General features: G+C 35.7%; 13 protein-coding genes and 1 long non-coding RNA gene across 22 annotated transcripts in view; 7 read left to right on the top strand and 7 right to left on the bottom strand.

Annotated features, from left to right (window-relative positions):
* The first annotated feature begins 1,491 nt into the window (after positions 1–1,491).
* Positions 1,492–2,550, top strand: LOC110693324. Its single transcript, XM_021870477.1, has one exon. The coding sequence runs from the start codon at positions 1,994–1,996 to the stop codon at positions 2,201–2,203; it is 210 nt and encodes a 69-aa protein (XP_021726169.1). The 5' UTR covers positions 1,492–1,993; the 3' UTR covers positions 2,204–2,550.
* Positions 2,551–27,470: 24,920 nt separating this feature from the next.
* On the top strand, positions 27,471–30,823 carry LOC110693214 (receptor-like protein kinase THESEUS 1). The gene has a single exon (XM_021870354.1). The coding sequence runs from the start codon at positions 28,146–28,148 to the stop codon at positions 30,666–30,668; it is 2,523 nt and encodes an 840-aa protein (XP_021726046.1). The 5' UTR covers positions 27,471–28,145; the 3' UTR covers positions 30,669–30,823.
* Positions 30,824–30,981: 158 nt separating this feature from the next.
* Positions 30,982–32,765, bottom strand: LOC110693217. The gene is made up of 2 exons (XM_021870356.1): positions 32,460–32,765; positions 30,982–32,053 (listed from the first exon to the last, which is right to left on the bottom strand). The coding sequence occupies exons 1-2, from the start codon at positions 32,716–32,718 to the stop codon at positions 31,263–31,265; spliced, it is 1,050 nt and encodes a 349-aa protein (XP_021726048.1). The 5' UTR covers positions 32,719–32,765; the 3' UTR covers positions 30,982–31,262.
* A 3,749-nt stretch (positions 32,766–36,514) lies between these two features.
* Positions 36,515–41,505, top strand: LOC110693215 (lysine-specific histone demethylase 1 homolog 2-like). Its single transcript, XM_021870355.1, has 2 exons — positions 36,515–38,793; positions 40,102–41,505. The coding sequence occupies exons 1-2, from the start codon at positions 37,260–37,262 to the stop codon at positions 40,842–40,844; spliced, it is 2,277 nt and encodes a 758-aa protein (XP_021726047.1). The 5' UTR covers positions 36,515–37,259; the 3' UTR covers positions 40,845–41,505.
* A 1,774-nt stretch (positions 41,506–43,279) lies between these two features.
* Positions 43,280–44,525, bottom strand: LOC110693296 (protein ULTRAPETALA 1-like). Its single transcript, XM_021870453.1, has 2 exons — positions 44,192–44,525; positions 43,280–43,611 (listed from the first exon to the last, which is right to left on the bottom strand). Exons 1-2 carry the CDS (start codon positions 44,523–44,525, stop codon positions 43,280–43,282), a joined length of 666 nt encoding a protein of 221 aa, XP_021726145.1.
* A 19,005-nt stretch (positions 44,526–63,530) lies between these two features.
* On the bottom strand, positions 63,531–71,507 carry LOC110693213. Of its 2 annotated transcripts, XM_021870352.1 has the most exons (8): positions 71,333–71,507; positions 71,011–71,139; positions 69,755–69,807; positions 69,615–69,660; positions 67,711–67,788; positions 67,244–67,358; positions 65,215–65,282; positions 63,531–64,040 (listed from the first exon to the last, which is right to left on the bottom strand). In XM_021870352.1, the coding sequence occupies exons 2-6, from the start codon at positions 71,116–71,118 to the stop codon at positions 67,248–67,250; spliced, it is 396 nt and encodes a 131-aa protein (XP_021726044.1). In that variant the 5' UTR covers positions 71,119–71,139; positions 71,333–71,507; the 3' UTR covers positions 63,531–64,040; positions 65,215–65,282; positions 67,244–67,247. The 2 variants fall into 2 exon arrangements, with proteins under 2 accessions (XP_021726044.1, XP_021726045.1); XM_021870353.1 differs by lacking the exons at positions 69,615–69,660; positions 69,755–69,807; positions 71,011–71,139; positions 71,333–71,507 and adding exons at positions 67,027–67,107; positions 67,888–68,050.
* A 4,938-nt stretch (positions 71,508–76,445) lies between these two features.
* Positions 76,446–80,771, top strand: LOC110693212 (uncharacterized protein At1g04910-like). Of its 2 annotated transcripts, XM_021870351.1 has the most exons (6): positions 77,078–77,958; positions 78,082–78,250; positions 78,863–78,952; positions 79,043–79,326; positions 79,418–79,676; positions 80,087–80,771. In XM_021870351.1, the coding sequence occupies exons 1-6, from the start codon at positions 77,384–77,386 to the stop codon at positions 80,324–80,326; spliced, it is 1,617 nt and encodes a 538-aa protein (XP_021726043.1). In that variant the 5' UTR covers positions 77,078–77,383; the 3' UTR covers positions 80,327–80,771. The 2 variants fall into 2 exon arrangements, with proteins under 2 accessions (XP_021726042.1, XP_021726043.1); XM_021870350.1 differs by having other exon boundaries at positions 76,446–77,958; positions 78,863–79,326.
* A 1,516-nt stretch (positions 80,772–82,287) lies between these two features.
* Positions 82,288–91,580, top strand: LOC110693211 (uncharacterized protein YnbB-like). The gene is made up of 14 exons (XM_021870349.1): positions 82,288–82,694; positions 84,822–84,935; positions 85,559–85,669; positions 85,746–85,808; positions 85,959–86,072; positions 86,204–86,353; positions 86,759–86,836; positions 86,907–87,128; positions 87,279–87,365; positions 88,024–88,143; positions 89,771–89,863; positions 90,010–90,125; positions 90,216–90,441; positions 90,859–91,580. The coding sequence occupies exons 1-12, from the start codon at positions 82,542–82,544 to the stop codon at positions 90,070–90,072; spliced, it is 1,368 nt and encodes a 455-aa protein (XP_021726041.1). The 5' UTR covers positions 82,288–82,541; the 3' UTR covers positions 90,073–90,125; positions 90,216–90,441; positions 90,859–91,580.
* Positions 91,581–101,508: 9,928 nt separating this feature from the next.
* Positions 101,509–108,670, top strand: LOC110693210. Of its 3 annotated transcripts, none has more exons than XM_021870346.1 (7): positions 101,509–102,134; positions 102,909–102,986; positions 104,108–104,169; positions 104,249–104,304; positions 106,305–106,406; positions 108,155–108,242; positions 108,398–108,670. In XM_021870346.1, the coding sequence occupies exons 1-6, from the start codon at positions 101,691–101,693 to the stop codon at positions 108,211–108,213; spliced, it is 801 nt and encodes a 266-aa protein (XP_021726038.1). In that variant the 5' UTR covers positions 101,509–101,690; the 3' UTR covers positions 108,214–108,242; positions 108,398–108,670. The 3 variants fall into 3 exon arrangements, with proteins under 3 accessions (XP_021726038.1, XP_021726037.1, XP_021726039.1); XM_021870345.1 differs by having other exon boundaries at positions 101,512–102,134; positions 108,373–108,670; XM_021870347.1 differs by having other exon boundaries at positions 101,516–102,134; positions 104,135–104,169; positions 108,373–108,670.
* A 4,703-nt stretch (positions 108,671–113,373) lies between these two features.
* LOC110693208 lies at positions 113,374–119,869 on the bottom strand. 2 transcript variants are annotated; one of them, XM_021870344.1, is made up of 5 exons: positions 119,542–119,868; positions 116,766–117,811; positions 115,623–115,693; positions 115,039–115,128; positions 113,374–113,786 (listed from the first exon to the last, which is right to left on the bottom strand). In XM_021870344.1, the coding sequence occupies exons 2-5, from the start codon at positions 116,932–116,934 to the stop codon at positions 113,751–113,753; spliced, it is 366 nt and encodes a 121-aa protein (XP_021726036.1). In that variant the 5' UTR covers positions 116,935–117,811; positions 119,542–119,868; the 3' UTR covers positions 113,374–113,750. The 2 variants fall into 2 exon arrangements, with proteins under 2 accessions (XP_021726036.1, XP_021726035.1); XM_021870343.1 differs by lacking the exon at positions 113,374–113,786 and having other exon boundaries at positions 113,812–115,128; positions 119,542–119,869.
* A 1,066-nt stretch (positions 119,870–120,935) lies between these two features.
* On the top strand, positions 120,936–125,929 carry LOC110693207. Of its 3 annotated transcripts, none has more exons than XM_021870341.1 (8): positions 120,936–121,075; positions 121,777–121,859; positions 122,006–122,073; positions 122,761–122,833; positions 123,336–123,427; positions 123,509–123,613; positions 124,163–124,262; positions 125,458–125,929. In XM_021870341.1, exons 2-8 carry the CDS (start codon positions 121,791–121,793, stop codon positions 125,632–125,634), a joined length of 684 nt encoding a protein of 227 aa, XP_021726033.1. In that variant the 5' UTR covers positions 120,936–121,075; positions 121,777–121,790; the 3' UTR covers positions 125,635–125,929. The 3 variants fall into 3 exon arrangements, with proteins under 3 accessions (XP_021726033.1, XP_021726032.1, XP_021726034.1); XM_021870340.1 differs by having other exon boundaries at positions 121,777–121,874; XM_021870342.1 differs by lacking the exon at positions 120,936–121,075 and having other exon boundaries at positions 121,783–121,890.
* A 597-nt stretch (positions 125,930–126,526) lies between these two features.
* Positions 126,527–131,760, bottom strand: LOC110693206 (probable disease resistance protein At1g12280). The gene is given in 7 exon segments (XM_021870339.1): positions 126,527–127,015; positions 127,193–127,275; positions 128,183–128,241; positions 128,344–128,452; positions 128,529–128,675; positions 128,678–131,520; positions 131,522–131,760. Coding segments are annotated over 5 exon segments (3,351 nt in total). The 5' UTR covers positions 131,758–131,760; the 3' UTR covers positions 126,527–127,015; positions 127,193–127,275; positions 128,183–128,225.
* Positions 131,761–133,736: 1,976 nt separating this feature from the next.
* LOC110693205 (probable arabinosyltransferase ARAD1) lies at positions 133,737–138,448 on the bottom strand. Of its 2 annotated transcripts, none has more exons than XM_021870337.1 (4): positions 137,171–138,448; positions 136,951–137,081; positions 135,045–135,983; positions 133,737–134,596 (listed from the first exon to the last, which is right to left on the bottom strand). In XM_021870337.1, exons 3-4 carry the CDS (start codon positions 135,909–135,911, stop codon positions 134,039–134,041), a joined length of 1,425 nt encoding a protein of 474 aa, XP_021726029.1. In that variant the 5' UTR covers positions 135,912–135,983; positions 136,951–137,081; positions 137,171–138,448; the 3' UTR covers positions 133,737–134,038. The 2 variants fall into 2 exon arrangements, with proteins under 2 accessions (XP_021726029.1, XP_021726030.1); XM_021870338.1 differs by having other exon boundaries at positions 136,951–137,071.
* A 2,475-nt stretch (positions 138,449–140,923) lies between these two features.
* Positions 140,924–142,379, bottom strand: part of LOC110693204 — a 5,536-nt gene continuing 4,080 nt past the window's right edge. Inside the window, exons 3-4 of the long non-coding RNA XR_002505566.1 lie at positions 141,874–141,937; positions 140,924–141,363 (exon numbers count right to left, since the gene is read on the bottom strand). This is a non-coding gene — a long non-coding RNA (uncharacterized LOC110693204). The remainder of the gene's footprint in view (positions 141,364–141,873; positions 141,938–142,379) is intronic.

Here is a 142,379-nt window from a genome sequence, read left to right as displayed (position 1 = left end):
AAATGTACCAAATTAATATACCTTGTCGTCCTTGTGCATAAACACAATAGCACAGATATGTTTTAGTCGTGATAAAACTTAGAGAAAAAGACTAGACTTTCATACAATTGTTACAAACCGCGATACCACCTAGCTTTATACAGTTGTAAGTTAAAAGGGTGACATTCAATTAATGTCTAAGTTGTTGTATTAATTGCTTCAGTAATGCTTCAACTTTTCTTTTCTTTTTTTCTGTTTTTTTTTTTTTTTTTTCCTTCCGAGAGTCGTACGATAAACTAGCTACAGTACAGAGATAGAGCTCCAAAGTGTTGAGGTCACGTGCCAGTTCCCGAGAGAGGAAACTGTTAACTGCAAACCCAAACTGAATTTGCCGCCAACAAGTTTTGTGCAGTTGCATCGACCTTCTTTCATTAATCATTTCACTAATGAAAAGATATGGCCAACTTGGCTAGTATTTCATTATTTCACTCTCTTTTTGTAATAAATTAATTATTTTCATGCAAACTTTGAAGCATAGTTAGCTGTTTTAGAGTGGTACTCGTATTATCTTTCTTTTTATGTCATCCTAATAAGATTATATGTAACATTCAAGTACAATGGGTTTATGAGCTTCTTTTAATATTTCATCATATATTATATGAGACGGAATTACAATAATTTATTGTAGTTCAAAATCAAGAGTTTTATGGGAGGTCTTGATGCACAATTGCACATATTGACCTATTAAAACTATGTTGTTATTAAGATTTGACCATAACATTCACACCTTCTAATGTTAACACGATATAATGTAAATATGTAATTATTGGATTCCCTACAAGACAATGAAGTAGGAAAATTCGTAATTGCTCTATATTCTACTCCTTGTGATTTTGCTTTGTTGCCTATCCTCTACTTTCTTCCTCTCTTTCAATTCCTTTGTCTACCTTACCATAGCTACCACCTATCCAAAATAGGATAGGGACATATGTAGTTTGGATTAACTTATCTTGTTTATCGATCAATTCTTAATCAGTTATTGTCAAAAATCACATGAAAATACTGAAAGTTTAACGATTTATGATCGTTAAATAAAGTCATTCGAATTAAAATAGGTCACTACAAAAGTATTTGTCATTTGTATTATACATGCACAATATTGGTCATATGAACATATATACTAGAAATTTGTACTTTGAGGCAAGTATAATTAAAAGTGAAAATTAAATTGGTTTACAACAACAAAGAAATTACATTTTCATGATAATAAGGAGGAAATTTGCATAATTCATTCTTCCTCTAGGTTAAGGAAACTTTCTAGATCATCTTTTTTATATATACATGTCCTATTTTGGGTTGTCTTTTCTCAAGGACCACCAAGAGGCCCAATTACATCATCAAACACCCTTGGATTCGTTCTACCCTTGTTTTAACATTAGGATTCAAGCTGACGGTTAAACCTTGTAATTGTATTTTGTAGTTACCTTCGGTAAAAGTAATATTTTTTTTTATATTCAAGTACAAAAAAAATAAAAACAAATTAAGAAGGAAATAAGTTAAACAGAGCTAATAAGTTAAATTCAGCAAAAATAAGTTAAATTCAGCAAAAATAAAACATCGAGATTAAAATCGACCTTCTAGAAGGTGTCATCATAGACTCATAGTTATCACAATCTATACCACTAGCTACACTACAATACCTCCTTGATACATTCTTATCTCCTCAAACTTCAAAACTAGATAAAGCTTACAAATTCTAATGGAAACTAATCTTGAATAGTTCATACATCTCATCAAACAAACTTTTACCTAGAATTATCATACATTATACCCCACGTCCCCACCCCCAAGGAGGTAACGTGATAATAACTCCTATAAATAAATGCTTTTTACTAGGACACTCCAAATATACAACCAAATTTACAGTAGTTTAATAAGCTAAAACAAAATACTAGTACAAGATAAAAGAGAGTAGCAAAAGAACTTGTACTTTATTTAACAAGTCATAAGAAAAATGGAGTTTTCATGTTTTTTAGTGGACCAAAAGAGGGAAATGCAAAGCCAAAGGCCGGTTGCGGGGATGTGTTCGCGGTGTGGTGCGGCGGCGAGAGTGGCGGATATGAAGACGGCCACCCGATTTTGTTTCGTCCCTTTCTATTTCAAGTATTGGAAAGCTATTATTTGCTCATTTTGTGGTGCCACCCTTAAATCTTATGGTAATTAACTTAAATTAATACTTGTAATATTCTCATGCATTTCATTTTAACTAATTAATGTTACGTAGTTTTTTTTCTTTTTATTTTTTGTATAATTTAATATATATCCTAATGTATTTGTTCTCTTTGTAATTTTAGAATAATCCTCATCTTGAAGTTTTAAGTGTGAATTGTACGTTAATTGCAAAATATTACTTTGTATTAGTTGTAGAGAAGAAATAAAATCATGAATTTAGATAGCCGAAATGGGATATGTAGCGCAGTAGCGTATTGATTGTACATGGTATTGTGGTTAATGTTGTATTGTGTTATAAACTTGATAGAGAATATACCAACTCAATTAAAAGTTTAAATTGATATTTGAAGTGTTTGAAATATTTTATATTCTATCTTCTTTTTGAGCGTTTAATGTTCTCATTTTTTGTTTTGGTTGGGGCCGGAGGGATAGGCCGGGTGGTAAAATCAAAATGAGAAGTATAGTCGATTAAAAAGAGAGATGTGGCCAATTGATTAAGGACGTCCATTCCCGTAACAAAAGGTCACTCAAATGTATGTACGAATTGAAGTATATTCTGCATGGGTACGGTTCAAAGAGCATATCATTTATATCAACAAATTAAATCAAACTTGCATTATTCAATTTGTTGTAGAGTTGTAGTGGCGAAGAATATACTTGTATGCTTCGTAATTTGGTACTTGTATTCATCTACACATAGCATATAATTTCAGCAAGTACTAAGCACAAATTATTAGCTAGGCGAACTTGTGTAGTTGTGTAAGCGAGCCAGGTTGGCGGAGGAAAGTCACAGGTCCACCTAGCACGGTAGTAAGATGTAGGCACGGTTCGGAAAGAGGTCAAAATCGCTCTAAATTTTTTTTAAAAAAAAAAAAAAAAAAAAACAAAAAAGACCGGTGAACAAAATACAGAGTAGCTTAAGGGATGGCACATCCACTTGGCAAGACATAAGTCATGACACAATACAACACGATACAACCTTCACGAATCATGCCACAACCTAGAGGCCATGGCATAGTCCTAACGACCCACTACCAATCTGCCACGCATGTGGTGAGTACCTGCTTTAAGTAAATATGAAGAGTACAATTCATGTTCATAAAAAAAATCCTAGGGATGAATTCTTTATCTCCTCTAATGTAGCCTAATTTAGAGCTTATGAAATATCTAGTAATGTATACAACATGATGCAATTCATAGTGCAGAACAAAGTATACTTAAAACTCCAAAATTTAGCATCCATACCAAAACTGTTAAGTTACCTTTATAGCATAATAAATGACACAATCCTCTCCTTTTAGGAAGGATTGCCAACAACCATCATAACTTCTACTACCAGAAAAGGGTTGTACATTTATTTTCAACAGAATGCTTATTTTCAAGAGAAAATAATTTCACTAAATAAGTACTTGTATTATAATTCCCTCTATTATTTCAGAGTAGTGTTTCTAGTATGATTGCTTTGTGGTACTCTATGTGTCTTTGAAAGATATACCCAAATTTTATTTTTTGTTCGTCCATTTGAATATTAATATTGCTCCATTTCAATTTCGTTGATATGGTTTTGACAATTTCTCTCTAATTTGTTGCTAATCCCACATGTTAATCTCCAAAAATATGTGCTCTCTCAATACAACTCTTGATAAAGTCAAATGTGAGAGTTGAAACTTGAAACAATATCAAGAGTGAAATATAGGGATCTAATGATAAACTCTCCTAGCGATTGGTCAAGGAGGGACCAAGGGAGTTAGTGATGTAGCAATATTTAAGATCCTATGTAACTTTGATTTCATTCTATATTTTAAATTACAATATGATCAAAATTGAACTTGTAGATTATATAAATGTATAAATAATGCAAGTAAAAAAGAATGAAATGACCATGTTGTCAAAGGTATAGTCAGTGTCGGGGCTAAAATTGCAAATTATTTATGGGATCCTGTTCAACTTTTCAAAATGGGGCCTTTTACTCAATAAATTTAATACCCAATTTTTATTTGATAAAAGAATTCATTACATCAGAAAATTCGTCAAAATTAAATTAAAATCCAAGAAATCACTTAAAAAGAGTAGCTCTTTTTGCATGTTTTGTAGCAAAATCATCGATGACATTCTCTATATCGACTTCATCTAAAAGATCAAATTCAATTGCCATCAAAACGAGTCCATTTAATCTTTCTTGTGACATGGTCTTCCTTAAGTACGATTTCAGCAACTTTAACTTTGAAAACTCCGTTCTGCAGAAGCAACAGTTGCAGGAATTGTTAATAATATCCTACATGCAGTTGTTGCATTTGGGAAGCAAGTATATCGTTTTAAAAAATTTAATAAATCAATATTGCTCTCATTTTCTCCTTGGGTTAAAACTCTCTAAACCATGTTAACTCAACAAATAAATCCTCTCCATCAACATCAGAAACCTCACCTTTCTTAAGAGCACTTTCAAAATTAAAACAACAAGATAAAAGTTTCTCATCATCCATTGCATGCAATTTATCAGAATTGAACAAAAAGCCAAAGATATTCTCATACGATTCATATTGTTCAAACCTTTTTTCCAATGATGCAATAGTTTTGATTAGGGGATTTTTATCCACCAATCACCGTCTGACAAGTGGACCAACCAGGTTCCGCCACGTGTCCTTCACGAAGGCCAACAGGAGCCTGCCACGTGTCAATCACAGATACGTCCTCTACGGACCAATTTAGACACGCCACGTGTCCACCCATGCCAAATGGGAAAACCGGCCATCAAGGCCCAATTTAGTCTAGAGGCCCGATCAGCCCTAGGTTTACCTTAAACCTAGAGAGTGGCACGCTTCTCAAGGCTATAAATACTCAATTAATCCTCATTAATTAAGGAGGGAAAAAAGTAATCAAGCAGAGAAGAACAGAGTTATTACGGAACATCAACAACCGGCGAATCTCGCTAACGACGCAGATTACCAACACTAAGCACTCTCACCTAGAGAGATCTCATTACTTTAATTTCTGTATTAATCACTCCTTAATCAGGTACTAACTTGACCGTTGGAGGCGGAGCTCTCAGGAGTCTCCGTTATTTTGCAGGTACAGGCGTCCGGTTCCAGTCTCGGAATTGTAACTCTCCCGCAGGACATCAGAAAACCCTGAAACATTTGGCGCCGTCTGTGGGGAGAGTACTTCAGAGATGGCATCCAAGTCTGTACCGACTCCAGAAGAGAGGCGTCCCCTAGACGACCCTCAAGTTCAGTCGGACCATGATACCGAAAGTGAATTTGAAGTTGAAACTCATACAGCTCCAGACGGGACCCTAAGGGCCCGACGTACCCGCCATACCGAAAGGAGAGAACGGGAGCATCTTCAAACAGGAAGCGAGCCAGCAGGCGCACCGCTTGCTCGGCAACAGCCGACTGATGGGTCTACTCCCATCACAAGGAACGAACTCATGACCTTCATGAGGGACTTCAAGGGAGAGATTCAAGAGTTGATCAACAAAAAACCGCCTGCTTCAGTCAAAGAGCAGTCGGCCAAGAAACCTTCCACTTCACTGAAGAGGAAGCCAGTTCAAGGGCGAGAGGCGACTCCCCATCCTAAATCCAAGAAACGGGAGCCACCTGCCCTTGATTTCACAAAACTCCGTTATCCTACGGGAAATAGGAAACCGGTTCGTCATATTCAGGCGGACGGGTCAAAGCAAACGTTCACAGATGCTCGGCTCCTGCTAGAGCAGAAGAAGAGTGACCGATTATCAGAGTCGGCTTCTACTTCAAATTTTCAAGACAGTTTGCGAAATGCCTCAATGAGGCATACTCAGTCGTACCATGAGAGTCAGTCAGGCGGCACCTCCCGTCAGTCCGGCTTTCATAGTGCCCAGGCGGTACCAAACTTACCATTTGTGCCGCAACAACAGTATTTTATGCAGCCACCTCCATTTGGTGGACCTGCAGCAAAAAACGTCCAACCTATGGACTGGCAGCTACGGCTGCTTAGACTTGGTGAACAGCCGTCGGCCTTCTCCAAGGAAATTACTGAAGCCGCTCAGCCGGCCAAAGTAAAAAATGTTCTAGTAGGCGCCTATGACGGCACTACTAACCCAGAAGACCATCTGATGGCATTCACCAACCTGATGTACCTTCAAGGGTTGGATGATCCCACTTGGTGCAAGTGTTTCCCAGCGACTCTCAAGGGAATTGCACAGCAATGGTTCGGCAACCTGCCGACTGGTTGTGTAAACAGCTTCAGGACGCTTGCTTACTTATTTGCCTCCAACTTCGCTATGAACATCCCTGCGAAGAAAACGACCCTTGATTTGGGAACAATTCAGCAGGGCGAGAAGGAGGGGCTTCGTTCTTACATCAGGCGGTTCAACCTGATGAGAATACAGATTCAAGGGTTACCGGATGAGGTAGCTTATACTGACTTTTTTAGAGGTCTCAAAGACGGGTCTACCTTTAAATTTGATTTAGTTCGAAAAAGGGTGGCGACTCTTCAAGAGGCCTTGATTGAAGCAGAAGCCTATATACAGGCGACTGATCTGTGTACGATAAAACAGTCGGACGGGAAGAGGTTCGACAAAAGAGAGGGACGACAGAAACAGTCGTCCAACAAAGATGAGAAAAGAAAAGAGGTCTGGGCGGCTGACTCCTCTAAACAGCCGACTCAGAAAAAGAAAAAAGAATTCAAACCATACTCCCCAAAGTATGTGTTTAACAAGGATAACCAGTTTATCCTAAAAGAAATAACGGGACGGTTCTCAATTGAGAAGCCGCTCCCCATGAAGGGTTCTGCAAGCAACCGGAACCAAGACAAAATCTGTGCTTATCATGATGACGTTGGTCATCACACCAATGACTGCATCAGTCTCATGCGGTACCTAGACCGCTTGGCTGATCAAGGTGATCTTGACACTTATGTCAAGAAATCTACGGGGAACACTTCCTCAAAAAAGCAGTCGGCCAAAAAGAATCAACAGGCCGATAGTTCCGATACAGATGATGCAGTCGTCTACACCATTGCAGGTGGCTTCTCAGGAGGCGGCCCCACTATTAGGGGCAACAAAGATAATATAAGGCGGTTAGATGTAAATTCCGTTCACCAAGAACGGCCTTCCAAATATACATTTCCTGAGATTGTCATCACTGAAGAGGATCTAGGAGGAATAAGGGGGCCGCATGACGACCCTCTCGTTATTGAATGTAAAGTGGCCAACCAGAGAGTTGGCCGAATCCTCATAGATACCGGGAGCTCCTCAGATCTCATCAGCAGCAAATGTCTGTCAAAACTGAAATATCAGACGGACTGCATACATCCGGCCTCCCACCCTTTAATAGGGTTTGGAGGAGGAGTCGTCCACCCACTGGGACGAGTAGATCTACCCATTCGCCTGGGCGAAAAAGGGGAAGGACGACACATGGTAGTCCGGTTCCTAGTGGTAGAGGAACTCTCGGCCTACAACATGATTCTGGGTCGACCAACCCTGAATAATTCCAAGGCTGTTATAATCCCGTCACTTATGCTGCTTAAGTTTGAAAGGGATAATGGAACAGTCGGCTCCCTAAGGGGAGATCAGAGGATGGCCCGAGAGTGCTATCTCTCGGATGTCAAGCCCACTGTTATGGCCACTGGGTCAAGTGGAGAAAAAACAGACCTTGACAATGTCAAGGAGAGAGCGCCTGTTCAAGAAACAGGCGACAAAAAGAGAAAGGCGTCCCACACAGAGTCCGCAAGAAAAGCAAGAAAATAGCAATCATTGGCAGAGGAGCGGCCGGATGAGTTCCGCCCTCAGCCGGCTGGTGAGCATGCGGACCTGATATTAGACGACTCCCGTCCTGACCGAACAGTCAAAGTTGGGACGACTGCTCTGAGAAACCTTGGTGACGACTTTCACAACCTGTTGAAAGAATACAAGGACATCTTTGCATTTGAAGTCCATGAAATGCCAGGCATTAGTCCTGATCTGGCAGTACACAAACTCGCTGTGGATCCGAAAAAGAAGCCGGTACGGCAAAAGAAGCGGAACCATGGTGAAGAAAGAGGTCAGGCGGCAGCCGCCGAAGTCAAAAAATTACTTGATGCAGGGTTCATTCGGCAATGTTACTTCCCAGATTGGGTTGCAAATGTGGTGCTTGTTAAAAAGCCGAATGGCACCTGGCGAATGTGTGTAGACTACACAGACTTGAACAAGGCGTGCCCCAAAGACAGTTACCCTCTGCCTAAAATTGATAACCTGGTCGACTCAACAGCCGGCCATGCCTTGATGAGTTTTATGGACGCCTATTCTGGTTTCCATCAAATTCCCTTATGGAAGAAAGATCAGGAGAAGACGGCCTTCGTCACTGATCAGGGGTTATACTGTTACACGGTCATGCCGTTTGGTCTTAAGAATGCCCCGGCTACCTTCCAACGAATGATAAACACAGTGTTCTTTGATCAGATTGGGAGAAACGTCGAGGCATATATTGATGATATGATTGTCAAGACTAAACTTCAGAAAGATCATCTAACGGACCTCCGAGAAACTTTCGCCACACTCAGGCGGCACCAAGTCATGCTCAATCCCAAGAAATGTGTATTTGGAGTTGAGTCTGGGAAATTTCTCGGATTCCTTATCAATCAGAGAGGAATAGAGGCAAACCCTGAGAAGGTACAGGCGGTCATTGACATGCAGTCGCCTCGTACCGTCCGAGAGGTTCAGAAGTTAACAGGTTGTCTGGCGGCCTTGGGGAGATTCCTAAGCCGATCAGGCGACAAATGCCTATACTTTTTCCAGGCAATTAAGAAAAAGGCAAGGTTTGAATGGGGGCCGGATGCTGAGGCCGCCTTCCAGAAATTAAAGGTTCACTTGCATTCCTTGCCGAGGCTGGTCAGCCCTTTGCCCAAAGAAGATCTCTACATGTACCTGGCCGTCTCTGATCATGCGTTAAGCGCTGTGCTCCTAGCTGAAAGGGACGGCTGTCAGCTCCCGGTCTACTTTGTCAGTCACGTACTGAAAAATGCCGAGTTGAGGTATCCCCTAGTGGAGAAATTTGGTCTTGCACTCTTCATGGCTGTTAAAAAATTGAAGCCCTACTTTTTGGCACATGCAGTCGTCGTGTATACCGACCAACCAATCAAGCGGCCCCTTACCACCATGGAGTCGTCCGGACGAATGATCAAATGGGCCATAGAAATACAGAGCCTCGAAGTTACTTTCGAGCCTAGAAAAGCAGTGAAGGGGCAAGCCTTTGCTGACTTTATTGTAGAGATGACTCGTCCTCCTGACTCTCAAGTTCCAGACCAAGTCTGGAAGGTATATGTGGACGGAAGCTCTACTTCAAACGGTTGTGGAGCAGGCGTCGTATGTCAATCTCCAGAGGGCGACAGGTTCGAGTATGCTCTACGCTTCAGTTTTCAGGCTTCAAACAATGAGGCAGAATATGAAGCTTTACTAGCCGGGATCCGCATGTGCAAGGCGGCAGGGGCAAGAAAAATAGACGCCTGTTCTGATTCACAATTGATAGTGAGTCAGTACAATGGCGAATACGAAGCAACTCATCCGGCCATGATCAAGTATTTACAGGCGGTCCGACAAGCAGTCGGCTCCCTTGAGGATTTCCATCTGATCCAAGTGCCGAGATCAGAAAACAACCAAGCAGATGCACTTTCGAAATTAGCATCATCCGCCTCCTCCGATACTCCTCGAACTGTTTTTTGGGAAGTAATGGAGAAGAGAAGCATCGAGGAAAACCCTATTGGAATCCTAGACAGAAGCTCAACCTGGATGGATTCAATCAGGGCATATCTGACAAACGGTACACTACCGGATGATCCTCAACAGGCGGCAGCACTGAAAAAACGAGCCTCCTGTTTTGAAATGATACAGGGAGAACTTCACAAGAGGGGGTACCTTCAACCCTTCTTAAAGTGTGTTACTCCTGAAAAGGGACGAGAGATACTAGATGATCTTCACTCTGGTTTCTGTGCTTCCCATATAGGTGGTAGGATGCTTGCTCAAAGGGCAAGGCGGCAGGGCTACTTTTGGCCTACCTTGGAAGCAGATGCAATGGAGATGGTGAAAAAATGTGACAAGTGCCAAAGGTTTGGCAAATTAATTCACCGTCCGGCTACTGACCTCACTACCATTCACAGCCCACTACCGTTTGCTAAGTGGGGCATGGACATTCTGGGTCCATATACGCCTGCTACAGGCGGCAGAAGGTATATACTTGTTGCCGTTGACTACTTCACTAAATGGGTAGAGGCGGAGGCTGTAAAGGGAATCAAGACGAAAGATGTAATTTCATTCATTTGGAAAAACGTCATCACTCGGTTCGGGGTTCCCATGTCTATGGTTTTTGATAATGGTCCCCAATTTGAGACGCCTGTTCTCAAAAGCTGGTTGGGAGACCAAGGAATTGCACATTACTTTGCATCTGTCGGCCGTCCACAAGCAAACGGCCAGGTAGAAGCCTTTAATAAAATCATCTCAGACGGTCTCAAGAAAAAGATTGAACGAGCAGGCGGCCTATGGGCGGATGAACTACCACATGTTCTCTGGGCCATTAGGACGACTGAAAAAGGGGCGACTGGAGAAACTCCATTCCTCCTAACTTATGGTGCGGAAGCTGTTCTTCCAATAGAACACTACGAGCCGACTCTTCGAGTAATGCTATATGACGAAGAGGCAAACTGGGAAGCCATGCGCCTGGCATTAGACTCACTTCCTGAAAAGAGGGGCAATGCTGTCTTGCGCCATGAGATCTATCGCCTGAGAATGACTAGATCATACAACAAAAAAGTACACAGGCGTCCACTCAAAGTAGGGGACTTTGTACTTAGAAAAATGGAAGCAGTTGGTAGGGCTAATGAGTCTGGCAAACTAACTCCCAACTGGGAAGGACCCTACCGAATCTATGAGGAAGTCAGGGACGGTACCTACCGTCTGGAAACACCAGACGGACAACCGTTGCCTCGAACTTGGAATGTAGATAACCTTAAAAAGTATTTCTTCTGAAAGATGTAAAGTAAAGAGCTACTTAATAAAGTTTGCACTTACTATTCAATTTTTGTATTACGAGGAGCATGCCGTCTGTACCATTACAGTCGGCTACCCTCCATTGAGTTTTTCACTCTATCTTACGAGGAGCATGCCGTCTGTACCATTACAGTCGGCTACCCTCCATTGAGTTTTTCACTCTATCTTCTGAGGGGCATGCCGTCTGTACCTTTACAGTCTGTTACTCTCCATTGAGTTTTTCACTCTATCTTCTGAGGGGCATGCCGTCTGTTCCTTTACAGTCGGCTACTCTCCATTGAGTATTTACTCAAACACTTAGCTAAAAATATTAGGGCCTGGCCGACCCTGTGCCTAACAGGCGGCTACCCTTCTTTCACTTAGCACTTACGTTCACCAAGAACTTACCAAGGCCACCGGCCGAATGATCAGACCAGGCGCCAAGCCACCTGATCAAATCTACAAAACTAATACGACCTGTCCCAACATCATAGCAGGCGTCCGACGGCATCCCTCCGGATGAAATTCGTCGCAGAGAGCAGCTCCCTTTTGGGTGGAACATTGTTCTATAAACTAATTACACGGCACCTATACGACTGTCCCCAAGGGCAACCACGTAGCCGTTTTTGAGACAAGGATAACTCTATCACTAACCAAACCAGTGGTAGCAGTTGACATCTGAGTCAGATGACCGCCTGTATTACTTGGGATAAATGCAGGGGTACCCTTGAGTTAATAGCCAACAAACATTAGCGAATCAAGGGGTCTAGCCGGCCTACGCCGCCTGGTACCTCTACTTCTCAAACAAAAGTGACGGCGACTGAGTAACTCCAACGTTAACTCATAGTCACTCCTTCAAATTTGGTATGGAATCTAAAAAGTTTGAGTCGTCCACCTGTTTTAAACAAACAAGGGCACTCGAACCCCTATTCCTACTAAGTAACCTATTGAGTTAATAGCCAACAAACATTGGCGAATCAAGGGGTCTAGCCGGCCTACGCCGCCTGGTACCTCTACTACTCAATCTAGATTGTGACGAAGACTAAGTAACTCCTATGTTAACTTAATAGTCACTCAAACTTAGTATGGAGCCTAAAAGGTATGAGTCGTCCACTTGTTTTTAATAAACAAAGGCTCTCAACCAATACTCTTGCTAGGTTAACAAATTACGAGTTAAAAGCCGACATTGGCAATAAAGGGAAACAACCGGTACCCGCCGCTTGTTTTCCTACTTAATTCCTTGGCGACTAGGTAATTCTATTTACTTGGTCAGACAAATTGAATAAATAGTTCGAATACCGATTGAATAAATGGCCGACTGATCATCTACCCTGGAAACAGACCACCAGTCGTCCAGGGGCATAGGCGGCATACTTACTATTCGTACCTGTCTTAACGTTCGGCCATACACAACAGTCGGTCTAGTGAACAAATTAAAAATACTTAGACAAATTTGAACCAAAACAAAAATTTGATAAATGAGCCGGCCATTAAAGACCAGCAGAATATTCAAAACCCCGGCCCCCTGGCCGGGTAATTACAAAGCAAACGGCAAAAATACTAAAAGCTTAAGTAGGGGGCAGTTCAGTATCAGCAGCTGCCGCCTGGTCAGCACTCTTCTTGCTGGACTCGGCTTTAGCTGCACCCTCTTTTGATGCCTTACCCCCAAGTGGCACAAGCGCCACAACCGGCTCTTCCTCCTCCAACGCACCGTCCAACGCCTCTTCTTCAGCAGCCGCCAGGATCTGTTGATTATATATTTCCGAACACTGGCGGTACGTTCTTTCCCATGAGGCAAAGTCGGCACTGGGGAACAGTCGTTCCCAGGTCATGCGCTGGATTTGAGCGGAGTCTTCCACCATCTCCCGGACGAGCTCTTGTTTCTCTTGCTCGGCCTTATCCGAGAGCTCTTGGGTAAGACTCTTCTCTTGGTTCACCAGGCGTTCTTTTACGTTGGCCAAAGATTTCTCCATGGCTTCGTAAGAGTGCATTTTTTGGCGAAGAGATTTCAGCTCGGCCTTAAGGTTTGTGACGGTCGCCTCCAGCTCGTCAACCTTCTTTTGGGCCGCCTCTAACTGAGCCCGAACAGCGGCGGTAGCCTGCGCCTGATAATAAAGAAGATCAATGGTCAGTACTTCATTTTGGGCAATTTGAAACATTGCCTTATCACAGCTGGAGGCGGCCATAGCCTTTGCGGCCTTTACCTCTTTGTTTTTCCGATCAATCGGCTTGCGAAGGCTGTTGACTCGGAGCAGGGCCTAAGTACAAAGAAAAACAGGCGTCAGTTTCCATACAAAAAAGATAACAGGCGTCCCGGAACTCAAAAGCTCAAAAATATGCTAAGTATACCTCAGCAAGGACCCCTGAAATCCCATCAAGGTCAAGGGTGCCGGCACCCCTGACCGCCTCCCTGTCAGATGGAGGAACTACTTTAACCATAGACTTGGCTACCTCAACCAAGTCAAGTCCCTGGGGGCCGGCTGCATTAAGCGAAAAAAAAAAAAAAAAAAAAAAAAAAAAAAACAAGTTAGACCTAGTCAAGAAGGAAGCAAGGGTGGGTTTTTACAAGTGAGTGTCCATACATCTAGGCGGCCCCGCCTGGGTTTTTGAAGAAGTGGCCGGCTGCTTCTCAGCCGCCACTGTTTTCCTGGAAGACCCAGGAGAGCTTGCAACAGTCGTCCTCCGGGCCTTGGGGTCCGGCTGTTGCAAGGAAGAAGCCCTTGGAGTACCAGACTGAAAACAAAAAGAGTTAGTATATGCATAAGACAACTAAAAGAGGAAGTGTTTTCGAAGCTTACCAAGGGTGCCTCCTTGTTAGGGGAGTCGGCATACGACTGTTTCATGAGCGAGGCCCGCAATATGGCCGCTGCAGTCTTGGATGCTGTTATTTTACTCATGGCGTCAGCTGCAAGAAATAAACAGCAAAGTTAGTAAAAATCCCAAGTAAACAAGGCGTGAAAAAACAGAGTATTTGTCAGGCCGGCTACCTCTAGAGCACCGACTGCTGAGGCCACAGGCGGCCAAAAAGTACTCGTCATAGAGCCACTTGAAGCTCGGGACGCAGTTTAGGGGTACTTGCTCTCGTACCCCTGAAGTAGAGTTCACCCTAGTCTCTACTTTGAAGAGTCCTTTGTCTAGGATCTCTTTTTTAGCCTTTGGGGGAACAGGCGGCATGCTGCGGCCGCCTGCGAGAAGAGGCGGATCCCTATTCCACTTGTTAAAGCGTTTGTTCAGCTCCGTGTCTGAACCCTCGATAATAAGGAAGGTGTTCCGCCAATCCTTCCATTTGTTCGCCTTACCTCTCGTCATGAGGTAACCCCTATGGCTTGTTAGTTGGTACCAGCCGGTACCTCCCGACTTAGGGGTCCGGCTGAGATAGTTCATGTGGGCGAAAGCCTCAAAGCTTGGCTCCACCCCGTACATTTCGCACCCGGCCACATAGCCGAGTACGTTTACCCAAGAGTTGGGGGCTAACTGCCATAACCCCAGATCATACCCATCTAAAATCCGCTGAACAGCCGGATGTAATGGGAAGCGCAGTCCAGCTTTGATGGCCGCCACATAGCAGCCAAAGCAGCCGTCACCATAGCTGGTACCAGCCGGCCAGACGACAGTGTCTTCTGGATCCGGCACAAACAGTACAAATTCCGGGCCCATTTTGTGGTTAGCAATAAAGCTCGCCACGTTGTCTTGCATGGTTGCGATCCGGCCCCGGGGTACCATGCAGTAGTAGGGGGCGTTTTCCTCTCTGTAAGAGGCGGACGGCTCCGCCCAATTGTCCCCCTTCTCAACTGCGTGAGAAAGTCTCGCCTCTTGTAGGCGGCTATGTTTATCTTCTGAGCCTGGAGAACCGTGGCCAGAAGAGCTGGACTCGGACTCGTCCTCTGACGAGTCCGAAGAGGACGACTCCTCCCCTCTCCTAGAGGGGCCCGCCTCCTCTCCCTTAGAAGGAGCAGGAGGAAAATTAGACATGTCAACAGTAAGATGGGAAGGGAACACCTTGGCCCCTCTCTCAGAACTGTCGGCTTGACAGTCGCCTCGTTTCAATTCTACATCTGGCGCCTGGTCAGATGTTTCACTAAGGAGCACCCTTTGGGAGGAGCCGTCTGAGTTTGATATCATAGCAGTCTGTTTCGTTCTGGCCATCACGTTCTGCATAGACACAGATACATATCGGACTTTGTATAAAGGGCAAAGATGGGTCCAGAAAAGGGCAGGCGGCACTCCTAGTCCTAGATTCAGCCGTCCCCGGTGACCGGCTGATCACTAACTTAGGTCGTGTCGTGTGCTTCCATGGTGCCATTTCAAAAAATAAAAAGAAAATTAAGAGTAAGAGAACTGAGTTACCTGAACGAGTGACGGTTGATGAAGTCCTGGAAGTTCGGGTCAGTCGGCTTGTCAGAACAGGCGGTAGGCAGAAAAGGTCCGAAATGTCAGAGCAAGTTCAGGGGTCCGAATGTTCTCGCAAAGTTCTCAAATGTGAAAATGACCGAAGTCAGCACTTCCTTATATAGGCAAGGTGAGAAGGCGAAGGGTCGCTTCCAAATTCAAAATTTGGGCGGGAAAATCTCTCGGCCGTTTGCAAGGTGACACCTGTAACAGGCCGTCGCCTGTCACCGTGCGACACCTGTCACAGGCGACACGTGACCAGTCACGTGCCACCTGTGAGGGGCAAATGATTAGGGGATTTTTATCCACCAATCACCGTCTGACAAGTGGACCAACCAGGTTCCGCCACGTGTCCTTCACGAAGGCCAACAGGAGCCTGCCACGTGTCAATCACAGATACGTCCTCTACGGACCAATTTAGACACGCCACGTGTCCACCCATGCCAAATGGGAAAACCGGCCATCAAGGCCCAATTCAGTCTAGAGGCCCGATCAGCCCTAGGTTTACCTTAAACCTAGAGAGTGGCACGCTTCTCAAGGCTATAAATACTCAATTAATCCTCATTAATTAAGGAGGGAAAAAAGTAATCAAGCAGAGAAGAACAGAGTTATTACGGAACATCAACAACCGGCTAATCTCGCTAACGACGCAGATTACCAACACTAAGCACTCTCACCTAGAGAGATCTCATTACTTTAATTTCTGTATTAATCACTCCTTAATCAGGTACTAACTTGACCGTTGGAGGCGGAGCTCTCAGGAGTCTCCGTTATTTTGCAGGTACAGGCGTCCGGTTCCAGTCTCGGAATTGTAACTCTCCCGCAGGACATCAGAAAACCCTGAAACAAGTTTGATCCACAATGTATATAAAATATTGGATTCTAAATGATTCCTTAGGAGATAATAGTGTTTCATCACCATCTATTTCATCAAATTGTCTTTTTCTAAGTATTATACGTCTTTGAGGAAATATAGGATCGATTCCAATTTCAATAGCTAATTTTTTTTTTGCAATATCCATGGCCTTTGAAAAACCATTCTCTCTATATTTTTTAAAAAAGGAAATCAGTCCTTTAATCTCACTAATGGCAATATCAATCAGCATATCCTGGGATTGTAATTGTTTACTAACAAAGTTTACAACACATAAAATTTCATACCAAATGATTGTAGCAAGCAAAAATTCAAACTACCAAGCTCATTATTTGCTAAAGATCTAGCTTCACTTTGAAGTTTATGGTAATTGTCAGCATTAGCTACTTCAGCTACTTCAAGTAATGCTTCATGTATCTCAATTATTTGAAATCTAATTGCTTTGATACTTTCAACACGACTTTTTATCGAGTGGCAGATAATGATTTAAGAGTTAAACCTTTAACATTTTCTTTTAAAATATGCCATCTCTTGGTAGAACTAACAAATATAGTATAAATGTGTTGGACTATTCGAAAGAGTTCCCTTGCTTTAGGTGAAGCATTTGCAATGTCACACAAAACTAAATTAAGACTATGACAGCCACATGGAGAATAAAAAGTTCTAGGATTCAAATCCAATAGTCTCTTTTGCACACCTTGATGTTTACCTTTCATGTTAGAACCATTATCATATCCTTGTCCCCTGATATTATCTATGTCAAGATCATGAGCTACTAACACATTTTCAGACACTTTAAACAATCCTAGACCAGTAGTATCATTAACTTGTAATAACTCAATGAAAAATTCTTTAACTTTATAAGAATTTGAACATTTATCAACACACCTTAAAATTAATGTCATTTGTTCTTGATGACTAGCATCAGGTGTATAATCCAACATCAACTTCTTTTATTTTTTTTTCATAATAGCATCATTGATTTTAGAAGCAAGTAAGAATACCAATTCATTCTGAATATCATGGCTAAGATAATGATGATGAATAATTCCATTCTCAATATGATGAACATGCTCAATAATCACAGGATCAAACTCAGCCAACATTTCAATCAGACCTAAAAAATTTCCATTGCTACTTTGATATAACCTTTCGTGTTCCCCACGAAATGCAAGGTTATTTTTACCAAGAAACTTCACAATAGCAATTATTCTAATTAATAATGACACTTTTCCAATACTCTTTTTCTTTTTGAAATTGGTCTTGGGCAACTTTGTCTATTGTTTCATGATTTTTCAATCTATTTCTTAGTTCACACCAAGCAGCCATGTTAAAAACGTGATCAACACTTGTTTCATGTTTTTTAAGTCTATGACTAATATGTGACCAATCATTATATCCTTCATTAACCAAATTGCCTTTTCCATGACCCTTTTGGAAGATTTTACAGCAAAAACAAAATACTTTGTCAATTTCTTAAAATAAACAAGCCAATCTCTATCATATGTTTCACCATTAGGCAAATATCTAACATACAAATTTGAAGTAAATCTCCTAGATACTTTGTCTTTAGGGCCTTTCACTATGGTTAAGTCTCTTTTAGGGCCATTGATAGCCAAAATATCAATCGATTTTTGATCAAGAGCTCCCCATATCCTTGGATGGAACATATATATCACGAGAAACAAAATCATTTTCTTCAACATTGTGAATATTATGGTCTGAATTTTCTTCCACATTTTGTTCAAAATCATCTACATTATTCAGATTCACATCTTCTCGCTCAACATTAATATTATTATCATCAACATTAACATTGGCATTATTCGCATCTACATTATCATTATCAACATTAACATTATCACCACCAACATTATTTTCATCTAACAACTCTGAGTCAATAAGATTTTCACTTGATTGTGGCACTTTAAAAAAAACCTTATCTAAAGCACCTTTTTGTGATTGAATGAATTGATCTTCCTTCTTTTTTTTTTTATTCCGTTTTTCATGTCCAGATGGATACTTTCGAAACATATTAAATACAATTGCACAAAATATTTGATAGAGAGGAAAAATATCACCAGAAATAGCTTATAATAAGCCAACGATTGAATTCGACAGATCCAAGATCGCTAATTGCTATGTATAATCAAATATTCTATCATCAATCTCTGTAATCTGTGTAAAAAAAAAAAAAAAAAAAACCCTATCAGTAATATAAAATAAAATTAAATGAGCAAATGAAAAAATAAACAACAAATTCCACAGTAAACTACACGAGCCATTTCAACTTCAACAAAATTCAATGGAATTATTAACCTCAAATTCAACAATAATGCACTAAAAATTCCCAAGAAAAAAAAGTAAATAAAAACAAAAAAATTAAACCTGTTAACCTGTTTTAAATTGCGGAAGCCTTCGTACACAGCAAGAGTCGAATCAAAAGTCTTCACCAATGACAAAAGCGTCGATTGTTCAACTTCTACTCCCACCCACAAAATTCAACAAAAAAAAATTAATAAAAATCAGAAAAATACACTTAAATTAAACAATAGGAAATAATTCAACATACCCAAATATTAAAATTTAACAAAAAGTCGTATCCGGTGTTGAATCCGAAGAGGTTTGTGATGAAATTTTTTCCGATTACTAGCTATAGCCTATACTCACAATACTTGCAAAGAATTTTGGAATTAAGATTATCTTAAAGATTTCTTTTTTATTTGTAAAATTGAAAGAGTGAATAAAATGCATATATAGGAAAATTTGGGAGATTAACAACGGTTTAATAATTAATTTCATCTTAAAATTGAAGATTTAACCGTTGAAATTATGAATTAATATGGGAAAAATAATTTTGGGAGATGAAAAAAATTGAAAATTAATTGAATAATTGAAGAAAATGAAGATAATAAAAGAAAGTAAATAAGAAATTATAGAGTTTTGGAAGATATAGAGTTTTTTTTGGGAATTAGAATGGTAGATTGAAAAAATTTTGGGAAGAAAGATATCTGAATTTTTGGGAAAAAATTTTGGGAATTAGAATGGGTTTGCTGGTTTGGGCGGAGGTTTCTAGAGGGAGGGTACATTCAATGTATTTGGAGGTTTCTAGAGGAATGGTACATTCAATGCCAGCTGTCCAGCTCCCAAAAAAATTAAAAAATTGTATCATGCATGGCTCGAACCCAAGATCTTGTATACACTACTCCAACTGCAATTTCACGATATTATACCAAACTTAATTACATATATTTAGATTTTGGAGCCCCTCAAATTTGGGTGCCCTGTTCTGTCGACCACCTCGCTCCGGCCCAGAATCGCCCCTGGGTATAGTAAATTAGTAATTAGTAAGTGAAGGACTTTAATTGACTAACCTCAATCGTCATGATGGTACAATATTTATGGCCAAATCATATATGAGTAACATATAGGAATACAATATACATAGACAAGTAGACAACATAGTACTCTATAATTCTTAGTGACAAATCAAACAAGAAGGAAATCTAACCTTGCCAAAAAGCCTAGTGGCCCAACCACATACACAAGCAACAATGCATAATTTTGCTTAAGAATCAGTGAATCTGTTGAAAAATAGACTTCTCAAATATCACCACATATAATGTCCTACATTGATTGAAGAAGAGAAAGTTAATCACTTTATAAGGCTAAGAGACTATGGTTTTGGGATGGAACCTCTTTTGAACTTGTGAAATGGACTCTCTCTTGGTTTGCGGATGCGGCCCACACCCGTATTTAACATGGTATCAGAGTCAGGCCCATGATTTGGGACCTTGAATGGATTTGAGTATATTGTCAGACCCATGGTTTGGAACCTTTAATGTATTAAGTATTCTGGGCCAAAATGAATTGAATCATGTGATCCTTGAGTTAAAGGGACCTTATATGGTGGGGGGGGGGTGTTAAAGTATATATCCTACCAAATAACACATCTAAGCGTCCCGCATTGATAAAAGTTGAGAGAGTCAAACAATTTATAAGGCTAAAGGACTACTCCTCCTATTGCCATATGATTTTGGGATAAAACCTCTTTTGGTCTTGTGAAATGGACTCTCTCTTGATTTGCAGGTGCGACCCAGACCCATATTTAACAGAATCAACGATGCATTCTTGAATTGTTTGCTTCATTTCCTTCTAATCTAGCATGCACGTACATTATTGTAATCGGACCCAAGTTTGGCCCAACTATGTCTCAAGCCCTTGTCCATATATGTTTTTTCTTTTTTTTTAACATACCAAAAATCATTTGTACTTTGGCTATTTTCTTGCATAGATTGCAAGAGGATTTCAATAGATTGACTCTCTTGATTTTACAAGTTCTAATCCCCACCCTAGGGATAGCGATTCTAAATGGATATCTGCAAATTTGATCCACCCGATATAAATAAATGGAAAAAAATCCGCGTTAAACGGATGAAGGGCGGGTGACGGATCGGGTCAGATTCGAGTGGGGCTCCATTACATCCGTCACCTGATCCGTCATCCGTTTATCACCCGACCCGTCATCCACCCGAATACATTTATGTATACATATAATTTATTTTTTTCAGATTTTTTTTAACCTTATAGTAGTACGTTTATATATTTCAAATTATTTCTAAAAATTATTAAATTTTTTTTTAAAAAAATATAAAAGGCCTCCCTAATTTCACAAACCCTAACCCAAATGTTCCTCTGTATCTTTACGCCACCCCCTTTCGCTCTCTCTATCCTCACTGTCTCACTAAAACTCCACTGAAAGATTTGAAACTCCACTAAAATACCATTGAAACTCAGTCCCTCACTCTCTTTCCTCACTGAAACTCCACTGAAGACCTTTAACTTTGTTCAAATTTTTGGGTTTTTCTTTCTATTTTAATTTAACAAAAGGAAAATGTTAGGATCTAAGTTTTGTTGGCTAAAGAAAAACGTTAGGGTTTATGTGAGGATTGAAACATGTTTTGTTCGTGATTTTATATTCTAATATTGTTGTAATTCATGATTTTGAATTGAGATTATTGCTATAGTTTGCTAAAGAAACACGCAAGTTCATGATTGGTTTTGTGATTATTGTTATAGTTTGGGATTTTGGAAGCTAATTAACGGTTTAATATTCAAGTTTAAAATTTGCTAAAAGATTTTTTTATAATATAAATATATAATGTATTAAATAGTTAGAATAGGAATCACCGCTAAGCATCCGATCCACTCGTTTCATCCGCGGATGACGGATGGATCGAATGCGGGTGATGGGTTTTGTGGGTAACGGGTGGAGCGGGTGGATGCGGGGGAAGCTCCCCTCGACCCAAATCCGATCCATTGTTCCTATCCTACCCCCTCAATAGCTCCACAACCTCCATTTGTTATATGATTACTCTCCTTTTGCAAGAGTTTTCAAATATTCTTACATGTCTTATGCAAAACTAAATTTAAGTGTATCGAAGAGTTTTATTTTTACTCATATGGCCGTGTAAAATATAATCATGAGAGTAATATTGAGGAATTAACAATATATACTTTTGATATACCTATACCAACTCAACCAAAAGGTTAAGGTAATGGTTGAAATCCAAAATCGGTTTGATAGAGTTATGAGAAAGAAAATGTTGAAAAGCTTGATTATATTGAAGAGTATACAAGACTATTTATAGTACATAAGTAAACATTATACTATGACTAGATACATTAGATTATATGTCTAGGTACAGGTAATAGTTGAAATCCAAAATCGGTTTAATAGAGTTATGAGAAAGAAAATGTTGAAAAGCTTGATTATATTGAAGAGTATACAAGACTATTTATAGTACAAAGTAAACATTATACTATGACTAGATACATTAGATTATATGTCTAGGTACATTAGACAATAAATAGGGAAATCTTTGACAAACAACCAAAATAAGTAAATCAAGGGATTACACAATAAACTAAAAACAGTAATTAATAATGATAATGATGATTTAGTCATTATTCTCCTTTACATGGATTATATACTCTATTATACCTCCTCACATGAGAATCCATTGGAGTTGAAGTGTGGATGTAGTATGAGTCCACCATACTCAGCTTTTAATATTACGCTTTAAAAGAAAAGGTGGATGAGATCGACTTCGTGATCTTTGTGTCACGTTTCCTCTTGAAACATTTTTATAGTTTTATCCAACTATTGACGATCGGTACATAAAAAAGGACGGAAGCAAGGAGTTAGAAACAAAAGAAAAAAAAATTAGTGTGTTATAAAGGCTAAACCACTCCCAAAGAGGAATTGGGTCCCAACAAAAGTTGTTACTCGTAACAAATACGATGACTGCATAATAGACTAGTTAACGTACCACATGCATGTTTGACTTAAAAAAATTATACTTAACAACATAATTTGAAAGGGAGATCCGAAATTAACTAAAAGATTAGACAATAAAACATTATATTCATGTTTAAGCCAAATCACATCGCACCGTTCGCCTTCATTCACGCTGTCTTGTCCTTATGTTTATTTTTTCACACTTTTGTCATACAGTACATACAGTACTTCACAACTTCATCACAGTCTTCATTCACATTAATGCTAATAAATATCATAATTCTTTCTCAAAAAAAATACTACGTACTTCTTATATTATAGATAGAAATTGAAAAGGATATTAAACAAATTGAATAGGATTGTAAGTGTTGATTTGTAAAATTTGGACATTTATTCGTGAGAAGGGCATCATACTAGACATACTATCATTAGTTCATTGTGTTAAACAACCAACTCAATCAAAAGCTTAAGTTGGTGGTTGAGGTCCAAGAATATGTTTTATACTCTATCACGCCCCCTCATACAAGAGTCAGTTGGGCTTGAAGAGTGGATGTAGTATGGGGCCTCCTCATACCATGTGACCTTTGTATCACGTTGGTTCTTGATACTATGTTAAAGGACCAACTCAACCTAAAGCTTAAACTAATGGTTGAGGCCCAATAATATATTTTATACTCTATCATGGTTCCGTTTTGCGTTTAATGTCTGGCTTTTTACAATTAGTGAAATGCAGAAATCTTATCCTAGTGATTAATGTAATTGTCCCTATTGCATGAGATGATTTAAATAAAAAGGGGTGCTCCGATATATCCTTTAGGAAACGTTTGGTTAGTGTATCTTTTGGATTGAAAACGGATTCGATTAAACCGATACCATTACCGTGTGTTTGGTTTGAAGGCATGATAATAATTACCATAACCTAAGGGTAATGGTTACCTCTCATTTGTTACCTCTCAAAAACTTGGGGTAACAAATACTCTTACCCTCCTCTTAACAAATACTCTTTCCATGGTTAAACCAAACAAATGAAAAGGTAATAGCTAAATGATTCATTTCTCCCCTCTTATTTGTTTCCTTTCCACTCCATTTCCATTTTCCAACCAAACGCCCCCTTAATTTGGACCTCAACAAAGATTAGCTTCATTATGTTTGGGGAAAAAAAGTATGTTATATCCTTAAGAGCTAGGTAGAACTAAATGATTTTGTTGGCCTAGATCACAACTTGCAAATTTTTATGTGTTTTTTGTTCCAAACTTTAGAATATGCCTTGAATATGTTTGCTTTTTTAAATGGCTATTATAGGGTCTCGTTATATGTTATGTGACTATGTGAGCTACGATTTTTTGTTATTGGGCTTATTTTTTTACCTATTTCATTTTATGTTAGTATTTATTACTCCGTATATAAACTGCATAAGGGTTTTTCAATTATTATAGTAGTATAATTTATAATTTGTATTTGTCTCAATTTGGTATTATATCTCTTTGTAATAAAGAGATTGAATTAATCAATCTCTATTTATTCTAATTATGTCTAGTTGAATTGTTAATAATATAAGGTTTTTGCTATTTGTTTATGTTTTTTATTACAATTTGATGATTGATTTTGGATTATTCCTCACAACAACTGATAAAGATAAACAATTCTCATTAGGGTATGCAATCACGTACAAGTACATAGTATGTACTTTGTATCATTTTTGACTTGATTGTGTATAATTATTTCAACTTGACTTGATTGTATTTTCCATTGACTCAGAAGAAATCAAAGAAAATAAATTTCATAAAATTTGGAAAAGTAACTTTCTTTTTTTATTTTTATTTTTTATTTTTCTGGAAAAATAACTTTCTAGTTTGGCAAAAGTATACTGAATTATTTTATATAAAATAAGGATCTAAAATTGGTATTTTTTCAACCTTCGAAATCAATTTTTTCAAAAATTAATAATTGTTTTTTTTTTATCTCATATTACTTGCATTACTTGAACTATTTTGCGTTATATTATTACGTAGAATTATACAGAGTATCTTGTACTGTTAAGCCATATTATTCTTTGGTAAAACCAATATGTAATAAAATATACGAAGTAATCTACTAAAAGGTGGTTACTCGCGGGTTGAGCTAGTTAATATTTTTTTTAAAAATTATATCATACGAAGGATCATATAACTATCCACTGCTAAATATTTTTTTCTAGATCCGACACTGTATATTTTCATACAAATAAATAAAAAAAAAAAAAAAAAAAAAAAAGAGAGGAAAGGAAAATATATGCGGAGTAGGAAATTTATGGGAAATGCAAGGCTGAAGTAAGAGGACGTGAGCCCCAAGCCATGTGCTGAAATGCGGCGTGGGGATTCTACGACAATGCCAAAAAATTGTTAGAGAATAAAATAAGCTAATGAACGTCATCTTTAAGGGTTTGTTTGGTAAGCCATTGATAGCTAGTTATAACAAATTAAAGTAATGGTCTCTATTGACTAGATGAGTTATGGGGATTGAGATGAGATTGGCTTTCTAGTACTCGTATTACTTTTCTAATTAGAAGGTTAAACTATATATCAAATAAATTTTTTTTATTGAATTGGTCCTTTGATTGAGTAAATGCTTTGATATAATTGATATTTTTTTTCAACCTTCAAAATTAATCGGAATCTACGGTTTTTAACAGGTTTTGATTCCGATTCAAGGTACTCTATTTTTTGCTCACCCCTAGTTATAACAGCACGCTCTAAGAATCCATCACACAACCTTCACTACAATTGAGGTAATTTGTGTGAGGCTTCCAAACAATTTTGGGACCTATGTTGTTGACAGTCTGCACCGCCTAAAGTGACAAACAAGTTGAACCGTGTTATGGTTTGGAACAAGTTGAAACATGTTATACAAGCTCATGTGTTGATGTGTTGAGCAGCAAGCATTGCTTGAAATGAGCTAATTTAGGAAAATTCGTGTCGTGTCATGTCGAGTTCATGTTGATATTTTATTAACGAAGGCCATGCACAACCCAATCCAACCCAACCCAACCCATATGTTGTTTTGAACCAAGTTGTACCATGATAACGAGCCTCTATAATACTTTCTCAGTTTTTTACACTTGCAACACACTTTTTTGGCACTCTATTGAGAAAGTTATAAGATTAAGTAAATGAACAAATTTAGCCATGAAATTTGAATAGTAGAAACCAATCACTTGCTTCTTATCGGTGGTAAAATTTAGTTAATTAATTTATCTGTTTACTTAATCTAATATCTTCCGTAAAATGCGTGCCAAAGTGATATGTTGATTAAACTTAGTAAAATTTAATAGATTAATTAATTAAACATAAGCATGTACTGGGCGGACTGACTCGTGCCTCTTGTATCATGGTGGACCAATATTGGACATACCGGACCTGGTGTCCCGGATGGTCGGGGCCATTTGGTCCATGCCTAACTCAGTAACTCTAGTAATTGTGTGGAAGTTACACCGGAACGTTTTTGGGTCAATGGCGTCAAGTCAACTATAACACCAAAGGAAAAACACCGTTATCTAAGTGAGTGAGACACAAAGACAGTGATTCTATTCTGTGCTAAATTGCAAATGAAAGCCGCGTTATATTGGGCCCCATCAATGGTCCCAACCCAGCAGAGCAAGCAAATTCTTATTTCTTCCCACCTTTACAAACAGAATCTCCTTTTTTTTTTTTTTTTTTTTTTTAATTAATTAATTAATTAATTTTTTTTTTCTTCTTCTGGCAATACTATATTTTTTTTCTTATTCCTGTTACACATTTATTAATCAGACTTTCTTTAATATACGGCTAGAAATATGAAAGGCCTAGGTTTAAAGATTTTCTAGTTTGTGAGCTTATTTATTTTAATTTTTTTCAACTTGCCTGTTTCTTGATCTGTATTCAATGTTTTAAACTCATAAATTTTGTTCATACATTTATTATTAAGAAATTTTGCAATTAGATCTTATGTCAAACCGTTCAAAATATCTTTTATTATTAAAAAAACCATACGACATTTACAATAAAAATCAAAGCTAGTAAACAGAAAATAAATAGGATCAAATAAGATTTTAATTAAGCAAAACCACGATCATTGTGTATGAAATCTGACATTGACGAATGTCGTATTCCACATCTCTGTTTGATACAGCCTTTCACAAGAGAGTCTTTTGAGCTATTGTAGTTTTGAAATTGAACCAATTATGATGCAATTAATTGAAAATGTAGAATTGACTTCTTAAAAACCCTTAGTTATGAATCTTATGGTTACTTATGAACAAAAATAATTATAATTAATTAGACACAATTGCATTCATTGGCATTGAAAGATGGTCCAAATGTAACTATTGACTTCAATTTTTTTATACATAAGTAAACAATTTAACATAAACTTTGTCACTAAATTACATAATGAAGTGAACATCAACTAAAACTAGCATGCATGCACTTAAATGACTACGATCATGACATAAGTGTTTTTAATGACCAAGTTCATGTTATATATGTTTTAGTGATCGATTCATATTATTGAGTATATCTAATGATAAAGTTTTATCAAATTAATCATAAAGTCAAGTTCATGTCAATAGTTGTAATTGAAACATAGTCTCATTTTAATAAACAAACTTTCTTCTTAACACTGCAAAATCACGTTAATTGATGAAAGATGGTTATGAACCGAGCATCCCTCGTACTAACCTTCCTCAGCTTATCTAATCAATGGGGGCATCAAATCTTCTAATCACACCTAAATCCCAAAACATAAACAGCTGGTTTTGGTTCAAATAATGTCAATGTGATTTGGGTTTTGTAGTTTCACATCTTTTTCCTAAAAATAATGTGGGTCCTTTGCTCCTTTCTCTCTCTTCTTCTCTTCCTGAATAATGACAGCCTAATCAACAGCCTGGAAAGGGCTGGTAATTCTGGTTAGCTCAATTTCAGCTCACTTTACCTGAGTTTTCATGGTAGTTGGTACTTCTACTACTTGGTATTAGACTATTAGTATCCTTTCTTTCTTTCTTTCTTACTTGCTGCCATTGATGCTCTCTCTCTCACACACTCTCTCTCTCTTCTGCTCAATTGAAACACAAAAGAGGTAAAAGTTTTGTACTTCAATTGCATCAACTTTAGCTTAATTTAAATACCCATCTTTCTTATTCAATTTATACCTCGTTTTACCAATTTGGGTTGCTATCAATTTGTACATTCTTTGCTGTGAGCTCAATGAGTTGGAACATTGTTTGATAGATCTGAAGGGTGTTCGACGAAATGCCTCAGTGAGTGTAAAAGTGCTGCCAGCTTGGTTTTGCACTATTTGGGTGTTATTGGGTTTATTTTGTTTCTGGGTTTTGAATTGTTTTAGGCAATTGATTGATTAGTCCATTTTTTGGGGTTAAAAAGATGAAGATTATGAAATGGGTGCCTTTGTTTATGACTTTGATTTTATATGGGATGTTTGTTTGTAGCTCAAATGCAGCCTTTAAACCTGTTGATTCTTACTTATTAGCTTGTGGTTCTTCACATAATGTCACTTTTCAAGGCCAAACTTATATTCCTGATTTAGAGCATTCCTCTGTTAAACTCAGTAGTCAAGCCAATTCTCTTGTTGCTACCACCAATTCTAGTGCTCCCTTCCCTATTTATCAATCTGCCCGAGTATTCACCCGTAGTGTGTCTTACGAATTTGATATCAAACAGAAAGGCCATCATTGGGTTCGGCTTTACTTCTATCCGATTTCGAGTGCAGGGCATGACTTGAAATCGGCTTCCCTTACTGTTGTTACTGAAAACTTTGTGCTCCTAAACAACTTCACATTTGAGAACTTTAAGGGTTCTTATATGTGGAAGGAGTTTGCCATCAATGTAGATTCGAATTCCTTGAGCCTCACTTTTATTCCTTCGAACAATTCAATTGCGTTTGTGAACGCGATTGAAGTTGTGTCCATCCCTGATGACTTGATCCCTGACCAGGCTTTGTTCTTGCCATCAACCTCTATTAGTGGGATATCAGAGCTAGCACTTGAGACTGTGTACCGAGTAAATATGGGCGGTCCATTGCTTACTGCTCAAAATGATACTCTAGGCAGAATGTGGCAGAATGATGTGCAATATCTTCATGTGAATAGCTCTGCTACGAATGTTTCTGTTAGCCCTTCAACTATCAAGTATCCAGCTACAGTTACTCCTGAAATAGCACCAAATTGGGTGTATGCCACTGCTGAAACTATGGGAGATCCGAATGTGGCCAATAGTAACTTCAACATGACCTGGGTTTTCAATGTTGATCCAGATTTCACCTACTTTATAAGGGTTCATTTTTGTGATGTTGTCAGCCAGTCGCTTAATTCTCTTGTTTTCAACCTGTACATAAATTCCGATGTTTGGGCTAGTGTAGACCTTTCATCCTTAACTGGCGGTCTTGACGTGCCTTACTACAAGGATTTTGCTGCAAATTCTTCAGACTCAGGTGTCTTGACCATAAGTGTTGGTCCAGATCCTGTAGCTGATGATAGTAGTGGTATTATGAATGGTCTGGAGATCATTAAGATGAGCAATGAAGCAAGAAGCTTGGATGGAGTTTCTCCTGTTGAACATCTTCTTCCTCCTTCAGCATCAAAAAAGAAACATACCGCAATTATCATTGGTTCATCTGTAGGTGCAGTGGCTGCAGTAATGATGATTGCTCTCTTCTTTTGCTGCTTTGTTTCTCACAAGTCGAAGACTCCTCAACAAGGACATTCATGGTTGCCTTTGCCATTGTATGGTAACTCCTTGACATTGACAAAAATGTCGACTGTTTCTCAAAAGAGTGGTACTGCTAGCTGCATTTCATTGACTTCCACCAATCTTGGTCGGTTCTTCTCTTTCCAAGATATCATGGAAGCAACTAATAAGTTTGATGAGACCATGCTCCTTGGAGTTGGTGGTTTTGGAAGAGTTTACAAAGGAACGCTTGAAGATGGGACTAATGTTGCTGTCAAAAGAGGAAATCCAAGGTCTGAACAAGGTATAGCTGAGTTTAGAACTGAAATTGAGATGTTGTCTAAGCTAAGACATCGTCATCTTGTCTCTCTCATTGGCTACTGTGATGAGAGATCTGAGATGATATTGGTCTATGAATACATGGCCAATGGACCACTTAGGAGCCATCTTTATGGTGCAGATCTTCCGTCTCTGTCTTGGAAACAACGGCTTGAAATATGTATTGGGGCTGCGAGGGGATTGCATTATCTCCACACTGGTGCAACTCAGAGCATCATTCACCGAGATGTCAAGACAACAAATATTCTCTTGGATGAGAATTTTGTGGCTAAGGTAGCTGACTTTGGCCTCTCTAAAACCGGACCTTCTCTTGATCAGACCCATGTTAGCACTGCTGTTAAGGGAAGTTTTGGGTATCTTGATCCTGAGTACTTTAGAAGGCAACAATTGACTGAAAAGTCAGATGTATACTCATTTGGAGTAGTTTTGATGGAGGTTCTCTGCACTAGACCAGCTTTGAACCCTGTGCTCCCGAGAGAGCAAGTCAATATTGCAGAATGGGCAATGACTTGGCAAAAGAAAGGCATGCTTGATCAAATTATGGACTCAAACCTTGTGGGGAAGGTAAATTCTGCTTCACTAAAGAAATTTGGGGAGACTGCAGAGAAGTGCTTGGCAGAGTATGGGGTCGATAGGCCATCAATGGGAGATGTATTATGGAATCTTGAATATGCTCTTCAGCTGGAGGAGATGTCATCTGCTCTTGCGGAACCTGAAGATAACAGCACAAATCATATTCAGGGTTTACCATTAACCTCTCTTGAGCAATTTGACAATAGTGTTAACATGATGAATGGAGCTAACTCTGGTACTGATGATGACGCGGAAGATGCTACAACAAGCGCCGTGTTTTCTCAATTAGTAAATCCCCGTGGAAGATGAGGGTGATGGTTTCTATTTAATACTGGTGAAAATTGTTGGGTGCTCCATCCAGACATGTATAAGAAGGTTAAGTTAAATTTGATTGCTTGTTGGCTTCATTGTTTGCTTATTTTGATTTGTAATATAGAGAAATGAATATAATGAAGTTCGTCCAATACTGTCCCCAAGATCGTTATAGGAAGCCCATTGTTTCCTTTTTGTTCTTATATAATTGGATTTTGCTTCCCATTTTGTATAACACTTCTTTAGGATAGTGATATAGGTAATGGATTCACAAAACAATTGTTCAGCAATGCAGAAAATAATGCACAGGTTCTGCAATTATCAGCTATTATTATCTTGCATATTGATGTCCTTTCAAGATCACATTGATTTATTTGCTTCCTATCCTATTTCTTCTGTTGACTTATGAAACCAAATACAAGCGAAAAGCATCTCTATGCTAAAATTGGTTGCTACTAATATGAAAATACAGCCGGCATAAACTTCTTATTCTACTAATGGATAAAAAAATATTGTGAAAGCAATGAAAGAGTACCAAAGAAGAGAGAGATATCATGCATGAAATCTGTTAATGGATAAAAATTCTTATTTTCATTTTCTGCAAACTATGCCTTGTCCAATCTTTGTGCTGCCCATGCAGTCTACAATGCCCAAGTCCTTCATAAAAGCAAAATTCTGATGTAGTACTCCAATTGGAGAGAACAGGCAGGATTTGCAGTCTGTTGATAAAAGGGTTGAGGTTCTATATCTGTCTTCTCCGCCTACAACGGGCATGGCAACACCTGGCTTTACCGGGTTCTTAAAGTCTGGTTGGTATGTCCTTCCGAGCACACCTTCAACTTTTGGTGAAAGTCCGAAAAATCGGAATTGCACTTCCAAGTGAGCAAAACAGTCATCTGGAGGTATTTGATAATTATGTATCCTGTCGTCTTTCTTAGTAACTGGAACCACATTGACTGATATCTCTGCGATTTCTTGTAGAGTCACAATAACACTGTTTTTGCTTTCTGTTCTTTCTATTTTCAGGTCTTCATTAGCTGATGTCCAGCTTGATGAGTATCCTGTGGGTACATTTAGTTCCTGTCCATCATAAGAAAACTTCAAGTGCTCAACTTCTTCATCCCATGCTGCAGCTGGTGTGGCCTCAAGAGAGAGAGTGTGGGAGTCGAACAAGATCCCTAGGGCTTGTATCCACGTGTAATCTCGCTTTCTTCCAGAAGGTCTGAGTCCAATGAAGCGGGCATTGATTTGGAGCTTGGGATCTGATACTAAACTAAAGTGCTCATTGCTCTTACCATGGAAGTAAAAAACTATTCCATCTCCACCAATGAAGCGAGGATCCAAGCATGCTGCTCCCCGGCCACTGCAATTTGGCTTGCGATCTATGATTGTCACCAAACATATTTTGTGAGTATGTGCATAATATGATAATCAATACTTTGCATGTTAAATAGCATAAGACAATTTGTTGTTCTTTATAGTAAACTATAACATAGTGTTAACAGATCTCTGCTGGTTCATCTTTTATAGTTTAGAAAACCTTCAAAGGAGCATGTTTAACCATCTTACACTAAATGTGAGACATTAAAAGTCTTTCCCAAAAGAAGTGTGAAGTCACCCCTATTGTAAAAGAGTCAATTTAGCTTCACATAAAGTTATTAAGCCCATCTTTAACAAAACATTGCCTAGTGTAAGACAACCTAAGTTATGATTAAAGACATAAAAATTTGAGAGAAAATAACTGTGGATTTGTAACTGTGCTATACATGAAGGATGAAATTCACTCACTTCTGCATTCAGCCTTGCATATTGGTGAGTAGCAGTCTATATAGCAAACTTTAGCTTTAGGATCTTTCGGGTGTGATGTTGGGCACTGCCTTGGGCAGGTAATTCGCTTGAGGAAGCAAGGGCTCCTGCGACTGAAGCAAGTCCTGGTCTCTGTGTGTACTGGATTCACTTTTGTCGATGATTTTGAATGTGCTTGTGTAGAACTGGAGATAAAAACCAGAAAAAGGAACTGTAAGCAGTTAATTATAGACACCTTCATGGCTTACTCCCTATTGGAAAGATCATAAAATGACCCCTTAATTCCGTGTTTTGTTGTCTTAGGGTAATAAGCAATCGAGTCTTGGTTAATATATAGTGTTTATCTCTGTTGATTCTGCACCCAATTTCTGTGAGTTTCTGGTATAATTCAACTCGAAGTGGAGTTCTAACTGTATAGAACATTCAACTTTGGCATTTTAGCAGAATAAATGCTATATAAGGTCCACAAATTACAGGTATTCTATGAAGTATTTGACTCTCAGAAGTCTTTATGGCTATGCTGTGATCCAACCCAGTTGGCCTTTTTGCACTGCTGGAACGGAGACCTGCAGAGTAAACTATGTGGACAGTTGTGCCTAATGAATGTTTATATTACCTGACTTTGGGGTAGCATGCCCGATGCCCAGTTACCTGACCCAAATCAAAAGTGTACTCGTAATTGCATGATTCAAATCAAAATTACCCCGACTTGAAAGTTAATTAAGATTAACAATTTTTTTTTCTTCTCATGATTAAGTAACATAATGACAATAGTTACGGAGTTATGATAAGACTTCCAAATATATCTCAAACAAAACCGATTAATACAAATCCGATTTGAATGACCTGATTTCCACCTAAAACTCTACAAGTAAGGATAGCCACCATTCACAAACAATATTATCAGATTCTAGTTACTTAATATGTTACACTAATGTTAGGCCTTTTGGTTTTTCTTTTTTTGACATTCATGTAATATGGTTGACTTCCTAAATAAAAGAAGTCTAAGTGAACATGTATCTATTAACTTTTGAGATGGAAAGATATGAATGAATGCATGAGGATCTAACTTTTATTTTATAGACTTTAAAAGTCATAAGTCTTCCTGGCTTGCACATTGTTGTGGAATGTATTGGTTGGAATGGCGCGTAAATGATGTCCAAATAATTGTCTAGTTAAGTCAATTTTAAGTCAAATATTTATACAACACCTTTGACTAATTTGATTATTTTATTCTATGCATTTCGATCGATAATGCACAAAGCTAATGATACTGATGAGTTATTACCAAATATTTGGTACATTTTGTATTATAAAATCTTATATAAACAAATTTGTTGACATCTACTTCTTATATTCGTGACTAAATTGGTACTACCTCGATTCTCGAAATAAGGTTACATTTGGTGATTTTATACGGTTAAAAAGGAAAATAGGATAGTGAAAAATAATTATTAAATGCCACATGTATCAAGAATTAAGGAATTAAATTAACTTTGAAATTATGAATATTTGCATTGAGACTTGAGAGTAGATAAATATTTTTGTAAATAGTAATAATTGCATTAGAAGTATGTAAATATTTTGATAAATGGGGATAATTGTATGGAAAATATGCATGTATGAGGAAAATGTGTAAAAATAATAATTGAAACATAACCATTAAAAGATCAGAGAACGCCAAAAAGGAAAAACGTAACCCTCTTTTAGAAGTATAGGGAGTAATAAAATGGAGGCATTTAAAATGGCAAAAGAAGTATTACAAAAATCATTTTTTTTTTGTAAAAATTACAAAAACATAAAGGTTACAAATTTACTACTACAACTATAAAAGGACATTTTCACCTTTTTAACATTTCTGATTTTGCAGAAAGGCAATTTGGAAAATGTAGTAAGAGACTAAAAGGGAAAAGGAGTAAAATTCTTCAAAAATAAAAAGGTAAAATCTAAAAAATGTGTATCAAAGCTTTAAAGTGAAGAGTAATATACTAACTTAGATAGAGGCCCTGCCCCTAAACTACGAAGTGTATTTTATACTTAATTCAGCAACAAAATATTTTACCCCTTATATTATTTGGATTATAATTGAATTATTTAGTTTTTTTTTTTTTTTTTTTTTTTTTTTTTTTTTTTTTTTTTTACCACCGTATTTAAATTTTGACAGGCGTCCAAAATTTGAAACGAGAGAGAGAAGAAGGCAATATTACACTCCTTCAATTTCATAATATTCGCAACACTAACATATTAATATTTGTAATTATATATTATTAAAAAATATAAAAGGCTAATATAATGAAAATATATAAAGTTAATCCATAATTTTTTACATGATAACATATGTTTTTTATACATGGGTAAAAAGTATTGTCAAAGTAAGCATATGAATAGTGTAAAAGTCAAGCTACATATTACAATTATCACTAAATGGACGTAGTAAAAGATTATTAGCATGGTATGGGTAAAACTAATCTAATATATATATATATATATATGGAGAGTTTTTTCCCAAGATTTTAGAGATTCACGTATGATTTTTATTTTTAAAAAATTCTTAGAGCGCCATATAGGATTATTATTATTAGAGCGTTACGTGTAGGATTATGCCACGTAGGATTATTAATTTAAAGCACCACGTAGGATTATTATTTTAAAGAGCCACGTAGGATTAGAATTAAAAGCTTAAATTAATTATAAAAATAAAATATTATTTGTTTACATTGGAAATTTTATCTAAATATGAGAAAATAAATAATTTAATTCATTTCGTATTAATTAAAAAAACAATTAAACTTAAAAATTTAATTCACATTTAATTAATATTAAAAAAAAGGATTAGATAAAAAAAAAGTAATGAAATATAAGAAGTGATTACAATAAAATATTTTTTTTTAAAAAAATTATAATAAAAAATTTGATATCACGTTAAATTAAAAAAAAAATATCAGTTCTTAAAAAAAAAATATCAGTTTTGGATTAAATACAAAAAAATAAGAAAAAATCTTTGAAACTAAATATATATCCTTTCTCATTTTCCAGCAAAAATAAATTGTTCATCATTTATCATTTATTCGGCTAAAAGATTAATTACATTAACATAATTTATCATATATATTATCCCCACTTTAAATTCAGTATTTTTTCAATCCTATATAAACCATTTAATGTCTCACACAAATAGTTAAACAAATACATATAGCGTAGCTTTACATTTTATTTTCTTTTTATTTTTCTTCAAGAATTGTTTTATTTTGTTGTGTAAAAAAAATTACAACCGTGTTTATATATGTGTGAACCTTAATTGTATAAGATTAAAAAAATAGTAGAATTATGTATGAGTATTTTTGTTATTACGATTGAATTTTAAATATTAAATTAATTATTAATAGAGACCCGTAACTAATGATAATATATAGGGAAAACCAAATACTTATCATATTTATCAAGCATTTAAAAATTCATTTTATTTTATAAAAAAAGTATTTATAAAATGACGGGACCCACGAATAGAGGGGCCCTGAGCCGTCACTCAAGGTGCTCCCCCTAATAGACGGCCCTAAGGGGGAGAGGAATTGAGCATTGAAGTAAAACTAAAGAAAAAATTAAGTCAAAATTATTACCGTGACCAACTAGCCACAAAATTGTTACCGTGATCAACAACTTTCACAAATCTCAATCCTTAAATTTATAAGCCATTTTTATATTCTTAGCAATTATGATATATATTTCCAGAAAATCTAGAATAGTAATAGTTTAAAAATTCATCAATATATCCACAAGTCGATCAGCGTTATTAATGTTTGATTGGTGCTTTTAAATTTTAACTTTACAATCAGCCAATTGAGCAACATGCATCATTCCTTTATGTTTTTTTCTCAACCGGTGATGATATCATGTTAGAATGTATATTAGTTCCTCTCTTTGTTTAACTACAAAGTTAAATCTTGCAATTCCCACACAAGTTAAGAACTTATGCATACTTGCCACAAAAACTTGCAAACATAAGGGGCAAATTTTAGAGAGCCAAAATTTCCAAGACCGCCTCAACTAATTTGGATTAGCCCCATAAATATGGGAACCTTCATACCAAATCCAAAGATATGATCCAATTAATTAAATTGGACCCACTTCAATTATTCACACTTCCCTCCAATCAAATATTCTAAGTTTTTACTCTCACTTCCCACACACTTCGAGGCTCCCACTTACATCATCATCACAATTCCTAAATACCGCAAGAACCCTAATTTCAAAATTAAATTCTTTCAACCGCTCCATCACTAAAAATTCAAATTACCCACCACCCCTTTTCAACTTCTCTTCACTACAGTTCGATTTAATTTCTAAATTTTTTGTTTTAAATCATTTCAGTTCTTCCGAATTTATTTTACCCTTGTACTAATCCCTTTTTTCTCTCTCTTTACCCCTATTTTGATTTTCTCTTAATTTGGAAATTCGGAGTTTTTAAGGTATGCCCATGTTTTTCCTTTTCAATTAAAGGTTGAATTTACCCTTTATTTGAGCCATTTTGCATGGGGCGTTTTGGCCATTGTTGTAGGAAAGAATTGCGTTTTAAAATATTGGCTAGTGTAAATTTACTTTTGCTGTTTATAGTGTAGAAATGAATAAGATTAATGTGGGTATTATGTGATTTGTTACGTTTATGACATTGGTTTAGTTTGATATGCATCTTGGTATGATTGATGAAACATTTAGTTTTGTATAGTAGTTGTATTTAGCTTGTTATTGTGGTTAGTTTTCTGGGTATTGTTTGTGGGGTTGAACATGGAGACCCCGGTTTCGGATGGGGTTGTTCCAAAAAGGTCGTTGAGGAGGAAAGTTAGTACGAAAAATTATGATGAGAAGTTGATGGATGATCTTATAGAGGAGCATTTAGGTGGCCCTTTAAAGAAAAGGAATAGAACTAGGGATGACTTGGAGAAAGAAACTGAAACTGAGGCTATGATAGCTATATCGCTCGGTTTCCCCATCGATGCGTTGCTCGATGAGGAGATTAGGGCGGGTGTGGTGGGGGACCTAGGTGGGAAAGAACAGAATGACTACATTGTTGTAAGGAACCATATTCTTGCAAGGTGGAGAGGCAATGTTCGAGTTTGGCTGTCTAAGGGGCAGGTTAGGGAAACTGTTAGTAGTGAGTTTGAGCATTTGATCTCCTCTGCTTATGATTTTCTTTTGTACAATGGGTACATTAATTTTGGTGTGTCACCGGCTTTTACTTCTCAGATTCCAGAGGAGGCATCTGAGGGATCAGTTATTATAATTGGGGCAGGACTTGCCGGTCTTGCTGCAGCAAGGCAGTTGCTGTCGTTTGGCTTTAAGGTCATTGTCCTTGAAGGAAGAAACCGTCCTGGGGGTAGAGTCTATACTCAGAAGATGGGTAAAAAGGGTGAGTCTGCTGCAGTTGAGTTAGGTGGAAGCGTTATAACCGGCATTCATGCTAATCCTTTGGGGGTTTTGGCTAGGCAACTATCAATACCGTTGCATAAGGTGAGAGATAAATGTCCTTTGTACAAGCCAGATGGAATGCCAGTTGATCATAAGATAGATTCCAGTGTTGAATTTATTTTTAATCGTTTGTTGGATAAAGTAACTGAGCTGAGAAAAATCATGGGTGGATTTGCTAATGATATTTCTCTGGGTTCTGTGTTGGATACTCTTCAAGATCTTTATTCGGTGGTCAAAAGTAAAGATGAAATTCAACTCCTTGATTGGCACTATGCGAATTTGGAATATGCTAATGCCGGATGTTTATCAGAGCTCTCAGCCTCATATTGGGATCAGGATGATCCCTATGAGATGGGGGGTGATCATTGTTTCCTTGCCGGTGGTAACTGGAGGCTGATCAAGTCCTTGTGTGAAGGAGTTCCTATATTGTACGGGAAGACTGTTAACACTATTAGATATGGAAATGACGGTGCTGAGGTGATAGCTGGGGACCAAGTCTTTCAAGCAGATGTTGTCTTGTGTACTGTGCCTCTTGGGGTGCTGAAGCGAAAGGCAATTACATTTGAGCCTGAGTTGCCCCAAAACAAGCTAGCGGCTATTAATCGATTGGGTTTTGGGTTGCTGAATAAAGTTGCAATGGTTTTTCCTCATGTATTTTGGGGAGAAGAACTTGACACATTTGGTTCTCTTAGAAATCATACCCATGAACGAGGAGAGTATTTTCTATTCTATGGTTACCATACTGTTTCTGGTGGTGCGGTACTCGTAGCCTTAGTTGCAGGAGAAGCTGCCAAGGACTTTGAACACACTGATCCATCCACTCTGTTGCATCGAGTTTTGAATCTGCTCAGAGGTATGTTTGCAGTTTCAACTACTATGCAGTATAAAAAGCTAACCTAAAGGTACCCTAGTTTTTAGTACTTCCCGCATAATGACAAAACATCCTTTTCGTGTTTGGGTGTGTGTGCGCGCATTTGACAATGACTGTCCATGGTTTTTCTATTTCCAGATCGTAAGATTTTGCTGGAGGCTGTCCTTGATTTTTATTGAAATCATAATTTTTTTTTATTTTTTATTTTTTTATTTTTTTAAAACCATCTTCCGTTTGTTTGAATTATAACTATGAAATGTTAGGTTATTAATATGATTCTATATTTCTATCTTGATGCAATATTTCTATCTGAATATAATATGATCCAACTTGTCTGGAAGTTAAAGGGTGTTACGTTCACTGGCCTACTGTTAATGATGTATTGATGATGAAGAATCTAAAAGATATTTTTATATCTATAATTGTAGACTTCAAGATTGTAATGCTAGTCGTATGAATACATAACCTCCTTTCACTGGATTATTGCCACCAGCTCCCATTTCTTTGTGAAAGAATCAATTGTACGATCCAAATTCCTTCTAGTTCTAAACATATATAATCTGCTCGAGATCATTTTCTCCGTAGCACTGTAGTAGGATTGTGTTCCTTATAAAATTATTAATGGTTCATTGAAGATCATATATGATTGTACTATGGGTGCATCACGTATGACAGTTTACAGATTTGTGTATTAGCTGCTGGTATCAATGAGAATTCACCCTTTTGGATTGCAATTCTCTCAAAAATCCTGACCATAACTATTTATCTAATCATGAATTGTCCGATGCAGAATCCGTAATCCCTTGTTTCCAAAATTTCAAACTGTTCATTTATACTAGGAAATATTTACTATGAAAGTGTATAGCGGTTGCAAATGTATCAAAGGGTATTTAGAAACAGAATTTATTATTATTGCATTGTTAAGGCTGCTTGCATTTGGCCCCCCTCCCTTGGTTCCCCAAATTAGCCAGATCGATTTAGAGGCATTGTGGAAGAGTTCATAATTGATGTCGATGTAATCTTTTTGCGAGAATTTGAATGGCTGATTAACTGAAAGACTCTAGATGGCTGTAAATTCTTAGCCAATAAAACATGGGTTCTACAACTGAGATTTTAGAAATAGGGGTGACTTGGTGCAAATTGACACAAATAAGAGGGGATTCGGACCTATTTTCCTATTGTATATCCCTGTTACATCACAATTTCCTTAATTGTTTCCATTCTCATTAACAGGCTTCTGATTCATATTGATCCTCATTGTTTGCTTAACTTTTGTGGGTGGCTTAATAGGTATATACAATCCAAAAGGAGTTCAAGTGCCTGATCCTATTCAGACAGTTTGCACAAGGTGGGGCACTGATCCTCTTTCCTATGGCTCATATTCTCACGTTCGAGTAGGTTCAACTGGTATCGACTATGATATCTTATCTGAAAGTGTTGAAAACCGATTGTTCTTTGCTGGTGAGGCAACAAGTAGGAAGTACCCGGCCACAATGCATGGTGCATTTTTGAGTGGCCTAAGAGAAGCTGGCCGCATTTATCGAGGCACTAAGAGTTTGCAGTTGCATGGAAGGAAATATGGGCAAAAAAGTCTTGGACCCAGCTTTGATACCCTTCTTGATCTTTTTAGGAGGCCTGACTTAGAGGTTGGAAGGTTCTTGTTTATTCTCGATCCGTTGACAGAAATTGGGAGCTCCCTTGGGCTTTTGAGAGTTGCTTTTGAGGACTTCAGCAGTGAACTCTGTGATGATTGTAGTTGTTTGGTTGACCAGGGGACAAAATGTGCAAAACACAGTAGCCTTCCTTTGCAGCTTTACGCAGTAGTATCTCGTGAACAAGTAGAACAGCTGCAACAAGTAAATGGAGGAGACCAAGATAGGTTGTTGTATTTTTTCAACAATCTTGGGCTAAAGCTCATGGGACCGAGTGCTTTGGGTGCTCTAGGGAACACTGTGATCACTGCCATTCAAAATGCACGAAGAGGTAGAGGCAGGTATCGTTTTGGAAGTGGACCTCCACAAGGAGTCATATAAATGCTGCTGGTCAGCATTATCCGGTTGTGGTAGTGTTTGTAGATTACAAACTCAAGCTCCCGTCAAAAAAAAAAAAAAGATTACAAACTCAAGCTAAGAAGGTTGCTGTTTACTCTTGTTTCCAGCTAGTGGTAGATGTTGCAATGATGAAGTCGTGAAGCAGTCAATGTAATTTTTTTGTTTGGTGCTGTTTCCGACTGGTAAGAGCAACTAAAGCGAGGATGTATTTGTCAGGGAATAGGTTAAGTGTAGTCTGCAGTGGTAGCAACTAGCAAATGGGAGTGAGGGAATTGAGTGGTAGAGCGGTGGTAGCAACTAACAAATGGGAGTGAGGAAATTGAGTGGTAGATGACTAGTTGCTGCTGCTATAACATCTTCTGAGTTCTGACTTCACAATTACAGTTATGCTGGTATTCTTGCGCCCTTGCTCACTAAATGTAAATTTTGTGTACACTAAAATTTTTGATGCTCTGAAAATGCAACACTTATGACCTTGTGATACCAGTAGCTAGAAAAAACATTTTGATTATGTTCTTTGCTAGTGAAAGTAGGAGTAATTGGCAAATTTATGTGGCATTGTGGCATCAATTTTGTTTTTCTGATATACTTCCTTTGTTTTTCATATACTATCAACACACAATCTTGGCACACCATTTTAGAAAGTAACAACTTAGCATTTGTTTCTTATTGATGGTAAAATTAATTCAATTAATTTGTCCGTTTACCTAGCTAGTCTATAATATATATCTTTCTTGAAATGCATGTTAAAATGACGTGTTCCACAGTTGCAAGTAAATAAAACAGAGAAAGTATGATCTAATATAAATATAGATGAAAAGAAGCCCATTTCCTATATTACTTCCTTAATTATTCGGCATTAATAGGCCCATATATTATGATCGAAAGGAAGGACAATACTAATAATGGTACAGAGTAGAAGTTACAGGTTTCATTTGGCAATAGCGTTTAGGGTAGTGGACAAGTGAGTAGCGTTTTGTCTAAGCCAAAACAATAGTGGGTAAAATAATAACTAAAATTTTAAAATTGAGGGATGAGGGAGACATGGAGTAATACAATTACTATTACATACAAAAAATGTAAAGCATGTCATATTCCTTATATATAAGGTTTTGTGATAATGGCACAAGTAAAGTCGGATGCATGAAATATTATAAAGAAATAGTAACACTAGGCCCAGTTCACTCCACCTTAAAAAAAAAAAAAATATTCAGTATAAATAATTTCAGTTCAGTAAAATTCAGTAACTTTAAATTGGAAATATAATAGAAAATCAATAAAAATAATTTCAATTCAGCAAAATTAATTTTAGTTCAGTAAAAATAATTTTAAGTTTAGCAAAAATAAATTCATTTTTGCTTCAATTCATTTTTGCTTCAAAAAAAAAAAAAAAATCATTTCAGTAAAAATAAACTAGTTCGGCAAAAATAAGGTGAAGTGAAGATAGCCTAATAAGAAAAATCTGCAGAATTTCAGCTTGTAATTTATTACAGAAAATTGACTAAAATAGTTTTAGAATAAAAATTTAAAAATAAAATCCAATCATGTTGATAAATTCTACCATTATTACATGGATAAAGTTTGATCTGCATTCCTCAATAATAATCTCCAATTCAAGATTCAATATTCAGAATATAATCCAGGCAAGAACGACAGTCGCAATCGTCAAATCGGCACATATCGCAACCAAAGCATACACATGATGTGCAACCCTCGCATGTTGGTTTTGCAGGACATCCCCTTACTAGATTTTTCGCTCCCCTTCTTTCATCATCCTCACACCTTAAGCTATACATTACAAAAAATCGTTCTCATATTAGTTCGTATACATGTTACATGGTGTACACTCCAAACAATCGAACATATATTATTAGGAACGAAGACACAATCTTAAAAGAAGTAACGTATTTCAGGTAATGCCGTAATGTTGTATACTATCGAAAAACATATAGAAATGTAATACTAGTATGTACAAATATGCATCTACCGTGACATGTTGTACATAAATATGATTAAGAGGTAATGCTATAATCCAAAAACATATACGAGTAGAAATGTAATACTAGTATGTGCAATTGTGCAAATATGCATGAATCATGACACGTTGTATGTAGTGATAAAACATATTCCTAGGCGGCCTTAATTGTCAGTTTGAGCTTTTGGTTGATCTGGTCTTTAACATGATATCGGAGCCAGCATGACTCTTAAGTGGTGTATATAAGGAGGGCCCATGCTGCATCCACATTTCAACCCCAAGGGGCTTTAGTATGAAGGAGCGTGATAGAATATAAAACTTATTCTTGGACCTCAACCACCAACTTAATGTTTTGGTTGAATTGGTCCTTAACACGTAATAAATATGATTAAGATTTAAGAACGTACGAAGTATATAAGTGACGAGACATATGATAATAGACTTACAATGAGTAAGGAAAGTCAGAGCAAGTCCAAGTATCACTGTTTTTGGTTGCTTGGTGGTAGACCTTACACTGGTCTTTGGTTCGGCGCAGAAAGGGTCGGCGCTTGCCGCAAGCGGTGCATTTCATGAACTCATCACGGTGGACAGTTCGACTTCGAGCAGGCTTAACTGGATCACTGCGATCTTTAGTTGATCCTCTGTAATACTTGAGCAGTTTTGTTTCCCTTAGGCGCTCTTTTGTTACATCAACAAAAACCCATATATGGCCCCTCCAATTGCTCACTCCATTAAACCCTGCATGCTTTTCGAATTCACTTGGACTTATTTTTTCTGTGCACCAAGTAATGTAGGGTTAAACAGCCCGTCTTATAGGTCAACACTTGAGAGTAGAGGGGAAGGTGATGTAAAAGTATATTATTCACGTGGATAATACATTTACTAATTAAGTTCAAATAGTTTCAAATAACTATATACAATGAACTTGTTGTAAATAAACTATACAATGAGCTTATAAATACATGCATATAGATTAATTACAAGGGATCCTGTTATCAATTAAACAGAATTATTGGTGTCTACAATTAATTTCAGAAATAATTGTTAGCTTTTTATAGTATTAGTAATTATTATTTTTTTTTTGTTTTTTTTTTGTTTTTGTTTTTTAATAGTAGTATGAATAATGATTTAGATTAAAATTTCAATATACATATACTAAAATTAATTGATTGAGAAAGTGCAAGAATGATCAAACTCTTAAAAAAAATCTTTTGGTACATCTGTATCATATCCATAAGTCTAAAGGGTTAGAAAAATGTGACAATTACAAGTTGCACAAATTCATAAAAGGTCGCATGTAACTTAATAATGATGAAAACAATAAACGGCTTTAGAAAAAAAAAATTGTATGTACCTGCATTGCAGCCAGGATAGCAATCACAATCTATTTCAATTCTACCGTCACGATAAATTGAAATTTTGCCAATAGAATCACCATATTTAGGATGGGTAATACCACATAGAAGTTTTATGACTTCGTTATTTCTTTCTATCAAAGTCATTCCCTTCAATTCCTCAGGTTCGAAAAAGATTTCATTAGACGAAATAATCTCAACTTCATCATCATCATTGCCATTGTTGTTAACATAATCATTAACATCATCGTCGTCACTATCACCAATCACAATTATTTCATGTTGGGCTACTTGGTTGATCTTCTTTGCCTTCCACTTCTCAGTATCTAGCATCGTTTTAATTTATATTTAAATAAAATATTAACGGGTCAAACTCTTTGAAAGTGGTTAGAAAATGACCGATTTTTTAATAGTAAATCAACAAAAAAAAATAAACTAGAACGATTGGAGTACTTTCTTTGTATAAAATTAATGTAAATAAAACCATGGTTTTATTCAATTCAGGTGTGTACTAAAGAATATATAGGCTTAATATATGCAAGTACCTATTTAAAAAGCAAAAGAGAAGAAAGGTATTCTTAAAAAAAAAAAAAAAAAAAAAAAAAAAGGAGCTATTGAGAATTGAAGAAAGCCCAAAACCTCAATTTTATCTCTTTTCTAATCAAGATTTGAAAACAAAAAAGAAAACTAAAGCAAGAGTTTAATAGAAATATACAAATAAAAAGAAATACATGTATCATTTCGCGAATTTAACTTTACTTTTAAAATTAATCCACGTTACTTTGAAAATTGTATGGTAGACGAAATTAATATTCAAGAATATGGAGAATGACAAGTGTCGTGTTATAACGTAAAATTTGAACTGAATTCAAATGTGTACAACTAATTAAGTTGTTTAGAATAAAATAATAAAATTTACACACAAGAGGTATAGTGTATCTAGTTAATTTTACACTCATGAAATGCATTTCTCACATTCAATAATAGTGTTGTGCAAATATGAAAAAAAAACACTTCATAACTAATAGAAAATGGCATGAACTTATCAAAGGATTGGATAAAATATAGAAGTGAAAATTTATCTCCATTCATTTTTTACCTCTGAATGCTACTTTGTTGGCATTCATTGTCGATATCAAGCCTGGATAAAGGAGGAGAGTTGTGGTAGGTATATGGCAGCCAGCGTACGAACTTAATCACATCTTATGGACATGAATCGAAAAACCTTCATTCATTTTCTACTTGTGAATTTACTCTGTGGGCGTTCACTCTTTTTTTCTGTGTGTTATCAACAATTATTTCATAACTTAAATAGGAGAGAAAAGGTGAAATAAAAATAATTGGTTGTTACGATAAACAAGATCATTATTATCCACGCGCCTTTTTCAATTTTTAAATAAATTTGGATTTGGCACATCACTTAACATGTGAAATGGGAGATCTGTTATGATTTATAACTTTCTTACAATATACTTACCTTAAAATTGAAATAGTCCATTTATTTGTTTGGATTCTATGCCCAATATCTTACATGAATGTAATGTAAATACATTATATATTTAACTTTTTTAGTAGTGATGCACTTCGTTAATTTGTTGTTCGTTTTAATGTGGGCCAAATTTTATAAGCCCAATAGCTATGTCTTAGGGTTTCAGATAATTCTAACATGTTAACTTATCGGCAAAAAATTGTGGAAGATAATAGAATGGTGATTGTTCATGAGGTTAATGTCTAGATATATGTGGCAAAAATTTAAGAGCATGTGTACAAGTTTAATTTACACACTTCATCCACCCCCATACGCAATTATAAATGTTTCGAATGAAAACAATAGGACCTTCGGCAGACCCTTTTCGATGGGAGAAGAGTGATATCGATCCAAGCTGAGATTGGGCCGAGGGTTTCCTGCACAGCGAACACACGTAAACTGGCCTCGGGGGTTGTGTCGAGGAAGGCCCCTCCGATGCCGAAGTCAGTACAGTGTGAGAGAGAGAGAGAAAGCTATGCAAGAGAATTTAATGCTTGAGGCTTAATCTGAATGAATGTTGAATGAGTTAATTGTAGGCTTTTATACCTTGCTCCATGGATGAATGGGCTGCAGGATCAGATTGGCTTGCCATGCTGATTGGGCTTGACTGACTTGGCATGAGTTGGAGAGTTGAACCTTGCTTTTGGACTTTTGTAATTAAAACCTCTGGACTGACCCAATGAAAGACATTTGGACCCAAACAACTTGCCCCCAAGACCCAATTTGGCTGGATGACGGGTCGAGTTTTGACTTGCAAAATTAGAGGGAAGTAAATTGTTTTAATTAGCATTTGAATTTGGAGGTTATTGAGGTAATAACGGTTATTTTAGAGTAATGGGGAAGTTGGATGGATTAGTGGGTGGCTAATTAGAGAAGAATATGAGCAGATGATCATTGAAGTGGGATTAGTGGGGGTTTAAGTGGCACGGACTCTCGAAATTCTTGTTTCTGGAAGATAATTAAACCACTCATCCCACGTTTCTCCTTCACTTCATTTCCATTCGCGTATTCACACCCGTTTTCCCCTAATCTTCGCCCTTAACCCGAGTTCTTTCCCCGCTTATACCAAGCAATCCGAAGCTTTAAAGTAGAATTTGTTGCCTCGAACTCAAAGATCGGCAAATTCCGCACTCGATAAAGGTAATTTTCTTCGAAATTTCTTCGGTTTTCTTTGCTTTTTCAAGTACCCCTTTTTTTCCGTTTTCTCGCACTTCCTTTGCTCAAAAATGACCGGTGACCGAGGAAAAAGGCCAATGGAGTTCGAACCAATTGTTGAGGAAGATGAGGAGAAAATGCCGCAATTGATTTCGAGGCGGAATCGCCCTTTGGTAATGATGCCATTTCTCAGCGGCCGGAACCCTAATGCTAGGGTTGGAGCTGCTGCTATCCCGAGGGGGGCTGCACCTGAGGGCTGTGCCGATCTCCAGCATGCCCCCCAGAGCCTCGGAGGGAGCCAGTACCTCTGGCTGAAGTGGACCTCGGCATCTAGGCCGTTGACTCCCGAGGAAAGGGGGTGGATCGATATTCAGGAGTTTGAGGGCATAATGACGGCCGCCCCTTATTCGTGGTGGGTCGAAAATGACGCCACTTATCACTTTGCCGAGCAACTTGAAGTGTTCTACGGCATAATGGAGGAGGACGGGTATTAGTACCGAATGCCCACTGCCGAGGAGAGAATTCATCGTCCCCCACCTGGTAATATTGGGGTTTACACTCGGCAGTTGCAGTATGGGCTTCGGTTTCCTGCCTACTCCTTTGTTGTGAAGTTACTGAACGGGTATAACATCTCTTTGGCTCAGTTGACTCCTGTTAGCATCCGAAGGATAATGACCTATCTCTAGGTCTGCCTGTTTTACGGGGTTGAGCCGAGCGTGCACTGCTTCCGCTGCACGCACTAGCTGATTCCAAACACACAGTCCAATAAATGGCATGGCCCTAGCCTGTGGCAAATTGAGGACGAAAGGGGGTTCCTTTCGACTTATCCGAATGATACTTCGGATAAGGACCGGAGAGCCCAGTGGATCTAGATTCGGGCGCCGTCAGACGAGGATCATCCAAATTACTTCGGCGACCCTCGATACTTAAGGAAGCCAGACCCTAAGATGTTCAGCATCGGGCCTGATGAGTTCATGATGCCTATCACAAACACATGCCCGGGGCCACAGGCCGAATGGCAAATGTGCCAACCATCTGGCTGTCTTGCTGCCACTATATCTTCTAAGAGAAGATCCTTGCTGTTGTCGACCTCAGCCGAAAGTACCAAGGCGGTAAGGGATTCGGCTGGGGCCGAAAACTTTGTTATTTTTCATTATCTTCTGCGTTCTGATGCTTAATTCTTTCGGCCAAGCTAACCGTTATCTTCTTGATTTTTCAAAGCTGTGCGAAGAAAACTCGGGCGTTGATTACGAAGTGCTCGGGATCATTCAGAAAAGGAATCCGATCACAAACACCCCAAAGATCACTGATTCTAAGGACTGGGCCCTTTCCCTGCACCCAAGGAGGCTTTAAGTGGTCAGCACTGTTGAGTACCAAACGCAGAAGCCTTGGTTCGAGAAGATCGACCCTTTTTTCCTTCATTCCGCTGAAGAAGATGCAGCTGCAACTATCGTCGCTGCGGTCTCTCGAAGCGGAGCTGAGCCTTCTACCTCCACTGCTGGGCCGAGAGTAGAAATAACCGAAGGAGAGGAAGACACTGAAGATGAGCGTCTGTTGAAGACTTCAGTAAGACTTCCAGACTTGTCTAAATTTCTTCTCTTTTTTCTTTTTTTCTTTTGCCTTGTTCTTTTTACTTAGCTTTTTCTTTTAATTTCTTCAAAATTTCTCTAAGTACTGAGCTTTGACTAAGGGTTTTTCTTTCTTTTTTTTTTTTTTTTTGCTTGGAACTTTTTGAACTCATGCTTCTCTTTGCCCCCCTATTCCTTCTGCTGCAGTCTGACGAAGAAGAAGAGAATATAGGAGAGCCAACTGAAGCAAACCTCTTTTCAGACGAAGAAATGAGTAGCCCTAAGAGAAAGAGGCGAGTTGTTTTTCCTGGGCACTTTCAGGCTTCCCCTCTTCCAATAAAGAAGCCTCGGCTCGAGGAGGACGAGCCGAAGGAACAGAGAGAGATGACTCCTCCCTCTCCCGAGGTCCGCGCTGAGGGAGAAGTTTTAATGAAGACTCCTCCTTTTGTCCCTCGGCACGTGGCTGAACCTTTTTCTGATGAGGTTCGTAGGGAAGCCGATACACTACTCGTCCACCCCGAGGTCAAAGTGCAAATTTTGAGTGAAGACCCCAAGGGTCTTGGTGCTGATGGTCCGAAGGAGATCGAAGTAGAAGAAAAGGTTGAAGAAGCCAAAAACATTGATATGCCTTCTACCTCGGCTGCTGAATCCTTCAAGACCTTCCAGTCTGCTAAGATGGGGTTCGGTTGTGCCCCCTCGGTTCCTATCCCCGAGCATGCCCGAAACTTTTTCGAATCCAAGCGCAGCTCAACCATGGAGTATTTCGGCAACCTTTTCAGCATGTCTGAGCTGGAAAGAGCCAAGGCTTGGACTACTCGGGCTGCTTCCGGGACATCCGAGCCACTTACTAGGGTGCCGAACCCTTTTTTGGAAAGCCAGAGGCTGCTGATGCATGTAAACTTGTGATGCTTAAGCTTTTTTACTTAAGTTTTTTTTTTTTTTTTTTTTTTTTTTTTTTGTTAAGTTTTTCCTTTCTTCTTCCTCTTCTTTTTCCATTTGCTTTGCCATTTTTACTTAAATTTCTCTAAGTACTAAGCTTCGGCTCGGATATATATTTTTTATACTTCAGCTAATCCTTGTTCCTCGTCCTTCCAGGTCTTTCATAACCACTTGCTTACCGTGGAGATGAACGACGAACTGAAAGAAAAGGCAGATAAGGCGAGGAGGCTAAGTGCCAGGCCTAGAGTTCTGAGCTGAAGAGGCTAGATGCTGAGGAAGCTGCTTCTGCCCTCAGAGCTGAGATGGAGTCTATGAACGTCAACTTCCGTACCTTCTGCCAAGATTTAGAGCAGACCATCTTTCCCTGGTTGGACGAGGGTCATGCGCTGATCCGAGAATATGGGGCTAAAGACATTCCTGACTTCAAGGCCCGAATTGAGCAGAGGGTGTAGAGAGAGGTTGAGACTCGGCGCCTAATGGTCGAGGACTTCCGAGGGCAGACTGCTCGAGCTGAAGCAGAGGCTGAAAAAAAGAAATATGAGCTAGAAGCCGAGATCCAGTGCCTAAGGGATGAGCTGAAAGGCAAAGATACTGAGCTGATTGATGTCCAAAGCCAGTTGAAGGCCCAAAGTAAAGGAGCTGCCCAGACTCGAGCTGAACTTGAGGCTGCTCAGAAACTGCTAGAAGTCTGGTTTTACACCCAAGAGCAGTATGAAGAGGGCTTTGAGAATGACTTCAGAGTTGCTCGACGATTGGCTTTCCATGTTGATCCCGAGATTAACTGGGATTCGGCTAAGGCTTGGTCTATGGATCCTGAACGAGGCCAGTCCAGCTGATGCTGCTTTCTTGGCTCGTCAAGCTGAAGCCGAGGCCCAAGAAGAAGAAGAGGCTGCAAGGAAAGAAAAAGATACTGCTCAACCTGCCTCATCTTCTGCTGGCTCCGGGCGTTGATCCTGCTAATGCTGAAGCATAGGAACTCGGGCAGTCGTCTACAGAATCATGCGGATCAACTTGTGCTTAATTGATTTCTTGCCGCATCTGCTTTTGCCTCTCTTTTGCTTTCAGCTTGCCTTGAATTTATACAAACTTTTATTTTTGCTTGTTGTGTACTTAGTTCGACAGCTGTGTTTTTTGCTTGTGGGCGGCTGCCGATTTAGGATGCTTTTTTGTAATTGACTTTGAAATTCTCAGCTTGAATCTATTGAAGCTTTTGCCCTTCTTTTCTCTTTCACTGCCTTGCTTTCTTTACTTAGCATTTTCTTTGAATTTCTTCAAATTTTTCTAAGTGTTGAGCTTCGGGATGGAAATATTTTCTAGCTGAGGACTTCTTGCCCCCCCCAGAAATCTGAATTTGTAATTTTCAGGTTTCTGAGGTACTTGCTTCGACTTTTGTCAGTACAGCTTTTGCCTTGGCAAAATTTTTGTAATAATTCATATTTTGAAGTTTCTGCTCATATTTCTTTTCTCTTCAACTTTATTTTTAAAGGATCTGATTTCGTTGTTCAGAAGTCTTAGACTCCGAGAACATATTATCCTGATCCTTATAATTCATCCGAGGGAATGACTATCCAAAACACAATCCCAGGGAATTGATTCATTCGAAGTACAATGCCTCATTAGGCAATACTTTGGGGGTGCAATCATTGTTCCTATTTTTTAGGCAATGTTTCAGATTTGTCTATGGCCTTTTGCCCAGAGGAACTGATTCTTTCGAAGTACGGTTCCTCATTGGGCAATACTTTGGGGGTGAAATCATTTATCCTCGTCTGGGCAGGTTTTTACGGCTTGCCAAAGTACAATGCTTCATTAGGCAATACTTCGGGCAACACCGAAGGAAAACCTTAATTTTTTTCAAAAAATATCGAAGACAGAAAAAATAGAAACTTGCTAAATTTGAATAAATGGTGGCTCGAAGGCCTTTCATTAATCAGAATGATGTACTTACATAGATTGTTCTTCCCCGAAGGGCTTGACAAATAATATTTCTTAAGTACATATGCGTTCTAGTGATTCTTCAGCTCAGTACCATCCAACTGCCGAAATCGGTATGTTCCTGGCTGAAGCTTATCATATATTTCATAGGGTCCCTCCCAAGTGGCTGAGAGTTTCCCATGAATGCGGCCTTTTTATACAGCTGCAGCACTCCGAAGAACGAGATCCCCAATTTTGAGAAGCCCTGCATGGACTCTTCGGTTGTAAAACTTGCTAATTCTTTACTTATATGCAGCCATTCTGTCTCGGGCCGAATCTCTGACCTCATCTTGGAAGTCAAGGGATTCCTTCATGAGTTGCTCATTTTCTTCGGCCCGGAAGAGATTTACCCGCAAACTTTTTGTGCTAATTTCCACTGGAAGAACGGCTTCGGATCCATACACCAATTCAAAAGGTGAATGTCCCGTTGCCTCTTTTTCAGTCGTCCGAAGTGACCAGAGGGTTCCTGGAAGTTCCTCTATCCACCTAGACTTTTGATATTCAACTCTCTTCTTGAGAGCGTTAAGCTCTGCTTATTCACAGCTTCGGCTTGACCATTACTCTGTGGATGACATACAACTGAATATGCCAATTTGATGCCAAACTGATCAATGTACCACCTTAGTGGAACATTATCAAATTGCCTCCCATGATCGAAGACAAAGACTTGCGGAATTCCGAAGCGAGTGTTAATGTTTTTCCAGATGAACTTCCTAATAGTTTGCTCGGTGATGTTCGAGGCTGCCTCGGCCTCGATCCATTTACTGAAATAGTTTATGCTGAATATCAGCCATCTTTTTTGATATGGAGCATCGGGAAATGGCCCCAAGATATCCAGTCCTCATTGAGCAAATGGAACTGGGTTCAGGATCGGCTGAAGATCTCGGGATGGTTGATGGATGACTGGAGCAAACTTTTAACATTTTTCGCATTTCTAACCAGCTCCTTAGCATCTAGGATCATGGTGGGCCAATAATACCCAGCCCTCAATTCCTTGTGGGCTAATGCTCTTCCCCGATGTGGTTTTCACAAATGCCGAGATGGATTTCCTGAAGGATGTACTCAGCATCTGTTGGTCCCACGCATTTCATTAGTGAAGCTGAGAAGGATTTTTTCAGCGGCTCTCCTCTGAAGATGATGAACCTTGAGCTGATTCTCTTCAATTTGGAGGCTAAGTTCCTATCTTCAGGAATTCCTCCCCGAAGCTTGTAAGCTAGGATGGGGTCCATCCAGCTTGGCTCATGCGTGAAGCAGCAATTCTCAGGAGCTTCGTCCACACTTCTTTCTCGGCGCACCTCCACATATACAGATCGGTTCAGCTCAGTTAGAGTTGAACTTGCAAGTTTGGAGAGTGCGTTGGCTTGTGCGTTCTGACCCCTTGGGATCAGCTCGACTTCAAGAGTTCTCAGCTTCGCAATAACTATTTTGTTCTTTGCAAGGTAAGCTATCATTGAAGGCTCTTTGGCCTCATATTCACCTCGGATCTGATTTGCGACGAGCTGAGAGTCTGTCTTTAAACAGACATGTTCGGCTTCCAATGCTATGCACAGCTCTAAGCCAGTGATTGCTGCTTCATATTCGGCTTCATTATTTGAAGCTTTGAACGAAAATTTCAGTGCATATTCAAAGGACTTGCCTTTGGGCAAGGTTATGACTACCCTTGCCCCCGTCCCATTTACGGTGGAGGATCCATCCATGAAAACGGTCCACACTTTCTTTTTCTCGTCTAGTGTCTCTTGATAAGAACACTCGGCTAGGAAGTCCGCCAAGGCCTAGGCTTTAATGGCTGCTCTCGGCTGGTAGCTGATGCTAAATTCAGTAAGCTCGAAGGCCCACTTTGCTAGCCTACCAGATTTTTCAACTTTGCCGAGGACTTTTTCCAGCGGTTGATCAGTTAAGACCACTATTTGATGGAAATCAAAATAGGGCCTCAGCTTCCGAGCGGCTACCACTACTGCATATGCAACTTTTTCAAGTAGGTGGTAGCGAGTCTCGGCATCCGTCAGAGTGTGGCTGACGAAGTAGATCGGTTGCTGAATTTTTTCTTCTTCCCTTAGCAAAACCGCGCTTATTGTGGTCGGGCTTACTGCCACATATAAGTATAAAGTTTCTCCTTCGGTTGGACGTGCCAGCGTTAGGAGTTAAGCCAGATGTTCACGGAGTTGTTTAAAGGCTTATTTTTGCTCGTCTTCCCAGATGAGCTCTTTTGATTTTGGGAGTTTCAGTGCATTGAAGAAGGGCAACCCTTTGTCCGAGGCTCTAGAGATGAACCTGACAGGGAAGCCATTCTCCCAGTGAGGCGCTGAACGTCCCTCTTTGTTCTCGACTCGAGAAGATCCAGAGCTGCCTGAACTTTGGCGGGATTGGCATCAATCCCCCTTTTGCTGACCATGAAGGCGAGGAACTTGTCTGACTTCACGCCAAAGACACATTTCTTCGGATTCAGCTTCATTTGATGCTTTCTAAAGGTGGCGAAGGTTTCGACCAGGTCCGTGACATGGTCTTGGTCCTTTTTTCTTTTGACGATAGATTCGTCAACATAGACTTCCATGTTACGGCCTTTTTGCTCGGCGAAGACCTGATCAACCAACCTTTGATATGTTGTTCCCGCATTTTTCAATCCAAAGGGCATCATTTTATAGTTATACACCCCGGCGCTTGTAACAAAGGTCGTTTTTTCTCGGTCGTCGGGATGCATGAAGATCTGATGATACCCCGAGAATGCATCCATGAAACTAAGCAGGGCATGCCCACTTATCAAGTCGACTAACTGATCGATCCTCGGCAAGGGATAAAAGTCCTTTGGACAAGCCCTATTTAGGTCCGTGAAGTCAACGCACATTCTCCAGGTGCCATTTCCCTTCTGAACCATCACCACATTGGCCAACCATTCTTGATATTGACAAGGATCAATGAAACCTGCATCCAGGAGTTTTTTTACCTCGGTTGCAATGTCTTGGTTCTTATTTGCGAAGTAATTCCGCTTCTTTTGCTTCACGAGCTGACAGGTAGGGTCGACATTAAGCTTGTGGGAGATGACGTTCGGGTCAATCCCGGGCATGTCTGCTGCCGAGAAAGCAAACACGTCTTTGTTGTCCCGAAGGAGTTGGATAAGTACAATGCGGACGCTCGGATCAAGTCCGAGTCCGATGCTAACACATTTTTCAGTATCCCCTTCGGCCAGCTCTATTGATTCAGTCTGATGGTCCAGTTCCATAGCTTTGGCACTGGATTCTTCGTGATCTGGCCTGCTATCAATATCAGCAAGCTTCCCAGACTTTCGCTGATGTTCCGAGTTTCGGCTCAGATGATGAACCAGCCTTTTCTTTCCCCAAAGATTTTTCTTTATTTCGGGTGCCTTGGGCCGAAGCACTTAAGCTTTTAGGCTTTTTTTATGCATCGGTCCTTTTCTCTTTCTTCCTGATCATCCCGGTCGCCGTGGCGACTTTTGGATGGAGGTGGTTGCATCTTCGGGCCTCCTATTGGCTGCCTTGAATTCTTTCGGAGTGTCCCTCGTCCGAAACATAGATCATCATCTGATAGTACGTCGAGACAACTCCTTGAATCTCATCAATTAAGGGTCTCCTCATAATCACATTGTACACAGACAGAACGTCTACGACCAAAATCTCTACCATGATATTCCAGGCTGCTCGGCGTTTGCCGATGGTGACAAGAAGAGAAATTTTCCTATCAGGATATGTTGAAGAACCATTGAATCCTGATACCGGGAAGGGTACTAGAGTCAGGTGCTTGGTCTCCAACTTCAGCTGCTCAAATGCTTCCCAAAAGAGGATATTCGCACCACTACCACCGTCGATGAGAGTTCGCCAGACGTTGTGGTTCGCGATGCCCGTCACAATTACTAACGGGTCATCATGGGGGTATGCCACCCCCCGGCAGTCTTTAGCTGTGAACGTGATGTTTGGCACCGGAGACTGGGGTGCTCGGATGTCAGCATGATTCACTTGATGGGTCAAGCCTCTCAATTAGCGTTTTAACGCATTCCGAGAGCAGGTTCCTCCGAAAATGACAAGGACATCAGGATTGTCTTTGCCTTGCGGCTTGTCCTTTTTACGGGGGAAATCTAGATCTTGCCGAGGATCTTTTTCGGCTCTTTTCTCTTTGCGGCGATTCGCGAGATAATTTTTCAAGTAGCCCTTTTGGACCATGTCCTCGATCTGATCTTTCAGCTGGAGGCAGTCCTCGCTGTGATGTCCAGGAGATTCATGGAATTCACACCATCGGTCCTTGCCTTTCTGCTGATGCCACGGTGGGAGTGGCTTCGGCTTCATGTACCTCCCCTCGTCCTTAGTTATGCTGTAGATTTTAGCACGTGGAAGGGCGAGAGGATTGTATTCCATGAGATATTAGGCGTCTATTAGGAGTGATCCACCACAATCCACCTACCTCATCTTCAATATGATCCTTCGAAGTTCCAACCTCCTACATACTCCATGAGTGTTCCTCGTGCACACAATCTCAAGTGTTTATTGTACTCACCCTAATTACATAGGATCGATTCTTGTACTAACCTATTTTCAAATTAAATCCTTTTTAATTCCTGCAGCTCTTCCTTCATTATGATCAAAATTGATCTCCTCGCTCCCCTTTTTCATTTCACTTCTAATCCATCAGTTATCCTTATTCAAATTTTCCGTCTCAAAAAATTCAAGGTTAGTAGATCTCCCTGTTTCTGTCAAAAACCTATATAGTGCTCGCACAACTAGATTTCCAACCTATGTGCACGCATGCTATATATTTTCTGCTCATGTCATGCATGAATGGAAGTTTTTTGCTCATGTTGCAAGCAACCAAGGTGGTCTACGTCCTAATCATGGGAACCATGCTCGGTTTTTGAAAATAATAGTAGTCGACATATGTAGATTTAAAAGTTTCAGAGAGAAATGTAACTCAATAGTTAATCATAATAATAATAAATAAATAATGAAGCTCCTAAGGAAATAAATGATTCTAAAAAAAAAAGAAAATAGAGTTGAGTTGAAGAGAGAAAATTCCCTCCAACAAATTCCACTTTAGAATAGGTATAAAATAATTTCCGGTGCTCGATTTTTTAAATTGATAGTAACTGAAATATAGTAGTCTCTATAAAAATGTACGGAGTAACTCAATAGTCCATCATAATATTCAACATATAAATTAATAGTGATGTATTCATGTAAATTAATCAAAAAAAAAAAGTAAAATAAAAAAAGAAAAAAGAAAAATTCCCTCAAAAAATTCCATAAAAATGGGAATTTGATTACCAAGCACTCCAATTCTGAAGATTTGCATGCGAATGCTTTCGTAACATCCAAACAAAATAAGCCATTTCCAAAGAAATTTGATATGGGATTTAATTCCAATGAACAACAAACGCATATTCCTCCATAGATTCCTCCATCCAATAAAATACATGTCTTTGGAACTTTAATTCCTATGTCAACCAAACAATGACTCACATTCCTCTATAGATGCAACCCTCTAACCCTCCAAAAAAATGCACAAAAGAATCACTACCTTTTTATCACTATGAGTAAACTCTTATGAATAGTGTTGAAACTATTATACTCCTAAAAATGTTTATATATGTATTTTACCTCTTTTTAAAAGTAAGTATGACTACACTTTATGAATAGTGTTGAGACGGTTATGTCCCTAAAATGTTTATTTACATATTTGTCCTCATTAATGATAATTGTTTTTTTAACTCTTAAGAATAGTGTGTGGACATTTATACCCTAAAAATATTTGTTTACATATTTTCCCTAACTAATGCTACTAACAACTCCTAACCGAAAGAACTTCCGAACATAGCTAGCTATGACGTGCGCATCACGCGCGTTAGCCGCCCTAATATTAAAAAATATTTAATAATATAAGGAAAATTTCACTTTTGCTACCACCAAAACAAATGTGTTTCACTTTTTCTACCCATTTAAATTTTATTTTTATTTTACTACCACCTAAAAGCACATTTGTTAAAATTTGCTACCAATTGACGGAATCTGTTACTATTGTCGTTTGTGGACCCCACTTCAACAGTTCTTTTGTCAGTCTCCTCTCTTTAAATAACTGCTGCTAACGTATCTTCTCCAAAGTTGTACTGTTACAGGAAAAAAAAAAAAAAGATCAATCAATTCCCATTTGACAAAAGACGAATTTTGTTGGAGAATTTGACAAATTCAATCAATTGCGAAGCGATTTAGCTCAGAAGGTGAAAATTGCGTTCGAAATTTAGGGCTATTAAGGTGTGCACCTTTAATTAAGCCAATGAATCCTTTATGCGAAACCAATTAGAAGATTAAATTGCACCTTACGTTCAAATTATTGCTGGTTAATTGTATTTGTGAGTGTTTAGGAATGATACAGAATCTGAATTTGATTTTCAATTGGTTTAATTGGTATTTAATTTCATTCAATCGAATTAGGGTTCATATCCCAATTGAAATTAGGGGTTATCAATTGGGATATGCATGGACGAAATTTATGGTGATGTTTGGTGAATAATGAATGTATGAATGTAATTGTTGATAAATCTGGTTAAATTGCAGGCTATAATGTCATTGATTAGGTGTTCTCCCTCCAAACAGAGGAAGTGTGACTGTGGGGTTCCTATGGCTAGGCTGACATCATGGACAAGAGAGAAGCCTTGAAGGAAGTTCAAAGCCTGCAAATTCTATGATCCTAAAACAGAAAGTAGGGGTTGCAAGTGCTTTGAGTGGGTGGATGAGGAAGAAGGCATTGACTGGAAAAGGGATGTCATCAATCAATTTCTACTGGACAAAAAATTGATTAAGGGAGAAATCAACTCACTGCAGAGAGAATTTGTAGATTTAAGTGGGCAAAGAAGGTATTTGCTAACTGAGAATGACAACCTGCTAGTGAAGTGCAAAGCTCTAAGTTCTGAGAGGAAGAAATACAACAAGCAAGGGTAACAAATCTGTGTTGGTGGATGCACGGTTGTCCTAGCAATTATCATTTGTTGTGTATTTCTGATTGTACTTGTTTTAGTTGTATTCAAATGAGATTAGGGTAGTACAAGTGGGTCAGAGGTAATGATTGTGTATTTAGATGATGTTGGTTTAAGACAACAACTTTCATATGTAAGACTTTGAATTATTATGAATGAAAGTTGCAATGTTATTTTGTAGCAATAAAATAGTCTTCCTTTCAATAGCAGTAAGCACTAAAGTGCATGGAAAACATCAAAGTTAAATTATGATAGTTAGTTGTTACAAACAATTAGTGCCAAATCAAAGTTCACCTAAAAAACTTAGTAGCATAGTTGCAGGGTACATTAAACACATGGATAAAAGCCTAGGTACTTAAAAAACTAGTACAGCCTAATTTTTCTTATTTTTCCCTCTCCCTTGCTTTGTTGTTGACTGTGTTGATGTTGTTGATGTCTGGGATGCTTGGGTGCAGGCTGCAGGTTCTTGGGATGGTCTCTCTTGAGGGAATGTGTTGTTAGCTATGCTCCTTGGACCAGGAGTTCCACCAGTTTGTATTTAAAAAAAATAAGAAGGAAAACCATCAAAATCTAACAGTTTGGGTAGGATAATTTACACACCTTCCTAGCAGCCCTTACCTCCTTCCTCCTTCTTTGTTCCATCATCCAATCATTTTGCAAAACTGGTTTGCATGCTTTGTTGGCCTCAGGTGGAGCCGCAGGAGCTTGCATTGGTGCATTGCCACAAGTCTTGACATAATGGCCAAGCTGTCCACAATTGTCACACCTCTTCTGTCTTTTCAGTGCTTTTGGTTGTCTGCCACTGCACTCAGGTGCTCCCTCTCCTCTCTCCAGCTTTCTTTTCTTTGACTTTGGCCTCCCAGGCATAACTCTTACTGCTGGAGACAAGGGCTCTCTGAGATGATGCTTCTCCCAATACTTGGGTCCAAGCATAGGCTTCACAGCTTCCTCATATGCACACAGATATTTCTGCCTTGTGTAATACACATCCACAAAGTCTTCTGGGTCCACCCTCTTGTCCAATATAAATGCAAACCCATGTACACATGGAATACCAGTTAACTGCCAATGGTAACATGTGCAAGTCATCTTACCTAAGTTAACTAGCACTGTATCACCATTGAGCTCAACCTCATAGGATTCTTCTCTTGAAACCTGCACTATGCAGTGCCTTGCAGCCCTCTCAACCCTCTGAAAAAGCTTAGTCACATAGGGCATCAGCTTCTCATCCATTTTCTTGGCAGCCTCCCATTTCTCATTATGCCTCTTCATCATATACCTTCTTAATCACTCCATCTGAGTGAGTATTGGCTTGTCCCTTGCATCTCTTATAACAGCATTGAATGTCTCACAGACATTGTTCAATAGCATATTTGATTTGCAATCAGAAGAAAATGCATGCCTAGACCAGTGCTTAGCAGGAATGTTATCTAGATACACATATGCATCTTCAGATAGGAATTTTATTGATTCCGTTGCCACCTCAAAGTCAGCCTACCACATCATACAAAAAACAGCAGAACAAAATCAATGTTTCTTGTACCAAAACTGACCAATGTGTCCAAATTCAGCCAAAAGTAGCAAAATGAATCAAAGCACATTGAACTCAGGTGAAAAGATTGACATTCAACACAGTCCATAAGGTTGACATCAAAGATTTAGCAAGCAAACATTCAACTCAGTTTAAGCAGATTGGCACTCAACTCAATTTAAGCAATCAATCAAAGTTCAAGCATTTCCGACATTCAACTCAAGTAAACAGTGACTCACCAATGTTGTAGCCCTAGCAGCATTCCAGAAGAGCTCTTTAAAGGTTGATCCACTGAATTGAAGCTTGAAGTTGGCCCAGATATGCTTGACACAGAACCTCCTCTCAGCAAATGGGACTTGCAATTCAAAGGCTTCAAGAAGATCCTGTATTAACAATCAACACATTAGTGCATAACTACTCATATCATATTAGTTACTATAAATAGACTAATTAGGGCATGTAAGCTCACATGAATGTCCAACCACCACCTTCACACACATCACCAAGGTCCTTTTTCAAACACTCCAAGAACCAGCACCATGTGTCCTTATTCTCCACTTCAACTGTAGACCAGACAAGTGGATATATGTTATTGTTTCCATCTTTTCCAACAGCCACAAGTATTTGTCCTGGGTAGGCTCCCTTTAGATGACAACCATCAACACCTATCAGAGGTCTGCATCCTTTTATGAAACCACTTCTCAATGGTTGAAGATAGATGTACATCCTCATAAAAAGTGGTGGTTCAGGGCTGCTTTGTTCCCCTTCTACCACTATGCATACCCCAGAGCCAGGACTGTACTTAATTACAGCTTTGCCATAATCCCAAACCCTGGCATATTGCTCTGCAGCTGACTCATAAATCATCAGCTTTGCCTTAGCACTAGCAAGCCAAGCTTTGGAATACTCTACTGTTATTCCCAAGTCACTCAACACCCTAGCCCTAAAACTTTTTATTTTCCAACTTGGGTTGTGCCTCCATTCCTCAACATACTTCTCAACAAGATACTCAGCATTCACCATTGAATTCATCTTACTCCTCATACACCTATGTTTTAGCCTCAAATCTTTGATTTGCCAAGCATGACGGTTGTACAATCTTCTAGCAGCCACCTTAAAATTGCACTTTTTAACCTTATCACTACAATTACAGCTCCCTAGCACTTTGCTTCTTTTGGAATTCCACTCACACCTACACCTTCTCTTACAGAATGTGGTTATCCTATAACCACCATTGTGCAGATAGTAATACTCATATCTGTTCTCTATTGCATATGTCCTCAAGGCTTTCCTTAGAATGATGTTGTTGTAGAACTGCAGCTTCTTAACTAGCACAACTACTTTTTTGAAATCAGTTTCTTCATGAAACCATGGACTATCATCTTCTTCCTCATTTGACCCATGTAAATTTCTAAGCTCATCTAATTCAAAACCTTCATCATGCACTTCCACTTCCTTACAACCAATGTCCTTAATCAGTTGTTTCAGTTTCTCCTCCCTTTCCACAACTATACCCTCTGAAATTTCAGCCCTATGTCTCACAACCTCCAAGCTACTTTCTACTGCAGTTAAGATGCCTTCTCTAGTTTGCCTATGCCACTCATCATCATCACTGTTTGCTTCTTCTTCCCCAGGCTCCCAATCAATTCCTAGATCAGTTGCATCTGAGCTTGATGACCCAGATCCTAATTTATCCTCTTCACCCAATTCAAGAGCCCTCTTTGCTTTTATTTTCCCACTTCCCTGCCCTCTACCCTTATGCAGCCTCACACCACGATCACCTACTTTTTCTATAACCTTACCCCTCCCCTTATCAACAGATCTAGAAAACCTAGGGCTTCTCCTCACTTTGCTCACACAGCTTCTGTTTCAGGTACTTTAGAAACTCTAGGGCTCCTTCTCAAGACAAGTTCAGTAGGTTTATGTGTTTTGTTTTGGGTTTGAGGTGGGGTAGAGCATTGTTGTGTTTGGGATGGCTGTGTTTAGGTTGGGTTGGATCCAGTAACAGTATGAGCAGACACATGGGCAGTCCAGTTGGATGCACTTTCATTGAAGTTGGATTGTTGTGGGTTTGAGGTGGGGTTATTATCTTCAGCTACAATGCTTTGGGGGTCCTCACTGGGGTAGGGTCATCAGAAATTGTACAAAATACCTCTAAATACCCATCCCTGTGCTTAGCTTCTAATAACCCTTGTACATCCTCAACAGTTTTTATCTTCCTTTTACCAGTCATCTAAGTCTTACCCTTTTCTTTGTACCAGAGAACATATATGTTAGGTACATCTCATCCCATGTCCCTAATCCCTTCAGTACATAAATATCTTAAATATCCTATTGTCAAGTAAGTCAGAGATACATTCCTTTTCCAATAAGTGAACCTAGCTTCATACACTTGGTACTGGACTCCCCTACGGCTCTTAAACACAAAACCCCCAAATATTCTAAGCTTATTATCAACATTATCATCACTATCAGCCATTTGTTTAACCTACAATTAAATAAAAATAACAAACAAATCAAACACTATTTTATTCCTAACAGTAACTAAATCAATTCAATTGATTAAAAAAAAAGGCAATCTCAATATACCCCCATACCCTACCACATGAATGTGCAAGCATCAATTTTTAATTAGTTCCTTAGTCAAACAACGTTGCTCAAAATAATCAAAGCTCACTAATCTAGGGTTTACTACAGATTCTCCCAAAAATACCCCAACTAGAATGCATTATTGCGAAATTACCACCATTGTTGGACCTCTATAAATAGATAGGGTTTCGTACCTTCCAATACGTCGTTGTCAGGCGAATCTTCAGCTTCCAACAATGGAGATGACGCTTCCTCGCAGCTGTTTGTCTTCCCCTGCTTCGTTGCCCCAGTTAAGACCTTCCACACGCACAACTTTAAGCTTCAATTTGCAGAAAAGTAGAGATAAAGAGAGATGGAGATGGTGACAGAGGAGAGAGAGATTCATGGGCAAAAAAAAAAAAATTAACCCCGCCTTCAATGGAGTTAAATTTGGGGGTTGAGAGTATTCAATGGAGAGACAAGGAAAAGTTAGGTTGGCAGAGGATTAGATTCGAGGAAAGAGAAGAAGATAAGGGAGGTTAGTTAACTACGTGGGGCCCACAAACGGCAATAGTAACAAATTCCGTCAACTGGTAGCAAATTTTAACAAATGTGCTTTTAGGTGGTAGTAAAATAAAAATAAAATTTAAATGGGTAACAAAAGTGAAACATGTGTGTTTTAGTGGTAGCAAAAGTGAAATTTTCCATAGTATAATCACCTCTAACATTCCTACACACAGTTGCTGCGACGATCACCCTCTTTCTACCACTTGTGCCACAGTGCCACTTCCACCTCCTAAATTCAAGACAAAATCATGTTTGTGCCTTGCAAAGATAAAGTCTTCATAAAAGAGTATACGAAGATTAACATTTTTTGAGGGAAAAAAAATCCAAAACAAGAACAAATAGAGTGCATTTCTTTCCTAAATTTCATAATTGCTTTATTATCTCATTTCTTTCTCTCTTTAAATCAAGAACACTTTTTCCAGAAAAAAAATAAATAAATAATTCCTTCATCTTCCTCCCATTGCATCTTCCTATCATAACATATTAACATATCACCTAAAGCTATATCCCATGATAAGTGTCAAAGTATATATGGGACTTAAAGTGAAAGTATTCTTGCTAGCTTGAATTTACAAGATGAATTAGCACGATAATTATGGGAGATTTTCCCAGTCTCTAATGCTCCTACCTTTGTACAAAATTACTTAAGGAAAAAAAAAAAAAAAAGAAAAACAGCAGTCTCATAATACAATCCGACTGCTAGAAAACCGCCTAATAAGTGATATTCCTATCAACTACCAAATCAATGACTCATTGGAAAATGCCAAAGTAACTGTTTCAGGTGTGAAATATGTCATTTAGGGAATTAACAAGCAAGTGAAACTTAAAATGTGGATGAATGGCTATAGGTCCTCTGCTTCATCAAATACATTCAACGGGCAGATCTCATTCGCCAATAGATAATGCATGATACAGCAGACCTGGTATAGTGTTGATTTTAATCATGGACCATTGATTGTATCATTCCTGCATATTTCTGTTAGGAGGAAGAAGAAGAGCAAGCCTACTTTTGTATCTGTCAATTCGCTGCGATCTTTCTTCTCTCAATCTGCAAAGAGGTGCAAAAGTTTTACAAAGTTAATCCATATTTTACCGGCATATCGCCTAATACATTGAAAGCACTGACAACTGGAAACTCTAACCAAACTAGCTTGATATGCCCACAAAAGCAAGAATAACAGAGGGAAGAGATTTTTCTACGGCATAAGAGGAGATTAAAAATAATTATCATTTTTTCGAATTCCACAAAATGTTTCTCGTTGAGATAGGAGGGCTAGAGTAGTTGGCTAGTTCTCCGACTTCTAGGCATGAGGCTAGGTGTCAAATCTCACCAAGCTCATTCTAGGAAGGATTTCCCTAAAATCACCTGTCCTACGATAGGTCTTCTCCTTATCATTTAAAAAAAAAAAAAAAAAAGGTTCTCATTAATTAGGTCAATGTTTTTGTCGCTGAGAAAACTATTTTAATTTCTATTTCTAATACGGGAACGAAAGTTACAATCTAGTCTATCTAGAAGGAAGAACAAATGGTTATAGTTATGAACTTATGATATAAGGATCAGTTGAAAAAATGGAAAATGGGAGTTAAAATACTTCTTTGAATCTCTTCATGGTTGTAGTTGTAGTTTTTTTTTATTGTGGATAAGGCTTCAACGTGGATGATTGCCTAGGTGTGCATTCCAAAAGGAATTGGCTGTGGTTTGTGGCAGATTGGCGACTGGGATTTGATGTTAGATTACAGTGTGAGGCAGTGGTGACCAGTGTTTTAAGTGGTGGCGATGGTAGGTGGGAAGATGGTGGTGTCTGCCTGATTGGTACATGTGGTCATGAAGCTGTGATGAGGTTGGAGAGGGGTGGGAAGTGGGGGTGGTTGGCAGGTACAAAAGGGCGGTGGTTGGTGTTGTTACTTTAATTATTAAGCTGGCTGGGGGTAGTGGGGTTATTCTAGTTATTTGGATTTTAATTATGTTTGTTGGGGTGGTCGGGTTGTTCTTATCTTTTGGTTATGAAAGGGATAATTTAGAAAACAGGTATTTAAGATTTCAGAATGTTTCCCTGCTGCAATTATTTTAAGACGTCCAAAAACAATAAGTGTTACAATAATCTAGAAATCGAGAAAGCATGTGATTCAGAGATGGCAATTGATGTAGAAAGTCAACTTGAGTTTTCAATCATGGCTAATAAATAAACCATTTAAGCGACACAGAATCACAAGGGATATACCTAGCTCGAATTCTTTTAGCTCGCTTAATATGCCTGGTTAGCAACACTTCAGCACATGGAATCTCAACCTGCATGCAGAAAGAGGGAAGTGGGATGAACACTCCTGAAAATTGTCACACCATGACAATCTTCTTATCCACTTTGTTTTTAATAATAAAATTAAGAAAAGTTTTTTTAAGAAAATAAATAAAGAAAAAAAACCAACAAAAAAATAATAAACATGCTCTGAACATACAAGCCCCTCCCCACAAATTATAATTATAAAAAAAACAAAACAAAACCACTACAGATTGAGCTGCCAAGCCAAATCCACTTGTCTTATTATTCCATTCCCAGTCAAAAAGAATAGTTCCAACGAGACCCGTCCTCAGACCAAAAATAATTGTTTTTAGCATAATAATGGGCTAGACATAACCCAATGCCCAAAAGATTTACATCACAGACTTAACTCAGCTACTCAGGTCGTACACAACTAGTAGTCTCCAATCGGCCAACAGAGCACAGAGAAAGTAGATCAACAACTCCAGACAGAAGAGAGGGAACCATTAAGCAATTTTACTACAAAAAAAATACCAAAGCCTTAATTTCAATACATTGGGGTCAGCTGCATGAACTAAGATTTTACCTCCAGTGAGCATCAACATAGATCCTCTCCTATTCCCCTTAAATCAAGTGCTATTGTCATAGAATAGGACTGGTATTCAATAAAATAAAAATAACTATGATAAAACAAAAAAAAGAAACTGTAAAGAAACCGATAGATTGTAGTATTATTGATGCTATCAAATAACCAGGGAATTAATACAACCAAGGCCTCAGAAGTGGCTGATTGATCTAAAAGGAAGAAAGAAAAAATTACTGAATATTTCAGATAATATTCCCTTTTAACAGTCCTCTTTATTTTAATACAAATCCATCCCTGCCCGGACAATTTGTTGGCCTGAATAGACCCACTTGGCCCGAGAAACCCGCATATTTGACCCGATTTTGGCCCAATCCGGCCATATGATCAGCTTTATACTAACTACTATTATTCATTAAATCCTTCCAACTTCATGAGCAAGGCACTAACAGGATTCCTAACAACACCAATCAGCATTCCCCAAATGGTCATTCTGCTTACGTCTTCCACACGTTAACTGAATTGGAAGTCTGAAGTAAGTAGGTTGATGCACTTAAACCAACTTTCTTTTGATCATATTTAACTCCCTCCATCCAAGACATATTAAGCCTCCCTTGGCTTTTGCTGATTCGCCCATGATCCTCACACCTCCAACAAAAAAAAAAACCCAATCTCCTGTTCCTTCACGTGGCAGCTTTCACCATTACTTACCATCCGATTAACAGAGCTAGAAAATTCCCTCAAACCCCAAATTTAAGAGTCATCAGTCCCACCATCTTCAATTCTCTCTCCCTCTTTTGGCCCTTATCCACACCTCCACACTACTAACACTAGCTTAGGCATGAGAGGCCTTGATGGATGATCACCTGATAGTTCTTTCCAAGTTCTCTGAATTATCTCTGCATTAATACTCAAGGTGCCTATTAGAGATATTCCATTTCTATTGAATATAAAAGAATGCTACAGTCATGTCGAAAACAGAAATGAATTAAATCTACACACTAAAATACTAAATTATCTTGAGCAATCTGATGTTATTCAAAATCTATCATGGATACTCATACGATATCCAAATTATATGATGAATCCTTCAAGAGTTCAACAACATCCAAAACTCATCAAGAATGCTCTAAAGGCATCCAAAGATGGCTACTGCCTACTGATTAGCTTGCTAACTGAATTGTACTTACCAACATACAACGAATTATTAAGTTAAACCATCTTTGATCTTCCACAATCATAAAGTAGTTATCATCTTGCACAAAAGAAAACTGTAGAAAAATATCAATATGACAGGTATTGGAAGATAGAATGCAAGACTACCCCTATGCAGTTTCAAAAATCATGATAATATTTAAGATAACAGACAGGCAGATGTAATAATATTATAGTCCAAGAAGAACCAACCTCGTCAACTTCTATTATCATCTCTATCCTTTCTCTTAGGCGAGGAAGATTCATACAGACGTAGAGGCACAGGCAAGGGCTTTGGAAGAGACTTTGAAACATCACCATATTGTGGCTGCAAGTATTAAAACAATTTAGTAAAAGGAGATGGAGAAATATAGATGAACTATAGATAAGAAAGCAACATAAAAATCTTCGGTACTTCAAAATCCAACAAAATACTTCATAGCCAAGGATTGATAGAGATTGTAGCTGCTAGCTATTTGGCATATCTAATAACAACATCCCTCATCTTAATCTCCAGGACTAAAATATGGTTATGATCAAACAAACAATTGCTTAGATACATAGATAAATGGAAATCAGTTGCATATGCTCTGCACAGATTAATAATGGTCCACAGATCAAACTTATTATACACTCAATAAGAACATTATATACGAGTAATATGACCAATGTTTGCGTACTTGATTATCTTTTACGTATCCGTTTCTCAACCATGATCGACAGAGCGCATATAATGAAGCCTCATCTGAAATCCTGACCTACAAAAAGTAGCCAAAACAGACTTAGGATAGAAATTTGATGAAAAATAAATATATGAGTCAGTTTCAAGTTATAAATGCACAGGAAAACGTCCAGACCAAGATTTTCAGAAAATTCGAAAGTAGAGGCTGTGACATGACTGACATCTTACAGACTCATCTAGACAACTATGCCCATGACCCCCATTTGTATAGCAATAACAACAATAAAATTTGAGAAAAAAAATTCTAAAAGAGTGCTAAGGGGAAATAAAAAGAGAGGAAAAACATATAATATATTTGAAAGGACCTAACAAAGGACATAAATAGAGTTTGAAAACACAAGAGTGTAGGTATAAAATTAAATAAGTGTATAATAATATAAATTATAAAAGTACACACATAAAGTCACGACATATTGACATGTCCTTTTCGAGCTCCACCAACTACATTTGCTTGGGAGTAGGGGGATTCCCTTACCTCCCCCCTCTACTCTCAAGTTTGACTTGCGGAGCTGGGTGGCTTAATCTGTGAGAGGTGTCAATTCCATAGGGTCCTTCATCTTACCTTTAAAAAATATATACTGACATGTCCTCAATATGCATTTTTTCCCTCTACTTGCCATATACAATGTCATATTTTCCTCAATCCCCAAAAAAATCATATCACTATAAACCACCTCCCTCCAAGTTTTCTTAAGTCTTCCTCGACTACCCCTGATGATCCCATCATTTTGCCACTCTTCAAGCCTCTTTATTGGAGCCTCGCTTGATCTTCATCTTGCATGGCCAAACCACTTTAGAAGGTTCTCCCTCATCTTGTTCTCAATAGATGTAACTTGTACTTTCTTCCTAATTATCTCATTCCTCAACAAATCTTATTTTTGTATGGCCACACATCCAACACAGCATACGCATCTCCTCCGCATTCATCTTATGAACATGACAATGCTTCACAACCCAATTCCGTACAATATACAATGCAAGCATAATTGTCATACAGTGAGTTTACCCTTCAATCTAATTTACCCTTCAATCTATGAGGTATGCCGATATGCCAGAATCACATAAAAACATAAAACCCTGTAGCACTCTACAACCAACCAACCTACTTGATTAATAGATCGAAGAAATCGGAACCTTGAACAATCCTCCCGCCTAAGGTAATATGCCCCTACCTCCCTAATTTTAACTCCGCAAAACTTTACGTTTCATAAATACCATCTTACTTCTGCTAGCCTTACGCCTTGAGGTTCCAAAGTTTGTCTCCACAATTCCAACTTACTTCCTACGCCTTCATTCATCTTATCAATCAACACAATTTCATCGGCAAACATCATGCACCATGGTATATCAGCCATGAATTGAAGTCGTAATTTGTCCATGACTATGGAAAAAAGAAAAAGGCTAAATGTAGAACCTTGATGTACTCCAATTGTAAAAAGAACATCTTCTGTCTTCCTAACACTAGTTCGTACAATCGTGTTAACCCCCTCACACGTGTCCTTAATCAATCAATCAATCAACATGTGTCCTTAATGCTGAAATATAATCCTAGCCATAATAGGACTAATAATAACTATTCCTAGCTGCAAAAGACTATGCAAACTAATAACCATTCTTTATTCTTAATGTACAGACTCAAACACCTAACTGCATAAGCTAAAATGCCAAGAAGATAAGTCAAAACAAGAAACAAATATCAAAACAAAAACCTAAACACCTTCCCCTAACCTGCATTACTGACAATAACTAACTTTTTTCCACATGAAGGATCAAACAATTCTTTATTGTTCTGGGGCTGGATATCACATACACATCATTTATAAAAAGAAAAATATACCCTACCTTTCGATCTCTAAGAGTGACCAAAGTATCATCTTTGTCTTTGTCTCTGCACAAGTCAAAGCATTAATCATGACTACAAGTCTACAACCTTAAAACTAAAGGTCACACGAGCAAAGAGCTAGGCCAGAAGAGATTCTCACATAGGATCTTTAGGAGCATCATTATGAGGAGCAGAGTAGGATAATGAACCAGCCTGAACAAAAGAAGCTTTTAATAAGGATTAATTAAAAAAAAAATTAATAATAAAAAAAAAGACGATGAGTTTAATAGAAGCATTTAAATGCATTAATGCAAAGCACATTTATCATAGAATACCAAGTAACAATAGAGCATGAGTATGTAATTCTGCAAGGCACATTTACCATAAACAACCAAATAACCACCTCTCGGTTGGCATGGTTTAACGATACCCAAGCACCTGAGTATGGAAATTTTCAAAGCAACTTTATCATAAGCAACCAAGAAAAGGTCGTTCTATGATATGAAAAATAAGATGGAGGAAAAAAATAACATATTAAAAAAAAGTTGGGTCAAATTAGAAATACATAGTTTATTACTTTCAAGTCTTATGTCAAGCAAAACCTGAGACTATTGATGTGCAATTGCAATGTAGCTTACTTAGAAATAGCTCAACCTATATCCTATACTTGGGCCTACTATTTTTGAACATAGCATTGTACTCCCTCCATCCTAATTTAATAGTCACAAGAAGGATTGCAAAGAGTTTTAGGAGACAAATTGTATGTTGGCTTATCGATTATTTTTTAATCAAAAAGCAGATGCAATGAAATACAGTGGAGGAATTTCATAATTGAATGAGAGGGAGTTTGAGACCCTAACTTTAAATAATCGCAAGAGAGAGGTGATAGAATACTTGTAAGTCCATGACATTAAAGGAAATGGGACAAATAAATTGGGTTGGACATAAATGGAAAGTCTGATAATTAAATTGGGACCGAATGAGCATAAAAGAACTTATTGAATACTCTTCATTTGGATCTAATACCTAAAATGTTCCATAATCTTATGAGTCATATTGAGAATTTTAGAACTTTCCTTGAATCTAATTATCTTTTTCAAATCCGTTACAACAACCTTCAAATTTTCAAGTACCACATGGAAGAGAACCTAGTGTAGTACTTTTGCAACTAAACCAAACCATTCAGGACATTAAATCACTGTCTCAACGTGGCGAATGAGACAACGTAATTATGTAACACCAACAAAATTTAGCCAGGTAAGACACAAATTCCATTTAAATCAAAAGTGATGACTTCATAAAATCTAAAATACCAAGTAAAAAAGCAGCAACATTGATTCAGTACTTCACTAGACAAATCCTATACCTTAGCAATTAAGAAAATCCAACAAAGACATAAAAAGGAACAAATTAAACCTTTGATTGAGGAAAATTGTTCGAGGTAACGCCTTTAGCAGTAGCAGGGATTGGAACAGATGACATATGAGCATCAGAAGGATGCAAATTAGGACCGCGTACAAACATTAAAGGATTATAAACACAATCCTGCAACAAATCAGAAACCAATTTTGATTTAATTATCAAATTAGACTCGAAAATCAAATATAATTCTTCTTACAAAATTGATTTGATTACCATTTACCAACAGTTCAACAATTCATTTTAAGGAAACCCTAAATTGACTATAGTGATAATTAAATCATGATTATTCAAAAAAAAAAAAAAAAAAATATCTTACGTCAGAAGCTTCAACAATGGAGGAGAAAAAGCTCAGAAGCCGGTTCAATGTAGCACTCGTATACGCGCTTCAAAGGAAGGGATTCTAAAAGTAAATTTCCTCCTCCCGCTGTAGTCAATAGAATTTAAATTATTCTGTATCTATGTTCTTTACAAAAAATTCAAAACACATCCTCCCTCCGTTCTTTTATTTTTGCGGCATTGCCATTTTTTGGATCAAACTTTGAAAACTTTAACCATTTACCGTTAATTTATAAAAGATAATATAGTTATGAGCGATGTGGTTAGATTCGTCTCATTGTATATTTTATTAATATCATGTTTTTATAATTTTTACGTATATGAAAATAAAAATATAGACGTTTTAAAACGCGTCTTGGAGACCGCGCACAGTCAAATGGGGCAAAAAAATAGGGACAGAGGGAGTACGTTGTAGAAAGTACTCGTATGCTTGGTACGAGTACTTTTTTTTTTTATTAAACCACGAGTATTTTCTACTCATATTATAATTATTTTTTCTCAAAATTAATTTCAAGTTGTACATATCTATTTATTAACTATTACTAAAACAAAACGTTGTTAACGTCATCACTGTCCAAATGTTACTCTCATAATAAAAAAATTCCCGCCTAAATGCAAAAATGATGGCATCTTTCTTTTTCTTTCTTTTTTATTTATTTACTAGATGGAAATAAATTGTAAATATGATATTTTTTCCGTTATATAAAATCTTTTAATGTGAAATGATAAAATTTTAATAATTTAAATCCTAAATCATTATTCATTGTTTTACCATATCTTTTATTTCGATAGAATCACCAACCTCGTCCACAACCAACCTACTACGATAAAAATGTTATCCAAAACTGAAATTGATATAAATTAAATCTTTACATTTTATATAAAATAAATCAATATATTTACCAATAAATGAAAAATTGTTACGATATAAAATCAAATCTATGCATTGGAATTTTTTCATCATCTCCAAAAATAACCAAAGTCATCCATATATTAAGTATACAACATCTAATTGTATGCCATTACATAAACAAATAATCGTTAAGTATCCTAAATAAATACAATGTAACTAATAATTACAAATATAAATTTAAACATAAGATTATAAAAATTACCTGGACATTGATGACCTAAAACTAACACAAAATTCGCTTGATGGGGTTTTGTATTGATACGAAATTTTATTTGTATCGTATGATGTGTTAGATCTGCATGTAAAAAAACATTTAGTAAATAAAACATAAACATTATAATCGTTGAGTATCCCAAATTAATACAATGCAAGTAATAATTAGAAATACTAATTTAAACATAGGATTTTAAAATTTAAGCTAAAAATTACTCGGCCATTGATGACCAAAAATTAACACAAAATTAGTAACACAAAATTCGCTTGATGGGGGTTTTTTATTGATACGAAATTTTGTTTGTGTCGTATGATGTGTCAATTTATAATGTTAAGTATCACAAATTTTAATTTAATTATAATTAACGAACAATTTGTATTTCTTGTCATAAATACTATCAAAATTTATCTTATAATGATAGGTATCAAACTTTATTATAAGCGTTTATCATTTAAATATTTCTTAGTATATTCTTTTTGGATTTCTTTTTTCCTATATTTTTACTTTATTTTTTTCATAAAAATAACTTAATTCATGGATTATAATTTACGTGGCATTAAAATTTTAGATATATCAAATCTAATTAGTTACTTTTATCTAAATGGCGACATAATATTTTAATTCAAAATAAAATACAAATCTTTCTTCTTATTGGTCGAAATAAGTATATATCTTACGTGGCGCTCCGAATGCTCTCCAAAAATACCTACTTTATTTATATAATATTATATTTATTTATTTTTGTGGAGCTATCATATTTAATAGTTTTAAAATTTGAATATTAGAAACTTCTACATTACAACTATAACCTATTAATTTATCCTACAAAAATGAAATAATTTTAAGTAGCACACTAATAAATAAACTCGATTGAAATATGTATTACGCGACGTTGAACATGTATTATATCATAATTTTGATGAAAATAAAATTTAAAAAGTACAAATATTTTTGTACAAGGTGCATAATTCTTATATATATTTATCCACCAGATGAAGCTCGTGCGATGCACGATTTGTTTTAATTTTTTCAAATAAAATATTTTAGTAATATATATTTATCTAATAAACTTTGTGATATTCGCTTGCTTATTATTGAATTTTTTTATTATAAAATGAATAATTAACTTTGTTTCTCATATTTAGATAAAATTAGTAATATAAAAAGATAATATTTTATTTCACAAAGTTTCATATGTGGCTGGTCACACCATGTGGTCGGGATAACTTGGTCACGAGTTACTTGGTTGGTTAAGGGTTACTTAATCGATCAGAGGTTACTCGGACGGTCAGGGGTTACTTGGTTTGGGTGTGTCTCAGTGGGCCACACGATATGGCCAGCCACATAAAAAACGGGCTGATTTTATTTTTTAATTTTTAATCTAAAATAAATTGCAATTCTTTTTATTATTGGCTAAAATATAACATTTTCCTATGTGACACTTTAAAATTAATCTTACGTGGGATAATCCTATTGTAGCGTTTTAAAATTATTAATCCTACATGGCGATTTTTTATTATAATTGTACGCAGCGCTTTAAAAAAAAAACTAATCTTATGTGGCAAAATCCTATTGTAGCGTTTAAAAAATATTTATCCTAAGTGGCGCTCTAATATTTTTTTAAAAATTAAAATCCTACGTGGCGCTCTAAAAACTCGGGAAAAAACTCCACTTTATATATATATACTAGTTTTGTGCCCCGGGCGATGCCCAGGTTGTTTATTGAATTTTAGGATAAACCTTTTGGCTTGAATGTTAAATACTGTTGTATAATCACTTTTGATAATGCAGGATATTTAGACATGCGATATTATACTTAAATTATTTTTATGAAACTGAAAGTATATTTACCAATTAAAACTTATTTTTACTAATTCTCTATTATTTTAAATATATTATAAATGGAACTTATTTTAAATAACTTTTTAAAACGAATTTTATGATGGAAATAAAACCGATTTATTAGATTTTTATGAAAAGTTATGATTAATTTTGTATATATGAAATATTAGAAGTATATCGATAATAAAACTCTATACAATAATTTTATCTTAAAAAAATCTATCCAAAATTCGCTTACTTAGCATCATATGTGTCACAATAATACCTGGTTTTTGCCTATGTGGCGTGATACTTGGCGAAAAATTGGAATGCCAAGTGTCGATGCCTCGCGACCTGGCTGCTTGACCGGCTTTATTTATTAGTGATATGATATGATATTAGATTTTTTTAAAAAATGTACAAATTATAAAAATAGATTTTATATAAATCGTGCATTGCACGGGTTCTAACCTAACAAGTGAATAAGTGATATAACACGACAATTTTTATTAATTTGTTAAAAATAGTTCAAATATTATCTCTGTTGATTTCTTCTTTGTTACTATTCAAAAAAAATAAAAAATTCATCTTTGTCATTTTTTGAAGTATGTACTTATTTTTGTTGAAGTATTCTACTGATAATACATACTTGTATTTTTTTTTTTTTTTACAAGACATACTTGTATTTTAAATAAGATAATTTATTTTAAACTTTGCCACTAAATCAAACTTAGCTTGATAAATAAGACAATTAGTTGTGAACTTTTTTTACCTTGAAAACGGAGAAGTCCCCTGCTAAAAATTGCTAAAAGAAAAAATCTATATAATATAGGAAGTATAATATAGGTTTCTTTTTTTTTTCTTTTTTTTTTTTTGAGGGAAAGTATAATATAGGTAATATGTAGTATAATCGACCCAAATTAAAATTACAAGAATATAACTTTGTATTTGTATATTAAGTGCAATAGTTGACTTTTCAAATTAAATTTTTTTAAATTTTGGACTTAATTTTTAATATAAATTCATTAAATTGATTAATATATCAAATGAAATCTTTTTAAAAATGATTCTAGCTAATTTCAAGTAGAATTTTGTAACACTAACTCCATTTCTCATTATTTGCACCAAAGTAACATTTTATGTCTCACAGAAACACCCTTTTATTGCAAATAATAGGAAATGGTGGTAGTATATTATTACACCCATTTTTGAAGGTTATTAACTAAACTAAAATGCACACAAGTTAATGCAATTAAAGAGCGATTGTTGATGTGGTGAATAGACTCGATAAAATTAACCCATACACAATTGCCTAATCAAACCTTGAAATTACTTGACTCAATGCTTATATGATACAGAATATCCCCACTTGAACCAAACTAACTTGATAATCAATGTTTTTTTGATAATGATTATTTTTTTTGTAAATAAATATCTTAATAGAATCGAGAATGGTCTAAACCTTAAATTTACTCGAACAGTTCCTACCGAAAATGACTTGTTCTAATTAACTTGATTTGCAACTGTTGTAGTGAATGAGTGTAAGATTTAGATGGATAAAGTAAGAGAAAGTGGGTGTCTTTGTGGGTTTTTTTTTTGTTTTTTTTTTGTTTTTTTTTTTTTTTTAAAAAAAAAAAAAGGTAAGAGAAAGTGGTGAAAAAAGCGTAAATACATCTTACGAGGACATGACCAAAATTTTTTAAAAATGGAACAGAGCTGTATATTATTTGGAATTTGTTATATACATTCGAGTGTACCGTACATCCAACCAATTAACTCAATGTTAGTTTTTGCTCTTCATTTGATGTTTAAATGAAAAACAATTATAAGTGTGTGGTGCATTCGGATGTATATAACAATCTCTCTATATTATTAGAGCATCTCTGATGGTTGTAAACTTGTAATAAGAGGCTTGCTTGCAATTTTAGAAATCTCAAGTCAACTATTAGCTTGATGATTATGGGAAACTAGCTTGGAAAACAAGAAAGAATAGTAGTCAATCATTTTATTAGCAAGTGATCATTATCCATTTCGATAGCAATCAAGTAGCTATCTATTGAGATACAAAATTACAAACTAGCTAATAATGAAATCATAGCTTCAAAATATATGTGAAATGATAAACCTAATTTAACAATCAATCAACTTGTCATTAAAGATTTTCTAACATAATTAATAATAATCGTCACTTATACATCTCGTACACTATCTAAAGCCAAACCTACACTTACTTCCTTCGTTTATTTTAGTGCATCACATTCTAACTCGATCGTTATAATAGAAGTGCATCACTTTCTAAATCGGTCGTTTTTTAATTTACTCCATTCAGTTCCCCTTCCTAAAAACTCAATGCAAAGCAAACTGATACACTTAAAAAAGAACAATCATTTTCTCCGTGGCCAGTTGACACACACCAAAACATTAACCGGGTAATCCCTAACTGACCGACTAACCCCTGACCGATCGAGTAACCCCGAGATAAACCCTTGAATAAAAACCCCAACCACATGGTATAACCAACCACCTATAAAACTTTGTGAAAAAAGAAACGAATAAAGTAATTCGAAATAAAAGGAGCACTTTTATAGACTATCCTAAGCAAACAAATAATAATAACACAATAATCATCAATCAAAACTCACTCTCAAATCTCAATAATGCATTGGTTGTGACACTATAATATAGACAGAATAAAGCAAAACTTAAAATGAAAGACACAAAATGATGGGGACAACCCCCCACTTTTTCCCCAGTTATTAGGCCATACCACTACATCAGACTATATATCAGTCCACTTTTATTCACAAGGTACGCGTAAAACTTGGTCTATCCATCTTCTCTATGTTCCCGCCGCCAGCTTTCCTTGTTTTTGTATTCTTCTCTCTTTCTTCTCTGTTTCCAGCTTGGATATTACAGTATTACAAATTATACTGAATTTGTTCAACTGAAATTCTTTCTATTCTACCTTTTGTATTTTAAATTACAAGCAAACTCAACATCTTCTTAAGCAAGGAAGATAATAGAAAAAGTGAAGTAAAGTAAAGGGTAGTATTGTAGAGTTAGTTTTGAACAATCAAAGAAAAATGGTGAAGAACAACAAGAAGCAACTACAACATCAACAATCTTACATTGCTGTTTCTTCTGAAATCATAAATTCTCTCTCATCTTCTTCTCTACAATCTCTTCTTGTATCCCATCATCAACCTCAGATTAAAAGGTGTTCAAATAAGCCAAAGAAATGGGTCAAAAATCCAATGTTTTTGCTAATTTTCACTATCTTTTTGTTGGGTTTTCTGGGTATGGTTACGCTTTACTTCCTGAATCTCCCGAATGCGTGTAACCAGCATCAGCTGCGAGACGAAGAAGTCGTAGAGTTTAAAAGTAAAATGACAAGTAAATTCGATTCGAGTGAAGATTTCTGGAATCAGACGAATGGGTTCGGACTCGGGTATCGGCCGTGTTTGGAGTTCAGCCAAGAGTATAGACAGACGAGTGAGGAGATAGTGAAGGATAGGACTAATTATTTGATGGTGGTTGTTAGTGGTGGGATGAATCAGCAGAGGAATCAGATTGTTGATGCTGTTGTTATTGCTAGAATTCTTGGAGCTGCTCTTGTTGTACCTGTTTTTCAAGTGAATGTTATATGGGGAGATGAAAGGTTTGTTCTGTGCTTGTTGCTCGTATCGTATTGTGTCGTGTTTTCTGGGGTTTATTGTTTAGGGTTGCAGTTGATTTTATTAATTGATTGTGTGTTTATGTGTTTGTTTGTTTGATTGTTCAGTGAGTTTTCTGATATTTTCGATTTGGAGCACTTCAAGAGGGTGCTTGCTGATGATGTAAAAATAGTTTCGTCTCTCCCATCAACGCTGTTGAGGATTAAACCAGTTGAAGAGAGTCAAACTCCCTTTCATGCCACTCCTCATTGGATCCGCCATCACTACCTTGGAAAGGTAACATACTAATATAGTAATATTACTAATTGATACTCGGCATATTTCAATTGGAATTCTTTTAGTATATGTTATTGTATATGAATTTAAGCAATACTTAGTACGCAGCTTTGACATGTAACATGATTTTTTACCATACATACTTGAATGTGTAACCAATGATATTGAAGATGTCTCTTGTATACTTATACTTAGGACTTGATAAAAATCATGTTGAATGAAATTATTTGTGCTATTTGGATAAGGTTGAAAATTTTGCATTGTAAAGAATTTTAATGCAGGCTGAGACACTTTGCTACTGTTCTATTATCAGCAATAAGATCAAATTAGAACAGTAAGAAATTGACAGAAAATTTGATTAGTCATTTTAGTTCTTCCAAAGCTAAACTAAGCTGCAGCAATATCTGGAGCCTTTAGTTGTGTGTGAGCTAAAATTGTTGTCTTAATGATTTTAGTAGCCGGTAGTAGGCTAGTAGCTACAACAAATTTTCTGCTGACATACATCTAAGTTTTTGTAATAGCTAATCTGCATCAGATGAGTCACATGAATCATTATTTCCATGAAAGTCTCGTTAATAACAGTAGGTGTTGTTCTGTTTGTTTCCCTTGCAGCTGAAAAAGTATAATGTTTTGTTGTTGCGTGGTCTGGACTCCAGGCTCTCTAAAGATCTCCCATCTGATCTTCAGAAGCTCCGTTGTAAGGTATCGTATATGTCTTACCATGATTATCTGTTACTGTATTATTTTTTTGAATGTGAATTGTTTCTTACCAATTTTCTCTCGCTTGCAAAGGTTGCATTTCAGGCACTCAAATTTGCTCCTCACATTCTACAATTTGGTAACAAAATTGCTGAGAGGATGAGCAGTGAAGGCCCTTATGTTGCTCTCCATCTGCGAATGGAAAAAGATGTGTGGATAAGAACTGGATGTTCACCTGGCTTGAGCCCAGAGTACGATGACATGATAAACAATGAGAGAAAGCGGCGCCCTAAGCTTCTTACTGGCAAGTCCAACATGACTTCCCATGACAGAAAGCTTGCAGGACTTTGCCCCTTGAATGCCTTTGAGGTTGCTCGGTAAGGAATTATTTGACATTACTAAGTACTTTAATCCGTTTTTGGCATGGATGTTTTGTCTCTTACGCTTAATGCTATTATTATGCTTTAGGTTGCTCAAAGCTCTTGGTGCTCCAAAAAGTGCAAGAATATACTGGGCTGGAGGACAACCACTTGGTGGCAAAGATGCCTTGCTTCCTCTCATTACAGAATTCCCTTACTTTTACAACAAAGAAGATCTTGCACTGCCTGGTGAACTAGAACCGTTTGCAAACAGAGCCTCGTTCATGGCTGCCATCGACTATATAGTCTGTGAGAAGAGTGATGTATTCATGGCATCTCATGGTGGAAACATGGGACATGCTCTCCAGGTACCTTCATCAACAAATTTCAGTTTATTTTTTTATAATATGGAATTGACATGAACCATTCGGAATTAATTGTCACATGATAGATGTCTCCTTGGCATTTGTCTATACCACTCCATTTCACTGTAGATGACCTTGATGTCTATGGAAATCTTAATTCTATACATAATTTATCTATTTTCACCGTCGGAAATGTAACGTAGTCTTAAAGAGAAGACTCGCCTAACTGCTGTATACCTTTACTTTCATCTTAAGAATTGCACTAGTTTCTTTTTGGGCATCCCATAATGTTACAATTAAACATAATCACAAGGTTTAGAAGATTAGAAACTGTTGCTAAACCGAAATGCACTATATACAGCAATCAGTGGCTTGGATCAGTTTCTGACAATTCAGATTATTTTTTTATGCAGGGACAGAGGGCTTATGCAGGGCACAAGAAGCATATAACTCCCAATAAGAGACACATGCTGCCCTACTTCATGAATTCTTCTCTGCCTGAAACTGAGTTCAACAAAATCGTGAAGGAACTCCACCACGACTCTTTAGGGCAGCCAGATTTAAGGATAGACAAGCCAGGAAGAGATGTTACCAAGTATCCTATCCCAGAGTGCATGTGCAATACTTCTTCAAACAGTCATTCCTCTGCTTGAAAACTCACACTTAATTCGTTTCCTCATCACGTATACTTGTCAAGTCTTAGGAATGGGACGTGGAATAATCACTCGAAGAGAGCTAAGCTAAGACAAATATTCGGCAAGTATAACCGGATGATATTCATACTAACAGAACCTCTCTTACACCTTAAAAGCGCAATCTTTGGTGCACTTCTGTGCACGGTTATTCCTTTATTCTTTCCATTCTTTAATAGATTTTGTTTAGCTTATACACCCAGTAACTTTGTAATTTTTTTTTCTTTTTTTGCTTTATCACATCCTATACTTGTATATATGTACAGATAGCAACACAATCAAGATTTATACGTTTATTTATTTCCTTTTCGATGTAGAACATGCGATATTGTAATGCAAGAATCAATATCAATATTATTAAATAAAAGTTATATGTAGTAGTAGATGATTACTGCAGCATAATTCTACAAGTATTATTCAGCTCAAACTTTACAGCACAAAAAATTAATGGAATTCAATAATAGATACAGTAGTTAGGTTCTTATCTTTATTATTGTCCACAATTTACAATTGTTTAGAAGTATGTAGTCTAAGAGAAAGTCAATAATGAAATAATGATGAATGTCTATTATATAGAAGTAGGTGAGAACAGAACTAGAACATGGCATGTTCAATTTTCATTTCAAGTTGATTTGTATACCGGTAGATGGGTCACTCATTTAACAAAAATTAATAACATCACTGGTTTGGGTCGAACCCAAATAAACCAATTGGTTTAAATTAATTAAAAAGACTTCTTTTACTCTGTAATACATATAACCAAATCCAATGATAAAAAACTAATTCTAATTCATTAAAGCAATGAGAGTGATATGTAAGAAATTTATGGACCTAGTATATGGACTATACAGTTATGATTGTATTTATACGCTATCATATAGTTTAGCCCAAAAATAAAGTGATCCATTTAAGTAATTATTATTATTGGGCTTATTACGTCTTGTATAGAGTATGGGTTTAGTTTTATGCATAGAGGCCATTAGACCCTTTCTAATGCATGATGGGTGGATTAGGAAGGGAGTCTTAATAAATAGACATCTTGGATTATGGTCCCTAGTAGTACATACAATAAGACTCTTAGTTATATCCCATCAATAGAGTGAAAATCCTAGAGTGTGTATTTACTAGAAGACTCATAAATCATAATCAAGAAGGAGTTCGATAAATTGTCATGGAATCAGGTACGCTTCCGCAATTAAAATTTCCTGATTAATTTGATATGAAGATTTAAGTTTATTGTAGGAATTAATCCTAACATGATAAGAATTAAAGACATCTAAAATACTAGGAGTCCGAGACTATGTATCCTCACTAATACGCGCCAATAAGACATCTTAATTAAGACTCCCGCTAAACAATAGGTAGTTATGAGAGCAGAATAATACAAAAACACTCGTTCAAAACTTCAAATCCCCAAATTTGGCTGGCCAAGCTTGAAATCACTTGGGCAAGCTAGCATCATAACTCTTCATCTCCTACTCCGTATTATCCATTGGCTCAACAAGCGCCAATAAGTGTCCAATCATTCTTATTAAACCCCCCCCCCCCCCAAAAAAAAAAAAAAAAAAAAAACACCACCAAAACAAAACAATCTGTGAAGCACGCATAGTGAATTAATGAGACCCGAGTAAAGGTTATCCAAAAAAAAATTAAACAAAGGATCTTGCTAACAAATGCCTCCAGGGGGTTAGATAACCATTTAAAATAGTGTCTAAAATGGTATTAATTCATGAATGCATGTCAAAATCAAACGTCAATCGGTGTAATTAATGTTCATTTTGATTCAATAATTCTATTTTTAGTTGGCTTATCTACCGCCCCCAGGGCGTTAATTAACTTTTGCCTTAAAAAAACCTAAAGTACATAGTACAGTGTTATAAATTATAGTAACTCTCTATGAAATTGAGACCAAAACATACATTTAAAATGGCGAAATTCAAACCATTGGCAAATTAGAGGACTCTAGAACCCAACCAATATACACTCTTTGTCCCTTAAAGTTTAATCTATTTTTCTTTTAAGTTTTCTTCGTATTCCCATAATATTACTCGGCAAAGAAGCCGGGACGGAGAGAGTACACTATACACCATATTGTGCTCCGTAGGAAGTTGTTTAACTCACTCCTCCCTCTTTGGCCTCTAAACAGGAGAACAACCGCAAAATCCTCTGTTGAGAGATGATGATGATGTTGGGTTTGTCAGGTGCACCATTTTCTTATCCCCTGAAATTTTACAAACCCATTAAAGCCATAACCTCAAATTCTTCAGAATTTTCTCTCTCCTCCCCTGTTACTCCTCGTTATCATCTTAACAGTCCATTTGTTCCCGAGGTATGTCTCACAATTCTCCACCTTTTTTCTTTCTGATGAACTCATGCAATTTTTATGTAAGGGTGCCTATTTATCTAGTTTGCCCAGAAAATGCAATAATTTGTTTGGGTTTTGGATGAATTAAACAAATTTTGGTACTATATGTGAAGTTTTTGTACTAATGATGAAGCTTTGAGTAAGGAAATATTTTTTTATTATTGCAGTTTGTTATTACATAATATGGTGAAGAAATTAAACTTTGCTGAATGTATGAGTTTAGGTGCTTTCAATAGAAAGAATGGATTTACTCATGTAACCAAGTACCCCAAATTGGTGTTTATTGAAGAATAGCATTTTTCAGTGGTTTTATTTGCAGTCTTGAAATCAGGAATTAAGTGTAATGTCGGATTTAACTTGGCATTTCTATGTCAGATGGATGTCGAGTTTATAACGGTTATTACTTGAGAATGTATGTCCGCTTATAACTGTGATAATTTGGAAGAGCTACTAAAAAAATAGGGATGTTTTGGGAAGTTTGGTATACAGACATATAATATCTCCACTCTTTATAAAAAGGTAGGAATCAGAATGGCTAAACTTGGGACTTTGCCTTGCTTGGACTTTGTTTCAATACAATGTTCAATTGTATGGCCCTAGGCAAGATTTAGCTACATTTTTAGGGGGTGTTTAGTTCGCAAAGTGTTATGGGTTTGGAATTGGGAATCAAACCAAGATGGTATGGGTTTGAAACTTGGTTTTTAAAACTATGTGTTTGGCTTTGTTCGAGAATGAAAATTTGTCTTTTGTTTGACTCCTGAAAGTATGGTATAAGCCATACTCACCTTCTCTCTTGGGTTTTGAAACTCTATACCCGGTGGGTTTGAGATATAGGTTTTATCGATTCTAAACCATACCTCATTCCCAAATTATGTGAACCGAACACCCCTTAGGTGATTTGTCTCTTTTTTTACCTTAACACTCTAGCCTTTGGATCTAAATGTTGGCATTTGTTCTAGTTTTGTTTTTTGAGTTTGTTAATTTTATATTTTTGTTACTAGTTATCATTTCCCTAATTTTAAGAATTATCCATGACAAAGGCGTGGTAACTTTAAATGTGAAGCTTTATCAAAGTGTGTTAATAAAACCATGACTAAGTTTAATAAACCTCATTAAAACCTTATTAAAACCTTTCCATGACATACACCTACTATTATTAACACATACACCTACTATTATTAACGACAAAGGTTTTAATAAAACCATGACAAAGTTTTGCATCAGGGCTTAGTTTGCTGACAAAGGTTTATTAAAACCATGGCAAAGGTGTGGTAATTTTTATTAAAGCTTTTAAAATTATCCATGACAAAGGTTTTAATAAAACTAGCTGACCATTATATGTGAAGCATAAAGTGGGTTGTCATCCTAAGCCCTGTGGTTTAACTGTTTCTATTTCCTGCTTTAGTGTTTATTAACTGAATAATATTTGTATTTGTATCTCAATTCTTGCTGTAATTTAAGTTATAAAAAGTTCATGAATGCTCATTATTAAATAGATGAGCTGAGCTTGAACAAGTTTAAGAGCTTGTTCAATAATGAGCTTGAACACAAACAAAGTTACACTCGTTTAATTAAGTTTGTGAAACTAATTAATCTGTGGTCGTGAACAAGTTCATTTATAATCATTATAAAACCCTTTGTTTATGTAAAAGTTCACTTTTTGCCTTGATTATAACTAATCATTGAACATTATTCTATGATTTTAACTTAAATTATTTGTCTATATATTGAGATTTTCAAATGTTGAATGCACAAATCTTTATTTTACATCTGAAAACCTGTTTATGAGAAAAGCTCGTGTATTAATGGAAACATGTTTATGAATTCAGCATGATTAATAAACAAGTAGTTCACAAACAATAGAACCTTACCAAACAAGCCGAGCTTGAACAGATTAGAGCTCGGTTAAGCTTGGGCATGTGCTTGAGCTTGCTAAATGAACATGTCCATGGACAAGGCAGAAGCTGTGATTCGAGCCCTGTCTGTCTCGATGGATACTCGGCTCAGCTCAGTTACAACCCCCTCCTTTTTTTTTTCCTTATGTGACTAGTAAGAATGACGTTTTATCCTCTTTTGATGTCAATAATCCAGGTTGATTATGCAGTGGCTTCATTACACTCAGAGTTCAGGGACATCGACAATTTGGTAGCACACAATACTTCCCGTGTTCTAAAAGCCTTTCAGAATGCTCGAGTTGGATCTCATGTGAGTGGATATGGAAACTCTATATACTGTATAGGATAGTGTTTAAAGGCTTCTTTGTTAGATGGAGGTAATTGAGCTTGTTAGGTATGTATTGTCTAGAGTCCTCTAGACAGCATGTTGCCAAAGTAAGTCTACCTTATTGGGCATGCACTTGGATCTTTGCATCTGTCTGATAGCACCTTAAATGTTATCAGTCAATATTATTGTACAGATCTCACTATCTTGTCAAAAAGACAAAGGTGAAGTATGAACGAATTCGACTATTGTTCCAAATTCCAGATTAGTTCAGAGGTAGACATTTAAAATTATTCATTTTAACTACTGGATAAACTTTTATGTCTACAGCTACAAGGCCACCAAGCAAAAATATTTCATTTTTTTTTTCTTTCTTGGGTAACTGAGGCAGTAATGACATCTGATATTGTCAGGAGGAATTTATGTTATATTGCTATGAAGTTATTGATCTGTGTTGATTTTTTCCGTTAGTCCAACTATGTGCCTCCTTTGTTGCCCTGCCATTTAATTTTGCAGTGTTAAATATGCAGTTTTCTTGTTCTTATAAAATAATACGTATTAATGATCTCAAGATTCCTCAACAGAGATCTCTGATCCACTTTGTGTAGTTTTTTGCTGGATGCACTGGTTATGGCCATGATGAAGCTGGAGGACGTGAGGGTTTAGACCAAGCATTTGCCGATATATTTGGTGCTGAGTCTGCTATTGTCCGTTCACATGTAATTTGTTCCCCCATTTTCTCTTGCATTCTTTGCTTTTTGTTCCCATTGCTGTGTCTCATTGTTCATTCTTCAGTTTTTTTCAGGCACCCATGCTATTACTTGTGCCTTGTTTGCTATGTTGAGGCCTGGTGACGAGGTTAGTTATTTTTCTGGTTTACTTCTACTTGGACATTGTTACCTAACTGCTCTACTTGCACTAGATTTTTGAGATCTTTACTTTGTTTTCTCTAAGGTTTTAGCTATTTCTTTTCTAGAAGTGTGTCTTGTAGATTTATTAGTTTTCCAGCTTCTGGCAGTTGCTGGTGCTCCATACGACACTTTGGAGGAAGTCATTGGAAAGCGTGACTGTGATGGGATTGGATCTCTAAAAGATTTTGGAATCAAATATCGAGAACTTGCAGTAATCTGTCCTTGCATTTCTTTGCTCTTTACTTTATTTTAGTTTTATCATATTTTCTCCTCCCAAAAATGGGAATTTAAAGCATTCAGGTGACAAGCTGCAGAACACTTATGGCTTAGATGCTATTTCAGCTTGCTGAGGATGGTGGACTTGACTGGGATGAATTGACAAGTGCTGTCACTCCTCAAACAAGGTGTGCACTCATACAAAGATCATGCGGTTATTCATGGCGTTGCAGTTTAAGTGTCAATGAGATAGGGAGAGCAATAAAAATGATAAAGGTATTTCCGAGGCACTAATTATTAAACTACTTCCTCATTCTCAGCTAGTTTAATTAAAAGTTGTACTACAAGTAATTGTAAAATGATAAAGGATCGTAGTCATCGTACTGTAAAATTTTCAATATAATGTTATTTATACTCCAGTAATTGTAACCTTGATGCTCTAAAGTTGGCCTAATTTTAAAATAAAGACGACTTTTTTAAGTACCATGTCTTTAATTGTTTGTTTATGAAGCTTTTCCTAAATCTTCTCTCTCTAAATTCTCTGAACATTTCTTCTGTTAACTGATCTTAGATGAGTATTTTATTATCTTATATCTTGTGTTTGTAGTTTGTACTTATTAAATCTCTCTACAAAGTTCTTTATTTAAAAACCCCATCTGCTAAAGTTTATAAAACATGCAGGTGCAGAATCCAAACTGTTTGGTCATGGTGGATAATTGCTATGGTGAATTTGTGAACGCAATTGAACCCCCAATGGTGGTATGTTTCTAACTCTATTTGTAATATTAGTGCACTGGAGAAGGAACAAGAACTAATTAGTTATTGACAGGGTGCAGATTTAATTGCTGGAAGTTTGATAAAAAATCCAGGAGGGACAATTGCACCATGTGGAGGTTATGTTGCTGGGAAAGAAAAATGGGTGAAAGCAGCAGCAGCTCGCCTGTCTGCTCCAGGACTTGGAATTGATTGTGGCTCAACTCCTGGTGATATCATGCGGACTTTCTACCAGGGATTGTACCTTGCACCTCAGATGGTTGGGGAAGCCATCAAGGTATCAGATGCTAGATTGAAAAAATAAAAAACCCTTGACCCCACTTATGGGATTAAGGCTGTGATTGATTAGAAGTCTGATAATTATCTTCTTAGTTATTTCAGTAACTACATCCCTGGAACAATTCTTTAATTATATTTTTTTGAACAGGGTTCATTATTAATTGCTGAGGTTATGTCTTTGAAAGGGTTCAAAGTTCAGCCACGTCCCCGAGTTCCAAGGAATGACACAGTGCAGGTCGATTAAAACTTAGCTTCGTAATATTATTAGTTGGATAATGGATGCTGTTTGTACATTTTGTAATAAATTATCTTTACTGTGATGTTTAAATCATGTTATGCTGGTAAATTTTCTTCATTATAATGTTGTTTGTAGCAATATATATGTGGCATTTCTTTGACACGATGATGAATCTAATTGGAACATCTGTTAGACTATAACAATATTGGCGTATATAAATTGACGTTACTGTGATGTGTCACCTGTGTTATGCTGGAAAAAATTTCTTCTTTATTATGTTGTAGTCTGGATCATTATTGGCATCATTATGACAGTTGCCTACTAGGCTCTGCTGCTCCAGTTCTAGACTTTTGCCTTAGTGTCCTAGTGAGATGGTATTTTTTGTTGCCTACATATTTAGCTAGCTAGTTCAACTATTTGCGACTTGGTTGAAGCCAATTGAGTGTCTTTTCTGTGAAGGTATTTCTGTGGGTAGTTATCTTTTACGAAGAGGGGATCTCAGGGTAGCCTTTCTCTGTGTACATCTCTTAAATTTTGCACCATAGAGGCTAGAGCAGCTACAAAACTTTTATTTTTCTGAGATAATAGTTGATATTATTTCTTTTTTTTTGAAGCAAAAGGATGAAATCTGATTATATTAGTCATATTAATTCAGGCTGTCGAGCTTGGGAATCGAGAACGCCTTATTGCTTTTTGCGAGGCAGTGCAGAGAAGCTCTCCTGTTAGTTCGTTTACTAAACCAGTGCCTGGAGCAACTGCTGGATATGCGTCAGAGGTGTGGTTAACTATACGCTTTTATTACGACATTGTGTGTGATGCGTAATTTGTTTGGATAAAAAGCCATTTCATGATGGCTGTCTCGAAATTCCTGGGAAGTGTTTTATTACTTATTATTAAATGCAAGTGCTAGATTTGATTGAATTGTTTTATATATTAAAAGCCTGATTTTCTAGTTCTTAGTGAATCAGTGAATGCTCACTCACACACACACACACACACACACTCACACACACAGAATTTCTAGTTCTTAGAGAGCGAGCACGTTGGGTTGTTGTATGGGGTTTCATAACAAGATGATCAAATTTTGATGGTTTGGTGCAACTTTTATATACTGCATATCTCATAGCAGGTTAATACAGAATATGTATTGAACATTTCTATGCTTTCCTTCCTCAATTCAGACTAACATGAGCTCAAGCTTGGTCTTTAATTAAGATGATTGTTTTGAATTTTAGGTCTGCTTGTTACATTCATTAGAATAAGTTTATATTGCTTTATATGTTTCAACGTGGCCTAGTGGGTTGCTAAGAATCAATCTAAGAGGAGGGGCACTTAAGGTAGTAGGCTTGTAGCATAATCATACGGTTTTTATTAAGGAATAAGATAGCTATTCAATCAGGGTAAAAACTTTATATGTAGAGAATATTAGAGAGAGGAAAGCATTTGGAATATTAAGGAGAGTTTTCTGTTGATTGTTTTACACTTTTGGAGAGAAAAGGCCTCTCCATTGCTTGAAAGAGTTGAAATTATCTTCTATTATTGTTGTACTTTCTAGATATTGGTAGTTTAAGCTTCATCTTCTTCGATTAATCTCCATATGCCATTCCTTATTTCTGTCAGCTACTAAGTTGATTCTTAACATCGTTACGGTCCTGCATTTTTTCACCTGGCAAAAAAAAAGTTGAGACGATGCTAGGCAGGAGGTTTAGCTATTACGATTTACGAGTAGTCTTTCAGCATCTCATAGGGTGGGCATCTGTCATTTTTTTGACAATGTAGTTATCGTGGCTTACTTATGTGTTGTATTACTTCTTGGCGTTCTTGCTACCACAATCTATAGGACTAGAGGAACTAGATAAAGTTTTACTTTTACTTTTGGAAATATCCTCTTACTTGTTTCACCTTCACAAATTTTTGTTAAATTTTTTTTCCTGAAAAGGACCTTTTGTTCTGAGCTTCTGACTAGTTTATCTACTGGTAATGTTGTGTGCATCTACACCTCCAAGAAGTGCAGTTATTTCCTGACCCTGAAATCTGCCATATAGGGTATTATTGTAGTTAATGTCTAGGAAATACATCAAATTATACCATTTTAAAATGTGACTGTCCCTCTCTGAGCTCTGACTCTCCAAGGCTTCCTCGTCTCCCGTAACATGAAAATGAGGGCGAGAGTCAAATCAATTATTATCTCAAGTTATTGAATCATGCATGTTCTTTCCTACAAGATCAAGGACCAACTGGGTGCTCATTTGATTTTGCGTTTGAACTCTCTTATTCTCATCTGATTAACCGGAAATGCTTGCTAATTGCCACTAAATATAAAAAAAAAATATAAAAAAATAAAATAAAATGGAATAGCTTGCTTCAGAAATGAATTGATTATAAGGTCTATGGTAATTCAGGTGATCTTTGCTGATGGAACCTTCATTGATGGTAGTACCAGTGAGCTGTCATGTGATGGACCACTGAGGGAGCCGTTTGCTGTATTCTGTCAGGTCTTTACTTATAATCCAACTTTTGGAGCTATCTCACATTGCTTGTTTTTCTTATTGTAACAGTGAACAAAATTATGGAGTTCTCTATTTATATGTGGTGTTTGAAGTCATGTTAAATTGAATTGGGATGCCTGAATATGATGCAGGGTGGTACTCACTGGACTCAGTGGGGATTGGTTTTGGGAGAGGTTCTTAAATCCATGAGTTAGAGCAGAGAAGCCAGTAGCATTTTTCTTCCAGGAGTATTATTCTTTTAGCCAAGGTAAAGAGAATCCTTGTGGCACTTTAAATCTGTAGCGTTAGCTAAAGAATTTATATTGAATAGTATTGACACCTGTGTATCATTGGACAGTTTAATCAACATTTAAGTACTTGGATCCACAACTGATACAAGTGCAATAGTACAAGGAAGAACTACTCTTGCAGTGAGAATGGGAAAAAGCGACAACCTAATTTTGTTAATTGTTTGAAGCAAATGATGTGTGATTTGTGAAAGGCTCTTACAGCTTCCCTTGCCTTGGTTAAGGAAGAAAAGCTGATGCTGCCTCAAGAGTCAAGACTGACTGCTTCTATCTTAAGTTAGTATACTTATCAGTTATTAATTTTCATATGTTTTTCTCATTCAGGAAGAAAGAGTTCTTTTCTTATCTTTATATCATCCGTTTAATTAGGAGGCAAATGCATCTCCTAGACCTACCATACGGTCCATACCTTGTTACCCTGGACACTCTAGTAACTTGTTTGAGTTCTCGAGCATGATTTCTGTCTGCCCACAACAAACCTTTATAAAATATCCCCGGATTTTGAAATGAAATTAAAAAATGTGTGTTCAAATTCATATGTTGTGATTATGGGGATTATTGAAGTAGTCAAGGGACGGCTTGCATGCTAACCATCATTGTGTTCATGATGCAAAACGCTCTGCTCCACTTCATATATATGTGCTTGAATTCAAATATGGAAGTTTATCATTGTTTGGTTCTCTTTTGCTGCAGGAAACCTTAAATCAAGTCTTTGCTTTGTTCAGGGGCCAAAGAAATGATGCAGTCATGCTTATATGTCTGAACAACTTTTGGTGTAAACAGTTGATCTTTAACGAATGATTTCTTTTGACTTGATTCTCATTAAACACTGATCAGAATTTTTTGAGGCTCTGAACATTATTACTGTCTAGAATTATCATGAAAAAACAGATTTCTGTACAAATTTTGTTAGATTTTATAAAAGGGATTTGAGGAGAACAATAGAAGATAACAGAAAATGATTGTTTATTGTATTGAATATTAGAAAAAGAAAGGGGGAGAAAAGAAGAGAAGAAAAAAGAAAGAAATATTTTATTTTCTAATGCTTGCTTGATGAAAGAAAAGGAAGGGAAGGGAAGGGAAAGAAAGTGAAATGGCCTGCTGAAGAAGTTACTACAATGAGATAGAAGGGCTTTTGCATCTAAAAAATTAACATTAATAATTAGATTGTCCAAAAATTAGGACAATATAAATTTTCAACACTAATCTACTCCCTTTTGTTTCATAATAAATACTTCAATTTGACTTTTGTACTACTCACATGTATTACTTTAGTCGACGTATATGTTTTATACATAAAATGAAACATTATCATGTGTTTACTTGTTCAAATAGTTTCAATGTAGAAATGTTTGGGCAAATTCTAAGAAAAGGATTTGCTTAATTAGGTTTAGGGGATTTAATAATCATACAAAGGCATGGAGAAAATAGCAAAAAGTGTACTAAAAATTAGAGAAATTAATAAAAAGAATAGAGTTAATGACAAATTGACTAATATGGATTTAAACTAATATGTTAGGACGATGGATTGAGAATGACTATAAAAAATGCATAGTATTAATAAATATTCAAATTAATCAGATTGAAAGATAAACAATACAAAGGTACTTTTATATTGAATGTTGAATAAATTACAATGGATAATGATGACGATTGATGTTTATACCAAGTTAAAAGACTTTTATTGTTTTGGCAAAGTTGACAAGGTTGAATTGATGTCCTTAATTCATAGGAAACTTTGACTTAGTTGATTGACATCTTTCTTCTTGATTTGCGAGCAAGGGATGTGATGCCTAAATATTCATCAATCGTCATTGTAGGATTAGCCTTGAAATGACGTTGGGAAACCCAAACGACTTAAATATAGGCCAATATTGTCCACATTCAATCCAAAGTGTGTGTCATTCTGATAAGATTTTGCCAATCAAATGATTTGTTTCCTTGCATAACATGATTATTCTTCCTTGATTGATATGGGTTAATTATTGAGGACAAATTTGACTGTGGAAGATTCTACCCATAACTATTATTAATCTTTTCCTTGACATTTTGCCTTTTTGTCTTGACTTGATTTCTTTGTTTAGTGTGATTATTGTTTACCGAGTAATTTTGATATAATGATTATCTTCAAATTTCTCTTTCCTTTGCTTGATTGGTGACCTCTTGCCACGTGCCTTCGATAGAAATCTTCACTCAACAATACACAATAGAGATCTTGATCGACGTCGTGAAAAAACTTAATATGATAGATTTTATGCGTTAATTTAGAATTGAAATCCTTTAATTTGGAACTCTAAAAATAATTTCCTTTCTTTTTTCTTGACCACTTCTTCTTGTAATACTCTCATTAATGATCTATGCACAACATATAATATTTTAATGTCATAATATTGATTTAATTTAATAAATAACAATCATATAAACCACAAAATTATTAATAATAATTAAACATAAAAATGCCTACTCTAACCCTTATATTTTTTTCATATTTATTATCCACGACCTTTTAGGAATTGAAGGAGGCCTTGATGAATGAAATCAATGAAGTCATCTACTTCATTCAAGGATCTAGATTGTATCTTTGATAGTATATGCACATGAAACTACAAAGGTTGATACCAACTAGTAAATTTATTAAAGAAAATATATTTTACGTGGAAAAATGTATAAAATATGTGCAAAAAAGGTAATCACAATATATATTTTTTTGTCCTACATTTAATTTTTATTAAGTTTGTATCTAAGAATTTTTCTATAAAGTTGGATTGTAAAATTTTCTAAAAGTAACAAATAAAACACATAAATATCATTCCTAAACATTTTGCGAATAAATTAAAAGAAATAAAAAGTAGAAAGTAGAAAAGAAATTTATTCAACAAATTCAAAAGCTTAACCCATCAATGTGTCACATAGTTTCATAGTTGCATACCCGTTGCCAATAAATGTCAGCTAGCTTAACTGGTAAACTCTTTAGGGTTGATACCCTACATTTTCTTATATAAAATTGACTTTGCACCATTGTACTTTGCACCTTTTCATAAAAGAGAAGAAAAAGATGTAAGAAACACCTCATCCTTTAAATTTTCAAACACAAATTTGTATTGATGGTGACTACCAATTGAAATTTTTATCCTAATAAGAAATAAGGAGAACCCAAATGAGGGGGCTAGGTTTAACAATGCTTTCTTCCTAATAATAATTTATAGACATTTGTCTTACAAAAGTTTAGGGTTTCAAAGTCATCATATATATAATACTCAATTCCAATGAAATCAATGTGAACCAACTTCATGATTAATTGTGATTTCTTACCTAATTTGTCTACTTAAATTGAAATCAGTATGTATGAATGTATGATCATGCTATAAAGTGAATTAAATTAATATTATTGATATTGATTATTTTTATTTATTTTTATTTTTATTTTTATTTTTTTTACCTTAAAAGTCTATTTAAAAAGAAATCAACATGTGTAAAATGTATGATGATAAATAATAGATTAATGTTAATCATATCTTCATGATCAACCAAATCTTTATAATTAATTGCAATTTCTCACATAAATTATTATCTACTCAAAAAATAAATTATAAATAAGTATGTAAGAATTTGCGATATTAATGATAGGGGAGATGGTGGTGGACATTATTTCGTGCCAAATATATCTATATATAATGAAATCAGTATGTCTATAAGTGTGATGATATTTAGTGAACTGAATTACTGACAATAATTTCTTACTTAAACGTTTATTTCAAAAGAAATCAATGCTTGTAGATGCATGATAATAAATTATAATATAATGTGAATCAAATCTTCATGATCAACCAAATCTTCATGATCAATTGCAATTTCGTTCTCTATTTGAAACCTGTATCATGAAGCTAGTGTAAATAAATATGTAAATGTGCAATTACAATGACAAGGTGGTGGCAGTGGTGGAGATGATTTCTTACCAAATTTGTCTACTTAAGATTAGGTGAAATCAGTATGTGTTGTGATGCTATAATGACCTAATTCATCGATTATTATTGATTTTGATTTCTTACTTAAATAATGGATATTTCAAATAATATGAAACCTACGTGTGTAAACGTTGATATTATAAATTATAATTAAGTTAATTTGAACGAAACCTTAATGATATATTGCGATTTCTCACATAAATTGTCTACTTAAAAAATGAATCATTAGTAGAGGTGAGGGGAAAAAAAATAGAGTTCGACCCAGTAGAATAAAAATTGAAAGCTGTTAGGAACTGCAATTTCAATTTTGGGTAATAGAATTAAGAACTTGATATAACAGCTTCCAATTCAGGTTCTCAAATTTTTGGAATTGGAACTTGTATGGTACTCTATAAGTATAGATTCCAATGCTAATACCCAAAATCAAATCCAAAACTTGATAAAAGATAACACTTAAGCCCAAGTCATACACCGATTTTCCAAGCCCATAATTTTAAAGTGTAAAATAAAAATACAATTTAAAAATATACATGTATTAAAATTGCTAGACAACTATTGTTGGTTTGTCATGCTTGCAACTTGCAAGTTAAAAGAGTTGTTACTTTATGAACATCCTTTTCTTTATTAATTAAGTTGATTAAAAGCTAGACAAGGTACTCAAAATTGGAACTTGAACCTATAGATTTCGGATTTGATTTTTATATTCCTAGGAGTTTGTTCAACATGCTTCAATTTCAGTGTAACAACCCCAAATCTCCCTCTACGGAAATACTAGCATAATACGTATAATTATATCGTAGAGATAGACTAAGACGTATTACCGCCGCGTGATTACGCAAGGCTACTCAAACTACTAATTAAAAACCACAACTTCGCAGCAGAAACTCAAACTCTTTCTTTATTAATACTTATAAAATAGTAACCATTGTTATGATGAGTACTCAAAAATAGAAATAGAACCAACATTCCTAAAAACTAGGTGAAGAATATCTCGAGACTCCCAAATGCTCATTTATTGACTCCACCTGAAAACAATCAACACTTCTTACCATTAAGGTAAACAGGGCGAACCAAAACCATAACAAATACGAATATGCAACATATGCCAAGTACATTCAAGTGCAAGATAAGTAAACTCAATTTATTATCAAACATGCTTTAAAACCAATCATGAAATTTTAATATTTATTTTAATAACTCAAACCGGCCTCATAATTCAAAACCAATTCTCAAGATTCTCAAAATAATTCCAATAACTTAATAATAATTTGAATAATAATTCAAGTGATAAAAATCAATTCCTCTTTTCAAAAACTCAATTCCTCTCCTAAGTGTAAACACCCCAAGCTAGTATCTTTATAATGAAAGGCTATCCTTGAGGAAAGACTAGGTCATACAAAATCCATAGTCTTAAATGAATCCGCATAGTGGGATTAATATAAACATGCTTGTAAAGCTTTAATAATAATAATTCAATAGTTCAATAATTCCTCTTTAAATCAGTAATTCAATCCTTTATAATAAATCAACTCAAAACTCCTTTTTATTTAATTCAACAAGCTTTCAAAATCAAACCTTTTAAATATGATAAATAATTCCATCATTCAAAACATGATATTAAAATCAATCCTTCAAATTATTTATCAAAACATATATTAAAATCAATTTTGCCAAACATACTTTATTTCATAATTCAAATTAATTTAATTTTATCATCATAAAAATCATACAAACACTAGTAGAAAATAGTTAATTGGAAGCGGTTCAAAACCATAATTGGAAGCGGTTTTTGAACCGCTTGCCATTAGGGGGCTTCTCATTGTCTCTTTAAATGGGAAGCGGTTCAAAGCGCTTCCAATTTTAATGGAATGGGCAGCGGTTATATGCTGAACCGCTGCCTATTATGAACTTAAAAAATAAAAAAAAAATTAACAGATTTTTTTTTTGAGCAATTAACAGAAATTAACACACAAAATATAAAACATATGTATAAACAAATTATATTTCCATTAATAATTAATTGTAATATTATTACATTATAATTCACCACCAAAAAAAATTACAACCAAAATCACCACCACCCTATTCCGCCACCACCGCAGTCAAAGCCACCAGCCAACGCCAGCAATTAACACATTTAACAAAAGCCAGCAGCCTACCACCGCAACTGACGCCAACAGCCCACCACCGCAACCGACGCCACCTCGCATCAAAAAAAAAATCAAAATTAAATTGAAATACCTGGACAACAAATTAATAAAAAAAACATGAACATTTTTATCTAGAAAAACCCAGAAAAACATGAACAAATTAATAAAAAAAACATGAACAAATTAAATTAAATTGAAATTGCTCGATTTTTCCCAGAACCCAGAAAACCCCAAAACCCCCAGCCTGCATCCACGGCTTTCCCACCTCCACCCCTGTCAACCACTACGCCACCCCCAGCCTGCATCCACGCCCTTTCTCACCTCCACCTCTGTCCACCACTACGCCACCCCCACCCATAACCATACCCTAAACCCACCAACTCCACCCACCCTAACCCACAATCCTAACCCATCCTAACCATCGAATACCCAAACCAGCCCACCACCACAACCCTAAAACCACTAACAACCACCAAAATTCACCACCAGAAAACCAAAAATTAAAATAAATATATTAAAAAAAACTAAATTGAAAACAATAGAAAAAAAAATCGAGATCTACAACACTAACCTGCTCGGATTTTGCTCGTTTTTTCCTCGGATTTTTTCCGGTGATAAGAGGAGAGAGAAAACAAAGGGAGGCTTAAGAAAGGAGAAGGAAAGAAGAACGAGAACGAAGGAGATGGAGAGAGGAGAGGAGTGAGAAATGACAGAAGAAGGGGCGTGACGCGTGAGAAATAAGGGGATAGAGGAGAGAGAAGAAGAAGGGGTGTAAGAAAAGGGGGGAGAGGAGAGAGAAGAAGAAGGGGCGTGAGAAATTAGGGGAGAGAGGAGAGAGAAGAAATAAGGGAGCTGAGAGAGATCCATGTTTTTTTTTGGGGAATGGGGAGCGGTTTACCCCCAAACCGCTTCTAATTACAATATTTAGAAGCGGTTCAAACCAAACCGCTTCCAATTCTCCTCTTGGTTTTTTTCCCGAGTTTTTGTATGAAATTGGAAGCGGATTCCAATAACCGCTTCCAATTAGTGGCTTCCCATTACCTATTTTCTACTAGTGAAAACATGCTATTTAAACCAATCACTTTCAAAGGTATCTAGCCACCTAAACATACCTTGATCCTCGCTTAGCAAACACGTAAAGAACCTCAAGAACTCTTGTCAAAAACACCCTACAATTAAATATAACCTTAATCAATATATATAAGGTCATCAAATAATCACAACAATTAAAATAAAACCCCCCAATTATATGTACATGAACCTTATAAAAATTCTTTTTCATAAACTTGAATAATAAACTGATTTTACTTAATTAAAAACTCTCATAATAATTTTTATGAAACCCCCATGATAATATTAATAATAATAAAATTAATTAGGAGATAGAAGAGAAGAAGAAATAGAAAATTGAAGAAGAGGAGGAAGGAGATGCTCGGCAAGGGCAGCAGCACGCCAGCAGGTGGCTGCTGCTGGTGGTCGGCGTCGGGGCTGGATGGAGAAGGTGGAAGCCATCGGTGGAGGTGGTGGCTGACGGTGAAGGTGGTGGTGGTTGACGTAAGAAAGAAAGAAAAAGAGAGAAGAGAATTAGAGGGAATTTAGAGAGAAAGAAGATAGCTTTGGTGTGAGTTTTTAGCTATGATTTAAGGGGTATTTATAGGCTAGTTCATGCAAGAATTAAGGTAAGAAAATGTAGGAAAAATTATGGCAAATTTGGTTTAAGGAATTACCTGGAAAAGTGAGCTAAAGAATTATGGAAAGTTTAGTTTTATGGTGATTAAGAAATATGGTAAGTATGTGGTCATGAAATATAATATGGTAAATGGCTTTGCTTGGGGAATAATCAAGAATGGTTTAAGGTAAATAAATAAGATGATCAAATATTTGGGAGATGGAAAATAAGAATTAAGGAAATAATAGAATTTAAGGATGATAATTAAAATACAAGAATTACCAAAATAAATTTCTCAAAAATCACTCAAGGTGGCCGAAATTTTTGAGCTTTCCTAAGCTCTTATTTTCGGCCCTCTTGATTAGATTTTAGGAATTATTTTGCTAGATTTTAAGGATTAAAAATGATTGTGTAAATAATATATTTTGTATAAAATAATTAATTAGAAAAATACCAATTATTCACTAATTAATTTAACTAAAAAAATAATATTTTCTTCACTAAGAAAGTCCATAAATTCCTTGCTAATTAATTAGGAACTTCGGACCTTTTAAATAAATAAGAAAATATAATTTTTCTTAATTAAAATATCTGAAATATATATAATCTGGTTTTTAAATAAAATAAATGGATAATAAATCTTATCCAAATCCAAAAATAATAATTAAGTTTTAAAATGTTTTTGGCGCCAAAATTCAAATATCATTTTGTCTCCAAAATTTAAATAGTAAAATAAATTACTAAAATACCCCCTTTTTTTAAGAAAATACTAATTAATTAATTAATTAAAAAATACGTCTTAAAAATTACGGGATATTACACCCAGTTCCTATTTTGAGGAACCTATTGCATGCATGCAACGTATTTAAGTTATGATTCCTTTAATTTAATCTTTTCTTTTTTATTGCCTTTTTAACCAAAAATAAATAATTAAATAAATAAATAAAACAATTAAAAAAAACTAACTAAATTTAATTAAATTAAGTATTAATGTTGTGTAATTCATTTCCCCTATCTTAATTTTTGTACTAATATTATTAATTCTCACCCCTTGATGATTTCATCTTCTAGCTAACTATTCATTTTCCTAATAAAAACATATGCCTATCACAAAGATAATTTTTTGATAAAAATTACATTATACGCCTATCACGAAGATAAGATTTTATATGAGAATGATAAAAAGTACGGCTTTTTCACCATATACCCCTGAGTTTTAACATTATTCACCATATATCATTGAAAATTTTCAAATTCACCATATACCATTCAATTTCAAGAAAATGTCACAATATGCCCTTAATGACTCACGCCGTTAACTTCGTTAGTCATTAGGTTACTTATTGGTTCTGATTAATATTATTTGATTAATTACTTAAATTATTAATTAAAAAACGTTTAAAAAATTATTTAAAAAAAAAAAACCACTACCAACCTAGCCACCGATGCCCCCAGCCCAGCCCTGACAGCGACCCCCGGATGACCGGTGCGCATCATCCTTCCCCCACCAGCTACAACCCCCGCCCCCAACCCTCTCCTTTTCCCCGATTTCCACAACCCCACCACCAATTTACCACCCAGCCACCCTCTCACTTACCAGCAACCCCTTCCCCACCCTGGCGACCGGTCATACCGACCCTCCATCGCCAGCCGACCCACCCCTACCTTTAATCATTACCTCGACCCTCTCCCTTCCCCCGTCGTGCCACCAGCTAAACCTTAACCCACAAAATCTCACTCCCTAGCTCCAACGAAACAACCCGATTTTTTCTACTTCTCTCTCCTCCGACGATCCGGTCGATTCTTCTCGCAGGTGGGTTAAAGGGTTTCAGGGGCTATAGGTAGATTTTCGGGAGTGGTGGTTTGTTTTAGAGGTTGTGGGTGGTTTTGAAGTGTTGTGGCGGGGGTTGTGGATGGATTTTCGAGAGTGGTGGTGGTTTTCAAGGGGCGTGGCTAGGGTGAGGGGTGGCGCCGGCACAGGGGAAGTGGAGTCCGGCGGCAGGGTGGAAGGCAAGCTGGGGCGGGGAGGGTGGCTGACTGGCTGGGCTTGGGTGGTGGGAATTTTTCGTTTTTTTTATAGTTTTTTTTAATTAATAATATTTTTTTAATTAATTAATTAATTAAAATAAGAACTATTCAAATGCTGCCACATGGCACAGTTAACATTAATAACTAACAGAACTAAAAGAAGTTGGCATTTTGTGACATTTTCGTGAAGCTGAATGGTATATGGTGAATTTGAAAATTTTCGATGGTATATGATGAATAAAGTTAAAACTCAGGGATATATGGTGAAAAAACCGTAAAAAGTAAGTAATGATTATGTGATATTTTTAAAAATAGACACAATATTTTGATACACCAAAAAAGAAGGTTTGTAATTAATAAGGATCAATAGGGTAATGGAATTAGTAATACATATACTCTAGAAGGGGGGGGGGGGGGGGTGGGTTAAATAGAGTATGACAAATTTTCGAGAATATAAATCTCAAGGTCTTGAGATCAGTTTCAAGGCGGAATAAACTGATTCACTTTTCAGAGTCAACTTTGAGATTCAATTCAAAAACGTAAAATTAAACTTTGTAAATTAGGCAGATTATAGATTGAAATTAAAACAAAAATATAAACAAGTAAAAGTAAAGCAAATAAAAACGAGACAAGAGACAACGATATTTTTACGAAGTTTGGCAAATATGCCTACGTGTCTTCCTAGGGTTGTCCAACCCGTAGGATTTTAACTTTTTTATTTCTTCCTTTAGAGTCCTGAAGCACCTATAAGATCAACCTATCTTCTCTCCGTAGCCACCCATCCAGCTACACCTTAACAACTCAATTCCCAGAAATAAAAAGCTATCTCACTTTTACTATACTTGAGTATTATAGTACTACTTATAGTATATCACTCTTTTGATAACAAAATTTAAGCACTCTTGATATACTAATCTTTTCTATCAATCTAACTACAATATGAAGTATTTGATAAACTAGAGAGAAAGTATTTAACAACTCTTGCTATAGCAAATGAAACTTGATAATTCTTGATACTTCTTGTGAAGTGCTGCACGCTATTTATAGAGTTGAGATGTTGGATTTTTAATTTTGAAGCAACCGTTGAGTCTTCAACGTTATTTGAATAATTTAGCTTGCGCTATTTTTGGGGCTTCAAAATCAACGTTAATCTTCAACAAACCTTCCAGCCTACTTCCAGGGGATATCTGTAAACAAACTTTGAAACTCATGCTAATCGGTTAGTCAAAAGATAAATACATGATTTCAAAATAAAATCTTATCCCTTGATTAATGTATTCTGTCAAAACTGAATATTGTTAGAGTATAAAAGATAACTATTAATAAAATATCTAACTACCTAAAAGATAAATGTAAAATTCAAAATTTAGGTTAGATAAATTTAACTTAGGTTTAATATTCCAACAACCCAAAGTAAAGATAAAGATGAACCGTGAACTGTGGTAATATCAATCCTACATATATTGGGCTTAATAAAATCAAACACATTATAGCGGCCAATAATAAAATATAATAACCTGTTGGGTTTGACTTCCATCATAAATTAGAAAGTTAAGTAAAATATTAAAGCCCATCAAGGAGGAGTCTTCATTACCTTTAGAAAAAAAAAACACCTCAAATTTGTCAATTTGATTATTTTTCCCCATTAATTCGTCTTCAAAGAGCCCAAAGCCTTCAATTTCACAAATTTATTTGTTAATTAATGATTTTCCAATGACAACACTTTCCCCTGTATTCTTCACCACCTCAACCTGTTTTTGCCATAGACCAACAATTATTTTTCTTCCAAAATCATCTCAACCCATCAAATTTCACTACCTAAAAAGCACAAGAAATGGTAATTTTCATCAAAATTGCTTGACAATAGAGCTATGCGCTTATAGAAGAAAAGGGTTTTTGCCTGAAGCTATGAGAATTACTGAAAATGGGATTTTATGGGGAGATGAGAAGAAGTTGAGGTTGCAAAAAAGGGTTGTATTGGTTAAATTTAATCAATTTCCTGATAATTTTAATGGTGGGAGTGGTGGCGGAGGTGATAAGAGAGATGATGGTACAACTGCAAGAGTGTTGGTTAATCTTGCTTTAGCTGTGGGATTGACTTATCTTACTATGACTGGCCAACTTGGTTGGGTTCTTGATACTATTGTATCCCTTTGGGTAACTCTTATCTACCCTTCTTGTTTCAATCAATTATGTTTGTCTATTAATTTGGTTTTGGAGTTGTTTATTTGGATATTAATTTGTCTTGTGAGTGTTAGCTAGTTTGTGGTAGTTGGGTTATCGGGTTTATTCTTCGTGTTTGAGAGATTGATCAATATCGGATATTAACTTGGGATGACATGCTCATTTTGAGTATCAGTTGAATTTATCTTCATTTTGTTGTTGTTTGTTTTGAGTGTTGTTGCGAATTGCGAATTTGCTCCTTTGAAAATGATTGTCTGTTGAATATTTCTCTTACTTGTTTTTTGTAGCAGTACACGTTTTGTTGCCTTCATGTTACAAGTCTTACAACAATATAGTGGCTTCAATGAATGAATTTATTGCTGTTATTATTCATAAATTACTCTTTTGGAATAGAATTGTCTGAAAGATGGTTGATAGGTATAGGGTTAGAATTCCATATTTCACTTTTGCCATTCTTAAACATAATCATCGCATTTTTTTTTTTTTGTCATTAGAGAACTTTATCAAGCTTATAAGAGATTGTCCTATGTTGTTATTTTGGTGCTGCAGCTGTGTTGTGCATGCTTAGTATTATTGTATACAACATGTAATCATTTTTCTTATGTTTATTGTCGTCAGCTAATCTAAATTTAGGCATCTGACTTTGCTCAATTGATCAATATTGTATGAAAGCTGTCGCATTTAAAATATGTATTGCTAAAATGGAAACTTTTACCGATGCTGACTTTCCACATTGTGCTTATGCAGCTGCTGGCAATAATTATACCTGTAGTCGGCTTAGGAGCGTTCCTATGGTGGGCAGGAAGAGACATAATTCAAGACAGTGTGAGATATTATAAATTAACTTACTTTTCTTGCCTAATAATACTATATATAATGTTGGAGTGTGGTAGCTTTCTTTGGAAGATCAAGGAACTTAATTTCTAGTCTTCTTGCTTTTTTTATACTAGTACTAGTTAATAATATGAGCAGGGTTTCTTGACCAGTTTAGCTTAGTTATGGCAGTTCTGAATTGCGGTTCCTGTGAGTGAAAAGAAAATTCTCTTTTTCATACTAGTCATTTTACGTTTTGTTCTTCTTCATATTCTCTTCCCAAGTCCCACCTAGACTCCTAGTGAATTAAATCTTGACCACAATTTAAAGTATTTTGAGCTACCGTGACCATAATATCATGCAGTGACAACTGCGTACTGTCTGCATCACCTGCAAAAATGAATCCTAGACCAATAGTGTGATTGTGATTGCATTTTTTTTATTTATTTAAAATTCTGCTTTCAGCTCCTTCCATTCTCCTATAAATACCTTTTCAAAATCTAATACCGCCATGCTTATATCTCTTCATCTTTTGAATGATACCTTTCTTGATCAATAGCCTGTAAATGGTTAAAGTTATATGAAACTTTGGAAGACCTGCATTACTGAGTGAGCTTGCCTAGATGTGTTGAAAGTTCGGAACATATGAGCAATAATGAGCATACCTGAAGGTCAGATGTGTTTCTGTTGATTTAGCTGAATTTTAGGAACATTTTCTGAAATTTAGGTGATTTCTGCAAGTAAAGTTGTAAACAGATCTCCTAATCGTGTTAGCAATATAAATGTTGATGGAAATAAGCAGGAAGATCAGAGACACTTGCAAAGGCAGGAATTCTAATGAATGTTTGTCATTCCTTTTATAGATGATCTTATTATATTAGTCGTTGAATGGAATGGCTTTTAAGAAGTAATTTCATTATTAGTTTCCCATACCAAGCACAAATTATGTATACAGGTTAGCTTAGCACAATATCACATCCTTCTTGTCTTGGATCCCTATCATTATGTAGGAGGTGTTTACATTGCCTTTTCCTCCATTATATCAATATGCTAAATGTGCAATTCTTGGTCTTGAATAACAGCTACTGGTCTACTGCTATATGTTGTTATCTGTTGATTTCTTTGACTAACAGGTATCTGTATGGTGTATATATATGCAGTGTCCAAACTGTGGTAATGCTTTTCAGGTTTTTAAGTAAGAAACCGCTCAATCGCTTAACAAATATGATTATTACTACGTTTTTTTAAGATGGACTAATGGTGTCTAATGTCAGATCAACTCTAAATGATGAGCCTCAGTTATGCCCATATTGCGCTCAACCCTTCTCAGGTAAATAATATTAGTTTTATTTGTTGTAGATTGTTGAGTAGCTATCTGATTTCCAGTAGTTGTATTACAACTAGATCAAAATGCTTTGGAAGATTCTTTGGTATATCATCACCATGTCATATATATACTCTACGTAGACTGACTGAAAGCATAAAGCCTTTCACTGGCAGTGCTCAATTAGCCACAGCTGCGGCACCCAACATTTTTCATATGATTTCTCGTTACTCGTGCTAGCATTCTCACTTCTGATATCTCCAAGTGTTGTCCTTCCATTCAGATCAGAGTTTAGGCTGTAGTGAAAGGTTATTTCATTTTGAAAAAAGAAATAAAAAGTAACATAGTTTTCACGCTTTACAAGACTTCAAAAATATTTGTTTATTTTTGTGTATATTATCAAAAATACACAAAGTTTACAAACTTCATGCTAGTAAAAGTTAATGTTGCATTGATCTGAAACAACGTGAGTGTTATAATTGAGAGAATACATTTGATTATAATTTATAGATGCATTTAGTTTTATGGAGGAAGAGATTGTTTTGGGTGTAAGCTTACCTAAACTTATCTGAGCTATATGAACTTACCTATACTTAATAATCTGAATTCATTAGTACTATTGTAGTTGTGAATTGAATTAAATTGCTCTTATCAACCCTTATTATAACTTATTGGCAACACATGAAGGATTAATGTCTTATTTGATTTAGAACTACCAATCTCCAAGATATTTTTGCCTAGAAGTAGTCAGACCCTACTTGAACCTTGACCAGAATATACTCATTGTCTTTCTAAAATTCAACTGCTCACTAATTCTCAAAATATTCTGCCAGTACTGCCTCGGTTCTTTTTTATTTCTAAAGTGGTCAGAGTCGTCTTCTTTCTTTAAGCAGCTCTGAATTGAAATAGTGTTTTCTTATTTATTTCTATGCTTAAAACTTTCTCTCCGTTGTTCAAAAACCTTTTCTATGTGGTTGCAGTATTTTTTTTTTTTTTTTTTTTTACAATGTTCTGTAATCTATAAAATTTGCTGATACGAAATGAAGAAGTATATTAAAAAGACATCCAAGAAGAGGGATGGTATGCAGGTGTATAAAGAGGGCTGAAACCAAGAGTATCATGCCCTTAAGCTCTGAATTATGATTCCATCTATAAATCAATAAAAGCCAAGTGTGCCTCAGAATGTAATACCTGACTCCAAAACGATTCCCGTGTAACAAATTCTGCTTGAAATTTATCATTTCTTTATTCTCCAGTGCATCACCAATTGCAACAGAGTCATCTTCCACACTTACTGATCCACCTCCTTTTCTTCCTTCTTTCCATGCCACTAAAACTTTTCTGGCCTTACTAAATGTACCGATGATGACCAGTTTTCTTTGGAGGCTGTCTTGTCTCTCCTCTTCACAGGTTTATATATTGAATAAATTCTCAGCTTACATTCAATTAATCATGGCATTATGGCGGCTCTCAATAAAATTAGATCTCTTACTAGTATTCTGGAGATTGAGTGGTCTTTTAGCTTTTCTCTGGGCTACTCGTATATGCTTAGGGGTTGATGTGGGGGATGGGGTCTCCATAGTTGAGGAAACGCTCCCCGCCCCCCCCCCCCCCTCTCTTCCCTCGTCCCCTCTCCTGGGTTCATGAGAATGTTCTGAACTTCTTAAGACGCCTTTGTCTTCTAAAGCTTTATGCTTTCTCTATATTTTTTACAACAACAATAAAAAGTGAACTTATAACAATCAGCTCTCTTGTTAGGAGTTGCAATATGTGTTTTTGGTTTTCTAGCAAAGTAATAATAGTTTGTCTCTTTGAGGATTATAATGCATTGGTTGTAATTAGCTGAATGCTATATTCTTTTTTATGGAGGCTGCAGCCTGCAAGATTCACCTCACTATTTGCTAAGTTTTCTTCTGCAAGATTATAATGCATTGGTTTATGGAAAACTTTTCTGATTGGAAAAACTTCTCATTGCATGTATCAATGGATTTGTTGAAATATATCAGTGGAGGGGAATAAGTTTGTCAAAGAACCTATTAACTTTTCCTCCAAGCGTTCAACTCCATTTGGACAAATATTTGATGACTTCTCACCTTGGTCTAGAGAAGGTATGATCCTGATTTCAGATTCTTTTGCATGTATTTTTCCTTTCTATTTAGTTCCTCTATTCCAAATTAGATGAGACATTTTGACTTTTGACACTATTCTCAAAAACTACTTAGACTAAATTTTGTGATTTATATATAAGGAAAAGTCGATGACTACACGGAATAATCACTTTTGGTTCATGTAGCCGACCCCACTTAAGCGATTAAAGCTTTGATTGATTTGTTGATTGATTAATTGATTGATATATAAGGAAAAGCATAGTCATACGAGATTTTGTTGGAATCCTCTTATTATGTATTTTCAAAATATCAACTTTTTATAATTTTTACTTATTGATAATTGGAGATATTTATGGTTAAATTTATGCATTGGCAAACGTGATAAAAGAAACGTGTCAATGTGTCATTTTTTTGGAACGGAGGAAGTATATCTTTTACACTTTGTTTGTATTGAAGGAAATGGAGGGATGGAGTATCTTTCATTTGGATAGTAAATGAAGAAGGAAGGGAATTGGAGGGGAGAGAAATGGAGGGGTTGAATAGTAAAAATCGATCTCTTTGACATTTGGAAAGAAAACTCTTTCCCCTCCCTCCCCTTCTTTTCCTTCCCCTTTCTTTATCCAAACACTCTGGTAGTCATTTCCTTGAAAATTTAGGTGTGTTCTCATATTATATGATTGATAATTAAAACGTGTGTCTTGTCAAAAAAATTGGGCATTATACTATCTTAAAATAGATGTATTTTTCCGTAGCTTTACAATTTTCCTTCTTGAAGCTTTCTCAAAATGCTGTTTGGCTTTGTACTACTTTTAATTAGACATGCCTGCCCTGTGAGTATAAACTTCGCATACTTTCATCTAGAATCTTGATCTGATCTGGATATTTAGTTTTTATTTGTACTGATCATTAGCGTCCTTTGATTATTGTTCAGGCAAGTGCTGAGTTATGCCACTTTGTCTCTATTGCTTGGATACATCGAAGTTTCTTTCTTTCTTTCTTTTTTTTTTTTTTTTTTATATATATTTTTTTTCTTCTTATCATCTTTTTGAAAGTTTATAAAGTATTTGAGCTCTAGAAATTGCATGAAGGAAAAGAGATTGTATTCGTTGATAGTAGCTCAGTAAGTTTGACTAGTGGAGTGAACTATTGGCTTAAAACCGTGCTATCTTATTTTATAGAACATAAGTAGTTATTAGGAGGATGCTTATGGGCTTATATGGCTATGAATAACCAAGATCCTGAATCCTGAGAGAACTGTGACACCTTAATATTCTATATTATTCGAGGGGGAAGGAAGACAATAAAGTGAAGGATAAGTTGATGTGTGAACTGGGTATTTCTAGGTGTACACAGATTTTCTGATCCTTTTTCCTACATTATTTTTAATAAGCACCAGTGAAAACTGAAGAAATTTTGTTTGTTAAACCTGTCACTGCTAGAAGCCTTATTGTTTCCATTTCTCTGCAATGCTGGCAAAATTGAGACTGCAGATTTTTTCTCCTATTTCAATCCGTTTTTCCCTACAGTGGCATATCAAGTTGAAATACTAGATGTCAAGTGTTTCTATATTGATCACCTCTTGTGCAGACTTATTTTACATAGCTACCAAATTTTGTTATACAATATAAATGCCTAGATATGAACATCATATTTAGACTTGCTATCGTTGATAATAGACAGTTAGATAATTTGCTAGAATGCTTCAGTAATCTTATTCTCGTAGATGACAAGTAATTTTCTATTTGCAGAAAAGAGTGCTTCATCATCTGTAGTTGATGTTGAAGCCGAAGTGAAAGATGCAGAATGAAGCTCACATAATTTTGTTCCTGTTTAAAGGTAATGCTTTGTTACAACATCTCATCCTATGATAGACATGCCCAAATTACAGGCCATATTTATATTTAAGTTTCGAGATAATAGGTCATTTTTTCAATTTTGTTAACCTTAAACTTTTTTCAAAACTCAGTAATCAGGTTTGATCTTTGGTGTAGCAAATCCAGTTTTGAAGTTGCAAATATAGAAGGGATGTAGATATATATACAATCTTATTGTCAGGTTACGTGAATTAATTATGTAATTCATCATGTAGTGTAGCTATTTCTCTAGGATGAGCTTGATGAGAATCGGCCTCACGCTAGAATGTAAAAGCTTGGCATACTGCTCCATGCCACTACTTTTCATGTAATGTAACTTACATTCTAATAGAATTGTACATACATGCTGTAATTGTTATCTTGAATCCTGTTACAAAATTTTGTTAGTCATGCAATTTATATGTGCCAGTGTGCCACTACTTTCTTTTAGGGTAGTGCAAAATCTGGTCCAGTTTACCTATTAATATATGAGCCTAAACCATAAATGGAAATTCGGTCATTTAGTATGTCAGGTAGCTAGGTTTTTCTGGTATAGATAAGTACATCATCCTTGATCATTTAGAGAACTAAGGATTTCTTAAATGTGTTATTAGCGACACTTAATTACATTATAAAGAGAGAAATGGAGGGAAAGGAAGGATGCATCATCATCCTTTGTTTGGAATTAGAAGGATCAATGTTCCTTCCTCTTTTAATAGCCCAAATCTCTCTATTGTGGAGAGATTTGGAAGGAAAATGGTTTTCACCTTCTTCCTCCTTTCTCTTCCCCTCCCTTTTACCTTCACTATTGTTATCCAAATATAGTGTAAATTTTATGAATGAGCTTCATCAAGAAAAAAAAAAAATAGGGGAGGGGGGCAGGGGAGAGTTTGACAATTCATCACCCTCTAAAGAAAATATTATTTATAACAGCACAAACAAAATAAAGTAAAGAGTTCCTTTGTAAAAAAGAGGGTAACTAGTCCTTTCTAAAAACATCAATTTTTGTTTAAAGTACCTCCGTTTATAACTTGAAAGTGGTTTAGTGAAAAGGTTTGTTATCTCACAACCTGTTGTAAGATCAAACCTACTAGATACACTTTGGGTTTGTCCTTTTGTTAAATACTTCCTTTGTCTTATTAGTTGATATATTTCATTTAGATATCCGAATCTGAATATGTTTTCCTTAAAATTAATAAAATTATTACTCACTTGCTTGTGGACATAGCCAACGTGTTGTTGGTGAACCACGTTGTCCACGTACATTCTATGCATGTTTCTTGTTGTTTTGTATTCATTATTTGTTTCTCTCTTGCATCCTTGGTATTAGAGCAGTTTTGATTGCACCACCTAATAGACACCGTATGTGTTAGGCTTATGTTAATGGTCTCATGCCTGAAAGTCGGAGAATTAGCAAATGCTCTACTGCTCTAGCCTCGTAACTCTAGTATTAAGCTTTGCGAAGTATAAAAAGAATCTTTTATAAAAACAAAAGAAGGATTACTTGGTACAAAGAAATTACATACTTCGTAGTATAATATAGTAACAACTAACAAGGGTACATATAGAGAATTAATTTAATTAAGCCTTTAATTAAAATACAAAGTATTTCACTATTTCGTATTATTTTGAACTTTTTTGGGAGCGCTCGCCACATAAGCAAGAGACTTATTTCAACCAATGAAAAGAGATTGAATACGTCTTTTACAACGGGTGTACATTAATTTTATTATAAAATGGTCAATTTGAGCGTAACTTTAACTATTTTAATAGTAACTTTAACCACTCAAAGGGTAACTTTTATTTGTTGTTGGTTTGAATTTTATTTTAATGTGTAATTTCTTATAGATACGATTACATACTATAGAGACTAATATGATTAATCTAACACATTATAAGTTTTTTGTAAGATAAAATTTATCAATATAAAAATAATAAATTTTGCACTTTAAAGGGTAACTTTAAGTAATTTTAACATAAATTTAACCTGTTTTACAATAAATTAACGTACACCCGCCTTTTTGGAGAATTTTTAAAAGAGATTTATATTTTATTTTAGAATTAAAAAAAAATCAATCATCACGTATGCATAATTAATGAATGAGATTTGAGATAATTAATTGTACATGCCACATAGGTTGAAAGAAATTCTACTAATAGTGATTTAGCATTTAAATTATTTTTAAAAACAAAAAAAATAAAATCATCTTTTCACATTAAAATTTTTATCCTAATATACATCAAATGATAATATATACAAAGACATTATTTTGACCAATGATAAAAAAAATTTACATTAACAAAATAAAACATCATATAAACAAAATTAATGAATGAATTTGATAGTGTAATTTCAAGTGTCACGTATAAACTATGATTTAGATCTTAAAAAATAAAAAAAAAATCTTTTAGCATTAAATATTCAGCGGTTTGTGTGTGGTTAGTCACACCATGTGGCTATAAAACTGACCAACAAATAAGATTTGAGAGTTTAATATTATGTGCCCGTAGGGAAAAGAATACAAATAGTGATTTAGTATTATTTAAATTATTAAAAATAAAAAATATCACATCAAAACTTTTTATCTTTATATCCGACAAATAATATAACATTATTATGAAATATAATAATGTATGTCCATTATGTATATCATTGTAACCTCCCACGCATTATTACTTCCCTAAGTAACCTCTTGTAACTCCTTTTCCTTTAGCTTATTGTTTTCCTTGGGGAAAAAAAAATAAACATAAAAAATATTTCGGCAAATCACAAAGCAACACGTGCCATGTTAACCTATTATACCGGTTACCAACAGATCAGGGACCATTTGGAAGAAGATACCCCCTAAAGGTGAGATTATTAAATAATAATAAAAAGGTGGGATTATTAACGACGAATCGGCCAAATGTGTTTAATTAAAAAAATTTTAAGACATCACTTTAATGGTTGTAATAAGTCAAATAATCAATAAAATTAGGGGGCGAATGTTACTCCATATTTCGTTCTATGTTTAGAATTACTCTACGTCTCTACGTACATATTTTAGTTTTCTCTCTCCTCTCTACTCTTACTTCAGACTCCAGTGATGACAAATATGGAAAATGCCATGGATTTACTGAAATCGAAGCTCTCTAGTGTTCGAATTCTCGATCAGAGCAATTGCATTTCCAATCAATGTTGCATTTCATCCGATTCTCCAGTAATTTCGCTGTATTTAGTTTAATTTTTGCGTTTTTGGTTAGTTTTGGTCATCGTATACCATCTTTTCGCCATAATCGAGTTTAGTTTTGGTCTGGAATCGAGTTTAGTTTGTGAAACTGAGGAAGCCATTACTAATGGTGTTGTATTGCTGATTGATTTTCATGGCTTATGGGAAGGATTATGTGCAGTCGAACTACAACAAGATCGGAAATGCAGTGTATCTGCATATCAAGCAGACAAAGAAGGAGGTCGCTGAAATCAGGCCGTTAAAGAAACCTAAAATTTCATCCATTGGTATGATCTTGAATTCTTGATAACCTTTAATCCACTTTAAAAAATTTGGGTTTTAATAACATACGTATAGTTTCACGTAATTTGTTAATTAATAAATACTTTAAAAAATTTCGTAAGTTGATGTGCGTTATTTGATAAGGGTAAAACCTTATCTGAGCTGATCTAGCTAAGAAGCAACTCCTAATTTTCCAGAAAACGAGAGAATAAGAAGAAGGAAGATGAAGATAACAGAATAGAGAGAGAAAGATAAATAGTTTCACGTAATTTGTTAATATGTGAAATATAACATACATATAGTTTCACGTAATTTGTTAATTAATAAATAGTTTAGTGAATTTTCGTGAAAATTCAAGTAATATATTACATGGTGACATTTCATTTTTAACAAATATTGAATTATTTTTAGAGACGTGGTAAAGGGCCTAATGTTTATGTTTTCTTCAAATCAAACTTGTGGTAATATTGGATTTGGGTTATATGTGACAATTACAGATCGGGGAAGGATATTGCATTCTATGAAACGTACTTTGAGTTCCAAAGTTGATGTAAAAACTTGGATAGAAGGATAATTTACTTATCATCACCCAAACAACGTGAGAATTTATACTTTGATCAACAAGATTTGGATTTGCCATAAGAGTTAGAGAATGTGTTTTTGACTCTTAGTATGTATGCAAGAAAGGTACCTATAAAATTGATTATCCTTGGCTTTCGATTGATCAAATCACTTCAAATAACATCTACAGTGATATAGTTCGTGAGCAGAAATTTCAATTACACCAATTTTGTCGAGACAGAAAATTACAGTATCTAGTAGCAAGTATTAGAGATCTTTTAGAGTAAGTTTTGTTTTTTCTTTCAATTTCACCTGGTTTTTTTTTTCTTTTGGTGATTTTTTATTAAATTCAACATCTTTAACATCTGTTTTTTTTTTGTTGGATAAAAAACATGAATATAAAGGTGTCGAATATGTGAAGCGCCTGCACTCTATTGATTTTAATATGAAGCATATGAGTGGGGAGTTGCTCGAGGAATTCAGGTTGAACTTCAACATCAGCAGAAGACCCCACAATTTATTTAAAGTATTCTTCTGTTGCTGATTTGTTCGAGTTAGCAGCTGAGTGGAGGAAGAAGAGAAATGATACAGCTGAGAAGAAGAGAAATGAAGCAGCTGAATGAAAGAATGAAGCATTTGAATTTACTGTGCTTAGCTATATGTGAATAGAATTTCTTGGAAGATGATACACAATTACTCGTAGACGAATAAGGAAATTATAAACAGTTGTTATTTCGAAAGTAAGTATTGAAAGTAAGCATTGAGACCAATTTACATTTGCAGATGACTTTAGGTTTATAAGCCGTTATATAAATAAAAGAAGTATTACTTGATTGTGATAATTTGGGGTTTTAATAACATACGTATAGTTTCACGTAATTTGTTAATTAATAAATACTTTAAAAATTTTGTAAGTTGATGTGCGTTATTTGATAAGGGTAAAACCTTATCTGAGCTGATCTAGCTAAGAAGCAACTCCTAATTTTCCAGAAAACGAGAGAATAAGAAGAAGGAAGATGAAGATAACAGAATAGAGAGAGAAAGAGAAGAGAGAGAAGGAGATTAGAGAGAGAAGTTGTGATTCATTTCATAATCCCCTAATTACAACCTCAGGTGCATTAATAAAGCATGAGCTAATAACAGAATAAAAATGCAAAAAGACAAAAATGCAAAAACAGAATAAAAATGCAAAAAGACAAAAATGCAAAAACAGAATAAAAATCAAAATAACAGAATTACTTAACCAACTTTCCCGCCAAAACTCGAGCACCCAAATTTTCTCAAGATATATATCCAAATCCCCCGTCTTCAACTTCTTTCAAGGCATTCATCATATTCACAGGCTTCACATTGGTTCCATTACTTCCAAATTAGTTTCATTGAATGATGTTTTCACCATAACTATTTTCGTATGGCAGGATAGTCTTTGATCATGTACGCTAAGTTTCGCCCGCAATTTTTTCTAACTTATTGACCTGGATATGCAGATGTAGTCTAGTCAGGCTGTAATCTTTACTTCTTTACATTCGTTTTGGTAGAAGGACAGAACTTATCAAAGAAAAATATATATAACTTTCTCCAAAAGTGATAATTTCCAATTTTCCATGGAATTGCTCAAGAAAATATATTCATAACACATTAACACACAAACCCTTCTAAAAAGATGTTATCATGTCCTTAATAGATAATGTATGATGCACATAACATGATACGCAAGTGAAAGCCCAAACAATGGAAACAGAGATGGTACAACACTAGCTTCTGTTAATTACACCCTATGTGACCGCCTGAATTTTTATATGTTCAATATACGTCAATGTCTCACTTAGGTGAATCCGCAACATTATGCAAAAGACAATGAAGGATAGACAAGTGAGGATGAACATTTATAATTTTGTACAACTAATTAGAGGAACTGGGGGGGGGGGTAGAAGAGTATTGTATCTAGACCGAGTGTCATTGAATGGAAGAAAAATCTTTATATGACAAAACTAACAATAAGACATACTTGTATTAACCTAACCTATAATCAGAGAGCAAAAGAAAATAAGCTTCATTCACCAATTTAAGGAAGCCAACCCCCATTAAGGAACTAACTCCACCGAAAATTTTTAACAGACGACTATAAAGAAACTACCCTCTCTCCCGCTCATAGTCTCATAAGACAAGTATACTCGTAATTATTCTCGACAAAAAAATCAATAAATCCCAAATCAAAGGTTACTGGATAAACAGAACAATAACATAAAATTTCATCAACAACTAGAGAACCAAACACTTGCTAATTGGTCAAGAGCAAGTTCAGGCAAGACCATCTTGCACTAACATAGAAAAAAAGTGCTCCTAAAACAACACTTCAAAATTGATTTAGTCAACCTAATCTCCAAATAAGTTACTGTATTCAACTAAGACTTTGCCATCCCAATTCCCTTCCAAGAATCCTACTTACTTTCATATTCATTTTATTTGAGAGGAAGAACCCTATTTACTTAGGTGTGCAGCTAACAGGACTATACGAAGAACATCAGCTCTGAGTGTGCCATTCTACTACATGAACAATGTACTTTATCTACATCGGGACTAAAAGCTGACATATACATAAAACAATGTGTTTAAACTTGAAAGTTTTAAGAATCTTAGAAGTTGGAAGCTGTTTCCCATTTCTTGTTTTTTTGGAAATGGGAGTGATGAGGCATTGTCAAGACAGCAACAATAAACATGGCTAACCTCGTCTTTCTTTTCTTTTTTGTCTCTCACGAAGAACTTGTAACTTCCATAGAATAGTGTGCCCCAACCAGCCAGAGAAACAATGACAAACTGCGAACAATGAGAATTTAGAATATGGCATGGCAGCACAACAGAAAAAAAAAAAAAAAAAGTTTTGCAACCAAACCTTTAATCCAAGATATAACCCCTACTTCATTTTAGCAAGTCCTTTGAAAAAAACTTTCACCTCTGCCAGTTTATCAAATGCTTTTGAAAGAGTAACAACACTAACAAGCATTCCTTTGCTCTTTTATTAAGTAAACCAGTTGGAAAACCAGATCGGAATTTCAGACACTAAATACAGGATAAGAATAGATATGTCAAAAAAGTTCATATATATTGGACACATGATATTTAGCATATGACTATCTAAGTAGTCCGTATGATCTGATTTTTAAGTATCCGCCCTTTGCTTGATCAAACAAATCACTATGTAACGCACGACCTCTCCATAATAAAAACCCAACTTACTAACAATATCAAAATACAAATCATATTTGGAATATGAGCAAATAAAAAATTAAAGCATATGATACAACACTCACCTGTTCTTCCTTCCATCTCGATGGGCTTAGAGGGTCCTGCCAAAAGTTCACTTTCGGAGGGCCATGATGATCTGCAATGTAAACAACATAAGTAAATTCATTAGACAAAAATTTCAATTCATTTGACATGTTACAACTTCTACAAGACTCTTCCAAAAATTCTGGATGCTATTGCAAAAAATGAAGCAATGGAGTGCACTAGAGTATAAAGTAATCAACATGGGTACCGGGTACTTGGGGGAAATAGCAAGTCCACAGAATATACATCGACCAATATCCGCAGAATAGCAAGTCCGCAGAATATACTCACAAAATGCTCAAACTTCTACAGGAATATATGCCTAAACATGATTCCAGGGAAACCTTGGACAATATCCCAAGATTCCCAACAATAAGCTCAATATCGAACCAGGTAAAGTACACATAAGACATAACCAAGTAGAGTATCAAGAAATCAGCACAGTAATTGAGGTGAATGAAGATTTCACATAAGTTATATCAAAATCAATAAATCTCACTAAATGCTCAAGATACATGGCTTAACGCAATTGCAGAAAAAGATTTTAGCTTGGACGTAACCTAGACAATAAGCTCAAGTCTTACGCTCAACATTTGGTCAGTTGAGCAAATTCTTAAATTAGTATAGCAACTTTTCGGATGAACAATTTCACAAGATTTTTCGCTCTTCACCCCTTCAAAGATATGATCAAATTTCATGAACCCTGACTTAATCAAACGAATGGAGTACAACCAAAGCAAATTCAAACTCATTCTAAATTTGTACAGCTTTAACACACCATTTGAGAATTCCTACAAGTAGCACATCCGAAAGAAGCTCAATTTTATTTTATTTTTCTTGGTGTATAGGAAGCTACATAGGGTGACGATGCGGATGGGGTTCGATCTCAAATCATTGCATGATCACCATTTTAGTCTGCAGGTACAAATCACCACACAGATAAATGCATAACAGCATAAAGGATTTTACTAACAATGGTTTAGGATGCTGCTAAAGTACTCATATTAGTATCATAATAAGTTGGTAGCATGACAATTTTGTCTGTATATTCATAATTATTACCAGTATAAAAAGTAAGCCAAAGATCAGAGAGGGATAAAGGAAAAAAAAAAAAAAAAGAATACCGCCACCGCTAGAGAAACCTCGCCGTTGTATGAAAGGAGGAGCACCGGCGAGTTTAGAGGAGGAGAGGCGAGTCAGCTGAGCAGCTTGACGAGTTGCTCCAAACCAAGCAGTCATTTTCGTAGCTTCTTTCACATGCAGGAAGGAGAGGTAAAATAGATGGCAAAGCATCGAGTGAAATAAATAGTTGGTATGTTAAGAAGTATTTAGAAAATCAGACACTTCCAGTGAGTTCCTTAACTCCTTTCATTGAGTTGGTGTCAAATCTGTCATAAAAAAAAGGGATCACTAGCTTACATAAGATAGGATAAATAGTCATACCCATTAGCCAACACGCAAGATGAGATCGGTTAGGAACCAAGATTTCATATTTGGTGGTTGTCCACCAAATATGTACAATCTATTCGCTTTGAAGGGTGTGTTCTTTTCAAGTGCAGGTCTACAACCTAACGTCAATCCCAAAATTATATATTCCATTTCTACTTACTCGTATTTTTAAAAAAAATGTACACATACAAGGAATACAAACCTCACAGATTATTTTAGAAGGTATAACACAAATTACCAGAAGCCAATACACATCCTGAGGCTTTAAAATATACTTCGTACATAATACATTTAATATTAGTCTTCTGTAGGCCTTTTATCTTGTCCAATATCGTGACATAACAATAAAATCTCGGATCTAACACACGGAAGCAACTATGTGATATTTACTATCATACATTACTGAGTGATTCATAAGGTCTGGCTCATAGACGGGAGCGTATCATAATCCTTTTCCTGTTAGGCATCAGAAGGGTTTTTTTATCCACCTGCTCAGGAGGAATCCTTTTAAATGAGCTTGGCTCCAGTATCTCTGAAGACATTTCATTCTTCAGCTTCATTGCATTCATCTCTTTCTGCATCTTCTCCATCTTGGTATTCTCCTTTTCTGAACTCAACATAGTGTCACTGTCAGGCTTCTGATTCTCCTGGTAGTTGCACACTTTCAAGGAGCTTCGGTCTTTCAAGTCTTCTTGCACTGTTTTATGCAACTGCAGGAGACCTGGATACACCCAGTGTCACAAAGGGATGAAATGAAGGTCACAGAGTAGAAACATGAGAACAATGTTACCAACTTACCACAATAACTAAAACATGGAACGAGGGGAATAAAGAGATGACAAGGGCTGTGTTTGATTGGGTCTTTGGGAGGATAATTATTTTCCATACAAACTTGGTTTTCTTCCAATTTCCTTTAATTTATTTGGTCTGTTAAGGGGCACAATATCAGAATTTGAACTTGATTTTCCAAACGATAAAATATATTTCTACTTTTTTAAAGAAAGAACCATCCATCCAATAAAATACAAGTAAAAAATATAAAGGATTGCCCTGTTTTCTTATCTCTCAACCTCCTTCCCTCTCCTGTCTCCCCCCTCCCCAGCCGCCCCATACACACACACAGTAATTTATATAATGGAGCAATCAATAAGGAAACCACAAGGTCAGGCCAAAGATGGTAGCAAAACTTATTAAAAATCTTCTTATGCATACTAGAACCAGTAGCAGGACAAGATTTGAATTTATTTTACCCGTTGCCAGTAATAACGGAAAAATGTTATGTTCCATGAACTGTGCACTCACAAAAATAAATACCATTAGAATTTATCAAAATGCAAGACCATTGGAATATCTTGATCACTAATAAAAGAAAAGCTTCACCACAAAAATTGTGAACCCTCAAAGAGTTTTAAGCTTTATCAAAGAAACTTTACTTCATAGAAAGCTGCAAGAATTTTTGCTGTCTACAATGTATATACTAAGTCCAAATGCAAAGAAACAAGAACCTAAGTCCCCAACCCCCCAAAAAAGAGATGAATGTTTTATGTTTATGAAATTTCTAATGATGCATTGAGATGATTTAATGCAGTAGGTTTCATAATTCCACTACCTTTAACTAAAAATTGTTTAAAACTACCTGAGATCCTCAAACAACACATTTTATCCCTACGATTTAGCAAAATTGCAAGTTTGCAACCAGTCATGCTACAAGAGAGAGCCACAAAGGGACACTAAAGTAAAGCCTTTTACTGTCAACATTCGAGATCTTCCAAGCATATGATGTCATATGGTGCACAAAAAACACAACACATGTTCTTAACAACAATTTGAGACTTACCAACAAAAGGTGAATTGATGCAAGCTTCAATTTCACCCTTCAATTTCCACATGATTGCATGGTTATCCCTATAAGGCGCGTTAGCCACTTAACCTCAATAAAATTCTACAAAGTTCTCATATAAGTATAACCCCAATACAACCCATCATTCACACGTTTTATTAATTTTTTTGCATTATTAATTAATAATTATCCTTAAATGAACATCATAATACACAACACATCAACAATAACTCACTTTTCTGATATAAATTAATTATTCTTCAACACATTATGTTTCACAAATCCTCCTTATTCCCTCTTAAAAATCTAATTCTTTCATAAATCATCAACACCGATATCAAAATAATAATCATAATTCTTTCATAATTCTTATTCAACATCGATTTCAAAATCATAATTCTTACATAAATCTTCAGAAAATCATGATCAGAGCAAACCAAACACAGTTACAAGTATCAGTAGAATATACTCTTTCAGACTTTTATATCATAGTATTTCATACTACGAAATATAAAATGGCAACAATATTACACCTTTCAATAAACCCAACAAATTATACAATTTTCAGCATAAATCACAAAAAATTCTGAAAATTAGGAAAAATAAATCACCTTTTTTTCCTTTTGTTGACAAATTAACGGAAAAATCGACGGCATATTTTCCGATACTTTCCAGAAACCAGCCTATTTTCCGGCGATCGGACACGTGGCTCTGCTTCAGTTCGCCGTGTTTCGAAACGGCAGCCATAACCCCAACGATTTACTTTGTTCGAAACGTTTCGAAGTGGGAGTTTCGGAGTGGAGCTTTAGGAAGCTGCATCTGCAAAATTGCAAGCTTTTGGGATGAAAGAGGGCAAATGTTAATACGACGTCGTTATCTTTACAATATCTTATCTACTACGAAGTACAAAATTTGACCCGAGCAGACTCTCGTTTTGAAATTTGTGGATTTTGAACAAAACTTTGTACATTTGAAATTTAAATTTTTCTTTAAATTTTTTTACCGAGTAAACATTAAACTACTAAGCTCTATTCACTTCTTTTCAAATTGTTTATATTGAATTGAAATTATTTTTGTTGAATTATAAATATTTTACGAGCATAACCAAGTTTATCATTTTAATAAGTTTGTAATTACATGTGAATAGTAACTTAACCTTCTTACTAACATCGTTTAATTTCTAAATCAAGCCACAACCTTATCTTCTTTGTTCTTCATCAGATTCACAATACACACAGTAACACACCCACCTTCACCTTCTTCCTCGCCCATCTTCATCATACCTACACCCATCTTCATCATCACAAACACCACCGAGTCCATATCATATCCTTCTATTCGACATTGACAACGATCAACATCATCACCAACACCACCATGTTAATCCATAAGAGAAAACGAAGAAAAAAAGGGCATGGTTAGTCTTTTCTCTTGATCTCCCCATTAAAACTTCTAAGTTTTCTCTATAGATGCTTTTTCTTAAATGCTACTGAACTTTCACCATGAATCATTTGATCGAACGACATTAATATTTTCCACTTGATAAACATGAAAGATGATACATATGTATTTTCTCGTATTTAACTAACTGAAATTAATTTTATTGAATTCTATATATTATATTTGTTCTTTAAAGTAATTTTACAATTTCATGAATTTTTTCGAGGACAAAAAATTAAAGAAAATGAATAAGGACTGTGATACATGTATTACGCCACTTTATTTTTGCTACACTGAAATTATTTTTGTAGAAGTTAAATTATTTTTGTTGAAGTTAAATTATATTGATTAAAATGAAATTAATTTTACTGAACTGAAATTATTTTTACTAAAGTAAAATAATAATTATTGATTCTCTATTATATTTTTCTTTAGTTAACGAATTTTACTAATTGAAATTATTTTTACTACAGAGTAATTCCCTATTTTTTTCTTTAAAGATAGTAATTTTAACTAAATTGAACATTTTTTTTTATCTACTCGTAACAGTTAACGTTAAAAAACTGGATGAGTATTATAATTCTTATATTTCTTCCTCCTATGTCTTGTTCCCTTCTTTCCCGAGTCTCCTCCATCAAAACGCACTCTTAATCCTCCATTAGAGTGTCTTCTGAGCTTTCTCTCCAGCATTGAAACAGCTTTGAGGTAATTATCCTTTTATTTTGATTAATCATTAAATATCAATTTCATAATCTAGGGTTTAGTTTCACACTATCGTTAATTTGATTCAGTAAATTGTTCTTCTGAGTTGGATCATTGAACTATTGATTAAAATTGCTGAAGTTTTGATAGATTATAACCAGCGATTTTTTTGCTACAATTTCTAAACGCGCAATTTAGATTGATAATCTTCATTGAGAAGATTATTTTGCGATTCATCATAGTTTATAAGTTTAATTGATCTATATTATTAGACTTTGTGTAATGTAATTGTCGTGTATTCGTATTCTCGTCTCCGAAGCTTGCCGAAAAACATATATTTCGCCCTTTATTAACATTATGGGAGTTAAGACATGGCTGAGGTTTTGCTTGTAATTAAAATTTTGGAAATTTATTCAATTTGGAATTATTGCTTCTTAATCTCTGAATTTAGGCTTGTTACCGTATGATTAGTAATTTAGTATTGCCGTATCATTGTCGATTTAGATCTTACAATCGCAAGCAAGGATAGGAAAATGGGTTTGAGGTTGGAGATTCTCATTTGATAACTCATTACTCATTAGTGTAGTATGATCAAGGAAATACAAGTAATTGTTTTTTCTTAATTGCCAAACATTGCTGACATTGGTAGGTTCGTAATTTGCTTATTTATTTATATATATTTGTGTGTGTGTGGACTGTGGCAGGTGGGAATCTTGGTATGGGGATTAGCAAAACTGAGATAAATCTGAGAAGGTTAATTGCTGCTGCACCACAACAACAAAATCAGGCAAAATTGGCTCATGCATGTTAATCGAGATGTTGTGAACAAATTTCAATTTATATGCATCTAAATTTTTTAATCATACGTTTATTCAACTTGTTTGTAGTTCATATGCTTTTCACCTGATTGGATTACAATCTGTAATTATGCAGTATGTTGCTACACTGCGCGAATTGTTGGAACAGCTAACTGAAGAGACCACTCCAGAAGGCTTGCCCAGGTCAGCTTATAAGTTTGTGGTGTTTAGTGGCATTTTTTTTATGGAATGTTTAAAAAGTTTGTGGTAAACAAAGAGATCAACTGCTAATAGTTGTGAACTTGAAACCAAAGCTCTAGTGAAAAACTCCCTTTCTCTCTCTTCTTATTGTTATAAATAGTGGAGATATTCTCTTGCTCCTTAACGTTGGAGAAATGGGTTAGAGGCAGAGAGGGTGGGATTTGGGTAATTGGGGATAAGCTTCCTCAGCGATGCATGGTAGAAGCAGATGCAATAACCTTAGCAGTAGAAGTAGAACTAGTTAGAGATTAGAGTTTGGATCTTAGAATTGCAATCTAGCCTTGCTGCATTAATGAAATCGTCTATTTTTGTTGAGAAAAAAAAACCTATTCTTAATGTCCTTTTTGCATGATGTTGTAGACTGCGAGTGAAAATTGGGACTAATTTCTTGGTTAGGATAGTGTAATGATATAATCTGTTAATTTATGAGTATAATAGTCTAGCTATCAAGCCGTTTGATGACTATTGTGATTTGTGATCCATAGTTTTATGTTATGTGTTGTGTTAGATACTTTGCTCTATCATCAACATAACTTAAATCCTTTACTTTTTTCAAACTTTTTGTTACTGTATGGGTTTACTAAACATCAATTTAATCAATTCACTCTGCTCCTGGGTTTTACCTTGTAGGGTCTCCAAAGCTAAAGTAAATGATTACTCTGAGAAGATTGAATCTATTGCAGCCAAATTAACTTCACCTATGGTATGTTTTGACGGCCTCTATTTTTCTATGCTTAATCTTAGCTGTTGTAGCTCTGCTATATATTGCTTTTTTACACTGCATAATCACTTATAAAACTTGTGATAGCAAAATGTATGCTTGTATGTCTGCTAGGTGTCTGTTCATTGTTTATGTATTTTTTGTATGATTTTGATTGAGGAGGTTGCTAGTGATTTATTAGTTACACAGAGTTGAGTTTCTCGAGCTGTTCTAGGATTTTTTTTTTTAATTATTTTTATTTTGTTGTTTAAACCAGAAATTTGCATTATGTGGAGACCAAGTTGTTTCAATAACAAACTTCAAATGTATAATCTTTTAAAAAGGGCAGAAAAGGAAGAAGTTACCAGACTCTGTATATAGAGAGCTTATTTATGTTGAATATATGATTTCAATAGTTCCAAAGGAAAATAGTTTGCTGCTTTTGATCAACTTTGGTATGGAAAGGAGGTTTCATTAATAACTATTTGGTACATGACTAATGCAGGAACTCTTTGAAGAGACTTCCACTGAGGCAAGCCCTCAAATAGGTGAAGAACTTAAAGTTGCCTCCCCACCAGGACTTAGGAAGAGACCAGTGTATGTAAACATTACAGTCTTATTCATGGAGTTATTTTAAGGAATTTTGAAATTGAGTTGGAAGGTTTTTTGCGAGTGTAGGCCATCCTCATTTGTTGAAGACAAGTCACACGATAATGTTGGACCTGATTCCTCACCACTTGTTAAATTAGATGCTGCTGCCCATTCACATATAGACAAGCACAGGTAATTTTATTCTGAACATTATATTGTAAATGTGGTTGATAACTCTGAGTTTATCACTGTTTGCTTGAAAGAGTAAACTGAGTAGTCTTCATGATACACATCTACTGTCACTACGGAGTGTTTTGAGAAAGGATATGAACTACACGTCTTCCAATGTTAATTTCAGGAGCAAGAGATCAAGGGGATTAGAACTTAAAAGTTGAAACTTCAGGAAGCTCAGTTTTGCTTATCTCTACTGGAAGCAGATTTCAATATAGAGAATTGTCTTGTATAAATTTTGTGGATTCTTTTTGAGGAGATTGTTTCCGGTCCCGTGTTTTTTTTTATGAAGTTGTCCTCAGCAATTTTTTGCATTTTTATATAAATGTCTACTTTATCCCCATTTGCCGTTAGAGATGAAATCCTTCTAGCCTTTTATTGGGGGTGACATGGTTAGAGATTATTTTCAGATATTGTTGTATCGTGTTATTGATTCTTGGTGAGCATATGCTCACTCAGCTTTCCTTTGTATAAAATTGTGTTATTGAATTTCACTTCTTTGTGATACAGAAAGCTTCAAGAAGACTTGACTGATGAGATGGTGGGAATGGCACGACAACTGAAAGAGAGCAGTCTCTTAATGAGTCAGTCAGTGCAAAATGCTGAGAAGGTACATACTTGCCTTCAACTATGCTTTCTTGAGCCTACTTTGAACATGACACCGCTTCACAAAATCTGTATTACTTTTTTCTGAAAGGAATCTTATGACTTTGTTGTGTAAAGAGACCAGGTTGTGGTGGTGTTGTCTGTGTAATTAAATAGCTGCAAGTTAATGAGTTATTTCCTCCCTCCAAAATGTTTTATTTTGCAACTGGATTCATTTTATGCTCATACATTGAAATAAAATTATGATTAAATCCTGAAAACGACTTAGGGTTGGTATCCTTTACCTTTATCTTTTCTACCTAGGAATAGAACTGGATCGGACTCCCAAATTTTGTTTTGAGTTCAGGCTTGAGATTTAAAAAGCTACCGTATAACTTTTGTTTAGATTTGGACTTGGTTAAAAGTTAAACTAATCTTGCCAAATTACTCCATACTGCTACCTGTAGCTTAAAAAAAATCTACAAAATGGGGGTAATGTTGTGAGGCAACTAGGTGTGATATGTAGTAGATAATACGAAGTATTAGAACTGTGGAGTTTTTTTGGTTGTCAATATTTTTCCAGTTCAGGTTGGCCGTTTGAATTCAGGTTGTCCGAGCCCCTTCCACTTTCTACGACCTAGAAAACCAAAAAATGAACATGAAACATTAGAAGATTGTGAGAATAGGGTATTATTTAAGTACAGGACCATTGTATCCTGCATAAATTAAGTTGTATGTTGTGCATTTTAGGGGCCCAGCCGCCCAGGATAGGATAAAAAAAAAACACTTGATTCTGGTAAGGGCTTTATATATAGAGATATAGGTAAATTTGGGATGGGGCACTATATATAGTCTTGCAGCTGTGTCTTAAAAATATTCTCACTATCTCATGACACTCTTGAGAGCTTTACCATGGAAATTAGTGTTGAGAGGAAGTTTTTAGATGTAAATATTAATCTATATGCTATTTTTTGCGGCAAAAGATTCCTTGTCTTTGGTGCAAAAACACATTTCTTGCTTGCTTTCGTGGAAAATTAAACTTTTTGCTTCTGTCCTTTGTCAACAAGTCAATTGTTCTAAGTGCTATGTTTGTTGCTTCTCACCTTTCTGGTCTGGTCTAGTCTAGCATCTTAAATTTGTTTGTTTCCAACTTGGCTCACATTATCGTGGCTATTTTGGGGGGTTAATTTTGTTTTTTCATCATGGTTTTGTTGATATAGATACTTGATTCAACCGAGAAGGCAGTTGAGCATAGCTTGGCAAGCACTAGTCACGCCAATGTAAGGGCAATGAGTGTTTTTTCACAGAGCTCAAAGACTTCATGTTTAACGTGGCTTATTATGTTTATTATGCTAATGGTTTTTATGATGGTGGTTTTCCTTATTCGAATTACTTGAGTTTTTTTACTCGAGCTGCTTAAATTTAAAACTTAAGTTGTGTTGATAATTTTTTTTGGATAAAAAAAAAAGGCGATAATGATACAGTGTAATACTTCTAATCAACTATCAGGTGACTGTTAAATAGGTTTTTTTTTCTCTTTTTTTTTTTTTGTTTTTTGTTGGTACATGTAATGTATTGTAAGATCCTATCTCAGGGATTACCACTTCTGCTGATATGATTGTTAGAATTGATTACTGACTTACTGTTAATTGGTTTTATTTTATAATTGAATTGACAGGAGAATTATTGTAACTCTTCTTCTTTAACTTCTCCCTTGAGTCCCTTCTCCCTATTCTATGTTTAATCCTAAAACCATTTGGTAATTGGTGTGCCTTCCAGGAGAATTACTGTTACTTGGTTTTATTTTGCGAAGAACAATAAAGCTTCGTTCCCTAATTGAACTCATATGAATTTCGGTTTAAATTAGCCATATGGTGGAGACTTCGAATTGAATAAGTAAAACATATGACTGATGTGAGATATCATTTACAATGTGTGTCTGTGTGACACTAACATGGAAGTGCTCAGCTGAGCACCGCCTATGTGGTTTCAATTAATATCTACTCTAATGTGTAATTGATTCCATGTCCCGGAAAAACAAACTATGGAGTAGTACCCTAATTACTCAATTTGAATTACCTTATCCTAGCCCGGATTGTTTATGAGATCAAATGACTGACTGGATCAAAGCTTACTAGACTCGAAAATAAATGTAATTAAATCAAAGTTTTTTTTTGTTTATGAATACGACAAAATTCAAATTAATAATTGAAACCAAATATAACTGAAATCACTTGAAATCGAAACCAGAACTCATGTGCCAAAACTATTTTGCAATTGGTCATAAAGTTCCAATCAAAAAAATTTCATCCACCTCTGAATTTCCCTGTCCAATTTTATTCAGATTTTAACTTCTGGCAAACTGGCTACAGATGATTAGGGCAATATGCGTCTGAGGAATGGCTATGAAGAAAAGCTGTCATTGTTCTCAGGCAAAATAGACAATTAAGGAAAAAAAATGTTGTTCACATCTTTAAACCAAACTCGGATTCAATTTCAAAGTTTTCATTTCCTCTGCGCTGCAGTTCTGCACCATTAACAGAAGGCAATGCAGCTTCTTTTTCATCATCACCGTCATCCCCGATGTACCTATAGATTTTTGACGGCCTTCAGAGCATTAGATTCGGATGCTGTCATGATCACGATAAATTATATCATGACAACATATGCCAAAGTACCATTTGAAAAAACCTGGGCAACCTCCTACTTGATGTCAAACTTCAGCAGTACGAAGCAAACAGACATATGGAGCAACACAATACCAGTTTCAATGACGCCCTGTTTATTCAGAAAGTACCAGATCATACTTCGTATTTTTCTAGTTTATAATTAAGAGAAAATAAAGCTAAAGCTAGAAAATCATTCCCAAAGCTTACAACTAACCAAACAAAAAGATCGAGAGCTTAAAAAATTGTCTGATAAAAGATGACCTACAACCAAAAAATGGTTCCTTACCTGTATGAATATCTGCTTCTCTGCCTGAGCAGTGACGTTGAAAATGGTCCTTAAAGCCGCTCTCTTTATACTCGCAGTAACTCCTAGTGGTTTAAACAGAATGTAAATATTTTAATTCAATACATCCGAAACATCAGAAGAATTGTTAATTCTGCTCTACTTAGCAGTGACACTTTTATTGTAAATTTTTTATAGATAAAATATTCACACGACACTGATTAACTAAGAAAGAACATACATTTTTCCTAAGTTTTACTCACTTTTCGTATTCATTATAAATATATACTACATCAGTTTTCCTAAATTTTAGTTACTTTCCTTATTCATCCGTTTTTATACGTTCTAATCACTTTTACTATATTCTATTTATATCAACTTTTAATTCATATTTTATCATCTCCCACTCTTTTTTGTGGGACTCGATTATACGAAGTATTTACCAATTCTCTTATCCTCTCTCTGTGCTCCTAAAAGCAAAAGTTATCCACATGAGCGGTCCCTATATTGAATTCTCCTTGATTTCTATTGCTACATACTCAAGAAAATGGAGTTAATTGGTGTAAATGTGTGAGAAAACCAAAACTACACATATAATTGAAATAAATAATATTCATCTTGTAAGAATATAAAATGTCTGGAAAAAGTAGTGCTAAAGCAGGACAAATCTCTATTTTTCCAACACCTTCCATACAATCTACAATTCGACAAATTCCGAAAGCTGTAAACTCAGTGTGGCTCCTACGATGGAAATGTGTTGTAAACCATATTTGACTGCTATTGGGGCATTTCCTGAGTTTAGTATGGCTAAACTAGGCTATCTGAATTTTCAGAAACAGCTAGGTTATTTAAACATGCTTAAGAGGTTTATAGCTAAAGGAAGTAAATCTATGAGCATGAAAGAATGTCCTAGATTGACTATTAAATCTAGATGGTGGTAGTAGAAATCTAGATGGTGGTAGTATATGCTAAAGAAAATATTAAGTATCTAACCTCTTATTGGAGAAAGAATACAGCATTGTGCGTCTTGCATGCCTCAAGGCAGAACATCACTAAAAAAAGTTCAGAGTTTTGACGTCTGTCAGTGAGAACATCACCAGCGAATTGGAAAGGAAAAGGACGAGTGGATGAAACAAAGAAATTAGAGAAGTAACCTTAACAAAGTAAGGCAGGAGTTGATGTCTGCAGTCTCTGAACTATTATTCACTTTTGTTTTAGAAAATTTGTTTTCCAGTTCATGGAGTCTCCCAGGAGACCCAAGTTCTGCAATATGCAAAAAAGAATTTCTTATGATTGGATACTAAATTAAGAAAGTATGTAAGATGGAAAACTAAAGCACCTTCAAAGATATCAAAGCTGGATGCGCCTGCCACACTCAACTTGGTGAATGGCAGAAGGGTCTTCTTAATAAGAGGATTATCCCATTCGAGAGATTCCCACCACTCTTGATCTGCTTTTATCTGTTGAAGAAAAAGTGGTACCAGACCTTTCCATTGTTGTGTAGGGATACAGAGAGAGGTAGTCTCTTCACTATTGGACAATTTGTAACATTGATATGTTCAATGGAACCACAAGTTGGTATGATTCCACGAAAGAAACTTGTAAGACATGGTAGATCATCCAACTCTAACGCCCTTAAGTAGGGGAGTTCATAGGTGCCACTACTCTCTTGACCCTGAGAGTTGGGTGATGCAATAATCTCCTCTAAAATGTTGCAAGCTGCTACTTTAACTTCTCTCAAGTTGCTCAAATGGTACTGTGTTAAACTGCTCTTGAATATCTGCTTGATTTTTGCACAATATTCAACAGTAATTTGCTCAACAGAACACTTTCCTAGCATCCCTCCATGACAGATGCCTGTCAACTTTGGCAGCTGCCTCAAGTGCAGAGCTCTCAAGTTGGGAAGCCAGATTAAATCACCATCTTTGTCGACATATCCTTCAAAATCTATGATCTTTTCTCGACCACCATCATCATGGACTGCAATAATCATTTCTAATTCTTCGCATCCTTCAACCTCCAGCTCCTGGAGGTTATCAAGGCCACCTTTTAACAGATTTGATGTGAATAGCTCCTTGATATTGGGACAATATTTTATCACCAATATCTTAAGATTGGAAAAGGCACCTCCTTGGATAGCAACTCCTCCTTTTACTAGACCCCTGAAATCATGTAGATCAGTGAGAATTAACTCCTGAAGGCATTGAAGCAATAATACAACAGCAGCATTGAAGTGGTTCTTTTCTTGTGTAGCTTCAACGCCTGATACTGGTGACCATATCACTTCTATCACTCTGCAACGCCTAATGAGAATTCTTTTCAATGCTGTTAAACGAATTAATGATGGAAGGGCACCAACCAAGCTTCTTGCATCAAATGCAGAGTTATGAATCTGTAGATCTTGAGTGTTCTCTGGAGGAACAAATAGATCTCCTCCGCTTCCTCCTTTAAGACTTCCGCTGCATAGGATCACCATTCGTTCTGCGCTTATGCTATGATCAACCCTTTTGTATTGTCCTGCTCCAATGACAAACTCGTAGTACTTCAGCTGCTGGAAATGCTGAGATTTAACATATTTGTTAAAATTGCTTACATCAGATATCCTGCAGCCTTCCAATCTCTCCAAACATCCCAGTTTTAACACATCATCTCCTGAGATGCTTTGCACATCTGGATTGAGCTTAAGGCATTGGATGTGAGAAAATGTGGATAATGAACCACTGAGTAACTGACACAGATCCTTGCATCCCTCTAAATCAAGGAATCTAAGTTCAGCTAGCTGATTCATCCCATGCGGCACATCTTTCATTGACCAGCAAAAGCTAAAATCCAACTCCCTCAAGCTGGTAAGTTTCACTACTGACGGCACAAAATGCAAACGCTTGCAGAATTCAAGCAGAAGAGCTCTCAGGTTCTTCAATTCTGAAATCGAGTCTGGTAGCCTCTTGATGCTGGTTTTGGACAAGTTAAGCACTTTGAGTGCCTTCATGTGCACAAAGAAAGAATCTGGGAGTTTTGTAAATGGGTTTTGCTGAAGCAGTAAGGTAGTGAGGTCTGGACACATGGGTATTGTTCCGGGTTGAATTTCTGACAAAAAATTGTGCATTAAGGAAGCCTTGTCAAGATCTATTGTCCATCGTCGCCCACTAGGTATTCTTCTCAGCTCTGCACCCGCTGCAATCATATATCGTGGCTTAGTATTGGTGATTCGAATTGCCATGTCTCTGATGAAATTGTGCATCTTCACACATCTGTTATCATACCTCTCCAGTAAGCATGCATTTTCGAGTTTATTCAGCATGCTGTGTCCTTTATCAAATTGCTTTTGCCAACTATCTATCTTATCCAGAAGGCCTTCAGAACGGAAAAGAACAATCAGCTCATCTCGTACAATTTCACCATATTTAGGATACAATGCACATATTAGGAAACATTCCTTCAGCCTTTGGTCTTTCAAACGATCATAACTAAGCTTCAAAACTGGGAATATCTCTGTTTCTATGTCAGGTTGTCCTTCACTTGAGTTTTGCAACTCCTCTAAAGTATTACGCCACTCTTGAATGTCGTCTACTTCTCGCATGCTTCCAGCCATGACAATCAAACCAAGAGGCAAACCAGCACATTCAGCAGCAACTAGCTCTGCAAGCTCATTTATTTCTGGTGACATATGATCTCTCCGTCCTAGTACCTTGCTAAATAGCTCCCAAGCTTTTTCCTTTGACAGCGGCTCCACCTTGACAGTTTTCTGACATTTCATCCTTCTGCACACATCCAAAGACCGCGTTGTCAGGATCAATTTGCAACTATTCTCATCTCCGATAGGAACCCCCACATCCTCTAGAGAAAAATGTTCCCACACATCATCCAGGAAAAGAAAAACATTATTTCTCTGCCTTAACTCGTAAGATAAAGAGGCTGCTTTCCTGATTGCATTTTTCTCTGTTAAAAGATAGCTCAAATTCATAGCCTCAGCAATTTTATCCTGCAACATAGGCAATGTGATGCCATGTGACACAGATACCCAATAAACGCGTGCAGATGATTTAAAGCGTTCAAGTAGCTCATCGTGAATTTCTTTAAGCAGCATAGTTTTCCCAACACCATCTGGACCATAAACGCCTACTGTGGAGATGGTGCCATCATCTATCAGCCAAGATATAACTTTCCTCTTATTATTACGTAGCATTCTATCATTTATCTTCATGTTTGTTGTTACTAGTGCTACACTAGAACTCCCATGATCATAGAACGTAAACCCTTGAGGAAAACTCCCTTGCATAGTCAAGTCTCCAATTTGTTTTATCAATCCAGCATTGCTCCGTTCTGACGTAATCAAACCTTTTACCTCGTAGCTCAAGATTTTGTAGTTGAAGCACCGCCTCTTCAACGTCTTTCAACCAGTTATCAACCTCCTTCCTTCGTCTCTTTCCTGGTTGAAGCTCCTCTTGTTTTATTTCACTGAGTACATCTTCTGCTTTCGCATGCAATGCTCTGGCTTTACGCTTCAATGTCTGCAGCTTATCATCTTGGCCATCACTAATATTCAACAAATTCTTTAAGGTTTCCATTGAAGAACCTGATAACCAAAAACAGGTACAAATGATTCTACAGGGTAAAGGAGGATAGTAACATAGTTTTATAGTACAACATACTTCCTATTTAATTATACCTTTCAAATCATTTGTCATCCTGACTTCCCAATTTCCCTAATGATAGCTGTATGATTTAATCTATCCAAAAAGAATATATACTTATAGTAAAGCATGTTTTTAATTTCCTCAAATGTGTGTTGTGGTAAATCTCAGGGTAAATATGGCAGAACTCAGTGTTCATAGGAGGGTTTAAGCATGAAGTATGTACTCCAACATCAGCAAGGTAACGCTTAGATTCTTAGATTATACATCCGAGAGCATGATGGGCTTTATGTTTTAGGTTACATGTTTTTCTCAGTATACCCACGTATAAGTGTGTGTGTGTGTGTTTTTTTTTTTTTTAAAAAAAAAAAAAAAAAAAAAAAAAATCATGTTTCCATGTTATACCTTATAATTACAGTTGTATGTAAAAAGACAAGGTAGTTGTAATGGAAAGAATATGCAATTTGCATGCTAAAATGAGGGTTCAATGAAATATGTAATTATGCTCTCGAATGTAGGATCTAAATATGCAACCTGTGACACCAAATTAAGATTCTTGCAAGTGAAAATAGACTAACAAGTAAATGCTTGAACTTTTTAAGGCCTTTCATTTCCCTTGTTTTTCTCCCTTAAACAGTTAAACTGTCTTCACTATTCTTTTTCATTACTACCTTATGTTATATAAAGAGAGTTACAGAAATTAACGATATAGACGAGATTTAAGCTTTAACATGTAACATTCCAAGACGTAATCTGTTAGCTGTTACACTCAAAACCATGTTGTATGAGATTCCAACCAACAAATAAAGTGATAACTTGGCATTTCACTACTGATTTATACATCAAGATTCATTAATAAAAACAACTAAGTAACAAATTTTTCTTTGACACAAATGAGATTCGATCTTAAGTCAGACTATACAAATTAAATTAATTTGTAGTACACAAGAAATCATATTCTATGCGATCTGTACCATACAAACATAAATTAACAAAAACATACAAATGGCAGAAATTATCCAACTGCATGAAAAGTTCAGGAAAAACAGGCATTACAGATTACAAGAAAGAATTTCAGTGAAAAAATCATACCTTTTTTCGCAGAATATGAAGATAACAAACTACAATTCTAATAAAAATGAGCACATATCACAATTTTGTTAGGGGCTTGATCATTAGCTTTAATTAATCTTTCAAAGTAATCAAGAGATTAAGGGAGTTGACTTGCTAAAGTAAACTTTTAGTCCTCTTTTTGTTTCCGAAATTTCCCTTCCATTTTTCAAGTTTGAGAAAACTGGCTGTTTTCTTCTATCTTTGACATTTCTTCGAATAGGTAGTGTGGAAATTAGCTGCCGCTGCTATTTTTACAATTACTGGATGATCAATAATAAATTAATAATCATATGTATTGTAATTAATTTTACTTGTTTGAAATTATTTTGTCTAAACTTATTTTATGTGAACTCATTTTTTCTGAAATAAGATACTGTATAAAATAAGTTAAACTGAAATGAAACAAACATACCCCTAATCTTAATAATATGTATACAGCATTTCCAATACATTAGGATTGAAAAATATTAAATTTTAACAGAAAAAGAAAAGAAAAAAGAAATTATACTCTGTAATTATTTTAAATGGACGTTAATTAAACTCCTTAAAGTTTGTTTATATACGGAGTAATAGAGATGGCCAAAATAGTACAATAGAAATATTTTGGGAAAGTCAAAGCTTCTTTTTTTTTTAGGAAAGTCAAAGCTTCTTTGTTTTGGAGGAAAGTCAAAGCTTTTTTTTTTTTTTTTTTTTTTTTTACACTACAACTAGGAGAAATAATTTTTAGAATATAGCACAAAATATAAAATCAAGCAAAAAAAAATGTATTCCTAATAAAAGGGAAAAAAGGTGACACCAAATGAATAAAAGAATCAATCATACTCCGTATTAACTTCAAGTGTTCCTTTACTGCCAATTCCTAAAACATACAACGGTCTACTTTCGAGAAATAGCCGATGCCTTGGGAAAAAATTGTCTATACACAATCGATTTAGGAAGATGGCTCATTGGCTACATAAGTGGTAACTAAAGAGGGGAAATGAAGCTCTGTTCCCTCGAGTTTGAAATGATCACAAAATTTCTGTAAGTGTAGTCTCTCACCTACGTTAGGCAGCTTTGGCCGACCCTAAAAATTGCAGGCCTCCAAAGAAGACGTCGATTCCTACCAAAAACTATGCGGCACCATGAAAGCTGGAGGTTCCCTATCCACACTGACATTAGAGGTACGAACATACCGCCTATTTCGGTTCAATTTCAACTTCACTGCAGGCACCTTGTGTGCTATGGACTTCCATATCATTTGGACAGCGTCATCATCCCTTGATGGATACCTAAACTCAAAGTAATTCTCAACTTCTTGCAGTTTCCTCCACATGCGAGTCCATTCTTCCTTGCTAATACCCCTAATAAGATTCATAAGAAACTTCTCTTTTGTGGCATCAGAAGTACGAACAAAAATGCAGAATTCCGAGTAATCAATTATGTCTTCGTAGGGAAGCTCAATTTCATCACTGATGATAACAGGGACACAGTGGCTGGCAATCGCATCAAACAGCCGGTTTGATGATGGTGTGTCACCGGCTATGTTAAGGCAGAATTTAGAGGAGTGCATTCCTTGGGTAGCATTATTGACACCACCTCGTTGGATACTTCCAAATGTAAAATGCACATCCCTTTCATCTTTCAAGAGATAAAATAACTCTTGCCTTATCACTCCACCCTGCATAAAACAATTAACCCAAATTTGAGGATCACATTGAAGTTGATAAGACATCTAAAACTAATCACGGAAAATGAAGCCATTTGGACAGTATAATTACGAGCTCAATGTTACATAGCCAAATAAAAGTTATCAAGGAAAACAACTCAAACAAGCTAATGGAAGTTGCAACAGAAGAGAAGTAGGAAAAGTACTTTTCCACAATTAACAATGAAATACAGTATGATTCACATTATTGTTTCACAAAGTAAGCCATATAATATATTAATATCTTAGACAAGTGATAAAACATAGGCCACTCAACAACAAAAAAGTAGATTGAGAATTAAGGCAATAGCTACACAAGGATGAGAGTGAGAAGAAACTAGTCCGTGGTGCACAATAGCAATCAACAGAAAGAAAAAAATTGCAACATCAAACAGGAAATCAGATGATGAAGAGAACTTACATCTTTTCTGTAAATGGCACCTTGGAAGAACAGTAAGATTGGACGGCTATCGTAAGTCGATGTATCATTGACATATGACTTGATAACATGCCGGTAAGGTGCTATGATATCTTTCTGGACATTTGCTATATTTGGAGGATACCTCCCAAAATCTGAGAGTATGTACATTGCAGGCCAAAGTTGGTTCCTTGCATATAATAAACTATTTGGATGATGAGCCATGATAATGTGATCCACACCCCCTGACCTTTTCCATTCTTCTTGAGCTTCTAAATATTGGACCAACTTATCTTGTGTAAGCTTATCTAAACTGCTTCTTTCCTGCTTTCTCAGCCTTGAAAAGCGATTATACGATAACGACGAGAAGAAGGGGACAAATATCACATCTGCTTCACTAGAATTTCGCACTCTCACAGCAACACGAGAATTGGAAGAGCCAGAATATTCCGAAAAGAGGATATCAAGTGTAAGCCAATACTCTATACTGTGTTGTAGATTCAATCCACCAGGATAGTTTGGGACTTTCGTTCGAATATCAGGCCAAACATTAGATCCTTCAGGTTTCCAATCCAAAAGTCCAAAATGAAACTCAGGTGGCAAATCATACATGAAAACCTTCAGAACTTGTTTGCTCACACCACGTTCTGCTATAAACTTTTCACAGAATACTGCAGCTCCTCCACCAGAATTAATATTATCAGACACAATGTTAGCATCTGAACTAGGCCGAAAAACAAATTGTGGCCGGCCTGTTGACCGCAATACAAAGAAGGAAGAAAGTAGGAAGAGGATGCTTGTTAGACAAAGCCAATAAAACAGGGAATTCCAACAGTAAAACCCCATTGAAGAGGAGCTCCTGTCTGCCATGGGTTCAATAATTCTCAATAAGAATCTCCAGTACTTCTCACACAACCACCATTCCAAGTTCAAAGTAATAACCTACACACATAAATTAACTCAGTCAAAACTTGGATAAAAATCCCAATAATCAGATATTTCTTCAAATTGGTATATTATAGAAATACTATGCCCTCCATCCAATAATTTCGTCCCTCTTCAATTTTAATACATTCTAATTTCTAACATATTGCCCAAATTCTAATGATAAATATAAAAATCTAACTGAGTCCACACTATACATATTGACCTTGTTTAATAACTGAGTTCGCACTATACATAATTTGTTAGTCCCACTTAGAAGAGAGCTCATGTTTAAAAACCCACAGGTACTAGTGTAGAAAGTGTACTACATTGTTACACTTTGAGCTCAATAATTATTTTTACGAAAACCGAATTTTCCATAAGCGGACAAAAATAATAGGATGACAGGACAAATGAGTAACTAACAACAACACAATGACAATAACATCATACAAGATACAACTGACTATCATCTAACAAAGTCTCAGCTGCATCAACACAAATGACAATCATATCAACAACCATACAACTCGCAAACATCGTACTTGCTAAGTTTTTGTCAATACACTATAGTAGCAAAACTAGCAATCATTCATCATTGTACCAAAAAAAAAAAAAAAAAAATGTTTCCATATCCTTGTTATTGATTTTTGATAAATAAAAAATAAAAAACGATAACGAACAACCAAATTTTCTAAATCGGACAATTCACCAACTAGTCTCGCAGCACTTATCCTTCAAACTTAACAAAAAACACAAATTATCCCATAAATTTAATACCACCATAATTGTCAAATTAAGCGAAATTGTATAGCAAAACTGAGATCAATTCATAGGTCAACTGAATCATTCAAATCAATTCTTTTTAATTTTTTTCCATGCCAAAAAGAAAATCTCAATTTCATTTTTCTGTAATTATAATGACAATTGACAAATTACCACAATTCCAAATAAAAAAAAATAAAAAAGGGGAAAGATTATACACCTGAATCCAGATAAACAATGCGGCGAAAAAACGGTGCAAATGTAGCCGGTGAAGAATGCGAACAACTGGAAGTAGCCGGTAATCACATTGGCGGCAAAAGAAGAGGGTGACCGGCAGGTAACTGGTCAAGGCTAATTTGATGAAGAAAAATTGCAGAAACCCGAAATTACAAAAATACCCCTATTAAGAAGAATTGCAGTAGCACAAAAATACTAAATACCTGAAAAAAAATCCGGCGGTGGATGCGGCGGCGCTCAGTGAATGTGGCGGTGGAAGCGCTAAAACGACGGCGTTAGAGTGCGTTTTGGAGAGCGGAATGAAGGCGAGAGGAGAGAGAAGAAAGAAGGGTAGGAGAGGAAGATTGGCGGTTCCCGGCGGAAAGTAGCGTTTTCCGGCGAAGGAAGGAGAGAGGAAGAGAGAAAGAGGTGAGCAAAAAAAAGGGGAAGGAAAACGTGAGAGTATGGTTTAGCGAAAGTGAAGCGGGAAAAAGGGATCTATTAACTAAGAGAAGAGTATGGGTTAAGAGATTAATTTGTTGAAATTATTTGCATTATTGCTTATTACAAAGGGGGATTAATTTTATTTTATTTTTTCTTTTTTTTTTACTAATTTGTTGGATCTTGTTTTGTTGATGGCTTGATGCTAATGTAACTTTTTTTTTTTTTTTTTTTTTTTTTTTGTTTTTGAATAATTGTATGGTACTATGATATAACGTGTAATCTGTACTGCTGACCAAATCGTGTGGCAGCTTGTAAATGAATAGAGTAATACCGTATAACACTAACGGAGTAACCTTTGTAATATTGACAAGGTAACCCTAATAAAACTAAAAAAAAGTAAACACTATAACACTGACAAGTAACCCCTATAGCTCTAACTCTGATCACATGGTGTAGTCAGCCACATACAAGAGATATGGTATGGTAAAAATTGGGTCAAATTTTAGTACAAAATACTCCGAAGTAAAGGTAGGTTCATTGTCGGATCTATAAAACTTTCAATTTAGGATCGGATAACATTTGAATATATCATTTAAGTAGTCAAGTTATCATGATTAAGTAATGAAGCTAATCATTTTGTGATGTATCTAGGATTTTAGGTTCATGTGATTTCAAGTACAATTCTTTTTTTTTTTTTTTTTTTTTTTTTTTTTTGAGAAGCAAGTAAGGAGTGCAAATCAATTGTAGGTCTTGTTACTCTTGTACTGGTCAATTTGGTGTGTTTTGTAACTTACAAAATAAATTTCAGGTATAATGATAGGCGATTATGGCTTATTAGGTCTAATAAAGTATAATCAGTTCATGTAAAGATAGCGTATTAAAGTCTACTTATAAAAGTTATTTAATCACTATGAACTATATATTATGTATTTCCGGGTATATTATTGTTAAAAAGAATTTTTTTTTTTTAGGTATATTCATATACTACGTACAACTGTACAGAAAAAAAAATAACATTGTGCTCTTAATATTCTATAATTAAATTACTATGATATAAACCTATTGAATTATCATACTGATTGAAGTACAACATTTTGTTATTTTGCTACTATTGGTGTAATGGTGTTAAGTAGCACGAGTGATAACAAAAATGTTATCTTGAAATAATATTTTCCATTGATGATTCCTTAATTATTGTGCACACCAAGGTAGGAATTTCCAGAAAATGTTTGTTAGAATCTTCAATGTTCTTTCCTCATCTATAATTTTTTATTAGCCTCTTGAATCAATGCATGCATTAACATGATAACGCACAACTTACGGAGTAAAATATTATGAATCATAATTATACTGTCTTCTTCACATGATGCAATGCTCAAAGTGCAAAGTGGTGATTGTAGAGTGGATACAATATTCAACCCATTTCCTTCCACATTAGTTATTTTAAATTATTGTCAAATTTCTATTAATTAACAATAAACTAATCTTATGATCTCTAATATTATTATAAACTATTTCAAAAGGAGTAGTTGTTTTGAGGGATTTAATGTCCTTGTCTTTATATGTTTTCCCTTGTTATTAGTGCACAAAGGCTTGTGATCAAGTCCATTATTATTAATTCATTTTTAATGGTGCTGCAAACTAAAAAGTCCTTACTACCTTCCCCTTTGTAAAAGGGCTAAATAGTCAAATGGGTATTTAAAAATATGATAAACCCTTTTTGCCAAATGGTTCTGAAAAATTAATTGATAGGTTTTGCTTTTTAAAAATGTAAACGATTTATGCATATTTTTTATTAAAATCTTAGTGAAGGAAAGGAAATACTATCTGAATTTGTATGAAATTTATTTTATCTGAACGCATCTAAATTAATTTTAAATTATTGTTTCGTAGAATATTCCATTTTTACAAAAATCACTTAAGTTAAATGCTAGTTTACTAATGAAGGCCTTGATACAATAAAATAAGTTATTAACAGTAATCTAATGTCTTTTTTTTTTAACACTGACAGTAATCTAATGTCATAGTACATAGAAAGTGTTAAAAGTATCAAAAATCAACGTAACAGGTAATTGATGAAAGTAATTAAAAACAGGTGAGTAAAACCTATACAGATTGGTGCACAAATTTCAAACCAATCAAATAATCACCAAGTTTCCCATTTTTTTTTAAAGCTTTGAATGTGTTATCATGCTATTGTCAAAAACAAAAAAAAAAAAGAATGTGTTATCATGTTGCATTCTTGAATTAAATGAAAATGCAGAGCATGCATGTAATAGGAGCCAAGTACTCTGCCTTACGCGCAGAAGCAGTGGCTCCAATGTCTTCATCATAAGCTTGTTTTGCATTGCCATGGCGAGGCCATAAGCGCGCTGCTAGTTGTTGTGCAACCAAGTTTCTTTTTCGAGCTCGAATATGCCTGATAATATACCATTCTCCTTCAGCAATTGTGCAGCCAAGTTTCTTTTTCGAGCTCGAATATGCCTGATAATAAAATTACCATTCTCCTTCAGCAATTGTGCAACAGCCAAAGCCAATATCAAAGTAGAAAGTTCATGATGCTGAAAAATGGTCCACTGATTTTGTACATGATCCTAAGGGATAATATTGATCATATTTTCAAAAAGGCTACAAGGAGCAAGAATATAAAAAATGAAATACCATGAACTATAAACATTAACAACACCCATTGACTCGTGATTTTGTATAATTTCCAAATGGTTATTTCCAAGTAGGATAATTGCTACATCATCACTACCACTACAAATCTCCTAAATGTGTAGCAAAAGATTACAATTTGGATCTGCAAAATGCCAGCCAAACTTGAGTTTGGCTCCTAGTTCAAAATTACACTTACCTTGTTGCAAGCATAATTTTATGTGTACTTTCGTTCTAATGTTTTTTGTAATGTGTATGTTGTATGTAAAGTGATTTTGTGAACCTCTTCAAGGGTACTAATTACCCATAAGTAATATGAAATTACAAAGTACACGTGCTTCGTTTTTGTGTTAAAAAAGTAATTTTAACAGATGACTCTCGGATAGAAATTTTATGCAAGATGTATTTCCCAGTGTATGGTATTTTATTCTTTTAATAAGAGCCAAGAAAACATCTTTTAGCAAACATACAGCATTAAATATGTACGTGATTTTTGTTCCCAAAAAAAAAAAAAAAGGCATGTACGTGATTTGAGTTATTTTTATTTGTTATAGCACTTACTATTGAAGATCAGCAACAAGGACGCTAGCTAGAGATTGTGAGCATGTAGCAGCACAAGCAAGAAATGGGTTGTTGGCACTCTTGCCTATTCCTATTGGCACCAAGAGTGGAGAGGTGGAGTTGATAGTCAATCAGGGTTTGTGACAGCCAAGTAAGTCAAGGCAAGCATAAGCGGTTTGAATTTATTAGCTCAATGTGTTTTAAACATATGGCGCCACAATATCTATAAAGGCATACAAAAATATGTGGCAACAATGGGTAGAGAGCTTGAATTTCATTAACTCAAGTTTTACTCAAGTTTTCCCTACAAAGCATTTTTTGCTAAACTTGCGGTTTAACATTTTTATTATTCTTGAACACTCTTGGGTACACTACAATTTATGTATTAAAAACCCAAGAATACAGAAAGGCATAGATAAAATCAATTGCAAAGAAAGAACAATGACCATCATAGAACCTACAACAAACACATACTAATATACTATTATTACTATGATTTATGAAACTTAGAGCTTAACTATCAGCACATGAAAAGCACTACTTTTTATACACATTAACTACTGTCGGTGATATTTGCAATTGTGATTAGGAAATCAAAAGTGGTGTGTGTTAGAACTCCCTTACATTTTATCATAACAAGTTGCAGCTTCCAAAGGACAGTGTCAAGAACATAGAGGTTCCATTCTGTAGCATTCATGTCTCTGCAGGCATGCTGTGACAGTAAAATTGCAGATGCACCCTGTAGTGATTCAGCCTGCACAAGGAGGAATATTAGTATTTAGTATATGGGTTCATAAAAAAGAATGTTCTTGGCTGTGAATTCGATTTATCTATACTGAAATCAAGATGAAAACTAGCAACGGAAACAAGAAATTGAAATTCTGAAAGACCCAATAGATTTCTGTCATTTCAGCATCAGTCCTATCAACATGATTGTTTCTTTGAACGATGCAAGATGATTGCAATGATTAACAACTAAAATTGAAGTGGTTTCATAACATTCATCGTGACAGGAAGGTCCAACAGATTCCAACCATTCAAGCGAGAAACCAATCAAATCAGAATAGCATTAGCAACAATGTTATTATTCTAAGTGCAACTAGGTGGGTCTAGTCCTGCCTAGAGAGCAAACACAGCTAGAAGTACCCGCTCTGCCCTGACGGCCTGACAAAATTGGTTACTTCAGAATCAAATCAACCAATATTGGGAAAAAAATAATGCATCGACATTTAAACAAGTAACAAGAACTTCACACAGCCATTACCTTCTGCTTAAATGGACAGCCCAGCAAAAAGCAACTCCAACTCCTCATCCTCAGATGCAGATCTCTAAGAAAAACCAATCAACAATTAATCAGTTAGAAATCAGAATCTTCCAACTTCTTTCACAAGCCCAAGTCACTGGGACTAAAAGTCTAAAGAAGGTTTAAAATAATGTACATATATATATACAGCAATCACACACCAAGCTATGACCACTTCATAATCCCAAATGATCTTAGATTAAAGATAAGATTATATTGTAATGCTATCTTCATGGTTCGTAATAAATGATAACTACATGTGCCTCCAACAAGAAAGAAATCCTCATTCACATATTAAGCAACAATAGCTAAGCATTAGAAATACAGTGAATACGACTGCTATTGACTCTGCATGACAACTCAACCCCCCTCCAGCACCCTTTTTCCAGTATTTCACCCTTTATTTCACGATCATCAAGTGCTTCTGTAAATTTTTGCACTAGTAGCTTGCTTGTCCAAAAAATAAG

Source organism: Chenopodium quinoa, unplaced genomic scaffold (genome assembly GCF_001683475.1).
Source record: "Chenopodium quinoa cultivar QQ74 unplaced genomic scaffold, ASM168347v1, whole genome shotgun sequence".
In the NCBI taxonomy this organism is placed as follows: domain Eukaryota; kingdom Viridiplantae; phylum Streptophyta; class Magnoliopsida; order Caryophyllales; family Amaranthaceae; genus Chenopodium; species Chenopodium quinoa.
The sequence above is the reverse complement of the archived record's forward strand: the minus strand, read 5'-3'. Positions and strand labels throughout refer to the sequence as shown.

What these genes read in the sequence shown, in the direction of transcription:
- LOC110693215 (XM_021870355.1), top strand. Translation starts at nt 37,260, where the DNA reads ATGGAGACCCCGGTTTCGGATGGGGTTGTTCCAAAAAGGTCGTTGAGG. An exon ending in AGTTTTGAATCTGCTCAGAG is followed by an intron (nt 38,794 to 40,101) that starts GTATGTTTGCAG and finishes GTGGCTTAATAG; the next exon opens with GTATATACAATCCAAAAGGA.
- LOC110693212 (XM_021870350.1), top strand. Translation starts at nt 77,384, where the DNA reads ATGGTGAAGAACAACAAGAAGCAACTACAACATCAACAATCTTACATT. An exon ending in GCCATCACTACCTTGGAAAG is followed by an intron (nt 78,251 to 78,862) that starts GTAACATACTAA and finishes TTTCCCTTGCAG; the next exon opens with CTGAAAAAGTATAATGTTTT. An exon ending in AATGCCTTTGAGGTTGCTCG is followed by an intron (nt 79,327 to 79,417) that starts GTAAGGAATTAT and finishes ATTATGCTTTAG; the next exon opens with GTTGCTCAAAGCTCTTGGTG.
- LOC110693324 (XM_021870477.1), top strand. Translation starts at nt 1,994, where the DNA reads ATGGAGTTTTCATGTTTTTTAGTGGACCAAAAGAGGGAAATGCAAAGC.
- LOC110693296 (XM_021870453.1), bottom strand. Translation starts at nt 44,525, where the DNA reads ATGCTAGATACTGAGAAGTGGAAGGCAAAGAAGATCAACCAAGTAGCC. An exon ending in CTATCCTGGCTGCAATGCAG is followed by an intron (nt 43,612 to 44,191) that starts GTACATACAATT and finishes CTTGGTGCACAG; the next exon opens with AAAAAATAAGTCCAAGTGAA.
- LOC110693210 (XM_021870346.1), top strand. Translation starts at nt 101,691, where the DNA reads ATGACAACACTTTCCCCTGTATTCTTCACCACCTCAACCTGTTTTTGC. An exon ending in ATACTATTGTATCCCTTTGG is followed by an intron (nt 102,135 to 102,908) that starts GTAACTCTTATC and finishes GTGCTTATGCAG; the next exon opens with CTGCTGGCAATAATTATACC. An exon ending in GAGACATAATTCAAGACAGT is followed by an intron (nt 102,987 to 104,107) that starts GTGAGATATTAT and finishes TTTGACTAACAG; the next exon opens with GTATCTGTATGGTGTATATA.
- LOC110693208 (XM_021870343.1), bottom strand. Translation starts at nt 116,934, where the DNA reads ATGCTTTGCCATCTATTTTACCTCTCCTTCCTGCATGTGAAAGAAGCT. An exon ending in AGGTTTCTCTAGCGGTGGCG is followed by an intron (nt 115,694 to 116,765) that starts GTATTCTTTTTT and finishes TTTACATTGCAG; the next exon opens with ATCATCATGGCCCTCCGAAA. An exon ending in CGAGATGGAAGGAAGAACAG is followed by an intron (nt 115,129 to 115,622) that starts GTGAGTGTTGTA and finishes CATTGTTCGCAG; the next exon opens with TTTGTCATTGTTTCTCTGGC.
- LOC110693214 (XM_021870354.1), top strand. Translation starts at nt 28,146, where the DNA reads ATGAAGATTATGAAATGGGTGCCTTTGTTTATGACTTTGATTTTATAT.
- LOC110693213 (XM_021870352.1), bottom strand. Translation starts at nt 71,118, where the DNA reads ATGTTTGTACGCGGTCCTAATTTGCATCCTTCTGATGCTCATATGTCA. An exon ending in ACAATTTTCCTCAATCAAAG is followed by an intron (nt 69,808 to 71,010) that starts GTTTAATTTGTT and finishes TCTTTTGTTCAG; the next exon opens with GCTGGTTCATTATCCTACTC. An exon ending in TCACTCTTAGAGATCGAAAG is followed by an intron (nt 67,789 to 69,614) that starts GTAGGGTATATT and finishes TACTTTTTGTAG; the next exon opens with GTCAGGATTTCAGATGAGGC.
- LOC110693217 (XM_021870356.1), bottom strand. Translation starts at nt 32,718, where the DNA reads ATGAAGGTGTCTATAATTAACTGCTTACAGTTCCTTTTTCTGGTTTTT. An exon ending in ATGCAAGGCTGAATGCAGAA is followed by an intron (nt 32,054 to 32,459) that starts GTGAGTGAATTT and finishes TGACAATCATAG; the next exon opens with ATCGCAAGCCAAATTGCAGT.
- LOC110693211 (XM_021870349.1), top strand. Translation starts at nt 82,542, where the DNA reads ATGATGATGATGTTGGGTTTGTCAGGTGCACCATTTTCTTATCCCCTG. An exon ending in GAGCAATAAAAATGATAAAG is followed by an intron (nt 86,354 to 86,758) that starts GTATTTCCGAGG and finishes TAAAACATGCAG; the next exon opens with GTGCAGAATCCAAACTGTTT. An exon ending in CAAGGAATGACACAGTGCAG is followed by an intron (nt 87,366 to 88,023) that starts GTCGATTAAAAC and finishes ATATTAATTCAG; the next exon opens with GCTGTCGAGCTTGGGAATCG.
- LOC110693205 (XM_021870337.1), bottom strand. Translation starts at nt 135,911, where the DNA reads ATGGCAGACAGGAGCTCCTCTTCAATGGGGTTTTACTGTTGGAATTCC. An exon ending in GTGCCATTTACAGAAAAGAT is followed by an intron (nt 134,597 to 135,044) that starts GTAAGTTCTCTT and finishes TGTTTTATGCAG; the next exon opens with GGTGGAGTGATAAGGCAAGA.
- LOC110693207 (XM_021870340.1), top strand. Translation starts at nt 121,791, where the DNA reads ATGGGGATTAGCAAAACTGAGATAAATCTGAGAAGGTTAATTGCTGCT. An exon ending in ATCAGGCAAAATTGGCTCAT is followed by an intron (nt 121,875 to 122,005) that starts GCATGTTAATCG and finishes GTAATTATGCAG; the next exon opens with TATGTTGCTACACTGCGCGA. An exon ending in CCAAATTAACTTCACCTATG is followed by an intron (nt 122,834 to 123,335) that starts GTATGTTTTGAC and finishes TGACTAATGCAG; the next exon opens with GAACTCTTTGAAGAGACTTC.